Source organism: Triplophysa rosa, linkage group LG15 (genome assembly GCF_024868665.1).
Source record: "Triplophysa rosa linkage group LG15, Trosa_1v2, whole genome shotgun sequence".
NCBI classification, from domain to species: Eukaryota; Metazoa; Chordata; class Actinopteri; order Cypriniformes; family Nemacheilidae; genus Triplophysa; species Triplophysa rosa.
The window spans coordinates 6,242,959-6,348,821 of record NC_079904.1 but is presented as its reverse complement, the minus strand read 5'-3'; the positions used below and the strand labels follow the sequence as shown (position 1 = coordinate 6,348,821).

At 37.0% G+C, this 105,863-nt stretch overlaps 4 protein-coding genes across 6 annotated transcripts; 2 read left to right on the top strand and 2 right to left on the bottom strand.

The window, feature by feature from the left end:
• Positions 1 to 1,386: 1,386 nt before the first annotated feature.
• Positions 1,387 to 6,728, bottom strand: LOC130566047 (pancreatic secretory granule membrane major glycoprotein GP2-like). Its single transcript, XM_057353260.1, has 8 exons — positions 6,673 to 6,728; positions 6,130 to 6,160; positions 5,425 to 5,509; positions 2,864 to 2,961; positions 2,674 to 2,722; positions 2,158 to 2,544; positions 1,709 to 1,846; positions 1,387 to 1,463 (listed from the first exon to the last, which is right to left on the bottom strand). Exons 3-8 carry the CDS (start codon positions 5,435 to 5,437, stop codon positions 1,387 to 1,389), a joined length of 762 nt encoding a protein of 253 aa, XP_057209243.1. The 5' UTR covers positions 5,438 to 5,509; positions 6,130 to 6,160; positions 6,673 to 6,728.
• A 12,690-nt stretch (positions 6,729 to 19,418) lies between these two features.
• Positions 19,419 to 42,412, bottom strand: tnfrsf21 (tumor necrosis factor receptor superfamily, member 21). The gene is made up of 6 exons (XM_057353760.1): positions 41,981 to 42,412; positions 38,022 to 38,664; positions 36,275 to 36,790; positions 28,764 to 29,029; positions 21,673 to 21,889; positions 19,419 to 21,126 (listed from the first exon to the last, which is right to left on the bottom strand). The coding sequence occupies exons 1-6, from the start codon at positions 42,014 to 42,016 to the stop codon at positions 20,897 to 20,899; spliced, it is 1,908 nt and encodes a 635-aa protein (XP_057209743.1). The 5' UTR covers positions 42,017 to 42,412; the 3' UTR covers positions 19,419 to 20,896.
• A 4,824-nt stretch (positions 42,413 to 47,236) lies between these two features.
• On the top strand, positions 47,237 to 80,754 carry cd2ap (CD2-associated protein). 3 transcript variants are annotated; one of them, XM_057353426.1, is made up of 19 exons: positions 47,237 to 47,527; positions 52,328 to 52,488; positions 57,206 to 57,404; positions 58,495 to 58,595; positions 59,113 to 59,233; positions 59,473 to 59,642; positions 61,745 to 61,838; positions 62,807 to 62,901; positions 64,947 to 65,045; positions 65,202 to 65,255; positions 68,921 to 68,957; positions 69,702 to 69,764; positions 72,852 to 72,996; positions 73,530 to 73,636; positions 75,289 to 75,362; positions 76,213 to 76,290; positions 76,665 to 76,846; positions 77,446 to 77,509; positions 78,936 to 80,754. In XM_057353426.1, the coding sequence occupies exons 1-19, from the start codon at positions 47,524 to 47,526 to the stop codon at positions 78,975 to 78,977; spliced, it is 1,890 nt and encodes a 629-aa protein (XP_057209409.1). In that variant the 5' UTR covers positions 47,237 to 47,523; the 3' UTR covers positions 78,978 to 80,754. The 3 variants fall into 3 exon arrangements, with proteins under 3 accessions (XP_057209409.1, XP_057209408.1, XP_057209407.1); XM_057353425.1 differs by having other exon boundaries at positions 47,238 to 47,527; positions 68,924 to 68,957; positions 75,250 to 75,362; XM_057353424.1 differs by having other exon boundaries at positions 47,239 to 47,527; positions 75,250 to 75,362.
• A 6,055-nt stretch (positions 80,755 to 86,809) lies between these two features.
• Positions 86,810 to 100,780, top strand: opn5 (opsin 5). Its single transcript, XM_057352983.1, has 7 exons — positions 86,810 to 87,127; positions 90,453 to 90,601; positions 93,008 to 93,127; positions 95,037 to 95,207; positions 95,435 to 95,769; positions 95,867 to 96,114; positions 96,698 to 100,780. Exons 2-7 carry the CDS (start codon positions 90,478 to 90,480, stop codon positions 96,759 to 96,761), a joined length of 1,062 nt encoding a protein of 353 aa, XP_057208966.1. The 5' UTR covers positions 86,810 to 87,127; positions 90,453 to 90,477; the 3' UTR covers positions 96,762 to 100,780.
• The last annotated feature ends 5,083 nt before the right edge of the window (positions 100,781 to 105,863 follow it).

Below are 105,863 nucleotides of genomic sequence, written 5' to 3'. Positions count from 1 at the left end.
CCTACACCCCATCAAGAACCCTGCGTTCAGCAAACCAGCGGCATCTTGTTTTGCCTTCTCAAAAGGGCAGTAAATCGCTTTCCCGCTCATTCTCCTTCACAGCTCGTTCCTGGTGGAACATTCTTCCTAACTCAGTCCGGTCAACCACATCTCTCACAACATTCAAAAAACTACTTAAAACCCATCTCTTCTGTGAATACTTGACAGACAAATGAGGGGGGGGGGGGGGAACTGACCCTCTCTCTTTCTCTCAACAGGTAGTGTTCTTGCTTTTGCTGAAACTAGTAACTTGGTATTAGCACCTATTGTATTATTGCTCCTGTATGACATATCGCTTTATTGCTCCCTGAACTCTCTGTAAGTCGCTTTGGATAAAAGCGTCTGCTTAATGACTAAATGTATAGAAATGCACAACAGGAGATTCGAATCCACAACCTCTTGGACCAGAGGCTTGTGGTTTATCCGGTTGTGCCACTCAGTTGACGTGCCTGGCCCAAGATCCCGAGGAGAGCTTTCAAAGCTTCAAATATTGACATGGGCCAATTCCCGAAGGCGCTTAAACGATTTTAATTACAAAAATAACAGAAATACAATGTACAAGAGAACCAGATATCAGAAGTGACAATGTACACAAGAATATAATTTTATATAGTAATGCACAACAGTCAGAATAGTTTAATATGAGAAAGATACAAGGCACAGTCAACTTTAAAGAGGTATTTCTCGAAAAATAGCCCAACAAATATTTTTTTAATTCGGCCATTTCTATGCAGCTCGGTCCATAGATCATACAAGCGGAGCTTGGAAAAAATAGACCACTTTTGTCAAATTAGCAGCGAACAAAAAGGTTTTCATATGCTTTGCAATAAGTTAGGAACCGAATGTTAGAAAAAGACAAACGATGCATCAATGGAATCAGCACCGACCAGGAGAAATAATGTCAGAAAACGAATTTCAGACAAAGGGTTCAAGAGTTATAAGCAATTATATAAAAAGTGTCATATCTTATGAACACTAGGTGGCACTGTCTTCAATTTTCTGGCAAACATATCCAAAGTTACGAGCAAAAATAGCCATTTTTCAAATCTCACAACCCATAGGTGACACTGTTCCCAATTTCGGCATGGACCCCCAGTGTGCCAAGTTTCATACCGATAGATCAAACAATAGCCCAGATACGGCCTCAGACCATTTTTGGGTAAACTTTCAAAAGTTTGCGACATCATAACTTTGGAACAACAGTGAAAATCACAATTCCGTGAGGTCATACCTGTGCGGCTGAGTCCAAAGATTGTGTGAGTCAATTTTCATAACAATCGATCACAATTTTTCTATAGGACTAAAATGAAAAAACGCAATACTGTACTTTTCAAGATGACCGCTACTTTAATGGGCGGAGTCGTAATGTAACACATGGAACTCGATGAGCCTGAAAAGTGGATGACATGTGCCGAGAAGAATTTCTGTAGATCAATGTGTTCAAAAGTTACAGCTGTTTAAAAGTATTTTTTGAACTGCTGGTGGCGCTAAAGAGTCAGTGCTAGGGCCCCCATCATTGGTCACATGACTATTGAGGATCATCACTACGAGTGTGCCAAATTAAATCATTTTCCTACGTACATAGGGCTGCCATAGACTCTCATTGGTTAAGAAGAAGAATACCAACAGAAGCAGTAGTGAAAAAAGCAATAATGATTCAAACACTCACCAGTACATGGGTTACTGTTACTGACAGATTCATTCATCTTTGTGACATTATATCCACCCAAACAAGTGCAGTTTCCAAGGTATTTGTAACAGTGAGCATGTGACCCGCACACCGAAGATGAGAGACATTCATTAATATCTGAAATGATCAAATTAGATAAAAGCTTTTTCTTTAAGTTGAACAACATTTCTCTACAGCAGGGTCATCACTCCTGCTCCGGGAGATTGACTGTGCTACAAAGTTTGTAGCTCCATGTAATTGTAATCAAACACACCTGAATTAGCCAACCAAGGTTTTCAAGCTGCTCTACGTAAGCAATAATGTACGAGAGGCTATGCTGTATTGAGCATATTCACGTCAAAATACGTTTTTTTAATTATTTTTTTAAGTGTAAATTATTCAACAGAGGCACAGACATTATTAAATAAGAGATATATAATTGTAATTACCAGCACAATATGATGCATTGCATACCAAAATTGGGTCTTTGAACTCATAGACATAATAATTTCCTGGGCATGCTTTCACTTGAATGGAAGGGGTTTTAAAATGGCAGCAATCATTCATCCAGTTACCACAGACAGGTCGGGTGACCACCCCATCTTCAATTGTTGGATGTTGACCATTTAGCCACAGAGGGACATGAGTACCACAACTTTGGTCTGGAACACATATATCTGGCATCTGAGCACTTTGGTTATTGAGGAAGAGACGATACCATCCAACCCAGCTGACATTAACATCACACATTGGTTGGGAAGAGAATCTATTGTTTGTGGCTCTCCAAGCATTATCCAGCACAGTGTAGTTATAGCAGGGGTCGAAAGCAGGAGTACCTTTTGATAAAAGACATAAGAAATGGTTAAAGATTAGTTTACCTTTGGAATCTGATTACAATGTTACACAATTACAGAAACTAGACATTTTTTCATGTTATTAATTTAAATTAAATTTTAATTCCAGACCTGCACTTCGTTTTATCACGTGGTGGTGTGCCTCATCTATGTGGCTAAACTGGAGTTAAATAAAAATCTTTTGTATTGTCACATGTTTAAATCCAACATTATGTAATCACAGTTCATGCATTTTCAAATGTTAAATGCATCTTGGAGATAAAGTACAATAGTGTAATTTGTTTTAATTGACTTCCCCTACCTGTAAAGTTATGCCTGGATCTGGGAAATTATGCGTTTCCACAATGCATGTAAGAAGAAGAATGATTGCTGATAGGTGTTTTGATTTCATCCTTGTCTCTACAAAGTTTTGCAAGTAGACTTTTTTTAAACAGTGCTCATTGTCAGAAAAGCAATGAAAACAAATATTCCAAAAACAATTAGCCCAAAACAGAGAGATTACAAATAGGCACTACAAAGACATACCCCTGCAGAAAATAGCATTAACTTCCTTGAGGATCACTGTCATGATTCTGCCTCATCATGTCATGTCTTTCTTGGTCTTGTGGCAGAGTCATGGCAGAGCCTCATGTTTTGTGTGGAGAGAAACATATTATTGTCGGTCACGATCATAATGTGCGTTCTCTCCGGTCTCATCTTTGGCCCCGCCCCTCTCGTTTCCTCGTTCAGCTTCCCGCCTGTTTCTCATTACCCACACCTGCCTAGTGTTAATTTACCCCTTGTTAGTCTCCCTATATAATGCCCTTGTGACTTCTGTCCTGTGCGAGTTCGTTTTGTTCCATGTCTTGGATGACATTGCTTCCTGCCCGTGACATTTATCAAGTCGAGTTTAGTCAGTGTAAGTGTTTGTCTAGTGTTGTCTTAGTCCGATTTAGTTGATTTATGTTCCTGTGTAGTCTGTGATTGTTTATCCCTTTGTCATTGTTGTTTTACCCCCTCCTGCGTCTTTGTTTTGTATTTTTTTCTAATAAATCTTTGTTTTGTTAACCCCTTACCCGCTGCCTGCATCTGGGTTCTCTGGCCGTGCAATTCCTTGACAGTCACCCTATACAGGATTGAACCTGTAACATTTCAGATTTCAGGTCTTTCCCACTTTGTATGCCACATTAATTTTGAAAAAGGGATATCCTGTAGGTGATCCTCAAAGGAAGTTAAGATATTTTCTGCTATGGAATTCCAATCCTGCCGAAATTAAAAATAAATACAAAAATAAATCCATGAAAAAAAATGTAAAAAAATAAATAAACACAGAAATTAATTTGTTAAAAATATAAAATATAAACATGAATGAAAAAACAGATATTGAAACGAGTGTATATATATATATATATATATATATATATATTAAACATTTATTTATTTCTACATTTTTAATTTATTTTATGCATTTATGTAAATATATATGTATTTTCACATTGATTTATTTCTACATTGATTTATTTCTACATTTCTGTGTCCATATGGTAATGAGGGTGCGTGTCTTGCTTCAGACATAGAAGTCGAGCACAGAGTGCTGCTGTAGGCCACAGGCAACTCTAAGATCACAGTAACATCTTGTGCTTTGACAAAATGACATGCAAGAGATGAGTGTGACCACATGAAACAATAATATAGTATATTACAGCATTTACTATAGTAAACTGCAGCATACTATCTATTATAGTAATACAGGCCAGCAAACTCGCCTGACCTTAACCCCATAGAAAATCTATGGGGTATTGTGAAGAGGAAGATGCGATATGCCAGACCCAACAATGCAGAAGAGCTGAAGGCCACTATCAGAGCAACCTGGGCTCTCATAACACCTGAGCAGTGCCACAGACTGATCCACTCCATGCCACGCCGCATTGCTGCAGTAATTCAGGCAAAAGGAGCCCCAACTAAGTATTGAGTGCTGTACATGCTCATACTTTCCATGTTCACACTTTTCAGTTGGCCAAGATTTCTAAAAATCCTTTCTTTGTATTGGTCTTAAGTAATATTCAAATTTTCTGAGATACTGAATTTGGGATTTTCATTAGTTGTCAGTTATAATCATCAAATTAAAAGAAATAAACATTTGAAATATATCAGTCCGTGTGTAATAAATGAATATAATATACAAGTTTCACTTTTTGAATGGAATTAGTGAAATAAATCAACTTTTTGATGATATTCTAATTATATGACCAGCACCTGTATATACTGTAGTGCACTATAGTATTTACTATAGTTTAAAAAGCCCGAAAGGAAATCAACCATGATTTTAGAAACCATGTTTTTGGCAGATTTGTATGACCACAGTTCCACTACAAATTCCATGGTTAACTCTGGTGACTGTAGCAACATCATGGTTAATTTGTGGTTACAATGGCCTAACTAGAGTGGCTGTTTTATTTTTAATTTTGGCAGTATTGGAATCCCATACATACAGTAATTGAAGACAGTAAAATGCCTACCACCTGTCTATCCTGTGATTAATGTAAAGGGGAAAACGCTCCACTGGCTAATTTGGAGTGTGATTAAGTGACAGTGAATAGAAAACACATGTATATAAACTGACCTTCCTGTCTGAGGCATGACTAAAGCATAAATTCACCCAAAAATTGCCAGTTACTCAACCTCTACTCATGTCGTTATAACTCACAAGATTTTTTTAATGAGAAGAGAAACATGAGAAATGTCTTTTCATTTCTTATGGGAAATGTTATGGCTCACTAAAATTTTGTTGAGATTTCTTTAATGTAAGAACGAATATCAATGGATTTGGAACAATTTACAGTGAATTTTGTCAAAGGAACACTCATGTTACATTTATCATACCTTCACTGGCCATTTTCTCTTTTAACTCAAAACCATTCAGCACATTTGCTTCATCTTCACTACGTCTGTAAAACAGGAAATTTGTCTGAAAAAAAATCTACAGTAAGTACAATAAATTGAGATGTCATTTGTGCACTAGACACGTGTATAATGATATAAAGCAGAGACCGATGATTTCATCATGAACACAAGCTAATGTCTGTTAATGTTCATACTGTTGTGTAAGTGTTTTATTGAAAAACTCCAGCCATCAGCATAAAACCACTTAAAAAAAAAGACTTAAGCTGGCGATAGACCTTACACAATACTTATTTTTCACAAAAAATAAACACAAGGCTTATTAAACCTTGTGCGTCAATTAAAAAACACTTAGGTTTAGGACAAAAATGTCTATGTAAAAACTGTCATAAAACACTAGTATATATTAATTTCTTGTCACTTTTACTGATTTTAATTTATAAGACAGAATCAGTCCTGATCAACTACCAAACTTTCATTTTTAGGATTTTAACCTTTTAAACACACAAAATGCCAGATTATGAATTTTTTCATGGTGAAAATTAAAACCAAGTACTAAGGGGCTTCTGAACTTCTACATCAAAATCAAGCTTCCCTTTTATCGCTGCACAATAACATTAACAAATAAAAAACAAATGCAATCAAGTAATGGAAAAAACATTTGAATGTAAAAAAAACCTGTAATACCTGTAATTTTCAGTTCAGTATGTCTTGCAAACTGTAAATAAACACACATACTTCAGTGCACACATGAAACCACACTCTGACATCCATGCAAACACACAGACACAATTATAGCTGCCTCTTTTAGGCCTGTAAAAGTTGTCCTTTTAGCAGAAGCAGAAAAAAATGAAAAGACAGTATTAAATTGCTCCAAAGGCCAAATATACGAAAACGGCACCAATTCGAAGGTAAATAGTACACATTTCAAAACATCATGAAACTTTCATAAGATTTATGAATGTTTTGAAATTGTTAAACCTTGCCAGCAAAACAACAGCATTTTAATACATGAATTCCTGATTTTATGGTTAAAAGACAATGGTGTCAATGAGGACATTTGTCCTTTAGCCAGAAACCAATCAACAGTTACAGACAATAAAGTCATATTCAGCTGAAATTTTAAAAGTATAGATAGAACATTGTATCTAAAGGCAATGTTTCTATCGTTCTATGAATGTACTTCTAAAAGTTTTTTTAAAGAAGAACTAACAGTGTTGTCACTCTTACCTTTCCTCTGGAAAACTAATTCTGATGTGACACTCAACTGCAATGTTATCTGCCTGATTATCTTTTCTCAAACATTGAGCATTTGTTTCCTTTAAAGGATCCACCCACCCAACTTACTTCCTTAAAGTTGATTTTTCTTTGTTTTTAAACTTTTGTCCTGATTTCTCAGTGGGCGGTTTATTAAACACCTGAGAGAGAGAATCACCTGACAAATCTGTGGGTTGTGTTCATTGCTTTGATTAAAAGAACTGTACTTTATTGAAGAATTTTGTGATGCCATATGCATATCATATGCGTCTTTAACTTCCAATTTATTTTTTAATGGGTCAAAACTTTTCAAAGCTTTGAACAGGCCACTTCAGGAAAATAAATGTTTAATAAAACGTTTTGGTAAGAGGTAAAATAAACACTTCACAATATAACCAAAAGAAAAACTGTGTTCAATAACATACCATTTTTGCTTATTTTAATGATGGTCTGCTTTCTTATCAATGACTATATTTGATTAAGTACTATTTGGGTATTCTTTCAGTTCAATATTTACTGCATTATATCTTTAAGACCAACATTGCAAGAAGGGAATGAAACAAAACAAAAAGATAAGGTTCCTGAATGATAGCATTCCTGAACACACTTTTATGTAACAGAGCCATCACATGTAAAAGTCATGGTGAAACAAACCCAGTTTGTTTCTTATATCGAAAGGTCTTTACATGAACGAAAATTTTGATCTTTTCTGTCAGCCCTGTCTCCGTGTGAACGCTTTCAACCTAACTTATAAGGAAACTTAATAAATATTCAAAAAGAGATCATCTCAGCATCTACCCCAGATATAATTCAGCAACTCGACTTGTCAGTTATCAGTTTGTAAAACTTCCTCCATCCAATGACATCACGTTATTTCCCGTCTCTGCCATACTTGAAAATCCTTGTTGTCAATAAAAAATGACTTTGAGGAAGACATGTTTCTCACGTCAGAAACGTGCTAATCTTCACAAACTTTGAAGTTCATATAAATGTCATCAGACCATAAGCAAGTTTAGTGCTATGTTGCCATTTGTTGAAGGGATATATTAGATAGTTGTTATAGGCCCATCTATTTATTTACTCATTACTTAGTAAAACATTTAGTATTTTTACTCACCATCAGGTCGTTCCAAAGCACTGTGTTGTTATTATTTCTGTGCAACGTGTATATTTTATGAATCTCTAAGCAGTCTTTCATTTTTTCAGAGTGCTTGTGAGTAAGTCAAAGCCTGAATGATTGAAAAATAAAACCACTATAAAAATTTGCATAATCCATACGTATCGTGGGCTACATTTCATGTTTAAAACCATTTACTTCGTGTGAGTTAGAAACTGGAATTAAAATCTTCATTAGCTGAAATAAAGATGAAATAAACTTTGAAGTTAGCTGCTTGACCTCGCGCTTTATTCAAATGTTTAACGCGGGATTTGATGCGTGTGTCAAATGCAGCGCTGACTGCGCACACCAAAGGACGTGTGACATTGACGTAACCCGATACTTTTGATCGGTTGGAGTTACGACACTCACATAGACCTCCATAGTAAGAATGTAATGCGGAAGTAACTCGCGGCATGGAGAGACCAATAGTTCCAAACACAGCACTGAAGCCCATTCATTTCAATATCCCCCAAACGCATTTGCTGTATAGTTGGTGATATAACGGCATGTTTTAACATTTTAACGAGTTGACGGACATATTTTATATTCATAGATCTTATATTCATATTACTCCCCAGACAAAATGCTGCTATAAATGTAGTTAACAAAGTAATCAGTGCACACAACGTGCTAAAATATTTAGCCAAATTTATGCAAATATAGTTGCTGTTGTCTGTCCCACTGAAAACCATTCAAATAGGTTGACAGCACGGATTTGTTTGGAACTATTGAGCGCTCCATGGACCACGAGACCACACAGAGGCGAGATCAAGTGTCGTAACTCTGTTTTTCAATGGCTCTTGTCCTTAACCACTTTAAGATTATGAGGGCGCACGATTTTTACAAAGAGAATGACCCACGTTGATAAACTATTTACAATAAACGCTGCAATATTTCATGAAAATATCTGCATTGTAATTTTAATTTCACTGGGACTTTAATGTTTTTGATTAAAGATTACAATTCCATTTCATGGTGACTTTAATGGTTATAATAAAAATGTTATTGGTTTTAATGGAAATTATAATGGTCTCTGTCTCTACTGTTAATATCTTTGGTTGTATTAGTGGGATGTTGGAAACCAAAAGAACACCATTAAATTCTACTGGAATAAAGCCCAAAACAAACTACAGGTAAACAGCTAATGTTGAACAATGGTATTGTATTTTTTCAGTGAGGCTACATTAGAATTGTATGAGACAAAATTTCCTTGTTGGGGTAAGTTACTCCTATACGTCAGAAATCCTCTATGTTGCTCAGAAAAAAATGTCTGGTATTTGAAGTATCTTAAGACTGTATTAAGTTACCAGCATTCATATATTCCAAAACTCCACCCTAGTTAAAAAAGCCAAACAAATTATGACAAAAACTTTAATTTGCTGCTTTCTCAGGTTACAGGTCTCAGAAACGTGCTAATCTTCACAAACTTTGAAGTTCATATAAATGTCGTCAGACCATAAGCAAGTTTAGTGCTATGTTGCCATTTGTTGAAGGGATATATTAGATAGTTGTTATAGGCCCATCTATTTATTTACTCATTACTTAGTAAAACATTTAGTATTTTTACTCACCATCAGGTCGTTCCAAAGCACTGTGTTGTTATTATTTCTGTGCAACGTGTATATTTTATGAATCTCTAAGCAGTCTTTCATTTTTTCAGAGTGCTTGTGAGTAAGTCAAAGCCTGAATGATTGAAAAATAAAACCACTATAAAAATTTGCATAATCCATACGTATCGTGGGCTACATTTCATGTTTAAAACCATTTACTTCGTGTGAGTTAGAAACTGGAATTAAAATCTTCATTAGCTGAAATAAAGATGAAATAAACTTTGAAGTTAGCTGCTTGACCTCGCGCTTTATTCAAATGTTTAACGCGGGATTTGATGCGTGTGTCAAATGCAGCGCTGACTGCGCACACCAAAGGACGTGTGACATTGACGTAACCCGATACTTTTGATCGGTTGGAGTTACAACACTCACATAGACCTCCATAGTAAGAATGTAATGCGGAAGTAACTCGCGGCATGGAGAGACCAATAGTACCAAACACAGCACTGAAGCCCATTCATTTCAATATCCCCCAAACGCATTTGCTGTATAGTTGGTGATATAACGGCATGTTTTAACATTTTAACGAGTTGACGGACATATTTTATATTCATAGATCTTATATTCATATTACTCCCCAGACAAAATGCTGCTATAAATGTAGTTAACAAAGTAATCAGTGCACACAACGTGCTAAAATATTTAGCCAAATTTATGCAAATATAGTTGCTGTTGTCTGTCCCACTGAAAACCATTCAAATAGGTTGACAGCACGGATTTGTTTGGAACTATTGAGCGCTCCATGGACCACGAGACCACACAGAGGCGAGATCAAGTGTCGTAACTCTGTTTTTCAATGGCTCTTGTCCTTAACCACTTTAAGATTATGAGGGCGCACGATTTTTACAAAGAGAATGACCCACGTTGATAAACTATTTACAATAAACGCTGCAATATTTCATGAAAATATCTGCATTGTAATTTTAATTTCACTGGGACTTTAATGTTTTTGATTAAAGATTACAATTCCATTTCATGGTGACTTTAATGGTTATAATAAAAATGTTATTGGTTTTAATGGAAATTATAATGGTCTCTGTCTCTACTGTTAATATCTTTGGTTGTATTAGTGGGATGTTGGAAACCAAAAGAACACCATTAAATTCTACTGGAATAAAGCCCAAAACAAACTACAGGTAAACAGCTAATGTTAAACAATGGTATTGTATTTTTTCAGTGAGGCTACATTAGAATTGTATGAGACAAAATTTCCTTGTTAGGGTAAGTTACTCCTATACGTCAGAAATCCTCTATGTTGCTCAGAAAAAAATGTCTGGTATTTGAAGTATCTTAAGACTGTATTAAGTTACCAGCATTCATATATTCCAAAACTCCACCCTAGTTAAAAAAGCCAAACAAATTATGACAAAAACTTTAATTTGCTGCTTTCTCAGGTTACAGGTCTCAGAAACGTGCTAATCTTCACAAACTTTGAAGTTCATATAAATGTCGTCAGACCATAAGCAAGTTTAGTGCCATGTTGCCATTTGTTGAAGGGATATATTAGATAGTTGTTATAGGCCCATCTATTTATTTACTCATTACTTAGTAAAACATTTAGTATTTTTACTCACCATCAGGTCGTTCCAAAGCACTGTGTTGTTATTATTTCTGTGCAACGTGTATATTTTATGAATCTCTAAGCAGTCTTTCATTTTTTCAGAGTGCTTGTGAGTAAGTCAAAGCCTGAATGATTGAAAAATAAAACCACTATAAAAATTTGCATAATCCATACGTATCGTGGGCTACATTTCATGTTTAAAACCATTTACTTCGTGTGAGTTAGAAACTGGAATTAAAATCTTCATTAGCTGAAATAAAGATGAAATAAACTTTGAAGTTAGCTGCTTGACCTCGCGCTTTATTCAAATGTTTAACGCGGGATTTGATGCGTGTGTCAAATGCAGCGCTGACTGCGCACACCAAAGGACGTGTGACATTGACGTAACCCGATACTTTTGATCGGTTGGAGTTACGACACTCACATAGACCTCCATAGTAAGAATGTAATGCGGAAGTAACTCGCGGCATGGAGCGACCAATAGTACCAAACACAGCACTGAAGCCCTTTCATTTCAATATCCCCCAAACGCATTTGCTGTATAGTTGGTGATATAACGGCATGTTTTAACATTTTAACGAGTTGACGGACATATTTTATATTCATAGATCTTATATTCATATTACTCCCCAGACAAAATGCTGCTATAAATGTAGTTAACAAAGTAATCAGTGCACACAACGTGCTAAAATATTTAGCCAAATTTATGCAAATATAGTTGCTGTTGTCTGTCCCACTGAAAACCATTCAAATAGGTTGACAGTAGGGCTGTCACGATTATTAAATAATCGTCTCATCGCGATTGTTTGACCTCATCGCGATGGTTTCAGATCATCGCAATTATTGCACATCTCTATAGAAGACACTAGGGGGAGCTGTAGTGTATCTGCATATTGCATATTTTAGTGTATATATTGTTACTAAAGCATGGTAATACTTGTAAAATGTACCACCACAACACAATCACTTAAAAAAAAAAACATATACAAATTACCTGCAGTACAATTTAATATTATTTAAGCAAATCTCAGTGTGAAAACCAGTCTACCAAAATTTCATTAACACACAAGTAAAATTTAATTGTAGTCTTGCAAGTGAGAAAAAACAGACTAGAAGCTTTTCTAAGACTGATAGCATTTTAATGGTGGCTTCAATTCACACCTGATCAATTTACTTCATTTACAAGTATTTGGTGGTTGTATTATTGACAGGTAAAAGCCTAAACCTTAAATATATGATGACCCAATTTTTTCCGATGTATTTCCAAGAAAAAAACATAGTCTTGCATTCAGAACAATATGGTCGTTTCAATCGCTGAATCAAAAATGTATGAGAATTAAATGTCAAAGCTCAAAAACAGACAATTAATCGTCATAATCGTCAAAGCCCTAAAACAGACAATTAATCGCCATAACCACAATGATTTATTAGACAATTAATAGTTAATTAAATTTCATAATCGTGACAGCCCTAGTTGACAGCACGGATTTGTTTGGAACTATTGAGCGCTCCATGGACCACGAGACCACACAGAGGCGAGATCAAGTGTCGTAACTCTGTTTTTCAATGGCTCTTGTCCTTAACCACTTTAAGATTATGAGGGCGCACGATTTTTACAAAGAGAATGACCCACGTTGATAAACTATTTACAATAAACGCTGCAATATTTCATGAAAATATCTGCATTGTAATTTTAATTTCACTGGGACTTTAATGTTTTTGATTAAAGATTACAATTCCATTTCATGGTGACTTTAATGGTTATAATAAAAATGTTATTGGTTTTAATGGAAATTATAATGGTCTCTGTCTCTACTGTTAATATCTTTGGTTGTATTAGTGGGATGTTGGAAACCAAAAGAACACCATTAAATTCTACTGGAATAAAGCCCAAAACAAACTACAGGTAAACAGCTAATGTTGAACAATGGTATTGTATTTTTTCAGTGAGGCTACATTAGAATTGTATGAGACAAAATTTCCTTGTTGGGGTAAGTTACTCCTATACGTCAGAAATCCTCTATGTTGCTCAGAAAAAAATGTCTGGTATTTGAAGTATCTTAAGACTGTATTAAGTTACCAGCATTCATATATTCCAAAACTCCACCCTAGTTAAAAAAGCCAAACAAATTATGACAAAAACTTTAATTTGCTGCTTTCTCAGGTTACAGGTCTCAGAAACGTGCTAATCTTCACAAACTTTGAAGTTCATATAAATGTCGTCAGACCATAAGCAAGTTTAGTGCTATGTTGCCATTTGTTGAAGGGATATATTAGATAGTTGTTATAGGCCCATCTATTTATTTACTCATTACTTAGTAAAACATTTAGTATTTTTACTCACCATCAGGTCGTTCCAAAGCACTGTGTTGTTATTATTTCTGTGCAACGTGTATATTTTATGAATCTCTAAGCAGTCTTTCATTTTTTCAGAGTGCTTGTGAGTAAGTCAAAGCCTGAATGATTGAAAAATAAAACCACTATAAAAATTTGCATAATCCATACGTATCGTGGGCTACATTTCATGTTTAAAACCATTTACTTCGTGTGAGTTAGAAACTGGAATTAAAATCTTCATTAGCTGAAATAAAGATGAAATAAACTTTGAAGTTAGCTGCTTGACCTCGCGCTTTATTCAAATGTTTAACGCGGGATTTGATGCGTGTGTCAAATGCAGCGCTGACTGCGCACACCAAAGGACGTGTGACATTGACGTAACCCGATACTTTTGATCGGTTGGAGTTACAACACTCACATAGACCTCCATAGTAAGAATGTAATGCGGAAGTAACTCGCGGCATGGAGAGACCAATAGTACCAAACACAGCACTGAAGCCCATTCATTTCAATATCCCCCAAACGCATTTGCTGTATAGTTGGTGATATAACGGCATGTTTTAACATTTTAACGAGTTGACGGACATATTTTATATTCATAGATCTTATATTCATATTACTCCCCAGACAAAATGCTGCTATAAATGTAGTTAACAAAGTAATCAGTGCACACAACGTGCTAAAATATTTAGCCAAATTTATGCAAATATAGTTGCTGTTGTCTGTCCCACTGAAAACCATTCAAATAGGTTGACAGCACGGATTTGTTTGGAACTATTGAGCGCTCCATGGACCACGAGACCACACAGAGGCGAGATCAAGTGTCGTAACTCTGTTTTTCAATGGCTCTTGTCCTTAACCACTTTAAGATTATGAGGGCGCACGATTTTTACAAAGAGAATGACCCACGTTGATAAACTATTTACAATAAACGCTGCAATATTTCATGAAAATATCTGCATTGTAATTTTAATTTCACTGGGACTTTAATGTTTTTGATTAAAGATTACAATTCCATTTCATGGTGACTTTAATGGTTATAATAAAAATGTTATTGGTTTTAATGGAAATTATAATGGTCTCTGTCTCTACTGTTAATATCTTTGGTTGTATTAGTGGGATGTTGGAAACCAAAAGAACACCATTAAATTCTACTGGAATAAAGCCCAAAACAAACTACAGGTAAACAGCTAATGTTAAACAATGGTATTGTATTTTTTCAGTGAGGCTACATTAGAATTGTATGAGACAAAATTTCCTTGTTGGGGTAAGTTACTCCTATACGTCAGAAATCCTCTATGTTGCTCAGAAAAAAATGTCTGGTATTTGAAGTATCTTAAGACTGTATTAAGTTACCAGCATTCATATATTCCAAAACTCCACCCTAGTTAAAAAAGCCAAACAAATTATGACAAAAACTTTAATTTGCTGCTTTCTCAGGTTACAGGTCTCAGAAACGTGCTAATCTTCACAAACTTTGAAGTTCATATAAATGTCGTCAGACCATAAGCAAGTTTAGTGCAATGTTGCCATTTGTTGAAGGGATATATTAGATAGTTGTTATAGGCCCATCTATTTATTTACTCATTACTTAGTAAAACATTTAGTATTTTTACTCACCATCAGGTCGTTCCAAAGCACTGTGTTGTTATTATTTCTGTGCAACGTGTATATTTTATGAATCTCTAAGCAGTCTTTCATTTTTTCAGAGTGCTTGTGAGTAAGTCAAAGCCTGAATGATTGAAAAATAAAACCACTATAAAAATTTGCATAATCCATACGTATCGTGGGCTACATTTCATGTTTAAAACCATTTACTTCGTGTGAGTTAGAAACTGGAATTAAAATCTTCATTAGCTGAAATAAAGATGAAATAAACTTTGAAGTTAGCTGCTTGACCTCGCGCTTTATTCAAATGTTTAACGCGGGATTTGATGCGTGTGTCAAATGCAGCGCTGACTGCGCACACCAAAGGACGTGTGACATTGACGTAACCCGATACTTTTGATCGGTTGGAGTTACGACACTCACATAGACCTCCATAGTAAGAATGTAATGCGGAAGTAACTCGCGGCATGGAGCGACCAATAGTTCCAAACACAGCACTGAAGCCCTTTCATTTCAATATCCCCCAAACGCATTTGCTGTATAGTTGGTGATATAACGGCATGTTTTAACATTTTAACGAGTTGACGGACATATTTTATATTCATAGATCTTATATTCATATTACTCCCCAGACAAAATGCTGCTATAAATGTAGTTAACAAAGTAATCAGTGCACACAACGTGCTAAAATATTTAGCCAAATTTATGCAAATATAGTTGCTGTTGTCTGTCCCACTGAAAACCATTCAAATAGGTTGACAGCACGGATTTGTTTGGAACTATTGAGCGCTCCATGGACCACGAGACCACACAGAGGCGAGATCAAGTGTCGTAACTCTGTTTTTCAATGGCTCTTGTCCTTAACCACTTTAAGATTATGAGGGCGCACGATTTTTACAAAGAGAATGACCCACGTTGATAAACGATTGTGACTATTACCTCATGAACGAGCACACGATCAATCGACTCTGTTTCTGGCTGATTATTAATTATAGCGGATTAAGAAATGACCCGTGATAACTTCAAAAGCGAATTTTGAAAATATCTGCATTTATTTAATTTCACCTGGGACTTTAATGTTTTTTGATTAAAGATTACAATTCCATTTCATGGTGACTTTAATGGTTATAATAAAAATGTTATTGGTTTTAATGGAAATTATAATGGTCTCTGTCTCTACTGTTAATATCTTTGGTTGTATTAGTGGGATGTTGGAAACCAAAAGAACACCATTAAATTCTACTGGAATAAAGCCCAAAACAAACTACAGGTAAACAGCTAATGTTGAACAATGGTATTGTATTTTTTCAGTGAGGCTACATTAGAATTGTATGAGACAAAATTTCCTTGTTGGGGTAAGTTACTCCTATACGTCAGAAATCCTCTATGTTGCTCAGAAAAAAATGTCTGGTATTTGAAGTATCTTAAGACTGTATTAAGTTACCAGCATTCATATATTCCAAAACTCCACCCTAGTTAAAAAAGCCAAACAAATTATGACAAAAACTTTAATTTGCTGCTTTCTCAGGTTACAGGTCTCAGAAACGTGCTAATCTTCACAAACTTTGAAGTTCATATAAATGTCGTCAGACCATAAGCAAGTTTAGTGCTATGTTGCCATTTGTTGAAGGGATATATTAGATAGTTGTTATAGGCCCATCTATTTATTTACTCATTACTTAGTAAAACATTTAGTATTTTTACTCACCATCAGGTCGTTCCAAAGCACTGTGTTGTTATTATTTCTGTGCAACGTGTATATTTTATGAATCTCTAAGCAGTCTTTCATTTTTTCAGAGTGCTTGTGAGTAAGTCAAAGCCTGAATGATTGAAAAATAAAACCACTATAAAAATTTGCATAATCCATACGTATCGTGGGCTACATTTCATGTTTAAAACCATTTACTTCGTGTGAGTTAGAAACTGGAATTAAAATCTTCATTAGCTGAAATAAAGATGAAATAAACTTTGAAGTTAGCTGCTTGACCTCGCGCTTTATTCAAATGTTTAACGCGGGATTTGATGCGTGTGTCAAATGCAGCGCTGACTGCGCACACCAAAGGACGTGTGACATTGACGTAACCCGATACTTTTGATCGGTTGGAGTTACGACACTCACATAGACCTCCATAGTAAGAATGTAATGCGGAAGTAACTCGCGGCATGGAGCGACCAATAGTACCAAACACAGCACTGAAGCCCTTTCATTTCAATATCCCCCAAACGCATTTGCTGTATAGTTGGTGATATAACGGCATGTTTTAACATTTTAACGAGTTGACGGACATATTTTATATTCATAGATCTTATATTCATATTACTCCCCAGACAAAATGCTGCTATAAATGTAGTTAACAAAGTAATCAGTGCACACAACGTGCTAAAATATTTAGCCAAATTTATGCAAATATAGTTGCTGTTGTCTGTCCCACTGAAAACCATTCAAATAGGTTGACAGTAGGGCTGTCACGATTATTAAATAATCGTCTCATCGCGATTGTTTGACCTCATCGCGATGGTTTCAGATCATCGCAATTATTGCACATCTCTATAGAAGACACTAGGGGGAGCTGTAGTGTATCTGCATATTGCATATTTTAGTGTATATATTGTTACTAAAGCATGGTAATACTTGTAAAATGTACCACCACAACACAATCACTTAAAAAAAAAAACATATACAAATTACCTGCAGTACAATTTAATATTATTTAAGCAAATCTCAGTGTGAAAACCAGTCTACCAAAATTTCATTAACACACAAGTAAAATTTAATTGTAGTCTTGCAAGTGAGAAAAAACAGACTAGAAGCTTTTCTAAGACTGATAGCATTTTAATGGTGGCTTCAATTCACACCTGATCAATTTACTTCATTTACAAGTATTTGGTGGTTGTATTATTGACAGGTAAAAGCCTAAACCTTAAATATATGATGACCCAATTTTTTCCGATGTATTTCCAAGAAAAAAACATAGTCTTGCATTCAGAACAATATGGTCGTTTCAATCGCTGAATCAAAAATGTATGAGAATTAAATGTCAAAGCTCAAAAACAGACAATTAATCGTCATAATCGTCAAAGCCCTAAAACAGACAATTAATCGCCATAACCACAATGATTTATTAGACAATTAATAGTTAATTAAATTTCATAATCGTGACAGCCCTAGTTGACAGCACGGATTTGTTTGGAACTATTGAGCGCTCCATGGACCACGAGACCACACAGAGGCGAGATCAAGTGTCGTAACTCTGTTTTTCAATGGCTCTTATCCTTAACCACTTTAAGATTATGAGGGCGCACGATTTTTACAGAGAATGACCCACGTTGATAAACTATTTACAATAAACGCTGCAATATTTCATGAAAATATCTGCATTGTAATTTTAATTTCACTGGGACTTTAATGTTTTTGATTAAAGATTACAATTCCATTTCATGGTGACTTTAATGGTTATAATAAAAATGTTATTGGTTTTAATGGAAATTATAATGGTCTCTGTCTCTACTGTTAATATCTTTGGTTGTATTAGTGGGATGTTGGAAACCAAAAGAACACCATTAAATTCTACTGGAATAAAGCCCAAAACAAACTACAGGTAAACAGCTAATGTTTAACAATGGTATTGTATTTTTTCAGTGAGGCTACATTAGAATTGTATGAGACAAAATTTCCTTGTTCGGGTAAGTTACTCCTATACGTCAGAAATCCTCTATGTTGCTCAGAAAAAAATGTCTGGTATTTGAAGTATCTTAAGACTGTATTAAGTTACCAGCATTCATATATTCCAAAACTCCACCCTAGTTAAAGGCGCAGTTCTTGAAAATCAGCGGCCACTTGCGTTGTATTATAGTTTTGCAACGAATCTCCCTTTCGAAGTACGACGGTGGCCGCAACAGTAAAAAAAGATGTCGTCTACTGAGACAGCGGATAGCAGTGATACAAGCAACGATGTTTCTTTACAAAGGTAAGGCAATATATTAACGTAATTAATCATTTAACATGTACGTTATTCTATTGCTAAAGTTACTGTTACAATTCTATAATTAGATATATTTCTTGCGTGCTATCTAGTACACGCTGAGAGTAGTGAAGTAACTAAAGTTAGCTAATCGTAAATAGCAACGCTGTTCAAAGCGTTTGATCTGACAGCGACATAAACAGTTAGGTGTAAGTTAGTAGACGTTTGTCTCCCGCTTTGTAAAGTCAGGAACAACCGGAGTACATACCGCAGGGACGGAAAAACATTATTATTCGTAGGTTATATGCCCATTTGTATAAAATGCTAATGCATACCGTTTCAACAAAACAGTTGTTTGGTAAACATTGAAAAAGTGGAAACATTGAAAATGTTGAATTATCTTACCAGTCTTTCAACATTTGTCTTTCAACAGTGCCTTCCATCTGGTAATAGATACACCGATGTTTATCCTGGATTTCTGCCGCCGTTTGTCTCTAATTCGTCTGGCAGCATCACGTTTGCGCTTCTTTGACGACGGAGATTCACGCTCTGCCGGCTCTTGTGCACAATACGCATGGTCCTCCATTTTATCAAAACTTCTAAGACAGAACAATCAATTGCTTCAGCTAGACGACGACTACTCCTCCTCCTCTCCGTACTACGACTTACTACTTTGTGCGTCTTCAACTCAGTGATGACGCAAGCTGCGTCTAAAAACACACACGAAGACCAACATATACGAAACGTGCTCTGTAGAGCTGTTTGTCCGTTAGAGCTTACTGTACAAAACATGTCTGCGCAACATAACAAATTCCATGTAGACAGGCCCGCTCCCTATGTAGATACAACTGGTTTATTCTAAGGTAATAAAAACATAACTTTTAATTACATAAGGTTTTTATACACATCTAAAGACACAGTTTTGTATGTTATATTGCATTTCTGTTAATAGATCATACAAAACATCCCGCACTGTACCTTTAAAAAAGCCAAACAAATTATGACAAAAACTTTAATTTGCTGCTTTCTCAGGTTACATCATAATTAACGATAATAATAAATGTCTTGGTTACATGTTACATCTGGAAACAGCCATAAGAATACATACATAACTTTCCAGTCCATACGACACTACATATGTTGTATTTTCAAACAGCTCATCCTCATGGGTAAGATCCACTAAGCGAATACCATTTTTTGTCCGAACAAGTTCAGAGGTTAAACAGCCATACCCTGTTTTTTGGGGTAAAGTTGTCCACAATCCCACATCTAGCACCAGAGTGGCTTTTTAAAAGGACAGACATTCTCTATATTGTCATGTTTGAATATGATTTCTAAAATGCTTGATTTTGTGAAATGTATTTTGGTGGTACTCTAGCACATGTGAAAATTACAGAATTCTAACACCTTCAGAAGATGATCATGGAGCGATCAGGTTGTTTTAAGAAGAGTATAATGAATGCATATAAAGAGTCATGATCAGCAACGTAACCAACAAGAATGGTTTTCAATGCCCTTGAAATCACATATCACACAAATTAAATTACAACAAAGTATACTCCAAAAAGTTACAGTGGTGATACTTGAGAATGTACAAAACAAACAAAAACAACAAAAATACCTTGCTGATTTGGTAACGTTAACTTGTTAGTCGTAATACAAAAAACAGGATAACAAAGGACCAAATGTTTACAGAAATGGTTCATAAATTACATTTTATAGCTTTTTAGACATCATGCCAATGTGTGTGCAACAATATGCTACTTATTAGAGAGATTATAGTGCTGACACCGGCTGTGTCCAATCCAGCACACAGACAAGAAGCTCCAAATGACAGAGAGACTCCTCTAGGATCATTCCGGAGTTTTGGATGTTGCGTGCATGTTGAACTGAATGAGACGTACAAGTGTGTCCATCACTGTGGTTTTGTAGCTGACAATAATGATACGGTTGCAGAGGTCTAAAGGAGATCAGGCAAGTGGCTATAGACAGAGTCGAGCAGAGTCTGGCTTGCTTCTTGACTCTTCACCCCGGCAATCTCAAATAAGCGGTCTAGCTTGTCTTCTGCCATGGGGATTTCCTCAATGACGTGGAGCTCGTCTGGGTTAAGAATGTGCAACATATCATCAAAGATAGGCTGTAGGTCGCAGCGGTCCACACGCACCTGCCGCAGCACAGTGTCCTTTTTTTCTGAGTGACAGAAGCAGAAAGTTATTTATGATAACATGATAAAACATCATAGGGCTCCCTAAGAATAAGGTTACATATTTTCATTAGTCTGAGTTTAAACTATAATCAGCTGACACCCTGCAGTACCTTTACCAAACAGTGCACCCTATTATAAATAATTGTATTTGATGCATTTATTTGGTTCATTCGATGTAGGGGCATAGAGCATCCACAAGGGGGCAGTATATACAGTCAAAAATGTATTTGTCCAACCTCAATTTCACACCACTGGTTAAGATGGGAGTTGCTATTTTGAGCCACTACTACCTCACAAATAACTTATATGTGAAAGTATTGCAACATCGCATCATCTTTAAAGCATTAACAACCATTATAATATGTTATACATAAATCACTTTTTTTTCTTGGGCAATTTCACACACCTCAATAGCATTATGAGATAAGATTAAAATAGAACAAAGAATGATGAAAACTAAATACATTCATGCCGCCCATATGCATATGTGAGGAAATGTAAAGGAAAAAGTTCCTGTGTTGTACGCTTACCTTTGGTTATGAAAGAGCCTGTCCGGCTGAGGGCAGAGTCCTTGCTGGAAGTGGAGTCACATCGCAAAAGAAGCGGTTCTGATTCGTCGGTAAAGAATCCCTTGGAGCGCTCCATGGGCGACTGCTCCACCAAAACGCCGGGTGACTCTAAAGGCTTCTGGTTGGGGCTCAAGCATTGGCCTACATTCACAGCAGTCATCAGCTTGTTTAGGTCAACCTATGACAAAAGTTATGGCATAGAAAACATTGACTTTTCTGAGACACCATTAAACAGAGATTACAAAATATTTTGGGGGGTTTTTAATGCTAATATTTGTATCACAGTCTCGTGAAAGAATCACATTATTCAAAGCAACCAATACACACGTGTTAGGTTGAGGAAGTGAATGACACGTGTTCAAATCTGCGTTCAAATCTTTCTGCAGATGTGTAGGCCCGCCCGCTCGACCTGATTTTGCCAAGTTGTTGATGTCCTCAGGGCAACATATTTTGTTGACCTAAGGACAACATTTTTATCAATAAAACCCACACCAAACCCTAACCACAACTTACCCCTAAAATCAGAGGAAATGATAAGTGAAAAACAATGCTCTAGAAGCACCTAATCCTGGTTGGAAGATTAAACTTAAAATAAACTGTAAACGTATTTCTGAAATCTGATTGGTTGATTTAAATGTTGTCTCAGGGTCAACATCAACCACTTGGCAAAAACAGGAGAGCCAGGCCCGCCCACACCAGAACATGCAATAAATATTTGTTTTGAAATTCTGTATTGTTCTGATCTCATATCAATGAAGCAGTATCCTCCCTGCACAAACAACTTTTTCTTGGGACTATTATGCGAGGAATGGACTTAAAGGACAACTTTTTGCTGAGAGACTGGGAAAACTGTATTACACGCACAATGTCCGGGGACTACAAGTATTTCACTATGTACCCAATGCACAAAGGGTTTGGCCTTCACGGCCCCGTACCACCCACAATAGTCGCGTCCTTGGTGCTCTTTGCGTCAGGAGACGCCAAGTTGTGGAGGCATATGAAAAAGATTCTGTCCAGCCAGCGATTCACTACCCACAGAACATATGGCTTGTGTCATTGTAACAAAGAAAGACCCCTGTGCACAAATCATACTTGTTATGTCACTGTGTCGGTACATTTATGATGTATTTCTGAAAATGTGAGTCACAGTCTAGCACTGCGTTTAATCTTTAGAACAGAGTAGTGGTGTGGTTGATTTTGCATAAGTCACCAAGGCTAAACTGTCGCACTCGTACTGAGTGACCTTGCCGACCAAATGCAATTTGAAGTGATGGTTCAACCTAAAATGAAAATTCTCTCATTACTAACCCTCTTGTCATTTCAAACCTGAATGACTTTCTTCTGCAGAACACAAAAGAAGATATTGTTGTAACAGCCCCCTATTTACTTGCTTTGGTTAGGGGCTGTGCTGTTATGTTACCAACATTTCTCAAAATATCTTCTTTTGTGTTCTGCAGAAGAAAGAAAGTCATACCTGAAATGACAAGATGGCGTGTAAGTTATGACAGAATTTTCAGTTTGAAGGTGAACTACTCCTTTAATTTTGTGTCCTTCCAATAGAAGTGAATGGGTGCTGGCGCTGTTCGGTTGCCAACTTTCTTCAAAATATATTCTTTTGTGTTTTGCAGAATGAAAGAAAGTGGAATTAGTAAATGATGACAGAACTTTCATTTTTGGGTGAACTATCCCTTTAAATGCTCGCTCAGTTTTGGAGATGTTTTGTTCATATTACGAACAAATATATTCTGTCCTCTAAGCCTCACCCTACCCTAAACCTAACCATGACACCTTTCTGTGTTTTTACATTTTTAAATTAACATCATTTATTTTGATTTAGAACCTGTCTTCCTCGAGGGGACCCCACAAAAATCCCCACAACAAGGTAAAAAATCTCTGACATTATTATCTTTTTGGAGACATTTGGTCCCCACACAATGTAGGGTTTACCAGAACCACACACACATTCATTTCCTGTAAATGTCTTGTCATTGACTCAGCACCGAATAATCAATGGCGCAAAGCAAAGCATGGCTTTAAATGGCACTGTGAACAATCACATTTGGTCATTTATTAGTCACCCCACACGGAGACAAATGACTCTGAACTGCATGAACTCCACAAGTAAAATGGCCAGCCCAGTTAAGATGTGGGTAAAGGAGCATAACAAACCTTGAGGATTTTCACTGTCTGACAGACAAATGCGCCTTAAGGCTAAAATACACCACAAGACGTGTGTTTCTATCTGAAACTTTCAAAAAGTCTGCAAGTGTATGATGTCTAGTTTAAAAAAAATCTGTTCAGATCTTAAAAGTCTTGTAGTGTATTCCAGCCATTAAATATGTGCTTTTCCTGAGAAAATCTCATTTTACTACACTGTAAAAAATGATTCTGTGTCGTAGTAGATTTCATTAAATGAATTGAGTAAACTTTACCTAATACAATTGTGTTCTTGTTTTTTAACCAATTTTTAAATTAAAATTATAGAAAAAAAATCTCTGAATTCGAAATATACAAATTACTGAGTGAATTCAACTTAATTGTATCATGTTCAACCCACTTAAACTTGTATAAAGGATGTTTACTTAATTATTTTGTGGTGGGACTACATTAATTATTTTAGTTAATTTCACTAACTGAGCAGTGAGTTTAGAGTTCCCAGCATGCTTTGCATGCGACAGCATTAAGAGTCATTTTTGTGAAAAAGTGCTATTTTATGTGCTTTAAATGAAGGACTTGATAGAGTTTATTGTTTAGTTGTCTTTAATATTTAGAAGAGATTCTGTTTTTATTTTTGAGTTTCGTGATTACCATCGTTCAGAAGAGTGGTGCTTGTGCTTAGGTCAGTGTTTTTTCACTCAGTGAACAGCAATGGTGCTAATGCCAGTACTAAGAACAACTCTCAGCTTACTTGTGCATCATATATGTTGTAAACAATAATACTATAGTATATAATATACATATATATGTATATTGCAATAATAATGTTAAACTGAAGTTAAAAAAAGATCAAGAAGTTAACCCCAATGCTCAAATTAGTATTTCTTCTAGGGCTGTCAACGTTAACGCGTTAACGCATGCGATTAATTTTTTCAAATTAACGCGTGAAAAATATTTAACGCAATTAACGCAGCATCCGTTTCTTTTAACATTTTTTGTCTAGCGTTACATTATGTAATCACGCTCTTATTCGTGTACAGGCTTTTAAACCACTTAAGCGCGATTTTAAACAGTTGCTTTGACGCGTTCAATGAAGATCGACAGCTTCTAAACTGTGGGACGTGGCAAAACGCAATGCGAGGTCCAGTCTGGTGTAAACAGTCACGGGCTGAAGGCTGCGTTGGTGAATCTCTGTCAGACAGCGCATCCGTGTTAAGTTCTCTTTCGTGCTTGAATGGATACAACCACACAAGATTATGTCATAAAGCCCGTTTTGTCTAGCATTTTCTTAAGCAAGACTTCAAAGTGTAAAATAAAATCTTAAATGAATGCAAAGAGTTGTGAAAATGGGAGTGCGGTGACGGTCAGATCTGCGTACTGAGACGGCTCTTAAAGGGGCCGCGTTCTTAAACGTGCTGCTGTGACTCCTGTCACTAATGTTAATCAAAGAACAAAATAAAAGAAGAAATCAATGTGATTTTGTAGCTTTAATGAGAATTCTTCTGCAGTTCATTTCTAATTTAGCATTAAAGACTGTAAAGTGTTTGAGAACTTCCTTCAATTTCTGTATATTTCATGATAGCTCTCAATTATATTGTTGAATGGCTATAATTAATGTTAAAATAATCAATTTAATAGAGACATCAGTTACAGTACTCTTATCAAAATGTTTTCTTTCATTCATAAAATGACGCTGTTAAAGAAATATGTTGTTTCTACATCAATTTGAAGATTAAATGTGAAATTATTCAAATGTAAAAGTATATTTTAAAATATTATTGTTATGTGTGATTAATCGTGATTAATTTTTTTAATCGATTGACAGCACTAATTTCTTCTAATTAGTTTATCATATGACATGTTCTTAAATAATTTAGGTTATTTTACTTGATTTATTCATGGAATATTGTGTTAAAAATACGCTTTAAAGTACTTAAAAAAATGATGCTAACATTATTACACAAAATATTTTTTAAGTAAATACCCATGTCATTTTGTACAGTGTATATAACTTTATGAAAAAGTAAGCTAACTGTTATCATATAATAACCTAAATGTATGCTTTTCCTTTTTTGTAAATACTGATTTTCTACACATTTCTGATCACTTGTAGTGTAGCACTGTGACAGCATTAAAGGGGGTTTTACTGGTTTAATAATCTTATCAGTAGTCATGCGCTTATGAAATACATCACTCAAAAATAAACGATCATCATTTACTCATCACCATATCATTTTAGAGTAAAACTTAGTATTTTTACATTAAAACATTCACTGTTGATACACAGGTCTACCAGTGTCTGTACGGATAGTGAAAAAGTTCCTTTTTTAATTGGTTCCCAACTTCTCTGTCTGTCTTGCCATGTGTGATTCATTCACCTGATAGGAGGCCATGCGTGAGGTGGCACTGCACAGCATAAGATTCATGTGATCTCATGTTGGAACATGTGGTTCTGATGAGCGCAAACAAACACAGCTTTTCCTACTACTCCCACCAATGTACCATTTTCATTCAGCATTGCAAATTCAATATCAGATCTCGTGAGTAACCACCAGTTCCGCCTAATATCACGTTTTGTCCTCAGGAAGCTGAAAATGTGCCGGGCATCAAGCACCTGGTTTAGAACATCCTAATGCAGGTTACATAAAGGCAGAAAACTTCCTCATTAAAACTATTAAGTCATCCAAATTTAGATTAGGGAATGTGTCCCTTCTGCGAGAATTGACGTTTTCCTGCAACTTCAAAGATTGTGCGTTCAATCCCCAAAGAACACACTAATATTAAAGGAAGAGTTCAGTAAAACATAAAATTCTGTCATCATTTACTCACCTCTTGTCATTTTGAACCTGTATGACTTTATTTCTAATGCGGAACACAAAAGAAAATGTTTTGAAGAATGTTGGTAACCAAACAATGGTGGTACCCGTTCACTTCTATTGTATGGACGCAAAACCAATGCAAGTCAATGTGTACCGTCGTAGTTCGGAACGAACATTCTTCAAAATATCTTCTTTTGTGTTCTGCAGAAGAAAGTCGTACAAGTTTGGAATGACAAGAGGGCGAGTAAATGATGACAGAATTCTTTTATTTTTGGCTGAACTATCCCTTTTAGTAAGTCACCTTGGATAAACATGTCTGGCAAATATGTAAAGGGGCACGATTAAACGCGCATCATGTTTTCGCACCAGGTCTAAATCCCTCCTTTAAGGATTTACGACTGATGTAAGTTGCGACCTGTGCAAATTTCCAAACAAAACATGACAGAATAAGGTCAGAGAATGAATAAAAAACTGCTTTGTAACAGTGAACAAAATGTGCTGGGTAAGAAATGTAGCCCTGTTACAACAAGACTACATTTGCCCTTCCTGTACAGAGGTTTAGTGAAAGTCAACACTCGCGCTGGCAATTATGTGATTATTAGGTGGTGCTGACGGGCAGACATACAAACAGTCATAAGAGATTTTTTTTGTACATCTTGGTGATATCAGCAAAGATATCAAGTCACCAACACCATCTCCTGTGACCTTGGGACAAGGTCAGGGTTAATGAAATGGCCTTTATGAACTGGACTCTGGAAGGGATTGCACCTTTAAAATGAATGTTGATGATTGATCTTATATCTCCGGGTGCGTGTCAGCCCTCTGTTATGAGCAATGTGGCTCAATGGAATACAGCCAGGAGTCAGGAGGCGCTCATGTGGTTTGTCTACCCTGCTACACATGGAGTATCCAAACTGTGTTCTAGACTTGGGGTGTGTACCTTACGTAACACTGTATACACATGGCTAGTTGATCCATTAGTGTGCCTTGACTAATAGCTTGTGGTTTGACCAAGAGAGGCTGAAGTCTTAAGTTTGCTAATATTGAAACGTCTCTACGTGTAAATCACTTAAACACATGACACTTTAATGGCACATTGCATGTTTAGAGTGTGTACAGTATGTTAATGCATAGCTTAATGTGTAACATTATTTTTTGTGTAACAGAATTTGTAACAGAATGTGTAACAGAATTTATTATCTGTTATATTTGACCTGTGCTTCTCTCTCCTTTATCCTAAATGTGTGCTCTCACTGAGCGTGTGTGTGTGTGCGTACTTGTCTGTGTACGTACGTGTGTGTGTGTGTGTGTGTGTGTGTGTGTGTGTGTGTGTGTGTGTGTGTGTGTGTGTGTGTGTGTGTGTGTGTCTCTGTGTCTGTGTGTGTTGGTGCGTGTGCGTGTTGTGTTTTGTGTGTGGGTGTGTCTGTCTTCTGTGTTTTCAACCTTTTCTTGTTTTTGCAGGTACAACTTTGATTGTTTTGCTTGTAGTCAATGTGTCTCATGTACAGCTGCTTTGTAACAATGAAAATTGTAAAAGCGCTATATAAATAAAGTTGAGTTGAGTTGAGTTGAGTTAACAGGTGTCAGCAAGACATTCAAAGTGTGGCTTTTAAAAGAATGTAAAGACTGTATGTTTTCAAAATCTGGCTGTTTGTCTAAACAACAGCAGACTGAAGGGGGACTTGCAGATGGTGGTTTGCTGGTTTAAACTGGTTTACAGCGTGGCTACAGGGTTAGTTCACCCAAAATAAATGTATTTCATCATTTACCCATTTCAAACCTATATGACTTTCTTTTTTTTCTGAAGAACACAAACAAAGATATTTTGAAGAATGTTGGTAACCAAACAACACTGGACCCCATTGACTTCCATTGTATGGACACAAAACCACTGAAACTTTTCTGAAAAAGATCTTCTTTTGTGTTCCACAGAAGAATGTACAGGTTCTGAACCACATGAGAATGAATAAACGATGACAGAATTTTTACCTTTGAGTGAACTATCATACACCGCCGCCTGACAAAGATGTGTTCAGCTACCTAGGACTGGTTTAAGCATATGTAGTCGATGCTCACCTGAGGATTGTCTTCCATGACACTACGTATCTTTTCCACCACGTCGATGCGCCGATGGCGGTGAAGGGCGTTGATCAGCTTAGCCAGGTTCGCGTCGCTATCACGTATGGTCCAGTGCTGGAGAGCGGCGTACGCGCTCTCGTGATCCGCCGAGTAGCCATTGGAAAAGGCAGCCACCTCGCGCTCCGTGGCACTGGCCAGTGACTTGTACATATCAATCCACTGGCTGCCGATCTGTGCTGCTACCAGCTTCAGGATGTCAACACCTGGGGAATGAGAACACATCAATCCATTGTTTATGTTCAGCATAATATAGTTACGTCTGAATACTATAGGAAGCAAGCTATATGCTGATATATGCTGTATTATACTGGGCAGTAATTTTTGTGTCTACTGTATTGTACTGTAAAAGGGTATGTTGTCCTTAGTGACCCCATGACCTGCTATTGCCGCAGGATTCGTTCAGACACAGCGAGGGGATAGAAGCGTATAGATCAGAAGGGCAATGCTCTAGAGTTACGTACACCAACATCTGCAGCAGGACATGCCGTCCCGTGGTTAAGGCCATAGCAATAACCCAGACTGATGCCTGTGTTGATGCACTTTAGCGTGACCAACAGTTGCATGCTGGGGAATACCGAGGAGAGTAGTTTTAAAAGGTCACTTGTCCAAGTCTTAAACTACTATGTTAATTCACACTATTCTTAAAGATTGATATGCAACATATTCTTTAAGTTTAACAGAAGTGCAGCTTTATGAGTGCTATTAGTTTAAAAAAAGATGATCTTACAATTTTGAGCTGTCACCAAGCAGCATTACATAACCCCTGAAGAAGCGTCAACTAAAAATAAACTGCATACTGCATATCAACACCTTGGCAACCGCCCATAACCCCCAGCATCAGGGTGGTGGGCTGTGCATGTCCAAGCACCACTTTTTTTAAATGTAAAAATTAGTTAAAGTAAAAACCAGACAACAGTCTATTTTAACTCTATCCTTTACAAAACCAGCCATTAAGAGGTGAAAAATAATCTCAAGCCAATATTTTTTTCTGTATATTACTGTAAAACTTAAATACTATTAAAACTATAAAATTAAACATAACAAAACTATAATAGGTATGGTATGGTACAGGATAGGGTATAGTATAGTGTAGTATATGAGATATGATATGATATATTTAAAATTTCAAACTTAAATATATATATAATATAACAAAAATAACCCAATAACCTGATACTGCAGCTGCAAACAAAAATTAATCCCATAATATTATTCAAACTGTCACCATCACCAGTAACAACCTGGATCAACATAATCCAGTTTTATTTCTCTCTACTGAACATAAACCCGATGGAGTCCATCGTAACAGGATGATTTTAGGGGACAACGGCTGCTGGAAGGTATTAAAGCATCTATCTGAAAGCCAGATCTGTCCTGTTTGTGATCCATCTGCAGCGAATTCACTGGCGCTCTCTGGAGGATAGCGTGCCATGGATCTAAAAATGCCAAGGCCTGCAGGCTGCCCGTCCACTCGCCTGCGTCTGTCTAAGTGACAGTCTCTGTCTAAATGATCTAGGCCGAATTCGACGGGTCGCGTGATATTGTTTTCTCTTGTCTGTGACTATACAGACTGATGGATTTTGTTGCCCCAGTCCCAAAGGCAATTTTGCGGAATGCTGGGAAAACGTGTGCGGCTACTATATGAACGCAGACAGGGTGTTTACAAATGTTTAAAGGTCTGGTTTAAAGTACAATGGTTTTCTTGAACTCTGTGACATTTGGTTATGTGCAGCAAGTTAAAAAAAAATTCTCATTAAATACTTTTTCTCATGACAAATGGTCAAATTTAGGGATGCACGATAAATTATCGGCCATATCGGTATCGGCCAGTAAATGGTCATTTTAAATGTTATCGGCCGATACTAAAATTTAGGCCTATATATTATAGCCGATAAATCATAAATCATTTCCTCTGGTTAAACTTCCTCAGCTGCACGCTGCTCACAGTTAAAATACAGTACTGTCTTTCTGTCGTGATCATTCACTTACTGCTATTAGCAAAACATTGTTGATGTACAGTATGTAGATACAGTATTTATGAATGTGTAAATTATAGGAACAAAAGCACATTGAGCTTTCTGTCTTGAGACCTGTTAGACGTGGCTATTAAGAACATTTTTCTGGGTTGCTCTGGAAGAACATCTACGATTTGTTTATTAAATAAAAAATGTTCCAGAAAAGTTTGAAAGTTTAAGAACAATTTACTAGTGTAAAACAGCTTGGTACATGATTTAAAGGGGAAAAAAAGAGAACTAATGGTTACCTTGTTTTCTACAGCGAATGTTTTCAAATAAAAGCAGTTGTCCACCTTTTGTTTCAGTCTTTCAGGGGAATCTTATATTATGTATATCGGCCAATAGATCGGTTATCGGCTTACAATGTTAAAGAATTATTGGTTATTGTTATAGGCCAAAATGTACATATCTGTGCATCCCTAGTCAAATTTTATCTTCAGAAAAAACTTTTAGTAAAAATTTGATCTTATATAGGGTTTTAAAATTGATTAATTGCGATTAATACTGATAAAAAATACAGCTTAAAGTCGTGTTGTATAAGTGTCTGCCAGATGCATAAATCTAAATGTGATGTAACTTTCAGAGCGTCTTTACTATTTGGCATGTCCTACTTTTGTTTGAATGACAGCATACACTGGAGCTGGCACGGACTCAGTTGAACAAAACTGGTCCATGTTATCCCAGCATGATCTGAAAACGCTCCGAAGAACATCGTGTGCATATAATCGGAAATCTGACCTTTTATACGGATGAGCTGATATGACCTATGTCACAAGTTCGCTTATTCGATTAACTTTCCTTTTATAATACTTTAATAATCTTACATTTAATACGTTGTTGCCTGGTTTCACAGACGAGGTTTAGGACTAGTCCCAGACTAAAATGAAAGTTTGAGCTGTCTTAACTGAAAATAAAGTCTTTAAATATGCAATTGCCATTTTTTGTCTCAAGATGCAGACCAATAGTGTTTTTATCTAAGGCATTTTAATAAAAGCGACTTCAATATGCTAATTTAACTAAGGCATAGTTGCTAAGGCTTAAACTAAGCCTTGTCTATGAAACCTGGCCTATAATTCTTTTTAGGGTTTCAATTGGGTTATGAATTACAGATTTTTCTAAACCCCATCTTATACAGATACACTATTGACCCCTTTTGCGACGACGTCACGCTAACGTCACGGCATTAGCTGGAGACAAAACAAAGGGAAAACTGAAGGTGGCCAATACAAACCGGCACAGATTCGGCTACATAAGGAGTTTAAAATATAATTTTGTTTAGTGCCACAATTGACAGAATACAGTGTCCAACTTGATATTTGAACACATACCTGCTGCCATTGCCAAACAAAAACACTGACGACAGCTGCAGTTAAACACAATAAAACAAGCAGACTGAACAGAAACGATCATCAAAAATGCTCGTGTTTCATTTCATAACACTTACGATTAAAAAAAACGACTGTCTTTTGTTGGTGTGGATTATGATTTGGGTATGTGTCTAAAAATATCTCACATATGCCCAAATCAGAAACTGGGGAACAAGGTTAGTTTCACGTAGCGTTAACTTTTGAACGCATAGGATATGCTATCTAACTTTGGTAGTTATAAAACTAGCAGTTAACTATCGGAAACTAAACATAAAGGAAACTGTTTGTCATCTCTTTTTCTTTAGTTGTCACAAGTGCATTAGTTTAAAGGGAGAGGGAACAGTGAGAAGACGCATGTTATGTGTCAGTTTGTGTTCAAGTAAATGCATTTGCTAACGTTTGCCACGGTTAGTACAGGTAGGCATATATAGATGTATACGCTCTCAGTTATCTTTACTATACATGCTTGGTTTATCTGTCTGGTAGGTGTAGATGTCAGGCCACTTAACGGGAGTTAATCCTGTCAATTTGTCCATGGATCCATTGAGTGAGTGTGTAAAGGTCGGCCAGGTTCCTTGCGTTAAAGTTAACTTTTTCAAAAACAATCGCGGTCCTAGACAGTGAGTGACCTTACAGTGAGTGACCTTACATGTTAAAATTGAATCAGATTTTTTTCTAGTCATTGTCAAAAAGCAAGCAAACAAAATGTGCCTCCACTTAAGCTCCGCCCACAAAAACGTGTCTGCCAGACAGTGATTTGCATAACTAACTAGCCAGACACTGTCTGTACTATAGTCATTCTTTTATGACATCAATCTGGCTGTTTTGAATGGTGTTAAAGCTCCTGCCGTTAGTGTTTATAATCTGCGACTGTAAATTTATACAAAAGCCTTCAGACAAAAGTGTCGAAACATGTTACAGGACAATTACCACGTGCGAAGACAACACCTGGTCTCTCAGCTTCTTACAATACAACAAAGTCGTAACATCCACATATCAAATTCAAACCAAGTGGCAAACCAGCTGAACCAGGTCTAGCTTGGCTGCATAACAAAGAAATCTAAGCAATCCAGGAACTCCCCTTTGAGGAAAGTCACTGCGGTGGCTTCGCAAGAATGTCTGCAACACAGCCATCCCGTAAATCCCTGACACCTCATGCCTCATACCGCCCGCAGTAATTACCACTTCCCCATCAACACAATGAAAGTCTTCTCATGAAGTATTAAACACAGACCCGGGCGGGCTTACGAGCGGGGATCCTACAAGCTTCCCCCGAGTTTCCCTGACTGTTACACAAAATACTGGCAGAGCTGAGCTCACCCATGAAGTACCTAATCGTCTCCAATAAAACCCCCAGCCCACCCTGATTCTGAGCGGTGGGCTTTTATAGATAACAGCTATTGCAGAGGTTGTTATATGGGGTTTACACGCGGGTGGTTCTGTTTCTCTGTTCTCCGCCGTGCGTGCTTTGTTATACCATACGAGGCACCTCCTGGCCGCCAATGAAAGAATTCATTATTTGTACGAACGCTCCTTCATCTTTATATATGTTTCCCATGCGGCCCTTTCCGGTCATTATTTCACTAATGTAGTAAACAGACAAACATGCCTTCGGACCAACCAATTACACACCTTGAATGAATTAAGGAAATGTTTTGTGCTGTGTTCGCAGCTGTGTAACGTTTACCTGTGCTTTTTAATTCACATGAGTCGAGGGGCCTCTACTATCTCAAAAAGTTAAGCATGTTTTTTGTTGTTGTAATAAAATATTTTTTCTTTGAAGTCAATAAACAATGAAATTGTTCACGTTCTGAAACGCTAGGGAGAAAAACATCACAGTAAACTTTTTTTTCAACTGGTGGAAGCGTTTAACCGTTTTTATTTGACACTTGCTTTTGCCTTCCCTGATATTTCACTGATTTCAAGGGCAATTTTTATCAATATTATAAAACTACAAATTTCTTCCAAAATGCTTCAAGCTTAACTTTTTTTAAAGGGATAGTTCACTTAAAAATGTCAATTCTGTCATCATTTACCCACCCTTTCAAACCTGTATGACTTTCTTCCTTCTGAAGAACACAAAAGAAGATATTTTGAAGAATGTTGGTAACCAGACAACAGTGGCACCCATTTACTTCTATTGTATAGACACAAGTAAATGTGTGCCGCTGTTGTTCGGTTACCAACATTCTTCAAAATATCTTCTTTTGTGTTCTGCATAAGAAAGAAGGTCATACAGGTTTGAAATGACTAGAGGGTGAGTAAATTATGACAATATTTTAAATTTCACAGTTACAGTTTCTGAAAATCTAAGTTTTAAATGTTGGCCCATTTAAAACTAGGATGTTGCTATGCACGCTGTAAAAATGTAAACTTAAAAACAAAATCTAGCTGTATTTTGTAGTGAAGTTTGCTAGGTGATTTCCGACTGACCTACGTCGAAGTCTCTATTATACTCCAGTCTGTGTTCCAGTCTTGTGACCTTCAAATAAGGACAGATACGGGGGACGCTGAACTCACACATCTCTCAAGACACATAATTCAGACCCTCCACCCATCTCCTACCAGGACATGTCCACTGATAAACCCCAGCGGCTCTGAAACCACACAGAACTGGAATAATCTGGTTCCAACTGCTCAGGGTTAACGCAAAGTCACACACATTGGCAGATACCTCAAACTGATATAAGCCGGTGCCAAAGAGCTGCAAGTTTCACGGACGTATCCCGGCAGCCTCTGCTGCACGGTAATCGGCAGGTTATGGGGTGTAGAGTGTGAAATAAATAATAAAAGAGGAAACAAACACCAGACGAGTGATGTCAGTAAACCAAGAGAGATCAGGTTTGTTGTTTGTGTAACTGTTGGATTTCTCTATAAAGTATTGTTTACTCCAGAGCATACTGGATGAGACGGATCCACAGATGGTTTACAACATTGGAATTTCATTTTGCAAGATATCATTCACACTGCAAAGTGCTGGATATTGAGGTCCGGCATCTGCCAAAGCAGATTATTAACACGTTTTCATAAACTCAGCTGGGTCAATCCATGTCAAATCAACCAAATTTTGAATATTTCCCGGGCTCAAATTTTTTTTTTCTATTTTTACAGAGGCAAGACCAACATATGGAGTGATGAAATATGAAATGCCACAGGTAAATAGTTATTAAGTTATCAATTAATTTGTAGAGGGAGGTAAAAATGACAAATTTCACCTGAAATTTGGAGCCATATTAGAGGGGGTAAAAAATGACATGAGAAATATGCCAGCATCATTATTTTCTTTTTACACAAAGATCAGAATATCTGTTAGTAAATCTGTTAATTTTAAGAATCCTTGATGCATTTTATACCAATGGTGACAGCTCAAAGTGTCAACTTTATTATTTGAGCAGTAGGGTACGATTTCATGTGAAATCTCAGGTTGATTTGACTTCAACACATGTAAAGACAAGAATGTAAAGGAACCTGCATTTCATGTTTCAAACAGAGATGGAGCTACAGGTACAGCATTAAAGGTCAAGCGGTTTGTTTATCATCAAACAGAATTCCAATAACAACTGTGGTCTTCCCCAAAATCACGCAATAGGTTGAGACATTGTTGCTATGTCGGGCTGCTCAAACAAACAGAGCTGTGTTTTGATAGTGACACACTGCTTACGCTTTTCATGAGAACCAGCCTTGACCATTTCAGATTAAGATCGGGTAGGAGAAGGTATTTTACCAGCGAAAAACTGTTTTACCTTGCCTGGAGTAAGACTGAATTTGAATTGGCATTAACATTTTACAAAAAACAACGTACCTCTCCAATGTAACTCCGTTACACAAAGTACAAAATAATGTACCGTGTGAAAGTATTCTGAATACACCCTCTGAACTTTTTGACAAAAAACTCAGTTTCAGAAATGTTCCTGTAGTTGGTATGGCATTGCCTTAGCTGTGCAAAGGTCATGGGTTCAAATCCCAGGGATGTGTACATACAATAAATCTTAAATTCGGACGCTTTGGATAAAAGCATCCGCATGTAGTTGCATCAGATGTGGTGCATTGAAGAGATTTAACACACCTTGGCCATTTGAGTAGTAGATCCACCTCTCTCTGGTTTCGGCTGGAGAACTGGGTTTCTTGTGGATGGCTTTCTCCATAATGCTACTAGGATCCTGTCTGGGTCCCTTCTTTAGCACCCGTGAACTGCGCTTTACGCTGCACACAACGATGACCATCAGCACCAGCAGAAGCAGCAGGACTATCATCCAGGGCAGGTGTTCATTGATGTCAAAGTGCTTGTGCGTGTTGGGCCTCGGAGAACCCTTGCGGATTGGCCGAAAGCCCAGTCCCTGGGCCTTGCCGTCGGAAAGTGCGTCCACGGGTGGCTGTTCGGCCCGCTGGTAATCTCGTGACAAGGAGAACTTGTGGAGTCTTTTGGGAAGCTCCTGAGCAGCAGACGTTTGGATTGGGATTAGTCCATCGGAAGAAGCCATGGTTGTGGGAACGTCTGTGTCTCCGACGGCAGTCTCTGTGATGTTGAGAGCCAGGACTGAGAGATCTTCGATTTCTGCAGCTGGTGAGACTGCAGTACTTTCTGTGAGGTGTAACGGGAGACAAAAACGGAGAGAGAGGGAATTAAATGCAGTACTAAAGATGAGCTTAACCCAGACAACAAAACAGAAGGGAGAGTAACTAAAACTTTAATCCAGCATCAAGCTGGCATGTGTAGATAAGAAACTGGAGCCGTGCTGCTCAGCCTGTAAACCGTGTTTGGCCAAAGTAATCTCACACGAATTACTTGTCTTAACTGCTCATATATGACCAAAAGCTAAGGTCAATGCAACCTGACGGAACTCCTGAGTGTTCTGTGTATATATAAGGCAGGGGACCACTTGAAGCTCAATACTTCTGCCAAACAGTTGTGCTTATAACTGATAACATATTTAACTTTCCAAAAACAGGAATGGAACCAAATTCTTACATTCTCTGAATGTACCTCAGACACTTCATTTAAGACTACACTGTAGGGCAATTCCATGCAAATGTCAACCTTAAGATGATCAAGTATTTACCAAAGGTTTCCACCATACTGATAGGTCAGATGTTAATATTTGGTGGGATAAATACCCCTGTGAAGCATTTTTTGTGTTTTTAAAACATAGTTTTACATTGTCACATGCATCATGGTCAGTATTCCTTATAAATGGGAACATAAAAATTTAAATATAGTAACTATTTATGTTCTATTAAGTTCCATCCCTTCTTCATTTGTTGGGTATTATTGCTTATGGTTTGCACATTTTAATTCCTGTAGAAATCCTACAAAATATGTTGTCTTTCAAAAATGTGCGCAATTTTTTTGTCACATCCATAACACATTATTTTTTCCCTCTTTTAAAATGAAGTTTTCTTTTACATAATGTATCGACTGATATTTTTCTGATGTCTGGACTCTATCATCAGGGTTTAGTGAAATATAAACAGATGGTTCAATATATTGGTAATACATATATTCTCTTAAATTATATTTCAAGTTTTGACTGAAAAGTCACATACACAACGCTGTAAACGTTTTTTGCTGCTTTCAATTTTTAACGTCAGTGAAATTTAAGCCAGTGGTGAGTTGTAATGACTTATAAGATTAATGTTCTTAATATACTTTGATGAGTTAATATTAAAACATTTAAAAGCTTGTATTATGTTGAAATTACTTATAAAGCTGATTTGACTGTAGTTAAAAATGTAACACTGCAAAAAGTGTATTTTTCATATTGCAAATAGAAACACTTTGGAAGAACTCCACTGGCAAAGCCCTTCACTCTCACCTCTATGTGCTGACTCAGTGCTGGAAACCGTGGACACGCGGGCCTCTCCAACCAGTCCTGAGTCAGAACCCGCTGGAGTCGGGCCGCACACATTATCTGTCTTCTCGGTACCCTTAATCAACAGCGTCAAACCTAGAGCCTGGCAGTCCATGTGAGCTCGGCACCTCAGAACATCCGATGCTGAATCAGAGAAGGTACCGCGCTGACACGTCCGACAGCGCACGTCCTCCGTTTCGCTTCCGGGTTTTCTGACGCCCCACCCGGGTGGACACGACGAATGCCGCTGGCACTTACCACCCTGGGAGAAGCTGCCTGACGGGCACACGCACAGCCGATCGGTGGTTGACTTACAGGGGGTCTTTTCGATAAAAGGTGTTTGGCAGCGTCTCTGACAACGGTGACACTGCTCTACGCCATTTTCACCCCGGGTGAATGTGCCGTCCAGGCAGGGGCTGCACTCTCGCACAGTGGCCTCTGTGCAGTGAGAGGACACGTAGGTGCCTGCCGGACATTTGTTGCACACCAGCTTCTTCCCGGTGGCGGGGTCAATGTGGTGATAGTGTCGCAGAGACAAGAGCTTCTCTGTGGTTGGGCTGGGGGTCAGCGTGTGGGTTAAGATGCCGCCGACCGAAATGCACAGCAGCTAAGAGCGGGGAAAGAAGAACAAGGAGACTGTTATGTAATACAAACAATACAAACAATCAAAACACATAATAAATGAATGGCCGCTGTGTCACGGGTTTGTGGAAGAAGTTGTTTTTGGAATTGCAACTAAGTCATTTTTACTCTATAGATGCCCTACAGACATGACAATAAAAGTTTAAATAACATTTACACAATCTGCTACAAGTCACCCATGCACACGACACGTTTTAAACAAAAACAAGGGATCACTGTTGACAGCACTCTTATAGGCCAGTGACCTTGAAAATGATCTTTAATGACAAGAAGCCAGTAAACACAAGCGCTCTAAAGTTACAACAGACCGAACGTGATCCCCGAAAGCCAAATTCCAGACATAACAGTCGCTTCCTCCCGACTGCACAGCACGATAACAGCACATAATATTCTTTATGACGTTACCCCACGTTGTAATCCTCCCCCTAAATGGGCCTACACATGGTGGCTTAATTCACCGCATCTTGGCCTGGGCGCAAAAGTCGTCACCGAAAATATGATGCCGGACAGCATTAAGCTCACATCCAGCACACGACCGCCTCGCTGCATCATCACTTTCTAAACCCAAAGTTCAATTAACTGCAGATCACGAAACCCCTGGTGTTTTATTACGGTTCCTCTGCAACAGACCGCACAGAAGACTGGAATAAAAGCGCAGAGGACTCATTTCCTTATAATAATGGGAGGACTGACATGACGCAATGGGCGTACTGCTTCGAATAAAACAAGCAAACATGACATTAATATTCTCCAGCCGACACACGCTGACATGGATGGGGCCATGCCAGACCTCATGGTGCACGTGTTGCTCTTCGTGAGGTGATGGGGAGCGTCTCGGTGCAGCCGGACAGAAGGACAAATGGCGATTAGACAAAGCTGTGCGTTTCCATTAGCCTGTGCTTTAGGAGAGGGCAACGGAGCGGGCCGGCAGATGAGGGTTTGAAGTAGGGCAGTGAGGGGGACAATTTCACAGAACAATGTTTGTATGGGTGTTGGGCTATGAAAGCAGTTCGCATGAACAAGTTCCCATCGCTAAATGACTGTTGCATTAAGAGATACGCTTCTGAAGTTTTTTTTCTTTAAAGCAGCTTTTAAAAGAAGAACTGGCCATCTGAGATAAAGAGGAAGAACTTTTTACTACTTTCAACAAAGACATGTCACAACTCCACCTCCAAATATTGTCTGGGTAAAAGGGATCGCCTATGCAATTGGCTTTTTTAACAGTTTTGGTAAAGTTTGTGTACTTTTAACTAGAGTGTGTGAAAACTGCACAATATAGAATAAACAAATGCTAATGTGTGCTACAAAGTGAGACTGCCCAATTGTTCTCACTGTCTTTTGTCTGCAAAGGCAAGACATCACATGCAATCGCATTCGCATATTCCAATGGTGGAGAGACATGCATTACTGGCACCTACTCAAAACCCTTTAAGGTTATGGCTTTGAAAGTGCCTCAGAATCGTGTCCTTCGTCATATAATAAAGCATGTATAAACATTATCATAAATATTTTTGACTCAAAAGCTATGAGAAAGTATAAGCATGCAAAAAATGGAATGTTCCCTTTCGGCACCAAGGCAAGACCTTCTAACTATCCAACGCTTAACTGTTGATTCAGCTGCTCTTATGAGCTTGTAAAGAAAATTTATGATGGTTTTAAATGAATCATCGGGTTTCCTGACTAACCTGCGAGTAAACAGACTTGGCATTTTACAACCTGACTACACGAGCTTGTAACCTGTGTGCGTATATCCTTTACATACTTCTACAATTATACATATTTTGTGAGTAATACCAAAGATGTATTCATACAGTACCAAGTATAAAAGTGCAAGAACAACATTAAAACCCATAACAGTCATCCACAACGATGAATGTTGTGTTTTTCGTCTATGGTGGTAGGAGCTCCTAGGAACACAACAACCCACTGGTATTAACCACAGATGTAGATGCTTTACGCTAAATGGAAACTCTGAATTGGCGTATGCTTCAGGGAACGTGACTACAGGCTTTAGGTTTGTATAGATCTCTGACTGTTTGTTTATTCACGAGTAAACATGGCGTGCGAATCTGCAGGACCAACCATGGGGACAGATGTGATATCATCGGGACTCCATGTGCCAAACTCTTAGTACCAGACAAAGAGGACACCTGTTACACCTGTGATACATCATAAGTGAAATATAAACACTCCCTGTCTGGAGGCAATCGTGCTTAAGTTTATAATCTACAACAGCCAATGACTCTGCAGGCTTCGTGAATGAGCGAGGAATATTCCTGCAAATGTCAGGCCCCTTGCCAGACGTATGACATCACTGCCAGCAAACATGTTTTTGACTGGTACTGTACATGAACGGTGCAAATTGACAGAGCAAACGGCTAAACCGTCCGGTGCGGCGGGACTAATAATGCATTAACAGTAGTGTGTATTAAACAACTGAATCCAGCAGTAAGGTGATGCAGTATGGGACTTGATGGTCTCTTGATAAATACATGCTAATGGATGTGATAAACCAAATTAACATCAAATGTATCTATGCTGCATATCATATAGAACAAAGTTGGTGTCTAAACAATAGAGCTGCATGGGGATATGGAGTCATGCAATTGTTTTAATGCAATAAAAACACAGACATTAACAACAGCCTATAGTATAAGTCATGCAAATGCCTTTTAAATAGCACAGTGATGTGAACTGACAAAGACAAAGAGTCTTTAAAATAATTATGTTACTCAAACACAACAATGTAGATCTCTAAGCATCAACGTAATGTGTTATGTCAGCAATGTTTATTTTATAGGCTATGTTGTATTTGTGTATTCTGTTTGCAAGGAAGAGGGGATGTTTGGGGATATGGGGTGGGGGGTTCCATTGTTCCATCAAAACAAGGATAATGTAATGTTCCATATCCCAAACCGGTAGGGTCCTTAATTTAACATTTTCACATTTGTGTTAGGCTAACAACTTTTTTTATTTAAAAAAAATCGACAAATGTATGATGATTAATAAAGCACCGCCACAAACAAAACAATAAGAAGGCCTGCAACTATCTTGCTATTAGTCTTAAAGATTAAAAAAATAAACTGTGCTGCACATAAACCACATGAAAATACGTTTAAAAACACATGAAAAAAATGTACTTTTCTAAAACAGATATTTTCCCAATGCATAGGCTATTCGAGCGAGCGGCACCAGGTAGATGTGCTGTCCCTTTAAATCCAACAAAAGCCAGAATATTCGAGAGGATAGGAGAGGAGAAAACAAGTGTATCATTGACTTACCACCACTGTCAAGCTCACAGACATGTTTCCAGGCATCGTCCCAATCGATTCACTCTTGTTTAAATATGCCCAGATCTACCTCTGTTACTTTTGAGCTTCATAGGTGGAGCATCACCATCACCGCATCAAGAGGCACCACATTGTCCTTTCAGTGCACAAATAACGTTAATGTCCACTGACGCCTTTTTATAGTCTGTGCCGCGGAGTGCACCGGCTTCAAGTAGTAGGGCATGGGCGCTTCGTTTTGGAAGAGGAACGGTATAATTCCCATAGCGATGATGGATGAATGTGTGGACTGAAGTCTGGCTTCTGTTTGTCCGGGTTACGGAATCCCTGTGCCGCAAACACGGGCTGCGACTGAAGAGGGCGGGTACTGGCGACGCGCGTCACGGCCGAAACTCGCCACTGGCTGCGCGTGGGCGCCGCAGACCGTATCACAGGCTTGCTGCGAGACAGTTTCCGGGAAGATACTGGGGATGACAGAATTCTAGCTGGATAAGATTATTACTGTGTTGCACAAGTGAACTGTACGTTGATTGTCATTTTGGCACTAATCATTTACAGTGACGTTTAAGAGCACTTGGAAACGTAAAGGGATTTAGGAAACATATAAATTACATATACATAAAATGAATAAATTAAGATGTTTGAAACAATTGGCATATTTATGATGCGTTCCAGACACCTTGGATATGAGATATGTCCCACCTCAAACACGGAAATAACGATTTAGTCATTTTAAAAGTATTTAGTAACATTAATGTTACTAATGATTCAGTAACATTTAGGCCCGGTTTCACAAACAAGGCTTATGGCTAGTCCCAGACTAAAATGAATGTGTGACCTGTTTTAACTCAATATAACTTGCCCAGAAATATCTTAAAATATATCAGTGCCACTGTTTTGTCTCAAGATGCACACCAGTAATGTATTCTTCTCAGGCATTTTTATAAAAGCGACATAAATATCTTAATTCAACTAAGGCTTAGTCCTGGTTTAAACTAAGCCGTGTCTGTGAAACCGGGCCTTAAAGTCCCAGTGAAATTAAAAATGACAAGGTAGGTAGAGGTATGGTTTCTCTGACTTCTAGATTTAAACAAATACATTACCGTTACAATTGCGGTCATGTGGTCTATTTTAAATGATAACGATATCAGGATAACCAACAAAATCTCTTTTCTTGTGCAATATTAATTGACAATATGAACAAACAAATCCACGCGAAACTGTGCAATGTAAACTGTTACCGTCTGCCGTAAAACTGAACTCCGGCCACTGACTCCACTGCCATTATATGATTGATTGAGGGTGTCTCACGTGATTAGCCATTACGCATTTTCCTATGGTAAGTATTACAGACCCTTCCATCTCCCTATATAAGAGTATCCCTGCGTTCCACTTCACCTACTTATACTAGCCCTAATAGTAGGTACTGTTTTTGTGTGGAATAGTAGGTACTTTTGAGTAGGCTACATGGCAAAAGAGATTGCACACACTGGGACATACTAACAGGAAGCGGAAGTGCCCACTGTTGCCTAGACAACATTGTCGCCAATAACTGTCACACACATCAAAATACAGCTCTTCTTTCCATTAAGGTATTTATTCATTCATTATTCCGTATGTAATGTTTACTGTACACTTACATTTGTTAATTTAGTGATGCATCAGTTATATCATTTATTAATGCAGTGGAGCACCACTAAACTCCACCTACTCACGGTGAGTTGTGGGTAAAATCAGCCGTTAGAGTCTGCATCATTCTGCACTTCGAATTTCTACTGGAAGTAGTAGACCATCCAGGAATCTTTGGAATACTATTTTCAACATACTACGATTTGGGACATACTAATTCTTCTTTCAAATACTATTAGGACGGATAGTATGCTGATTGGAACACGGTATCTCTGCTTTAAGTCCCCGTGATCCGGAAGTTGCGATCGTTTTTACTTCCGTATTCTGACACATTTCTGAGTGAAAGGGAATTTCAAAGGAGAAAATTTGTGGGCGTGGCTTGCGTTTTTCAGTGCAAATTGATTGGATGTTTAAAAACAGCTGTTGCATTCATTTTTAAATGAAACTGGCAGCAGACTGACAGTTGAAGGGGAGGAGTTAATCTAATTAGTCTAATTTACGTCATTTGAGATGGATGGCCATTTCAGGGCGGAAGTGCATTTTCAGATTTTAATGAAAGATTATGAGGGTACATGAATTTTAAAAAGAAAATGACCCACATTGATAAGCTATTTACTATAAACGCTGCAATATTTCAAGGAAAAATACGAATTGTCATTTTTAATTTCACTGGGTCTTTAAACATTTAATGAGGTTATTAACATTGAAAAAGGGCAGTTTCAGAAAGTATTTCCGAATTGAGGTGAGAAATACCCTTAATCCGAGGCGTGTGGAATGCAGCATTATATTGCATTCATTTTCAATTTGTTTATGCATTACGGAAAGCAACTTGAAGGGCATTTAATGTATATATTGTAATGTACATTTTTTGATCTGCAAAAGTGTATCTCATTCAAACATTCTGTGACAGCCTTAGACAAACAGTACACTCTAATGCCCTTTTGTGTCACTGGCACAAGGATGAAAGATATTTTCTAGCATCTTCCAGACAGAGCTCAGAGGGATAAAACGGGGAAACGCTCTCACATGCCCCTTTTGTTTGCTGCGGGAAATCACTCTTAAGTGGGTTAGTGACTCAGACTATGGTAGAAGAGCCTGGCTAACTTTAGTGCACCCATACTGAAATGTGCAACATTACAGCTAGTTGTCCCACTGTGTGAGATTACCCATGGCTTTAAACAAACAATAGTCCGCCAGGACATTTTGTTTGTTGTGATATGATACCAGATTATAGTTCTTGACTAAAGCCAAATTTGATGGTCGATACTGTTCACAGGCGTTAAAAGGTTTGAAGAACAAATGGTTTACTTAATACTCAGAATGTCTTAGAAACCTGTAATTCAATAACAGGGACTGAGTCAATCTGACTAGCTCGTGTTAAAGGGCCTATCAGTCAACATCACAGTGAAACTGAAAGGCACCACATGCTGCAATGCACGCCATCTGCTGGTAGAAGATATATTGTTTCTTTACATACGTTTTGGTTAATTCAGTGAAGACCTGACATTTTTCATTGTCAGAGCAAGCTTTGGTCAATGTTAACTAGCAACCTAATGTTAGTTTTAGGGTCACTTCAGTAAGCGTTGTAGATCAGTCTTCTAGGCTTCATGCAGAAAATAAATTTAGCTCTCTATGCCAGATATTGCCATTAACAAGGACATAAATTATATATTTTAAGATTTTAAGTTTCCTTGGGACACTACACTTTGCGGCTCATCCTTGCAATTGAAAAGCAGTAATCTATTAATGTGGATACCGAAAAATTGTCTGACAGCGTATGTCAAACGGGCTTCACCTATGAAAACCCGCCTCATTCACCAGTTGGACTTCAAGCACAGACTCAAGTAGATATCGCTGCAGCCTGGAGACCTGCGAGTGGAGTTTACGCCAATACCTGCGAGTGGCAGAAAAATGAAAAATAAAGCGCATTTTATGAACAAAGCGCATTTTAATCCACCTGAAGTTGGTTCTGGTTCTCTGCAACCTCAAAGTTACCACCAGCATGGCATAATACAATTTTCATAAAATAAACACACAGCAGCATAAATGTCTTTACATTAATATTGAAAAATAAAAATTATGCGAAAATTAATACGAAATAATAAAATTATCATCTCACTGCTTCTGTTCTGACATTTTGTGCTACCAACAGATTGTGCTGCCCTTTCATGTGAGTTAGGATTATGGTTTGGGTTGGGTTTAGTCTTAAATCTTTTATGGAAAAATACAAAATATACCGCCACCAACTGTGGATCATGAACCAATACTACAACACACAACATTAAATAAACCAATCAAAATCCTCTGAAGGTTTGTACAGCCCACTTGTTGCTAAAGTCCCACCCACTTGCAGCTGACCCACGCATTTGCCGCTGGCTCTGACCTCCGTTTATACCTAACTAGATATCTGACTGCAAACTTCTCAGCTGTCAGATAATGTTCCCCCTGCTCTAGCTGGCAAAATTCAGCCTTGATGGGCTTCACGTTCCAACCAGCCCATCCAATGTTCCAATTGGTCTAGTGGTTTGTGCTTTACGTTAGTGATGTGTGGGTCAATAGTTCGAGGTCTGTCTCGGGTTTTTTTCTCATTGAACAAAGGGGAACCTTATCTGACAGCAACATTCTTAGTTGTCATACGTTCTCCTAATTTGATTTAAAAATTTGCGATATAAGCCTAAAACTCTGAGAACCTACTTCTTGTAGTTTGGAAAGTCAGCAGTGTAAATGTGAGACAAGTATGAACTTTCTATCTCTAGTGTTCATTTGTTATGGAAAATACAAAATATAACTCCACCAAGTGTGGAATACGAACCAATACTACAACACATGAAATTAAATAAACCAATCAACATACTCTGAAGGCTTCTACAGCCCACTTGTACAGCTCAAGCCCTGAGAATTGTACATAGGCTACATGAGCTTTAAAATGTTCTGTTGAACGTTTTACTGAGCATATACTGCCCTCTGGTGGTAAAAAACTACGTGACTTCCAAGAAAGAAATGTCTATAATTTAAAACGAATTATAATTTGTACTTGATTATTTGATCTCAAACGACAAATCAGAATTTCTAGCACATTTATTTACCACTAATAATAATACTATAGTTTAATACTTTATACAAATGCTTGTCTAAATAATGTTTGTCTAAATTCCTTATTATTATGAGATCACAGAGATCGACAGAGAATCTGTTAATACAGACATTTCAATGAAAGTTAGGGAGGTACATGAGCATGAAAAGCGTTTTTATTGGAGCAATTGCAGTTCACCGTTACCAGCTTAACAGCCAAATTTAATGCAAATAATTTAGCTACAGAGAAGCTGCAGGGAAGCCACTGCGCCGCCTACGTACTCCGTGTTGACAAAAAGATTAGGGGTTACAGAATCTGGTATCCCCCTACAAAATAAATGCAATATATCCATTTATGGACAAAATAGATAGAAAGGGGAAACGTTAATATGCATTATAAGCACCTTCTTTTTATGCCTATGATAAAAAGACGTGCGTGCGTGCTTTCTTTTAGTCTGCCTAAATTCTTAAATACCCCGTCTACACACAAATGTCATACTGCAATCTGACATTCCAGCGAGGAAATCTCACTTCTCGCGGGATCCTACTGGTTAAATATCGCGGAGGCAAATCTAAGAAAGGTGGAGACTTCGGGATAACTTCCTGCACAGTAACTTACTCTTACAAATCATACCTCACACTTAAACAACAGTCCGACATTACAACAAGGTCGAATGGATTAATACAGCAAATAAACGCGCTAACAAGCACTTCACCGACACGATTCCCCGCACAAGTAGGATTTACAGCTAGCATCCAGCCTGCTAGCTAACATCAGCCACCGGGACGGCAGATTGTACACATCAGGTCAAGACGGTCTTGTATCGAAGGACAGTATGGGTGAGTTCAGCTCGGCTCTAATGGATCGCTTACAGTGTCACCCCGCGTTCAGTTTCCAAGGGAACGTCTCGACATTCGAGCCTCGTTGAAAGCAAGAAACATTGTATCCAAGTTGGAAAAATAAACTTGTAACGTTAATCAGATGAATATTTGACTAGGCGCCAGTGTCGCAAACTGGCTCGGCTTGTACAGACCAGTAAATTTCTGGCGTTTTGCGTCAGGCTGTACGACTATCTGCTTTGGTAGTGTACCTAAGTGTTGACTTTTCGCGTAAAGGGGGTATGACGCTGCTTTATTGTTTTTAAAGCAGTTTATAAGGTGCTGTGGCTCATTTCCAAGGAAGCCCCCCCCTTAAGTTTTGTGTAGCTTAAATAGGAAGCCCCTCCCCCTTGCTAGAAGTTGGGCAGGTAAACAAATGTGATAGTGGAGAATTGGAAGCTGTACTGTCATGCCCTTGTGGATCGTGCTGGTTTGAATAAAATCCTCTTTTCGGTCAGCTTCATTTCCATATTTACTACTCTCGATATTAGCTATTGGCACCTATTGTGCCTGATGGGTGCTTATCTGCAGGTATTCTTTGGAAGTGATTTGAGAAACGGTTCACAGGAAAGAGAACGACTATTTACATTTATGCACTGGCAGACTAATCTGTATTAAGGTTTTATGTTAAATCAGATAACTAGTTAAACTAGGGCCAAGGTTTTGATGTCAAACACAACCTGCTTTAGAAATGTCAAAGTGTGATACTACAAGTTCTGTGTAGTATATAAAACATCACTTGGCACTTGGCTCACACCAAAAAATGTTTGCCTTCAGTTTACTGATGTTAGGTGAGGTGTAATGTTTATTTTCTTAGCTGTGGGTTGAGCTTGTAAATCTGTACCATTGGCTGGCAGAGAGGTTGCTTTCAGGGCCTGGTCAGTAATTCATCATCTCGTCACACAGTTATGTAAGCACTGGATTGGAAATTGAGTGAGTCCATCAGGAAGTTTGGAAGCGTGTTGAAGGAATATGAAGGTGTATACTTGCACAGGTGCAAGTGGACTTTGCTTGGTCATGTCAGGGCTTGACTCCAAACTAAGTCAGTTCAGGTGAATTGAAAAGAGGCTATATTTCTCACTGATCTCAGGTTTCAGGTGGGTTTTTAACCGTGATCTGCTCTCGTGTGGGAATCTTAGTGCTCAACAGATGTACCTTGTATCTTGTTTACCATATCTAGGGCCTAGTAAGCATTAAATGGGGTCCAGTTAACAGGATTTTTCAAAGAAGAATTTTGTGTTCTGCAGAAGAAAGAAAGTCATACAGGTTTGAAATGACAAGAGTAAATGACAATAGATTTTTTTATTTTTGGGTGAACTTGAACTATCACTAATGGTTTTACATATTTTGAGTTTTAGTTCAGTGATTGAAACTGATAAACGTTTATTTCAAGACTACATATCTACATCATGCGTATGTTTATGTAAGTTTCTGGGAACACTGACACAGTATTTCAGCATGAATGCAGACATTCAGGAACAGTTGAACCCAAATGCCATATAAAATCTTTTGGATCCTGACTGTATCTTCTTTCTATACTTGCCTTATATGCACCTAAAAACACTTTAAACCTGCTTTTCAAACCCTGCTCTTGACATCATACAAAACCCAAAGCTGAAAAATGTGAGGAATCTGCTGCCTCTCCCTACATGTAGGTTACAGCACTACTACTTATCCTGCAAAGTGACTGTATAGAAAAGAACTATGCTGACAATTAATAAGACAAAATGTATGATAATAACAATAATGAGCTTGAATGCATTTAATTGACCTCATAAAACAATGTTGATATTTTGCTGTAGTTATTTGCATTTCACATATTTGTGGTTTGAAGTCAAAACAACCTAATGGCATTGTAATAGGAAATACTAGACATTTATGTTTGTGGTGAGCTGACATCATCCGCAGATACTTAAACCTAGATGAAATCATCTTAGCTAGTCAAAAAACATGAGTCTAAACTACTGTTTTGGTTAGTCCAAGTTCTGCTTCCTGTGTCCTGTCTTATTCTAGAATCTCAAACACATTTTAAATGATGATACGTAAGGGTTATTCACTGTGTATGTGTGTGTTGTTGTCAGCCAGGTTTTTGATTGGCCGGGGTGTTTAGAGTGCTTTAGGGCATCATGAGGTTAAAATGAAGCGTCCCGTATTTAGGGCATTCAATGGTTAATTTCTTCCAAGTTTCAGACAATATCGATCGCAGTTGTATGTGTTTTTGTTTAGTGCCGTAGTTTTATTTTCGTAAATCACTGACCCATTTAATGTTTGACCTGACTCTCTGCTTCACAACACACACTGGTTTGCTGTATTGTAAACATATGCTGTAGTGTATCCTGACCAAGGACCTCCCATTTTCCCAGAAAACATTGCAAGCATCTGCCAGCATCCGTCATTTTTGTGTGCATATTCATACGCAGCTCTCTTTTTACAAGCTTCAGGACAAGAGATTCATACTGTATCATATATATTTCAAGTCTTCTGAAGTCATTAATGGGTCATCTTTAGTCAGTCCTGTACTTAAAGGGATAGTTCACCTAAAATGAAAATTCTGTCATCATTTACTCTCTTGTCATTTAAAACATGTGTGACTTTCTTTCTACTGCAGAACACAAAAAGAAGATATTTTGAAGAATGTTGGTAACCGAACAATGGCGGTACCCATTGCCTTGCATTGGTTTTGTGTCTGTACAATAGAAGTGAAAGAAAGAGTGTGAGTAAATGATGACAGATTTCAAATCTTTGGGTGAACTATCACTTCAAGTGAGAGTCTCGCAGACTGTTTCTTCGCTCCTTGAGCTGTTACTGAATAAACAAGGGAGTGCTTTTTTTCATTTCTAGCTGTGGAAATATTCCATCGGTAACTTCTGAAGTTCTATAATGTGAATCTTGAGATTTAGTAGCTGTTTGAATAAAACTTTATGTAGCTTTTATTTTTGGGACTGTTCTAGCTGAAGTTATTTCCTGTTCACTTCAGGTTTTTACATCATTTCACTCACCCGGTCTTTTTCGGAATTTACGCAGTGGAAAAATCGCAACAGTGGCACGTCAACAAAGCATGTAGAGATTTTAACGCTCAGAAGTGATTTACCTTATCTGGTTTCCGTTCTGAATGGCAGCAGAGGGAATAAGGGAGAGAAGACCGTAAAATTGCAGGCTCTGGGTTTGCGCCCGCTCCTGAAGCTGGTGCCAAGAAACCACAGTCGGCCAAACTTGTCATTATGTCAACTCGTGGTAGACGGTTTCGGCATAGCTTTGCTCTACATCAGGGCACCTTGGGATCTGCAAAAAAACATAGCCAAAACTAAAGCCCTTTTTGGTAGGCGTGACGTCAATATAATCAATATTTCTATTGACGTTTTCTGGAACAAGGAGATCAATTTAAAGCACAAATATGCAACATTAATACAATTTTAAAATACATCTTTAAAGGGATAGTTCTCCCATAAATGAAAATTATGTTAACATTTACTCACCTTCAGATTGTTCCAATTCCAAACCTGTATAAATTTCTCCCTTTTGCTAAACAAAGATATTTGGAAGAATGTCAGTAACCAAACCGATCTCATCCCCAATTGGCTCCCAAAGTATTTATTTTCCTTACTATGGCAGTAAATGGGGGATGAGATCTGTTTGGTTACTGACATTCTTCCGAATATCTTCCTTTGTGTTTAGCAGAACAAAGAAATTTATACAGGTTTGGAACAATCTGAGGGTACGTAAATGTTGACAGAATTTTCATTTTTGGGTGAACTATCCCAATATATTTGAATAAAGAAACAAAGCTTTGACATCACTTTTGGCCAGGGGTGAAGATAACTAGACGTGAAAGAGATGAGATCTTATCAGACACACTCCTTGTAAACTCCCTATGTCCCAAATTCCCTGTTTTCCAGCCTATGCTATCCCTGGCATCACTGTGTAAATAACCTCTGTCAACAGAGATAGTGTGTGTGTATATGCTGCCCATCACATTCTTCACAGACTCATGTGCGAATCTCGCAGACAGATTTAGTGGTTTTGCTAAAGTCATTCTTCAGGACACTCCACAAGACTGAGGACGACCAACGGAATTGGATGTTTGTGTCTGTGTATCCGTAGCAATGATTAGGTGGTAGACGAAAACACATCACCAAGACATTGCAAATATAGTATTTGCCCATTTCTTCCATCAAGCTTACGAACAAACAAAAATACAAAGTACTTGAGAAAGAGTTTAAATCGTTCTACTTGCTGTTGTGTTTTGATCAAACCTTGTGGTCAAATTCCAATAGAGAATGTCTACAGACAATAATTTTGAACTTTACTGAAGTATCTGAACAAAAGCGTGAGCGTCTGAAAGGCAAGGTTTCCACGCTGTTCTTTACTTATTCTGGTGCAGAGTGTGTCTGAGAAGGTCAGAAACAACACTATTGAGTATTTAGAAACTTTTTAGACCTCTGGACATTGAAGATATTATGCTTCTGTTGTCTTAGACCACATTTTTAACACCACCAAAATATGGCATTTTTAAAATAAAAATGTTGCAGGTTATGAAACGGTGGTACTGGAGGCATAACTCTAGTGTAAGAAAAACACATACCTATTAATTTCACTGAATTTTTTTTAATTTAAAAGATTAATTGTCAGAATTACTTTACAACGGAGAAAACCTGTTGTGCATGCATGTACCTAAATATGTAAATGTTTATTTAAAAAAAAACATTTATGTTCTTGAAGTGAGTTTCATGAAGACTAAAATATGTTCTTCTCTCTTTGTAGTTGAGGTGGTGGTGGAGTATGAATATCAAGCCCTCCACGATGACGAGTTAACCCTCAAACTTGGAGACGTGATAAAAAATGTACGAAGAATCGATGAGGAGGGATGGATGGAAGGAATCCTCAATGGGAAACGAGGCATTTTCCCTGACAACTTCGTAAAGGTAAAATTCAATGTATTTTGGTGGTGTGTGGTAAGATTATGTTAGGGAATAATGAAGGATAAAATGTGAATGAGGTCATGCGATTTGGAGCACATTCATTGGCTCCAGGATTGAATCTGGCTCACAACGTTGTCCTGGTTACCTCCATTTCTACCATACCAACGTGTATGCAATGAGCACTGTCACGAAACTTAAAGGCAGGGTGGGTGATCCTGTTCAGAAACATTTTTTTGTCATTTTGGTTGGAAATCTCTTTACATCCTGATAGCAATCAAGAAGTATAGTGGTCAAATAATATTTTTATAATTATATATCATCTGTGAAAGGCGTAGGACCAAAAAACGTTCGCCCAATCAAAACGTTCTGGCCGAGCGCTGTGACTGGTCATGTGTACATTTTCAGCCAACGTATTTTGCATACCACTGCGCACCCTGTTCACGCAGACATCATACGTCATCAGCGCACTCACGTCCGCTGTGTCAATGTAGGGAGAACGGCGGACAATTAGCAAGGATCAAACTTTCCTGCGGTCCGACAAGAAGTAAATCTACAAAACGAAAGTCAGTTTTTGAAAAAGCAGTGACGAAAAAACGTCTGGATCATGAAAGAGGAAAAACTCGAATTATCATCGGTTCGGCTTTTACACATGGAGACAGCTCCGGCAGGCAAAGCGTCTGAAAGACGATACCATGGTTGCTCTCTTTCTTTTGGACAGGTATGTACATGCTTCGAGAAGAATTTAATGGATTTAGTTTGTAATTCGTTACGTGGATTTACGAAATGCATTCATGTGTTTGGAGAAGGCATGGCTTTGGACGGCGAATCGCATAGAGGGTGGGATTATAATTTCAGTACTAGCAGGCTAAAGTTAGCACCTTTCCAAATCAACCACCCCACCTTTAAAAAAGGGGTTCTCTTTAGTTGTGTATGAAATTTAGCGGCATCTAGCGGTGAGGTTGCAAATTGCAACCAACGGCTCACTCCACCCCTTCCTTTCCAAGAACTACGGTGGCTGACACAGCTCTAAGATGTCGTTATGTTTTCACTTTTTGCCAAAGGAAACAACGTATTTACGAAACACGCTCTGTAGAGCAGTTTGTCCGTTTAGGGCTACTGTAGAAACAACATGGTGAATTCCATATAAGAGTACCCGTGGTGTATGTAAATAGAAATGGCTCATTCTAAGATAATAAAAACATAACGCTTCATTATGTTAGGTCTTTATACACCTCTGAAGACATAGTTCTTAGAGGGTGACATTTTTTCGGGAATCCTGCAGGTCACGGGAATCCTGTTTTCACTATTGTACAGAGCTTTCGCTATTATTGCACACAGTTTGGGCTGTGAGTGTGTGCGTGTACAGTGACAGGCTGGGCATTGACACAGAGAACGTGTTTATTCCGAGGCGCTACTTGACCATTGTTTTTCTATGTCAACGTGCGCTAGACAGACCTGATTGACTGTTCGTACGCGTGTTGCATCTTTTGCAGCATCTCTCGGACACGGTTCACGTCACGGTGGAAGCATGCACCAAACGGCAGCTGACTGTACCACAAGTTTCGCAAATTTAAGATGGCTTTCAGTTCAATAAAACAACATAAAAACTATATTTTGAATGTCTTCTTAACTAAGGTGGGCACTGGGAATGCTGTGATCTGTACTGCATTTTTCACTGTAACTGACAGATTCCGACCAAAAAAAACACAACACGTGAGTGGGAGGAAATGGGAGTCATTCTTCTGGGTTTGGGACGGGACAGGATTTTTCCCCAGTTTTTTCGCGGGATTGGGATCATGGGACGGGGATTTTTGTGGGAGTGGGACGGGAGAGGTTTGAAAATCCACTCCCGTGTCACCCTCTAATAGTTATGTATATTATATTGCATTTCTGTCAGTAGATCCTCCAAAAAATGTACACATTGGACCTTAAGAGTTTTGACTTCTTGTCTCCCATTTGTGTAGCTACTTTATAATTAGTAGTTTGACTGAAAGGCCATGTGAGGAAAGCCACATTAAAGTCAGTGGTAATTCCAAATCTCGTCAAAGGCAGGAAATTATTGCTTTCGTTTCCTTGTGGAGACTCATTTAGTTGGGTATGAGATAATCTTCCACTCCCTTAAATGAACTTTGATCCCGGAAAGATTTGACAGTCACCACTGGGGTAGTTTAAGAAGAGGACCATGGAAAGCGAGCAGGTAGGCAGCTGATTTTAGGCAGTTTTGTATCTAAATAAGATCTCTGGTTTGTTGTGTCTGGAGAATGTGTTGTTGGTAAAGTTTGTCTTTGGTGGTTTTTGTATTGCTTCAGGTTTTCACAGCGTGGCAGTTGATTTGATCGCTCTGTTTCTCTGAATCACCAGCCAGGTTTAAAAGGGCACTTAACAGGCAAATATAACTTTATTGGAAAGGTGTTTTTATACCTTTCATGGCTTAGTTGCTTTCATTGTTCTGGTTGTGTTGCTAAGTAAAGCCTTGTTTTAGGAAAAATGCTTTTTTTTCTGGGTGGTCCATTACCACAAATTCTGTGTCTACGTTTATTCTTTAGCAGACGCTTTTATCCAAATTGACTTACAAATGAGGGAGCATTCACAATTTAGTTCTGATAGAATATGTTTTTAAAGAATGTTTGCGTTGCAATTCTAGTGTTGATTCGATGGAATTGGGATACTTATAGTTGTTATTAAAGGCAGGAGTGTGTATTGTCTGAACGTGGGTGCTAGGCAAGGTCATGTGCTCTCGATGTGAGCATCATGAAACCTATTAAAAATTTAAAATATGTTATATCTATAACATTCTGTATATAATACAAAGAATTAAAGGCATAGTTCACCCAAAAATAAAAAATGTCATCATTTATTCACCCCTATGATATTGATTCAGATATTTTGAGAAATGTCTCAATGGTTTTGTCTATACAATCGAAGTCAATGGGGCCCCAAAATGTTTAGACATTTTAACACGTCTAGTAATACATTAAGTAATACAGATTTGGAATGACATGAGGTGAATAAATAAAATAATTTTCATTTTTGGGTGCACTATCCCTTAAAAAGAGGATCCTGGCACCTCTGTGGTCGACGATTTTGAGTTTTCCTAATCAAATTTTCTTTTTACATAATGTTTCATCACGTTGTTTTAAAGTTGTATTAGCTTTATTATTTTCAGAAAATCAGGTCCTTAAGGCTGACCTTAAGCTGGTTCTTAAGGAACAGGGAGTAACAATGAAGAATTTCTTTGTCAGCATCTCAGACAGGAAGTTTGGAACGGATGCAGCCTGTGGCATTCTCCATTCTGTACCGGAGTCTCCAGGAAACACAGAGCTGCACCACATGTCTGTCTGTGTGTAAAGACCCTGAACCCGGCTGAACAGATCATTTTAGACTTTTAGTAGTGCTATTTTCTCCTGTATACACCTCGGTTTGAATAAACAATATATATAAGAAATCACTTAAACTTTATTGTAATACAGTTGTAAAATACTCACAAAAACATGAGATGGATGAAAAAAAAATATTTAAATGACCTATTTTGCTGTCATACACTGACTCTATCAGCTATATAATGTTATGTATATTCTTGTTCATACTAGTTTTAAGTGGTACACTTAGGGTCTTCTGTTATTGTGTACACATTTAAGAAAGATTCTAGTAGAAATCTGATCTTTCTGAATCCCTGAGCATGTTTCAACAGGGTGAGTTGAACATACTTCTGAGGGCTGAAAACCACACTGCTGTCACTATGGATCACTCTTTCTTTCTTTCTTTCTTTCTTTCTTTCTTTCTTTCTTTCTTTCTTTCTTTCTTTCTTTCTTTCTTTCTTTCTTTCTTTCTTTCTTTCTTTCTTTCTTTCTTTCTTTCTTTCTTTCTTTCTTTCTTTCTTTCTTTCTTTCTTTCTTTCTTTCTTTCTACACTTTTTGTTAGAATGAAGAGCAAATTTTCAGTGTGAGAGTTCTGAATTTTTGAGGTATTTGTAAATTTACATCTGTTTGGAAACAATAAATATAGGCAGTAGTTGACTGTTACTGTAAAGTTCTAAATGATGTTAGTGTGACTTGTGTTGAAGTTGGAATTGTTGAAACCAGGGCTAAATTGCATAATTAATGGTGTATGTGATGTTTGTCTGAATAATACCAAAAGCAGAACATATGGGCAGCAATAGATTTGTGTGGCAGATGTTCAGCCCCAATGATATAGTATTTACATTTTTTCATACAAAGGAAACTAGTTTTGTTAAAGGGATAGTTCACCCAAACCCATATGTCATTCCAAGCCTGTATATCTTAATATTTCTTAAAACATCTTCTATATTTTGTTTTCACTTTATATAGGTCTACAGGCCTTTTGAATGATTTGAGAGTGAATAAATGATAACAGAACTTGTATTTTTGGGTGAAATATCCCTATGTATGGGTTTGATTCACAAAATGCATCATTCATAAAAAATGTCTTTCTCCATTTACAGAAAAATGCATGTTAGGAACTTAATATTTTATAATGGAAACATTCTGTACATCACATTAGAAGTACAGTAAAAACATTTAAGTTTCTTTTCATTTTTTCCTCATAGAAATTGCATTTGTAACTGAAAATCTCTCCAAATGTTAAATATAGGCTATTCGATTGTAGTTCCAGACAACAACAAAAAACACCACCACATTTTAATGTTTTTGATTCTATGTGATTTGTCATTTTCAATTATTTTCACTGTTTTGTAATTCAGGAGGTGAAAAAAGAGGAGCCAAAGACCAAAGAGGAGTCAAAGGAGGGTAAAGAAGTGAAGGAGTTAAAAGATGAATCTCCGATACAGCGGCGAGCGTCGGGGAACGTTGCGAGTCTGGTGCAGAGGATCAGCACTTACGGCATCCCGACCGGAGGACTCGGATTCCAGCCCAACTCTCAACCCCGTGCCTCAAAAAAGAGTGGGTTTCCCTTTCATTTCGCATTTACAAGTCTCCGACTCTTTTTAACTTCAACTAAAAGGTGGATTAGGAGATCTTTTTTGCAAAACGGCAAAATGTTTTTGAATCCGTTTGTGTGTGTGTTTAGAGAGTGGGGTTTTGGGAAGAGGACCGTGAAGTTAGGCCAGTGGGCCAATATATTCTTTCGCTACTATTATTAACCTTTAGTCTTTTCATACCTGCGAGAATTTAGAATAAAAGAGTTCAGCAGAAAACTGGTTCGGCCAGTAGTAGGCAGCAGTAGCTTTGTTTATTTAAGTGTCTATTAAAATACCTGGTTTTTATTTTTCCGTGGCTGATTCTTTAATGCAGATGTCGTGTTTATCGGTTCCTGCGCAGGATCATTATCACAGAACACACAGTGACTGTGATGCTGTTCAAGGTTCCTAGTGAAAAAACCATTTAAAGCCGTGATAACAGAGGAATGTAGCTTGGTGGAAATAAACTTTAATTACAACTTTCTACAAGCCCTGTATATTCTTTAAAACCATGGTACTGCTATGGGATGCTGAATAAATACTATATTTATGCACTCCAGAGTGCTTTAAAGAATGTCATGATATTACCACGGTACATGTCCAAAACAACAGTTGTAATACTGTGGTGATTTTGCATTCTTGCAGTGCATTGTTGAGCTACAGCTGGACTGTACTGTACGTTTTCAGTAAATTAACATTTTTTAAGGATATCAAAAATTAACTTTTTGCGGCATTTACATTTTTGCAATCGACGCTTTTACTCAAAGCATTCAAGGTACATTTTATTATTATTATTAAATGACGTTTGCTCAGATAACACAACGCCCTCTCAAATGTGCTCCAGCACTTTTTTCAGACGGTCCCTTACACCTTGTAGAGCAGTGGATTCTACACATGAAACACAAAAAATGTTTCTGAAGAGGGTGTGGTGTAAATGTGTGTGAGAGTTCATGTGTGTATGCACATGTGTAAATGCTGTACTTGTGATTGTGCCCTCTACAGGTCACTGTCATGCATACGTTATTGGCTGAGCGTGTCGAGCCGGATCCTCAATGAATGTGTTTTCGTTACAGAGCCCAAGAAGCGTCAGTGCAAAGCCCTGTTTGAATATGTGCCTCAGAATGAAGACGAGCTGGAACTGAAAGTTGGAGATATCATTGACATCACAGAGGAGGTAAGCAAGAGCATCTGTCATGAGTGTCATTCGTATTCAGTGTGGGTTTAAAACTGCCCTGAATATGTTTGTACTCCTATTTATAGAAATTCTCATACGTCAAATGAAAAGATTTTTTGCGTGCAACTTCTGTCTGCAGGAACATGCAGTCTCGCACTGAGCTCAGATGCGAGATCACCACCTCCTTATTGGAGTTTTTACTGTGATTTTTGCTTTTGTTTGGTTGCGTTTGCGAACAACTGCAAATTGTTAAAAACTGTTTGTACAATTTACAGTAAGACTGCATTTGCTAGCATTACCTAAACACAAAAGTTAAGTATCTAGTTATCTTCTTAATGTTCATGTCTACTATGATAATATACAGTATTTATTGTTAGTTTATGATACCTGATGCATTGTCTAATGGTAACATGTAAAGTGTTTTTTAACCTAAATCGTACTGTGCGTTGTAAATTTAGGTTACGTTGTAAACGAATGTTTGACTTGGATTGTTTGTGCTGACTGCGGGTGTTTTCAGGTCGAGGAAGGCTGGTGGAGCGGAACTATGAATGGGAAGTCTGGACTTTTTCCTTCCAACTTTGTCAAAGAAGTAGAAACGGCTGAAGACACAGAGACTAGCGACGTTACAGACGAGCCAGGTATCGTTCAGCTAACCTCGCAACACTTTGTGAGGGCATGTCCTTACACGAAAAAACTCAACTCAGGCCTTTGTTTGACTTACTGTTGAATACTTAAGGGTGTGTGCAGTTGTGACTTAGTCCTGTTATGGCACATGAAAGTGTAGTGTTTGTTTTGGCTATTTTAACCATGAGATCATCAAAACATCAAAAATGGTTGTAAACCCTGGCCATGCTCATACAGTGATGCGTTTCCACAGATAACAGAGATGGGACCACCAGCCCTACGTCCCCTCATCCCGGCAATGGGATCATGGCTCAGCCCAAGAAGGTCAAGGGCATCGGCTTTGGCGACATTTTCCGAGAGGGTTCTGTCAAACTCCACAAAGTCCAAAAAACTCCTTCTGAAAGTGAAGAAAAGAAAGAAAGGGTATGTTTGCTTGTAGCGGTTGGTATGTAGCGTTAAAGTGATAGTTAACCCAAAAAAAAGAAAATTCTGTCATCATTTACTTACCCTCTTGTCAAACCTATATGACTTTCTTCCGCAGAACACAAAAGAAGATATTTTGAAGAATGTTGGTGACCGAACAACATAGGCACCCATTCACTTCTATTGTATGGTCACAAATCCAATGTAAGTGAATGGGAGCTGGCTACCAACATTCCTCAAAGTATCTTCTTTTGTGTTCCGCGGAAGAAAGAAAGTCATACAGGTTAAAAATGACACAAGGGTGAGTAAATGATGACAGAATTTTCATTTTTGGGTGAACTATCCCTTTAAATAAGAATTAAAGGAGATGTGCAATTTATGTGTCACTTTCAGAATATGTCATTGCAGTCTGCTTGTAACCGAGCAGTTAAGCACATGCTATATGAAATGAGATCATTGTCATGGCATGTATGAAAATCAGTGCTGCCCGTTCCCCCTCGCTATGAGCAATGGAGCGTTGAAGGGTAATTACATGTCTAACTGCTCTGCAAGTCCAGCCAGAGATTGCTCAAGGCCTCGCTGTAAAGCAGAAGACAGACAGTCTCACTGTGAGACCTTCCTTTTTAGGCAATATGTCTCTATTTTTGGATTTGATTATTTAGGGTAGCTGTTTCTGTGCTTTCTGGAAATGCCACTTCTTATAAGATCACTTGTGTTCTGCACAGCCCAAACAGACAATAGAATATTCCTGTCTGTGCATGTTACTAGAAAAAGATTACCCATAGCACAGGGCTGGATACACCTCTTATTTTAAAGGGACAGTTCACCCAAAAATGTCATATCAAACCTGTATAACTTACTTTTCTTCTGCAGAACACAAAAGATATTTTGAACAACGTTGGTGACCAAACATCCAGAAAAAAATTGCCACAAAACCTCTGAGGCATTTCTCGAAAAATGAGTCATTTGTTGAAATTGACATTTGTTGAAATATCATTCTTAAATTTTCCAAAAAATTCTGTCATTATTTACACGCCCTCTCGTCATCTCAAACTTGTATGTCTTTCTTTCTTGTGCAGAACGCGAAAGACGATATTTTGAAGAATGTTTATAACAGAAAACCGTTGGTCCCCATTGACTTGCATTTGTTTTGTTTCCATACAATAGAAGTCAATGGGGACCAACGGTTTTTGGTTACCAACATTTTTCAAAATATCTTATTCTGTGTTTTGCAGAAGAAAATCACACAGGTTTAAAATGACAACAGGGTGAGTAAATGATGACAGAATTTTCATTTTGAAGGCGAATTATTCCTTTAAAGGGTTCATTTCTTGAGTTCTTATCACTTTATTTGATCTTTCAAAATAGTTTCAGAACTCAAATGTTCCTCCTCTGTTCAGAAGATAAAAAATAGTGTAGTAAAGAAGAGAAAGTGTGATTTATATATCTAATCCAAAACACCAGAAGATAAAAGTAAAACGATATAAAGATAAAGGGCCTGATTATTGTAGTCTGAACGTTACGGTTTTTTAAGAATTCTTCAATAAGCTGACAGAGGGTGGAAATGGTCATGAAAAGCTAGATTACTACAAAAATCCTTTCATTAATAAACGTGAACCTCCAAAAAAACGTTATCAAGTCTGTTAAGAAAAAGGGTTTAACCGATTATCAATCTTTTCCTTTTCGTTACCATGATAGTCTTCTCACCATGTGCATCTCATAATTTCATTTACAGTAAATTAGTGTCATCCTCTGTTACATTCTTACACATGACCTTTGAACTCATAATGTCAAACCACATGACATGAGGGTCAGTGGAATTCACAGAGAAAGATCTTCATTTAAAAACAAAACGTGTGGTTTTGTCTCCATGCTTGAAGATCTCTGTCGCTTTAAAGAATGACTCTGCGGTGGGTAAAGGCCAGGACTAAAATCAGCATGCTCTCCCATTTGCTCTGTATATATGTGACAGTAATTGTTATTTTCCCAGCATTCCTTTCATGCAGGCATTGCTGATCTGTCTCTGCAGTTCAGCGTGCGCCTGCATGCGTTTGTGTGGCTGCTGTGTCAGTAAATCCATTTGTGGTTCTGCTTCATTTTAGCCAATTCCATCATTACCATCTGCCACAAAACCCACCCCTTTGAGCACTCCTGACCCTCCTAAAGGAGAAAAAGAGGCTGAGAACAAAGGAAAAGGTGAGTGCTTGGGAAAGATGGGGTGAAGAGAATGGTCAAACACTTTACAATAAACTTTCATTTAATAGCTTTAGTCAGGTTCCATTAAAGGTCCAATGTGTACACTTTGGAGGATCTATTGACAGAAATGCAATATAATATACATAACTATGTCTTCAGAGGTGTATAAAGACCTTACATAATGAAGCGTTATGTTTTTATTACCTTAGAATGAGCTATTTCTATCTACATACACCGCAAGTCCCCTTGCATGGAATTAATCATGTTGTTTCTACAGTAGCCCTAAACGGACAAACTGCTCTACAGAGCGTGTTTCGTAAATATGTTATCTCATTCGGCAAAGAAGCAAAAACGTGGTGACATCTTAGCCATGTGTGTCAGCCACTGTAGTGCTTCGAAAGGAAGGGGTGAGCGGTGGAGTGAGACGGTGGTTGCTATTCGCAACCTCGCCGTTAGATGCTGCTAAATTTGGTTCACTGGACCTTTAACAATTGGCAACATCTTTTTACAGCATTATACTTCGTTAACGCCAATACTTTTTGTTTATTGTTTATTTATGTTAGTTCATTGTCCATTCATGTTAACAGATGCAATGTTTCATTTGAAATATATATGACTGAATGTTAGCATTGTACATGTTAACTAACTTATTTGGCTAATAGAATCTTATTGTAAAGTGTTTGTAATGAACATAAGTGTGATAACCAATGTCGTAACCGTAAATTTATAGAAAACCCACCCATGTGACAAACTGATCAAGATTTCCTAATCGCAAATCGTTTTTCTCTTGGGGCTCTTCTAGATTTAGTATTTAGTATTGAGAAAAGACCGACACCTTTTGCTCTATTAATGTATATTGGATTGCAAGTAAATGCTCAAAATTTCATTTATTTGGTTTGCTTTAGGTAGTGCTCAAACGTGATGGGTATATATGATGAGCCTTTTTCTTGCTCTGTGTCTCTCTACAGTAAAAGAATACTGCAAGGCCATCTTCCCATATGATGCAACTAACCAAGATGAGCTGGATTTAAAGGAGGGTGACGTCGTTCTTTTACTAAGCAAAGTATGTATGACAAGCTGAGCCACTGTCTGCACTATTATTTATCATTTTAATTTTACATGCTTTTGCTAAACAACACAGACAGGTGTTTTTCTCTCTTTTCAACATCATTTTAGGTTTAAATGTACACTACCGTTCAAAAGTTTTGAAGCCATTCACTTAAACGCCTCTCATGATCTTAATTTGCATATCTAAATGATTGAAATTACTCAAGAAAATCGTATGACAAAGATATAATTGTGCCACCATTGTAGTTTCTTTCATCGATTTGGACCAAAGAAAAGCACCAGGAGAGCCAATAATAGATAGAAATACTTGTTTGAAAATCCTTCCAGGGTGAGACCTCAAGAAGCCAAGAGTACTTTGAAGACTACTTAGAAGATGCTAGAATGTAAAAGTTGACTAGTATTCAAAATGTGGAAAATTTAACAATGACGAAATGTTTCAAAACTTTTGAATGGTATTGTATAAGGGAAAGTATATGTTTGATGTTTGCGTAGACGCTTTATTTTATAAGTTTAAAATATGTTTTTTGTTTGTTTGTTGTGGACAAGGCTGTCGGTAAATATTGCAACAGTCACCAAGTATTCACAAATAATCTGCCTGGCCTATATATAAGTTTATGACTAATGTTAGTGTTAAATCTAGTCCTGTAATGGAGTATTTGAACTGCTGTCACTGCATGACATATGTCAACCTCCCACATCCTAATGTGTAAACAGAAACATGCTTTTAGTCTAGTTAGATAAGCCCTGTTCAGGGAGCAGTGTAAACCAGTTTGGGTAGTTACCTGTGAAGCAGGATTGACTTCAAGGATTGATTTTATGCAAACGAGAATGTGCACCAATCATTTCCCAGTATCAGTCCCCAATCACTCCTGTCCTGGACTGCATACTAGTCCCGCGTGTGAAAATGCCTATTGAGACAAAAAAGCTTAGGGAGTTACATTTCTGCAAACTGCAAAAGAGAGATTTATTTATTTTTAACTTTATACTTACCTGTGATGCAACATAATCATGACTTGGCTTTTCTCTTGCCATGCAAGAACATTGCATTGTTCAGTTCTGCCCGTTAAATCATAGTGTTTTCCACAAAATACCACAAGGGGGCTTGTAGTAGTGACAGACTTTTTCATAAATCATAAATGTGCTGTCTATTGTCAACATGCGTTTAACAGTCTCCAGACAGTTCAATGAGAATGTAGCTGTTGTGTGTCATCCCGAGGAAGTGTTTGGTTTATTTAAATCGAGAAACGTGGAAACTGTTTTCTTTTGATTAACCAGTGTTTGTCTAAGCCCTTAAACAGGAAGCATATTAGAGGTTAAAAGATGTTTTGGTACATGACCTCCATCTAGTGGCAAGAGATATATCTGCATTTTGGTTTTATAATGACATACATTAAGAAAAACAAATTGAGAGACCATTTCATGTAGACCTTTTTTCAGAATTTACTATTTATAGGTTTGACTTGAACTAAAATGATCATTTTTGTTTTATTCTGTGAACTACTAACAATATTTTTCCCACATTTCAAATAAAATTTTTGTTTCTATTTGTATTTATTTGCAGAAAATGACAACTGGAGAAACAGGTCAAAATAACAGAAAAGATGCTGTGTATTTTTTAGACCTCAAATACTGTTCATATTCATATTCACTTTTAAGCAATACAACACTAATATTTGTACTAATATTTGTACATGTATTTAGGTAAACTCTCAATATTTTCATATGTCTTGTCATGCTGTCAGTCTTTCACATTGCTGTTGAATGACTTTGTCACTCCTGAGCGTTGATTTTGTTGAAAATCAACAGACACTGGACTGGAATGGCTGAATAAATGGAAAATTTGGAATGGTCTCTTAATTTTTCCACGGCTATATATACAGGGATTTTTTCATTTGTCATTTCTATTACATCCTATTATGTATTTAATTCTCTTATTTATAATAGTCTTAATAATACTCGGCCCTATAAATTTGAGGAAACACCTTAATCTTTTGTGCATAAGCTACAGAATTTGTGTTCAGAGGGTTTGTGATGTTGTAGGACACGGGCGAGCCGGGCTGGTGGAGAGGAGAGATCAACGGAAGACAGGGAGTTTTCCCAGACAACTTTGTGACTCTTTTACCTGAAACAGAAAAAGAGGTAAGACAGTTGTTTGATGTTTACTGCGAGGGTCCTCATTACCTGACAGTAAATTCCAAAAGAAATGGCATCATGCAGTGAAGACATATACAGTTTTAAATCAGTGTTAAGTAATTTTTTAATTTTTTGAAAGTTCTTCTTTCTGTCTTCATGCAGACTCTCGCGTCCAAAGGCTCCATTAAAGCGTCTCCTAAACTGGAACCAGAGGAGGTATGAAACATTCTCAGATTCTTTTGTTCAGAAAATCACCTGAGGTGCACTTCTTATTAGTGCCGGGCATTATGTTTGCAATGGTTTTGCTGGCTAGAAGGTTTTCACATTTTACAATAATGGCACAGTCATAAAAACGATGCAATAACACAAAATGATGTATGGGAGTAATGTATTGGCTAAAACGGTCAAACAAATTATAAAATAAAGCATTTTAGCAGAGCTTTTGTCATGCATCAAATCCTCACTTGATTTGTTTAGGGCCTTATGAAATCCATTAAATTTTTTCCCAAATTCCGTTTTATTTTTTCCCAAATTCAGGTCTACTTAAATTGAAGTACTATTTTTAATATAGTAATTGTTTTTTTAAATAAGTACTATTTTTATCATTTTACTAGCACATTAACTTACATTTACTAAAGTAAATAATATACTAAGTGGTCAAATTATTAAAATAATTGAGGATGGTGTGGTAAAATGTGGGTGTTATAACCTATAACATTATAAGTTAACCAGACTTTTATTTTGACGGGTGGCCGCAAAGGTTGTTTGACAGTAGCTTGGAGTACATGCAATCGAATCACTTTTTAATACGGACACGCAAGACAAACAGATTATTTAAACCTCATCTGAATAATTCTAACGTTATTGATAGCACAATTTGCATTTTGTTAGCTGTTAAGTGCTACTTTCTGTTTAAGAAGTAATACATTTGCCAGATTCCGTGCCATTCCGTGTTATACAGCAAATTCCATTTATATGCCTGGATTCCGCGATTCCGTCCATGTTTTCCGCATCGCGGAAATCACAGGGCCCTACTTGTTGTGGATCTCTGGAGCATTTAAATCAATATCATAAAACCTCCATGTAAAAGTTGTTTATTATGTTTCACAAATAATGCTTCAATCTAGTTTTTGAATTCTTCTTGCTCACCCCGAGGGGGCGTGTTTAACCACAAAACAATTTTATGCTGTTGCAAAAAGGGACTTGTGTTCCAACATTTGCCAAAGCACCAGCCGCTCCTTCTAGTGAACAAGCAGAAGGATTATCTGGGCGGAGGGGTCTCCCCTGTTACGCCCATTTTTGCTGAGAAGTTTTCAGATGTTCCGCTGAACGGGGTCATTGGTTCATACACTCCCAGCATAACTGTTTGTTTCGGCCTGATTGGCCTGAATGATTGTCTTTGTGCTGCTGTGGTGAGGTCGTTATGAGCTGACGCTCATGTGATGTTTGGTGGAGGTCAGCGAATGGTTCGCGTGGAATGTGGAAGTTTTTGGCCCTCAAGCCACTCCGGGTGGGCCCGTTGCACAGGGTGGATTGGGTGCGAGAATCTAATGATCAATTCTTCATGTTAGCGTGTCTGATGAGATGTTAACCTCCTCATCGGGGTTATGTGTTAAAGGGATAGTTCACCCAAAAATACATTCACGCAAAAATAAAAACCTGTATGTGACGCTTTCTTCGATTGAACACAAAAGATATTATGAGAAATGGTTTTGTGCCCATACAATGGGAGTCAGTGCGGTGCTGTGTTGTTTGCTTACAAACATTTTTCAGAATACCTCCTTTTTAAAAAGAAGGGTACAAATGCTTTTAGGGCCACTGTTCTGAAGTTAAGCTTTTTGACTTCAAATGCAATGCATTTCTAACGGACGTTGTGTAATCTACTAAAACTGATTGTTTTGTTGTCTAGTAGTCCTGTCTGCAAGGCCTCAGGCACTTGTTTTTAGACCGATATATGCTGCTTAGACGATATTTGAATGCACAGAGTAATTTTACACTGGAACAGAGATCGGGATCTGTAGGATTTGACTGTTTGGTCTTGCTGTGAGTGATTTGAACATGACCCCTTCAGCCTTTGAAATTCAGGTTATGTCTCTGATATTCGGCGAGAGGAAATACTTTGGCCTTAAACAGATCCTTTCATAGATACGGCTTGTCGGAGACAGTATGACTCTCATTTCATGTGACTCGTGAACTCTTGTCTGAACTGACTGTTAAATGTACCCAACAAAATGATACGGTAAGGTCTCGACTTAATCAAGCTTATCATTTCTGTGCCCCATGAGAATCCAATCCCTTACTTTTTTGTAAACACCAATTTTCCCAAACAACTATCGTCCGATACTGATATTTGTCACTTGCTAACTTATTTGAACTTTTGTCATTAAAATAAACCATGTTTTGAATTATACAAGCTAGTTTATTGCTGCATCATCAAATCATTCAGGGTTTTTCCTTGCTCTAAATGAGGCGGAGGTGGTGCCATCCTGATCTTGTAGTCACACACTTAGGCCTACCGTACCTTTAAGTGACCAAAGCAAAGTGACCGCAACCAAAGTGACTTTGAGTTTGACATATTACAATTACATTCTAATAAAATTAGATCAAAATGACAATTATTAAGTTATATAAAACATTACCTTTATTCAACCAAACAGAAATGTTTTTTTAATCAAATAAAGCTTTTTTATCGTTTCAACTAACTTTTCAGCCCACAATAGCCAACTGAATTAACCAGTCTTACTAAATGATCAAAGCTCATTCACATCTTGCATTCTCTGTGGTTCGCTTTAAATGATTCAAGGATCTCGTATATTCGCTAGTGACTGAAAAGTTCAATAGTTTAAATGAATCGGTTCAAATGAGTCATTCGTGTGCGAGTCGTTCTGAACGCAGTGTGCGTTCATACTGGCGAACTCGCTGTGTACAGTATACGCTGATTCAACGATCCGACTGCACAGCTAAAGACATTACAATGATGTACGTCATGTTAATTTAAGAAATTTCAAGAAATGAAACGTAGTTGGATGTAAAACAAACAGCCGTGAAACAGGCTGGCTCTTGTTCTGCAACTCTTTTTAGCGCCTCAGTGTGCTGATAACGAAACAGCGCCTCCACTGTGGCGTAATGTCGCAACTGCAGTTACAAATGACAGTCTGTTAAATGCACGCAGCATTTCTTGTGAAGACTCGCAACATAATTTTGGCAAGAGCCTGAGGCGGCATGACATTTGGCGGAGGCGGCCGCCTCCAATTTCTCTATGCAGTAAAAACCCTGATTGAACATGGATTCATTTAACATTTAACAAGCCAACATTATCCGAGAGTAAGATAAGTAAGATACAGAATTCATTTTGTTTTGGCAAGTGTTTCATTATTTTAGGCAGAGGTAAATGTTGGATTATGCAACCGAGATAATTATGTAATACCTACGCTTTTAATAAACAGTTTTATCGGCCATGCTGTACCCAAAATGCCGTTAAAAGTACAGTGTATGAAATTTTGCGAATTGCAACCAACGGCTCACTCCACCCCTCCCCTTCCCTTTCGAAGCACTATGGTGGCTGACACAGAACTAAGATGTCGCCACGTTTTCGCTTCTTTCCCGAAAGAGATAATGTATTTACGAAAAGTTTGTCCGTTTAGGGCTACTGTAGAATCAACATGGCGAATTCCATGCAAGGGGACCCGTGGTGTATGTAGATAGAAATAGCTCATTCTAAGGTAGTAAAAGATAACACTTATGTAAGGTTTTTATACACCTTTGAAGACTAAATTATGTATATCATATTGCATTTCTGTCTATAGATCCTCCAAAAAATGACACACAGCACTTTTAAATGTAATAATATAATAAATGTAAAAAAGTCTGTTTCTCCACAGAAGCCAAAGAAGCCACCGCCCCCATCCAAGACCCCAGGTATGACATCACATCCTCAGCACAACACTATTTATTCTGATCATTTTACTTGAATAAATGTTCTCATTATTTCAAGCTTTTGTGAGATTATTTAGGTATTAAAGAGCTCTAAGCATCATCAGATGTGCTTTGATGTCTGAGGTTATTTCTCAGTGACCCACAACCAGTCATGAATGATAACAGCACCACATGATTTGATCGATTGTTTAGACTTTGCAGAACATGCCAATATATCTGCATCGGTATGTGAGTGGATAAAAACTGCTGCGAGATGACGTGTTGATTTAAGATGCTAATATCAAAATATTAGTAAAAATACTAACCTAACAAAACAAATTCGAATTGAAAGAAGAATAAAAACAACTGGCAGTTAAATTGCATCTCCATGATAGGTTGAAATTCATAAACACACTTTGCTGGAAAACAATGCCTGTGGGTTTTCATTTCAAGTGTGTGGTGTGGTGAAGTCTAACAATTCGGGTTACACAGTCAGTCTGCAAGAGCAGCGGATGTTGGTATGACCACATCGTCCTGACTGCTTTTGAGAAAGCTTGCAGAGAGCTGCAAAGATTTGGCCCGACTTTCCTACCCACACAGGAAATGCAAGTCACTGCTTGCATGTTTCCTATTCTGCTGTAACATCGGTCTCATAAGTCGCCTTGTTCTTTTGTTTGTCGTGTATTGAGTGTATAATAGGACCTGAGAAACAGGTGAATAATTGAGATAATATGCTTCGTTTCTCAGTTCTGAAACCAGAGGCTCCCACCGCGGACAGGAGGCAACCGCAGCCACGGCCTGATGATAAAGGTAAAGAAGAACATACTATATACTGTGTATATATATATATACTGTATATGTCCTCGCTGTCCTTCCAAATCCAAATTTTCTGTTCTTCAGGAAATGGAAAAAAACTCATTACATACTGTGTTGTCAAAGTTGACAAGCACTTTTTAATACTTTTTAGTGGTTAGATATTTGCTAAACCCAGTTACAAAAATAAAGGATGACTATTGATAATGATTTATGGCATAAAATAAAAATCACAAAATATGGAGATACATGGTTTCAGAAGGACAGCTGTGATATTATAGATGTATTGCAGTAGATGTGCTGTAGTAAACATTAGTATACTGTAGTATATTATAGTAGTTACTATAATTTGTTTATATATATACTATAGGGATGCAACAATACAGCTCACCCACGGTTCGATACGAACCTCGGTTTATGGTCCACGGTTTTCGGTTCGGTTCTGATGGCTTCGGCACATTAAAGTGTTTCTTGATTGATTTATGCTTATGTGACAGGAACAGTAAAAACTTTAGTTAAAAAACTATTTTACTGAAATTCTCTTTATTTTACTTGACTTATTTTATTATCTTTAAAGGGGCAGTGAACTGCCCGTTTTTTATTGTTTTATACTATTGTCTGATGTCTACTTATGACGTTCGCGTGGTTTTTACATTCGAAAACATCCAAATCAATAAGTAATAGGCTATTTTCTACCCTGGTTTTGAGGCCGGCTGGAGAAACACTTGGTTTTTAAGGGCGGGCCGCATAGAAGACTTGGAAGTAAACGCCCACTGCTATGATTGGATAGCAGCTTGCGTAGTTGACTTAGTTGGAGCCTTCTGTGAATTTGGTTAGACACGTAACGTTACGTAACTGGATTTTACTCAAATTTATTTCCCGGATGTGATGGCAAGGCTTTGCGTATAGTTTGTATAGCCTATAGTTGTATGGTGTTTAGTGATATATGACCGTACATGTCAGCATTTAAGACCCGCGAACCGGACAGAAGATCACCGCGATCGCTGGTCTCAAATGTTATAGTTTTCATGATAAGTAAACAAACGGTAGACTCCCGGCCAAAATGACCCAGCACCAGAAATAATATCAAAACACTTCAAAACAGCCTCCATTATTTGCAGACGGTGGATAAAACCTTGAAAAATGATATATGAGCCCACCAAATCACAGAGATGCCGATTACAATTATTACAAATGACTAGAGGTCCCCAGGTAATACTATCAGGGCATATCAAGCGATCTCTGTAAAAAGATTTACACTAGCAGCTCACAGCAGTTTTTGGTTTACTGTTCATCAACATGCCAGTAAAATAAGCTTCTTGAAGAGGTTTTGCGCATCAGAGTATTTAAAATAATGTAATGCAAAACTTGCGATTGGTGTAATGGAAGTAAACGTGCGCTCAATGGGAAAGGCCAAAGATGATATATTAACAAGGTGCGTGACTGCCATTGCAATAAATTGGAAGAAATGCAATGCTAAATAGCTGCCTGGAGGCGGTCTTGCTATGACGTAAATAGCTGTCCTAAAGGCCGCTGAGGGGCATGACTTTCGTTAAACGGACTTTGGCATGGTGCTGTAGACGCTCTTTCTGCATGTGCTGAGAGCAACGCGAACGTGTTGCATTCGTATGCCGTGTAGAAATACATTCATGATGTGCCAAATTCGGACATTTTCACTTTAGTACAACGGGCATACAATAAAGCCAGCTCGCGTCTGTTCGTCAGCATTATACACTACAGCACATTGCTTCATGTGTCTCACTTCACCGCCCGACCACCACTCGCTATTAGATATTGGGGATGCGTTTATCTACCTCAGCAAACATGGACAGAGCCAGTTCACAGTGTAATTAAGCGCACAGAAAGATTTAAATGCAAACCGGAAAACCACAATTCACTTACACATATTGAACCGTGGAGGTCGTACCGAACGGTTCAATATTATATTGAGTATTGTGGCATCCCTAATATACTATAGTATTGTGATATTAACAATAGTGAATTGATAAACTGTACTGTTTTATACTTATGAAATATTTACTCTGATAAGTTTAGAAAACACTATCTTGGAATCTTACTGCAGTTTGCTACAGTAAATACTAAAGTATATTACAATGTTTTTTTATGGGCTTCAATACCAAGAACAAAAAATGATAGATTCTTTGAATTTTCTAAATAATATTTTTATGTGAAATTTGTGTAATCTGTTGTTTAAACTTATAAAAAATTTAAGGTTTTAACATTTACCCTCCTTAAAAGCAGAATGGAATGTAGCAATGTCACTTTTGTTATTGTTGTCATTTAAAAAAAGAAATGACATGCCTACAGGGATAGTTCACCCAAAAATAAAAATTCTATTATTGTTTATTTGCCCTCATGTCATCTAAAACTAGTATATGAAATATTTTGTTAAATGTCTTGTGGTTTTGTGTCCATACAATGGGGTGCAAAATTGTTTGGTCACCAACAATCTTCAATACATATTTTGTGTTCTCCAGAAGAAAATACACTCGTGCTCTGTAAAGTGTCTGCGTTGTGCGTAAATGTTGCAGGTAACATCATGGCACTCGATAAGTTGGCAGTCATGTTGGCCATGTTGCCTGCCGAAAGCTTGTCAATGACTTTAATTGTACTGAAATGAACATAACGAATATTAATATATTTCAGATTTACTGTATAAAAGCAGATGCCGATTGCATGTATTTGCGAAAAATTTGTCTCCTATTTACATTGAGCATCACAAATGGATCGCAGACCTTGTGATGTGACATTACAATGAGTGATTAAATGAGATAACAGCATCGATTTGAGATGATAGAAGAAGGATCTATGTGGTGCAAACATCCTGTGAAAATGTCTCCTGACCTACTTTGAGACTTGAAGTACTGTATGTCAGTTTGCGTGCTGGTGAGAGGTTTCAATTCAATGCATTAGATGCTTTAGAACTTGGAATAATCAAGCTTTTAATGCTTTTGTCATGGGTTTCTGTTGGTTTCTGAAACCATGGGTAAAGAACAGAGAACCGATAGAGATGTATATCGTTAAACAATGTATTTAAGCATATGTTTTCTTTTTCCTTCAAAGCTTTCAAACCCTTGCCGGAGAAACCTGCCAAACCCGCTGCCCCCATCGTACCCCCCAAAAAACCCGTGCCCCCGAGCAAGGCACTGCTGCGTCCAACTTCCGTCCACAGCAAACCTGTCGCTCCATCGCCATCTGTCAAGCAAGTGTGGGTGTCACAAACTATTTCTATATACATTTGATTCTTTTTGACTGTTTGGTGGTTGTGATAGACTCATTGCAAAACATCTTTAAAGAATCATCATTATTTCCAAACCCTAGTTTTATCACGTATAAGTTGTTGTAGCGCTGAATCAAAAAGCAATATTTTTCTCATCTTCTGCCATATGAGTTATTCACAATTCCCTCTACATTTTGGATGTCTTCCTTATCCAACACACCTGATTAAACTCGATAAGGCAGACGTCCAAAATGTGCTGTGCTAGAGGCGGCTTCAGGACCGGAGTCATAGACACTGGGTTATGGGATTTCTTTATTTATAAAGGATGCCTTGCATTTTAATCATAAATTAGCTGACTACTACCTAAACTGCCTAACATGTTTAATAGTTTAATGGATTACTGTTTACTATATTACATTAATAATATAAAAAAATGTATTTGATAGATTTTATGGGTTAACTAATCTTTAAGCATTTTTATGTAGCTAGTAACATTACAAATGATTCCATAAACCCTACAGTCACAATGGAGAAGTTCCCCTTATTCGACCAAAGTCGGAGGGCGACCCTTTACCCAGCAAGCCAAAAGCAACAGTTGCGGATGGCATCGAGAAGAATCCAGACGCAGGTTAGTTGCTGCTATTTCATGTTGCTTAAACCGCTAACACAGGCTGTGATGTTGGTGTTTGGACTGGTTTTTGCTGTGGGTGTTTGTTTGTGGATTAGTATCATGAATCCCTCACTGGGAGAAGGATTACTCTTGCTGCATGGAGGATAATGGTCCAGATCTGTAGAGCAGGTGGCACGGTTTCAAAAGAACATAAGGACCTCCCATCCTGTACTAATGCTTCCTTCTACAAATCTCACCATGATCTCCCATCCATTTGTCGCTTCATTTCTGCCTAATTAATATTGCACAGGTTTACTCAAATATGTTTACTTGACTCTGTTTAATAGTAGTGGGCAACAGCACAGATTTGCTTTGTGTTTCTGTTCTGAAAAATCTGTACGATTAATAAAATGCAAATAAACATATAATCATGTTAGGATAGCTATAGGATAAATCTGTTGATCATCATGTGGTTGTCTGTCAGTTGGTGGAAGCCAGCCAGGTTTTGGTTAACATGGAGATGCATTATCGATACAAATCATTGCTGTCTGTTGGAAACCTTGTATCTCCATATCAATTGTTTTTCATAAATCATTACTATTGGTCACACTTTGTTTTACTATGGTTTATGCAAATATTTTACCAATAAAAAGTTCTAAAAATAGCTTGTCAACTTGGACAACACAGTGGGCTTAGTTATTTAAGTAATTAAATGAAAAAACACAGCATTTTTTATTTTCCTGTAAAGTAGCAGTTTTGGAGAGACCAAGCTTCTGCCCGACAGTCTCACAATCTCGCAGGAATACATAACTATTTTACAATGTGGCTAATTCGTGTGAATTAAACAGTCTTATTCATACGTTGTGGGTACATTTTGCTTTCATGCCAGTGACATTAGGTTTAGAGGTGGAGTTAGGGGAGGAGCTTTATTATTGCTTTTTTCTAATAATCATACGCTTTAAAATTTAGCCTGGTAATTAGGGCTGTGTTCAAAATATCGATACGACGATACGTCGTCGTGAGCTCCTGACGATGCGCGCATCGAAACAACTGCCTCCATATCGATTCTGCCGCACTTTTGAAATGAGCCAATTATTATGCGTCAAATATTTTGTAACAATTCTTAGTGGTGTAAAAGACCTAATTGTGGTTTATCCACAACTTGTACAGATCGCGCACCACTAATCTGTATGCATGCAAAGTTTTAGCAAAGTTAGCATTGATTTGTTAGAATAACTGGTAAGTAGTTATGAATGGCAAGGTTCTACAAGTAACACAGGATCATCACACAGTTGATCATTTTGTTTTGTTTTTTTGCATATCAAAAACACAATTGCGATTCAGTTATCAAAGTTTCCCCCCCCCAAAAAAACAGATCATGTTGTTACAAAATTCTGCTAAAAAGAAATTAAATTTAAAGATGAACCCGTATCGGGATACGTATCGTATCGTGGCCTTGTATTGTGATGCGCATCGTGAAGTTGTTGGCGATACACAGCCCTACTGGTAATAATTTTGTAGTTTTTGTCAACTCAATGCAGTAATTAGTTACATTTTAATGTTTAGTTTTTAGTTTATTTTTAAACATCTTTGCTCATGTGTTACTCAAAATGTTACCTTTTTTGCACTAGTCAATCTCATGACTTTTGACGACGTCTCCTCTACCTCAGAGAAGTTATCCCACCCCACCGCAAACCGACCAAAGATGCCTGGGAGGAGACTGCCTGGTCACAGAGGCCATTCTGTAAGTAAAAAAGATTGACCTCGTACGGTATGAGATGTCACGCTGGATTGTGAATGAAGTCAAGGCTAAAATGTGTTCTGCATGCACAATATGTCTTGAGTGCTTTTATGAAAATAGTGCTGTCAATCGATAAAAAAAAGTAATCTGATTAACCACACATTTTTTCTGTGATTAATCACGATTAATCGCACATAACATTAATGTTTTTAAATATACTTTTACGTTCTAATAATTTCACATTCACGTTGAAATCTGTGCTTACGAAAATGCTAGACAAAACGGACTTAATCATAAACTGGCATAATCTTGTGTGTTTTTGTTCATTTGAGCACGAAAGAGAATTTAATAGTGGTGCACTGTCTGATGCAGCCTTTAGCCCGTGACTGTATACACCAGACGGGACTGCTGTCGCTTTGCGTTTTGCCTCGTCCCACAGCTAGAAGCTGTCTATCTATACTAAGGGCATCAAAGCAGCTGTTTCAAATCAACTCGCCTTTACATGAATAAGAGCGTGATTATATAATGTAACGCTAGACAAAGGATGACAAAATAAACGGATGCTGCGTTAATTGCGTGAAATATTTTAACGCGTTAATCTGAAAAAATTATATTGCATGTGTTAACGCGTTAACGTTGACAGCCCTATAAAAAATATTAACGACACATTTCAATTCAATTCAAAATTTTAAGCTATCATCATGTTATTTTATCGTGTATTTTAGCACAACCTCAACTCTGTATTTTGATTGAGAAAGAAAACATTATATGATGTGAATGTGAGAAGGTTAGTAGTATTAGCGCTATAGCTTTTTCATTCATGTAATGTCCCACGCTCTGTAACGTCTTACAGCCGAGCAAAGAGCCTGTCGAGAAACCTGAGAAAATTGAGAAACTGAATGAAGTGGACAAGACATCTTCCTCACAGAAGGTAAAGAAGGGTTTATACCCCAACATTGACAGTGTTTACATCAAATTTGTCCGTTAATTGAATCATCTTATGTTCTTTTCTATAATAACTAAATGTAATAATCGAATAGCCAACTCAAAGAAATATGAGAGGTTTAATTTTCCTCACATGGTTGTCATTATCTGATGCTCCTCCAGAAGATATACCATGAAGATATACCACAAGGGTTTCTAAGCGAACTGCTCATGAGCAGTTTTGATATGACCTTGATCTGAATTGAATGTCTCTTCTCTTTCATTGTGGTTTTGCGTTCTTTGTTAATAATAGCACTGTTCCTTTTACAAGCTGTATCGTACCTGGGTACCTGTCACAATCCCTCTTTTATTTTATTTCAGACATCTGTCTCATCATCATTACCATCTCCTGCACCTAAAGCAAGTTTAGGCACCCAAATCGCACCCGAGTCCAAACCAAAAGCTGACAAGGAGGAGGAGAAAAAGGGCTCTGAGCTGGAAGACCTTAAGGCCCAGATGAAGGAGCTGATGCTCTCTGTAGAGTTACTGAAGACACAACAATTGTAAGTAATCAACTAGCCATAAAACAACCTGTAAGTCAATTAATGAGGGCATCTTGACTCTTTTTATAGCTGTCATAGATTTTAAGTACATACTCTGTAAATAATGTTACAACGTGGAAACAATAGGATAGTTGTATTATAGTTCAGTGCAGTTTGTTTGCTGATTGTCATTTACCTTATTGAAGGGCTGCGTGTTCTTGAAGGGACAGTTCAACCAAAAATAAAAAATATTTTTTAATTATTTTTCATTTACTCACCCTCGAGTTGTTCCAAATCTGTGTACATTTCTTTGTTCTGATGAACACAGAGAAAGATATTTGGAAGAATGCTTGTAACCAAACAGTTCTCGGCCACCACTGACTACCATAGTAGGAAAAATGACAAGTCAAAAGGGCCCCAGAACCGTTTTTCTTTCCTACATTCTTCAAAATATCTTCTTTTGTCTTAAACAGAACAAATTTTGTCTTTAACAGAAATGTATTGTAACTCATATTCCGATATTAAATCCCAGTACATCATCTGACTAGCGTATGAAAGTCGTCTCGTTCTACTGATAAACATTATGAATGATGGGACACATCTTTCGTCTTGTCTTGCAGGAGAGAACTACATGAACTCAGAAATGAACTGGATGACGAGAGGCTCAAACGTGTGGCTCTGCAGGTACATCCATCTTTACATCAAAGGTTCTCTTTATAGGTTTTTCGAGTCTTAGTATGATGGTGCACTACCCTCAGATGGTCGAGTGCTGGTTCTGAGCATCTCAAGGGTACGCTATAGTTTAAGTGCTGATCTTTCGCTTCCACACACCACAGGGGGGATTCCAGGGGGTCTGACGTAGCCCTGGGTCTCCTGCTGGGTATTTGCATCAACCATGAATCTAGCAGTTTTGTACCTACTGTAAATCTGCATTCATCACATGACATGCATAGAGAGTTATCATATCATGTCGCAGTGGCTAAATGTGAGTTGATCGAGAACATATTGCCGCAGGAAAAAAATTAAGAAACCATTTAAAAATTATTTTCAGTTTTTCAGAATTTACTATTTATTGGTATGAGTTTAGGTAAATATTCATTTTTGTTCTTTGAACTACAAAAAAAATCCCAAATTTCAAATAAAAATATTGTTTGCTTTTGCATTTATTTGTAGAAAATGAAAACTGAAGAAACAGGGCAAAATTAAACAAAAGATAATTTGTAATTTTTCAGACCTCAAATACTTTAAAGAAAACAAGTTCATATTCATTTTAGGACATATAACAGTAACATTTGTAATTTAAGAAAAGTTTTTAATTTAGGAAAAGTTTTTTATGTGATAACCACGGTTTTCATGTGTCTTGTCACATTGCTGTTGGATGACTTTGTCACTCCTGAAGTTTGATTTTTGTTGAAATTCAACACACACTGGCTACAGTACATCTAGAAATACTGATTAAATTAAATTTTGGAATGGTCTTTAAGTTTTTTTTACTGCCTATACTTACAGTAAGGCATTTTATGAAACTCCTAAACAAAAGCATTACGTTTTGGTGCACAACTCGTCCTGCATCATTTATGCTGTAATGATCCCTGATATTCAAACATCATATGAGGTCAAATGCTGTTGTTGAATATCAGCACAACTCAAACAACACCTCACCATGTAAAGAGGGCTGCACGTTAATTTATCGCGATACCACTAAACCCTATTGTAATCGAACTGGCTGCGATATGCAATGTTTCAATATTTTTTTCATGCATAGCTTGTCTGTGAAGCACGGCTCTGGGATCAGTAGGAAATGCTGCTCGATCTAAAAGCAGTGCGAGTTTGAGTCGCTTATAACGTGCATTTGAAAAAGCGTCAAACATGATCATTATAAATATACTTTATTATCATAAAAATACCTGATGAGGCTTGACTAACAGTGATAAAAAGATGTCCATAGGCATTTCCTAGATTCTAGAAGGTGTTATGGTCTTCTTCTGCAGCGCGTATTTGGAGTTTCCGCACGAGAGCGCCCTCTAGCTTTCAGATGCAGCAGCATTTTCATAAATCATGTGATATTTATCGCGACAGCCCTACGTTTACCATACCGTTTTATTTTTAGATGGAGATAGAAAAACTGAAGAAGATTGTACAGTCAACGTGAAACCTGGCACCAATCTGGACGTGAAGCTCCGCTGTCATGTCACGGGTGAAAAACGACTCCAGCTGGAGGGACAAATGTCGTTTTTGCACTCACTGACTTCTACAAATTGTAAGATTCACATATTTGCACATAAATGAATTTTTCTAGGTCTAGAAAAGTGTAATTACATCAGATGTATATGTTTGTTTTCCTCTTTTTTTTGCCAAGAAAAAATTATTGAGGCCTTACTTAACTACTGTGCTGGATATGCAATCTCCGTACTTATCGACAAGTGCAGCGGATTATGCATTTAATACTACTGAGTCTGTATAAATGATGGGGGATTATGTCGTTTCCTTGTTTTTTTATGACATGGGTTAGTTTTTAAAGCGAACTGTTATGCTCTCAGCAATACTATTGTCTGTATTAGCTTCTTTAGATGGTTATGTATGGCATACTCTTGTTTGCAAAGTGATGATGTATTCTGTTGCCGTTTCGAAAGGGAGACGTTTTTTCTTTTGTTGTTTTCTAACATTCCTATCCAGGGTAACACTATTGTGCCTGTTAAGATTTTTACAAGTGTTAATACTGGGAGCGCTCATACTATATAAATATATAAAAATATATAAATATATATGTGTATACTTAGATTTACAGCATGATATATATTTTTATGGTCCGATTGTGACATCATAAAGACAAATGTACTGGGATTATTATCCGTGTTTAGTTTAAAACGTGCATCCCCACAAGAAAAAGATCTTTCAAACGTGGTGTCATTTCACCATATGAATGACATGCAGTCAATTCACAATTTAAATTCCTGTTTAAGACCTAGTGGTTTTGTCCTACTGGACCAATACTCCCAAAAATCATGTTGAAATTTTAAGGATCCACTTTACGTTTTTGTGTCTTGTCATCTTTTACATCATAAAGAAACATACCAGACACGTTTGCTTTACTCCAATAATGTTCCAGTCTTGGTAGCATGTTTCTACATAAGAGCCTGCCGGTACCTGTTTCAAGATGATTGGTTGTCTGGTTAAAACATCTGGTTTTTTCTGATGGGACTCAGTTTGTTAAACACACCTCTGGAGACGGAGGAAACTGTCTCTCGGAGAAAGAGACGAAGGCCAGTCAGCCCGAACAACACGATGAGAAAAGAGAGATTCCAGGTGTAGATCCAGTCACATTGTCCAAAATAACCAGTGAAATTTATTTATTTAATTCCTAAACTCTGGGCTTTTAATAGTAACCAGAACGTATGTATGAACAAGTGGAGTACTACATTGCTCAACAAACTCAACTTGAACTCAAGTTTGTCTTAAACACAATAAATTGAATGCTCTTAGATACACAGACAAGTGTTCCCATTCTTTAGGCTTCTTTAAAAAGCTTACGTTTGCTTATCTTTAAAAAAATCCTAATTCCTAAAATTCCTGATCAGGGATTGTTTGAGTGAGCAAGGAAGTGAGGAATCGCAAGCTGCCCACTGTTGACACAGTAGGATGATATTGATCCTTAAAGCAATAAACAAACATCTCTTTGGTTTCCATCTCTCTCTGTAAAATGAATATGTTCTTGTGCAGATGTTTTGTTGTACTGTATCTACTTCAGAAGATATCCCATAAAAGAACATGAAAAATGTGTGTCGTCTGAAATGGGGTAAAACACATTCCATTTTCTTTCTGAAGATCTGTTGTGCATTCAGCATCTCTTAAAATGATCTTGTTTACATGATTTCCTGAATTGCATGAACTGAGATTTTTTCCAGGCTAAATAAAGATGTTTATTTACAGATACTGCTATGGTTGTTATTAATTAGATGTGCGATTTCACAAAGCATGTCTGAAATTTTTATTTTCATTTGAAAAGGTTAATTTTGCTGAAGTTTAAAAGAAAAATAATTTCCACCTCAAGCAAAAATCACCCTAGAAAAGTGTAGGTCTACTATGATAAAATCGTATCATAATATTTATAATAGTGGTCAACAAGTGTTGGCAGTTCAATGGCTAGTGCCTTATACAGTAACAAACATCACACTTGGTTTTGAAACGCTGAAGCACTAAATTAGATTATTTGAACCCCATTGGGTAAATTCTGGTTGTTTTGGTTTTCCACTTAAAACAATGCTGGGTTGTTTTAGCCCATGAATAAGAACAAACCCAACCATTGTTTTAAATTACAAGTAAGGGATAATCCACAGCTAGGCGTGTGTTAAAGGGTTTTAATGCACACCTTCCAGTCCTTTAATGCACACCTTCCAGACTTACACTATTGACAATACTCAGCCACTCAGACACTGTTTATGTCAGTCTGTGTCTATAGATTTTGAATTGCAATTGACTCTTTCCAAAGAAAAGGAGATGCTAGCGACTGGGGAATTATTTCTTGTGACGTTGTGAAAAGTTGCACATGTGATTGCTAATGCAATACAGAATTTACATTTAAGTGTCAGTGTATTTTGCTTGAACGGTGGTGTTATAAAATCTGAAGTGGCCTTTTCATGCAAATTGGGTTCGTGAGATGGCTGCTGTTGTTTCACTTTGAAAAGAGCAAAAGATTTTGAATAAAAGTTTGTGTGCTGCAGAAAATATGCTTTGGCCGTGAGATGTCACATAGTTTCCAACATGTCATTTAATACTGTTTATAACCAAATCAATTATTCTTAGATGACCTTTATTAGTTTGATACTTTTATCTTGTAATTTTAATATTTAGATATTCTATTACATAAACCTGTGCATGGTGTCATAAAATAATAGTAAAAGCTGATCAAACATAATGATATGATCATATCTCTGCTGTCCTTCTGAAATCTTGTATCTCCGTATTTGGTCATTTTTATTTTTTGCCATAAATCATTATTATTAGTCATCCTTTATGTTTGTCACTGGGTTTTGCAAATATCTAATCAATAATTAAAAAAAAAAAAAAACAACAGTAAGTACAGTGCTTCACCATTTTCTGAAAAACAGGGAATTTGGATGTCCGGGGTTTCGGAATGTCCGCGGCGATATGATAATAATTATGATGAATAAATTTTTCATAATTCATTGGAATTGATTTATTTATTAAATAGTTTTGAAATTATTTTCCTGTGATTTTACTAAGAAAAATATTTTTATGCCGTAATTTTAAACCTTGTGACCTTTCTTTATTAATTTCATCCATTCATTAAGTGCTACCTTCAGGCAAAAGAAGCGAGGGCTATGATGTGCACACAAATCAACAGTATAATCCTTTAGTTAAAAGCTTGATTCATTTTTTAAGTCAGCTGACAGCTTATGATCTCATGTTTTGGCATTTTTATAGAGTTGCTTTGTGTTCTTTCCTAGAAGTCTTTCTTGAAACAAACTCGTGACTTTCAATAGAGTCTGATATGGTCATTTTCAAACCACCTTTTAAATTACAGCTAAATCCCCTTATCTCTGTAAATGATGTATTGTGACAAAATAAAAGTATTTTAATAGTAAGCTGTATTTACAGATGTATTGACAAGCAGCATTATTTAAAAAACATTAATAATCTTAAACTTAAGTCAAAGCTTAACTGTCCCGTCCTACTACATTTGCATGTCCACGAAACCATAAGACCACCCAACTGTGTTACAATATCAAGCTGTTACCTCCTGGGCTTAAACGATTGGATTTTCCAAAGGTTCATCTTGAACACATTTATCCACTTGCTTTTGTTAAAGAAACTTATCATCTTGTTATTTTGTTTGTCTAGCTACAATGGTCTGCAGCATAGCACTGCAGTTAGTATACCTTTATTTTGGAATATAGCACCAAGGTTCCTTTGTGCATGAGTAATAGGTCATGCTTTTTAATCGCTTCTAACCACCCTAATGTGGCCAAGGCCATTACATAGCAAGTGTAGGTTTTTGACCCACAGGTTTGCAGTTGCTATAGAGATATTAAAAGGTGAGCATGACTGCTATTGTGAAAAATGAAAATGCAGTACAAAGCAACTCTTAAAAATAAAGGTGCTAAATGACGACAAAGACAAACCATTTGTGACCCTGGATCACAAAACCTTAGTCTTAAGTAGCATGGAAACATTTTTAGTAAAAGTCAAAAATACATTGTATAGGTCCAAATTATCGATTTTTCTTTTATGCCAAAAATCATTAGGATATCAAGTCAAGATCATGTTCCATGAAGACATTTTGTAAATTTCATACCATAAATATATAAAAACTTTATTTTTGTGAGTGGATAGCCTGCTACAGTGCCTCCGATTAAAAACTTCAAAGGCAATTTTCTCTTTCAAAGAACCTTTGACAAATATTTTTTTTTTGATAGAAATGAATTTGTTATATATATACTGTATATGCTACACTGGAAAAAACAACAAATTTGTTTATTTTTTTGCACACACTTTTTTAAGTAAATTTACAAAAAAGTGTGTCAAGTTTTTGCACACAGTTTTTAAAAGTAAATGTACTTAATTTTTGTGGCAGTTTTTGTGAATTTACTTAAAAAACTGTGTACAAAAAATTAAGCAAATTAACACAAAAACAAAAAGTAAGTAAATCCTAATAAAAAAGCCTCTTAAAAAAAGGTGCTTCAAAAGGTTCTTCAATGCCAGAGAAGAACCTTTTGGTTCCATAAAGAACCTATAACATTCGAAGAACCTTTCTGTTTCACAAAAGGTTCTTTAGATTATAAAAAAGTAAGAAAGAACCTTTGGCTGAATGGTTCTTTGTGGAATCAAAAATGGTTCTTCTATGGCATCACTGTGAAGAACCTTTTAAGCACCTTTATTTTTAAGAGTGTAGTTGTTGTTTTTCAGTGTAGGTCCTAATTATAATCAGTTATCTACAGTAAAATGTTTTTCTGCAGATATAGTTAGAGGATTATATCCATACCGACTGTGTTCAAAAGTCTGAGACCCCAGGAGAACATTTTCCAATTTAACACTAATGTTTTCTTTTTTAATATATTATCAGGTCGATACTTGGAGTGAAACGTTTTGTGAAAGCGTTGCATTTTATTTTATTTTATGCATTTGGCAGACGCTTTTATCCAAAGCAACTTACATTGCTTTATCCTATACATTTATACATAGGCATGTGCAATCCCTGGGATCGAACCCACAACCTTGCGTTGTTAACGCAATGCTCTTACCACTGAGCTGCAGGAAAATCAGTATTTAAATATACATTGTCTTCTCATATTCCTTTGATGAACTGATCTAGTCCTAAAGGATAAAGCAGTCCAAAGATGCTTATTCAATGTGTTAGTCCTACCATTTATAATTTTCAGTGTATTAGAAAGCGTATTTGTCTTTTTAATCCCACTTTTATTCAGTGGGCCTGGTCTAAAGGAGCATTGGAGTTCCTGAGTCTTTCAGAAATGGACCTGACATTTTGTTCTTTGTTGGAACCGGATAAGAAATGCACACATTTACCCTGCATGCACTGGTGTGTCCTGTGAATGAAGACTTCCAGCTCCACAAACAGGCATGTGTGAATCCGCTAATGCATTTTCCTGATCTGTTTTCCAACACTTTGTATGGTTTTCTACACATGCCATTAAATGTGTGAATGGATTTTTTTCCCACATATTCCACGGTGTCCTGTTCCATTTTTCTAACAGTGTCTTTTTTTTCAACTCTGTGATTTTTTATAAACAAGCAGTGGAATACATTGTGAAGGAAATTCATGCTTTTAATATCATAAAGATGAACTCAATGAAACATGCTTAAATGTGTTTTTGTTTCATTTTACCTTGGTTTCTTGAGTAATCTGTCAGGTCAGGAGGTGTGTTTAGAATGCTGTGTGAAATCATGAAGGTTTTTCCATGACAACCAAATGTGTCTGTACAACCCCATGTTCTTGTCTTTATGTTCTTGTCCATGTTCAATGTTCACTTAAAGGTAAATAGCTAGAAGAGAATCTTTGACGTAATCAACTCTTCTACCTCCTGCACTTTCTATCTCTTCTACATTGTTTTTAACCAAGGACACCTCAAGGTTCACCAAAGTTGAATTTAATTGCTTGATTTTACACTTATGAAATATAAAAATGTCAAAAATTGCTGAGCGGCCCATCACATTGTGTATTGAATTGAAAAGATGAGAGGAAATCCTTTCATGATTTACTCACCCTTATGCCATTCTAAACCTGTATGACTTTCTTTCTTCTACAGAACACAAAAGATATTTTAAAGAATGGGTTATAAGCAACCAACACTGGCCCTCATTGACTTGTATTGGAAGGACATTTTCAAACAGCCAACCACCAGATGTCTGAAGTGGGGAAAAATCGCACACTGCAAAATCAATCTCAAAAAGAACCCATTACACAACATTACTGTCTGTTGCGTATTCACACAAAACTATTCTGTTCATATCTCATTCTGAAAATCTAAATGATCGAGTGCTATAATAAGTGGATGTGTGGATATTATCTTCTTTTCAGAAATCACTGACAAACACTCCAGTTTGATTGCATTGATCTAGTCTAGAGCACATGTTCTTTTAGCAATTGCTACATGTTTACCAAAATCCTCTCAATCCACAGCTAACGTATTTCATTAATCTCTTTATTATGAGCCATTAACATAACACACATTACCATAATCCAGTATGAAACTATACACTTCTTACATGAATGGATTATGTATTCACAGATTACAGCATCCCTCTATAAGTGTTTTTTTATCTTAATGAATGTGTCCGTGTGAGCATTATGGACCTTTAAAATTCAAACAGTCTACCTTTCTTACCAGCGGACTCATAAGTCTCACGCTGTGCGTGAGATACAAAGCGTACAATTTCAGTCTGTTTGGAGGCAACAGAAATGTAGAAAACATGTTTTTATTGGCTCTGAGGTCATCCTTGACCGAACAAGAGGAAAGAAAGTAGCAAAGGGCGTGTGAATTTGGGCTAAATCATGCAAAAATAGGAAAGGCTGCTACTGACCAGCGCTTGTGTAAATGGCGGGGAGACTGCATCTGTGACCTGCATCCCCTGAGCGTGCGCAAAATATGCACCATATTTGATACGTGCCAATTATAGTTTCTTTCCTCAGCAGCAGCTGAAAAGACAGTATCTGTGGTCCCATATTTGCATTACATTGCATTTATGCATTTGGAAGATGCTTTTCCCCCAGTAGGCCTATTTGTTTATTTATGCATTTTTACAGGTGTTATGTGTTTTAAAATATTTTTGTGTTGTTTGAGCCAGATCCAACATGCTTATTTCTGCTTATCTTTTTTCAGGGTATAACAGAGCAAATGACATGCAAGTGCTTTTGCTGTCTGTCAATCCACTTACACTAATTGAACATACTAGATGGTCTTTTTGAATAAAGTTGTAGGTTTTCCAGTTTCGCCATAATCCTTAAAAGATCAATTTGATGCTGGCCCTTTAAATCTAATTGATACTGAGTCTGACTGTCTGCCATTGCTTTTGTACCCTGACAATTTATATTTGTATTATAATTTCTAGATATTTATAAATGTTTTTTTTATTGAATTCTTATATCTATAATTCCTTTTTTCTTTATTCTTTTATGATATAAAATGCATTTTCTGTAAAGCTCCTTTGTAATAATTTAAAATTATGAAAAGTGCTATAGAAACAAATTTGAATTAATATGCAAATCATGTCTTTATAAAAAAGTTTAAAATTCTGAAACAAGAACCCTTATTTGTAACCTTCAAAATTAAATCATATTTCACATGAAGAAATTAAATTTCGCCTCAAACAAGCGGAAATCTCCCATAATTGACACCTCCATCCCAAACAAGGGGGCGGGGTTTAACCGATCATTATGCGTGTGTTGTTGTCCAGCCTCTTTTGGAGGAAACAGAGAGGGTTTGTATGGATTTGTAAGCCGTCGCTTACTCAATCTCTCACTTTACACCACCAGATGCGCTTTCCCAAATTCCCTCCAACGCCTGAGCTCCAGAAATTATGTGCATTACTGCGTTCTGCTTTTCCACCACTTCAGATCAACAGTAGTTTGAAGGATCGTGTTTAAAATTCACAGTCACCACCTGAGAAAGAAGTCAAACAAACAAGCGTTTGATAACAGAGGAAACATCACCGGCGCAGTGCGTGTTGTAAGCGGAGATGATGAAGAGATGAAAAGGATATCAACTCAATTTTAGCAACACTGCAAAAGTGCACAAACCCATCGGGATGCTTTTACAATTACAGGTAAACATTTGCTCTTGTATGTAATAATGCATTCTACATTTCCAGTGAGTGGCATCATTTTGACACCTGTCGATAAGCTTGCGCAACTGTGATTTTGTATTTGTATGGACACGTCAAACGAATGCTGTCTGTAAATAAAATATCACTTACTGAAGGCATTAATCACTCTAGGTTATTTTCTATATAAAGACCTATTTAGACTGCAGATCCATGTGATGACTATACAAAGCGATCATACATAGTTCAAAGAAGTGCCACGAGCAATGCTTTGGTTTTATCTGTTGGTTGAGAGTTATGATGAAACATTATGCAGGAAATAAAATTAACGTCAATAGTTCACCTCAGAAACAGGTTTTATGTTTTAAAAACGTGATACTGTTATAAAAGACATCTTTCACTTTACAGGTTGTTACTCTCACTGTTGTTAAATTGATATTTTAAAATATTCACCCTTTAAACTCTGACAGAAACATTAAACGTTTGACAAGTGGCATCCAGCCAGCCATCACAACAGAGAAACCTGCTATAGAAACCGGCTCTTATTCTCCGTCCAAAAGAGCATTATGGCGTTCACTGTGCTATTATTGAGAAGTCACATTATTTATCCTATTAAGTGTAGATGAACCCGTGTTTTTTTTTTATAAATAAATCATGAATCTGATGGTTAGTTCAAGTCAACCTGCTACGTATAGGCTACAATGAAATTTTTTAATTAATTTTATTTAAAGATCTTATTTTTTACTCTGGCAATATCCTTGTTGAAGCTACATGTGATACGTACATGTGTCTTATAGAAGACTTTTTGCATATATCTGTTATGTAAAATAAAAAATCTAAACGCATTTTTTATGCTCGTTTTTAAATAACATTTTTTAGATTGCAGATGAGTAATAACTCTGTGCTGCAGATAATAATTGCGAGCTGATTTGCATTATGATAAAGTAGGAAAAACCAAAGAGTGTCTCAAAAATCGTATGAATCTGCCTGGGCTCGTTTCTAGTTTGAAGTAATTGATTGACATCAAGTGATTTAATTATACCAAACTGACCAATTCAGATGTCTTAAATGCTTTCACAGAAAACCTAATGTCATTATGCTTAGCCTATGTAGCCTACCCTTTTTAGTGAAGTAATCCTCTCTTGCAGCTTTGATCCACTTTTCATTTCATTACGCACTATATAAAACCAGATCATCTGGGGGAGGGGGAGAGGGTGTGTGGTTTAGTAACCTCTCACTTTTTGTAATATTCTAATATCACGTGTTAGGAGTTGCAGAACCGTGTTACCTAAAACACGGAAGTGTGACGTCTGATCTCCCGTGAGATGATTGTAAAATCTGTTTTTCACCAGAGAGTCCAATGAATGCTCATTAAGTTAAGCTTGTGCTGTTTGCTCTGCATAAATCACCTGCAGAGACCGACAATGTTCGTGAAAAACTCAGTGTTGTGTTGTTTTAATTGTTTTGTGAACAACTTGTGTACGTGTCATGTATTCGTAACAGGAGATCATTACACGCAGTCAGTTCGCCGTTCTTGGCTGCTATCTCTGCATGTTTTTAGCCCCACTGAGGAAAACTGCAATGTAATTCAATGTAATATGACATTGATTGAGTACATTTATCCTTGCAGTTGTAATAAAAGACCGAATCAACAATTATCCATTACTGTATCTTACACAATCTTGTCCGTTCCTTTTCTGTCCAGTGGTCAGTCAGACAATAAAGGTAGTGCAGAATATTTTGAGCATGGCTGTTTGGTTCAAACCAACCTGTAAATAAATGCCTTTTGAGAAGAATGCTAAAGAAGAAAAGCTGCATTGTCGTGTACGAAAACACAGGGTTGTGCACAAATCCTGACCCTTTCTCTGCTTGTTTGTATTCTGCAAATGTTGTTTCTTAGAATCCCCGAATGAGAAAAGATGCACGCATTTTGGTTTGAAAGAAAAAGACTGAAATTATTTTTTACATTAAAGGGATAGTTCACCCAATAATGAAAATGCTGTCATCAATTAACCCACTCTCCAGTTGTTCCAAACCTGTATGAATTTTTGGTAACACTTTACAATAAGGTGCTATTTATTAACAATTAGTTAATGCATTAGCTAAAAGGAACTAACATTGAACAATACTAATACAGCATTTATTAATATTAATTCATGTTAATTTCAGCATTTACTAATACATGTTTAAAATCAAACGTTGTCACTGTTAACATTAGTTAATGCATCATGAATTAACATGAATAACTGTATTGACATGAACTAATATTAACAAGGATTAATAAATGCTGAAAAACTATACTGTTCATTTTTATTTAATGTTAGCTAATGCATTTAATAATGTTAAATAATAGCACCTTATTGTAAAGTGTTACCGAATTTTTTGTTGTGTTGTTGTTCTGCTAAACACAAAGAAAGATATTTAGAAAAATGTTTGTAAGCAAATAGTTACTACTATAATGGCAGTCAATGGTGACCCAGAACTATTTTTTAAATATCTTCTTTTGTGTTCAACGGAACAAATAATTTTATACCATGTTGGGACAAACTGAGGGCGAGTAAATGATGACAGAATTTTTGTGACATTTTGGGCAAACTATCCCTTCAACAAAATTAAATGATTGTCGGCATATCCCCTGCAAACCTCAAAATATAAATACAAATTTTCAATAATACAATAACAATATCTACATTATCTAAAGCATTTCACGTCCCTCTAAAAAGATGCTAAACCTATTTGTTTTGCTATCATAACATGATTTGTTATGCTTATAGTTGCTTACATTTTATCTTTAGCTTTGTGGTTTTCCTGCTGCATATGACTCCAAGACCTGTGATTCGTTTTTTGGCTGCAAACGACCCACCAACGAAAAAGCTTTTTTTTAAAGCAGATTTTAAAGATATAAGCTATGAATGAATGAATGAATGAATGAATGAATGAATGAATGAATGAAATAACTGATTAAAATAAAACTGAAGGCAATCTTTTGGTGAAGCATCATTGAAAATATTGCTCAGTAATGACACTGTAAATGTCTGTACATGCTGCTCATGTAGGGTTCTAAACGGTGTCTATAGGTAGTAAAAATGAGACGATCTGCCGTAACCCTTGGAAATTGCCTATATATCCAACAAAATGTCCTATAAATCTGAAATATCCCAAGCACCTGTATGTCATCTCACCATTCTTGAGCTTTAGAATGTTGGCTGGAGGTTTCGTGGATCATAAAGGTCTTGGATATGGCCCCGCTCCAGCACATGTGGCACACTGAGCTAAAAGACATGTTCAAGTGTTTAATCTGAACATTTTTTCTTATTCCCCATGGCAGGTTATCACATTCCTCAGTGTTCCTAATGGAGAATGAGACGTCAGCAGCGTCGGGCTATATCCCACACTATCTTCTTCGAGGGGATCCCTTTGCCTCCAAGCTTTCCAAGGAAGCGGACATAGTGGCTGCATTCTACATCCTCGTCATTGGTGAGTGTGTAGTCTTGATGCCTTGCATAATATCTACTTAGCTTTAATTTTATATTGGTTTTTAAAGAATAGACATTGCTAATGAACGATCTTGGGAGTATTTCAATGGCACATGCAGGAAAGCATTGATTCAATATACTGTGAAGCATGTGCTTTGTTGGTTGATTATGAATGTGGACTGTAAAATAATGTAATACAGATTCACGGGCACACCACAGACAATTATTTAATGTAATCAGACAGATTTTATGTCTAAATCAAAATTTGTCAGTTTGGATTGATCTATTTACTTTGCCCAGTCATTGATTGACAGTAAGCCATCTGTAGGACATATCTAATGGTAATATTTAATGCTTTTGTCTGCAATAAAAAATGTTCTGCAGAAAGTAGATGAATATGAGGAAGAATTACTTATGGAAAAAATGAGACCATTCCAAATTTTCATTTAATCAGTGTTTCTGAATGTATTGCGATCATTCCAGTACAGTGTTTGATGAATTTCAACAAAATGAAACGTCAGGAGTGACAAAGTCATCCAGCATTAATGTGAAAGACTGACAGCATGAGAATACACATGAAAACTGTGCTAAAAATCCAGGTTATTTACTTTTCCTGAATACATGTACAAATGTTTTATGCTTAAAAGTATAAATGAATGTTTTCTTTGCCGTATTTGAGGTCTGAAAAAATACACAGCATCTTTTCTGTAAATTTCACCTGTTTCTCCTGTTTTCATTGTCTGCAAATAAATGTAAATAGAAGGAAACAATATTTTTATTTGATTATTTGACAGGAATATTGTTTGTCATTCACAGAATGAAACAAAACTGATCATTTTATCTAAACACATACCTAGTATATATAGTACATTTTAAAATCCTAAAAACTATTTTGAAATAGCCTCTTAATACAATATATATATGTGTGTATATATATATATATATATATATATGTGTGTATATATATATATATATATATATATACTGTATGAGTTTGGTTCCAAAATGATATTCAAAAATAATGTTTTTTATTAATTTTATCATGTTTTTATTGTGTTTTATTGTGTTTATTGTGGATTATCTCGGCAAAGGAGAAGTGCTCACTAACACAGATTTAGACAGATTTGTGAACAATATTTGAGAGAAATAGGCCTTTTGTCTACATAGAAAAAGTCTTAGATCTTTGAGTTCAGCTCATGAAAAATGGGGGCAAAAACAAAAGTGTTGCGTGTATAATTTTGTTCAGTGTATATATTTCTGTAGAATATTATACAGAACAATTACAATATTTCCATAGTTACATGCTCACAACTAATGCAGACCTTCCATTGCTGTAAATGCTTTGGCAAAACAAATGCACAAATATTTGTCATGCCAATAAAACATCTTAAAACTGAAATATAAAGCCGAAAGAAGCAATTCTCGCAGTCTCTAACAGAATGGCAGAAATGCCCACTCATTACAGTTTTTCAGAAAAATGTTGATGTTTTGCCAGTACATTTCTTGTGCACTAAGCTTTTGGGGAAACAATTATTTTCAATTCACCTATCTCTCACGAAGCTGTTTCCTTGTTGCCAAGGTTTCAGTATAATTCTTGACCTAGAAAATTGTGTTTTCAATTGAAAAAAAAATCAATAATTGTCCATCTCTGTTTGTCAGACCGTCTAGTCTTTTCCTTCTCTGTCCAGTGGTCAGTCAGAGGAGATGTGTTTGAGCTAGACTGTGTTAAAACCAGACAACAGTAAATGCCTTCTCTGAGGGTTCCTGTTGCTCTATAGAGCCAAGACAGAAGCATTTGGTAAATGCACATTCATAAATGACTTCTCTGTTATAAAACTTTAATCTGTAGCTTTTGCCTTTCTGTCACCAACTTTGTTTGACACGTATTTATGTGTGACGAAAAACAACTGATGTTTACTATCGTATCAGACCCAATAAATTATAAACCATGCTTACCGTTGTGGATTGTGGTGAGGTAAGGAGACCTGTTTTGTACCCTGATTGTTTTATGTTTCTTTTTAACCAAAAAAACGTATGCCTTTGGTAGCTTTAGGTTGACCTATTAAACCAATGCCTTGCCAATGCCAAGTGAATCAAATTGAACAATTGAATTCAGTTTATGCTTAAATTGCTTATTATTTTGGTCAACAATCTCAAGACCACAAACCGTAGAAAGAATGTATCAGTAATTTTAATGTGTGCCATTCACGTCACATCTATTCATGATCATATGAGGACAGCAGACTGAAAGAGTTCGTTGAATTATTCACAGTCGCATCAAATAAACCTAATTTGCTAGCGGGTCACTCAAATGAGATAACATGCTGCTAGGATATGAAATTATGTGAAAGGTGACCTCCATGTAGAAATCTGAAGTTTGACTGTTTGGTCTTGCATTCATTTACAGGTATCTTGTCAGCCACCGGAAATGGTTACGTCATCTATAAGACCATCAAACGGAAGACCAAGTTAAAGCCGCCAGAGTTCATGAAACTGAATCTCGCTTTGTTCGACTTTGGCATATCAGGTGAGCTCATGATTTGATCTGTCAGATGTGTTAGTTCATATTCTATTAAATATCACATAAGACATTTTGTATATTTTATGAATATAAGATAAACAGAACAGATTCTTCTGGTTTGTGTAGGATTTTCCTGAAAGCACCTTTGAAAAAAATGTAAACCTTTGATAACTTTTAGTCTGTTTTGTTGCTTGGGCATTAAGTTCGGAGTCGACAATCATCCGAGGTTATTCAGCGTTGCCAACCAAAGTGAATGAAAGATTAAATTACTTTCACGATTTAATTTGTGCATCTAATCAATCATGAGACATGTGTAAAGCCTCTTGTCCTTTTCAGACTTCCTTCAGTCACTCTTCTCTTTCAGCTATTTTTATTTATAGCTGTACTGTAGCGCCTCCTAGAGGATAGCTTTGAAATGACACTACACCAAAAGGCATGCGCAGGGATCATTGGTTGAGGCCTTGACTCTGTATTATCCTTTTTTTTTGTATGATTTACAGAATATATTACTTCTTCTTTGGTGTAATTACTTAAAAAAGTAATTTAGATGTCAATGGAAGTTGTAGCCACTAGGGAAACCCATCCATTCTCCAAAGCTGCTTGATCGTATCACGAGTCATGTTCGGTAAAATTTATTCGGCCACTTCACATATTCGGCCGAACACCGAACTTGCGTTTTTTGCTATATTCGGCCGAACATTTTCGGTGGCCGAACATTCGGTACAACTCTAGGTTTAAGGTATTTGTTTCATTCCATTTCAACTCTTTTGTTAGGTCATAACAAGCATACATAAAGTTTTTATAAAAAGCATTTTAAATTGAAATGTTAAATTAAGAAAAAATAATGCTACCTTGTAAAATATGTTATGAATTTCTGTGGTAGGCATTGACTGTACACACTCACAAGGATGTGTTTTTTTACAACACACTTTTTTGTGTTATGGAATTTGAACACATTTTGTGTCATTTTGTGTCGACTGTGTGTGGAAACAAATGAAAGGGACAACACAAGGTTGAGTTAAAGGAAACGCAAACTGAGTGGTCCTTAACTAGACACAGAGATGTGTTCGGTTAAAGTCCCCCTGTGGTGAAAGTCAAGTTTTTTCAAGTTTTTAATGTTGTTTATATGCCTATGTTGTGGTGTGGAGAAACCATGTGGAAATTCATCATATTAAACCATTGCGGCATATTTTCTCCCTAAAATGTCAAATGGGCAGAGGTACTGCAGGTGGGGCGCGCCGGTTCCCCGAAACCCCAACCTTTCGAACTCGATCACGAATGCACGGAGGAACGCGATTTCAAATTGACTGAGGGCAATTTGCCATCTGCAGCTGCGCTCGTGAGCGGCTGCGCAGACTCCTTGTAGGTCCTGCACAGTGCAATTTTAGGCTGCGCACAAAAGCTTAATATCTAAAAAGTAGGCAAACGTCCACTCAGGAAGCAACAGCAATTACCTCTACATCATCTTAAGAAACATGTAGATCATATAAGTGTGTTTGTCTTTCAGACTGTAATTTCAGAATAAGCGCTCACGTGATTGTATGGAGGCGGGGACTCATTTGCATATTCATGAAGCTGTGCACTAAATGAAGCAAGGTTGCAGTTACATTCAAGTCATTTTAAGGCATGAAGAAATTATTACACGAAAAATCTTTTACATATGCTATTTTAATGCATAAAGATGTGACAAAATTCACATCTGACAAAATTCTCAAATGCAGTGGGACTTTAGGGACAGATTGTGTTGTTTTAACACAACAGTTTTTGGAGTGACACTTTCCAGATTTCAAAGACAGACTACTTAGTCTCTTTTCTGTATATGAAAGTTGTTTGCTATGCACTGTAGTTATTGTGTGGCTTTTTTTTATAAGAACTGTAGAAGTGACATAAATATCTCCCGTTTTGTTTTTGTCAGTCACTGGAAAGCCATTTTTTGTGGTGTCTAGTTTTTCTCACCGTTGGCTCTTCGGCTGGGTAGGCTGCCGCTTCTACGGTTGGGCTGGCTTTTTCTTTGGTTGTGGAAGTCTCATCACAATGACAATCGTCAGCTTAGACCGCTACTTGAAAATCTGTCATTTAAGATATGGTAAGAAAACTATTCATTACTGTTGATTGTCTGCCACACATTTCTGTATCTTACATTTATGAATTTAGCGCATTCTTTTATCCAAAGTGAGAAACGGTGCATTCAAGCTATACATTTTATCACTACTGTATGTGTTCTCTGGGATTCAAACCCACAACCTTTGCGCTGCTAACACAATGTACTACCATTTGAGCTACAGCAATATCTTTCTTGTCCATTTCCATCAGGTATATGGTTCAAGCGCCGCCACGCTATTCTCTATGTGGCGTTCACCTGGATCTACGCTATATTCTGGGCCACCATGCCTCTGGTGGGCTGGGGGAATTATGCACCCGAGCCGTTTGGCACCTCCTGCACTTTGGATTGGTGGCTGGCCCAGGCCTCTGTGCCTGGTCAGAGCTTTGTTATGTGCATGCTTATCTTCTGTCTGGTCCTCCCCACCGCCATTATCGTCTTTTCTTACATCATGATCATCTTCAAGGTGAAGTCCTCGGCTAAAGAAGTCTCTCATTTCGACACACGGAATAAGCACAACCACAACCTGGAGATGAAATTGACTAAGGTATTTGCATTAAAATACATTACAAAGGCATAGATGAAAAGTTGGCAATAGAGTAATGCGTTGTTGTATTGCATGTGATTCTGCTTGACTACTCCAGGTGGCGATGTTGATCTGTGCAGGATTTTTAATAGCTTGGATCCCTTATGCTGTAGTATCGGTGGTGTCTGCTTTTGGAGAACCTGATTCTGTACCTATTTCAGTCTCGGTTGTACCGACTCTGCTGGCCAAGTCCTCTGCAGTGTACAATCCAATCATCTATCAAGTCATAGACTGCAAGAAGAACTGCACAAATTCTCTCTGCTTTCAATCTTTGAATAAAAAAAGGAAACGGTACAGGACCCCAAGGTGGGTGTCTATACACCCACTCTAGTTGAGTATCCAACTTTACACTTTGAATATGTTTATATTCATTCACATATTTAACACATTCTTAAAAAGTGTACACACCTAACCGTTGTTTTAAAAAAAGAGATGATAAATGTTCATACATTGGGTTCAAAAAGTTTAGAATATCTTTGCTTTGGGATGTTTTGCATGGATGTAGGAAAACATTTTGATCCATGATTTAATGTTGCAAAGGACATCCTGTGCGGTGAAATGTAAGCGACAAAATCTGACATTTTCTACAAAAACAAATCTGCTTACTTGAATAGTGACTTAACATTTTTGGCAGAATCGTACTCAATTTATGTTGTATTGTTTCTAAGTATATTCAAATAGAATACGTATGTCAGATTTAATCCTGGAAATTGAATCATCTTCCTCTGAAATGTACAGTATCCTGGCATAAATCAAAAGCAATATGACAGTATTCCATTTAACACAATTTGACGTCTGGTTTTATTTTTGAACTATTTGGGGAAATGAGTTTGACATAAGAAATAATCAAAACTGAATGACTAAAGATTGTTCTTGTTTTGGTATTCAGGCTTTACTCCATCTCTGCATCCCTGAAGGAGAGGGCACTCCATGAAGTTCAGATTGAACCATGAGGAGATGACCCACAACAGACCTGTGATAGGACACTGGGCACATTCATTAACATTCTGCCATTTACACACATGCACGCAGTGCTGACTGAACTGTGCGAAACAGTGTGTATAGAAAAATTAAGAGATAAAGATGTGTATTTTTATAATTCTATGGTTATTTGTATCGTCTCTAAAGCACTTCACAGAAAAGTCCACATATTAACAGCACCACAAATCAACAGAGGATCTGCTTTACATGGCTAATGTGACATCACAAATCGTTAGTTGCACAAGATGGCGCCGGTGAGCTTTTGGGATGCCAGGGTCGGCAGTCGTATAATATTGTATGGGAAAAGGAGGACTTTTGGCTGGCAAATATGGGTGTTTTTTAGGTAAAAAAGAACAAATATATCAGCGATATTACAGATCCTCTTTCCATTGCTGAGCACTTCGTTAACCAAAACAACTTGATAGTGTTATACGACCGGAAATTAGTTTGCCGACCCTGGCATCGCAAAAGCTCACCGGCGCCATCTTTGCAAATAGCCCTTGTAAAACAAACGCTAGTGTCTGTTCAGTATACATGTCTTGTTTGGTATTTGTACACTCGGTAAACATCATTTAAACAGTACATAACTAGGGATTTTTAAGGTCCTACTTTGGTTTATGGAGTGTCCAACAACAAGTTTATGTACATAATAGTGTTTTTACACCTTCTATTTCGTAGTAATAGGCAGTTATTCTATAGTTCTATAGTTCAGTTATTCTCATTACCTTACTTCTTGACTGACTCTCAAATGATGTTCCGCAATTCATCTGTCTAATCCCCTCCTTTCCGCTAGCCTAATCTGCTGTGATTGGTTTACCACGAATGAGGCTCACGAGCTACAGTGTTTGGGGGAGAAGAGTGAAGTTTTCGCGGGCAGTCCTAGTAGAACGTAGGTGGGGACTATATGTAGTGACATAAATCCGCGGCGGTTCGCAAATCGGACTAGGGACGACTCGTTTGCGTGATTCAGAGTCGACTCCCTTTTTTCCAAGCCAATAACTTTGTTATTAATTCACCTTCGTATTTACAACTTGGCAGACTGCTTACTTTCAAACACGGCAACATTACACACTGCATGAAATGTGATTTTCATGATCTCATGTTATGTACTCTTTAAACTGGCCACGCACATTTACAGATGAACAACTAAGTGTGTGCTTTTTGTGTTACAATAAATACAATTACAACAAAAAATAACAGCAATGAATACTATTGAATTTCTTTTGCATTATAAAACAGTTCAGAATGGAGAAGCTGGGTCATGTGCAATGAGTATAGATATTTCAAAAATGATCCATGACACGTGTCTCCCAAATTCAGTCTGAAGATTTTTTGCTACGTTCGAAACATTTAACTCATTTTAAAACCTACAATTTCAGAGAATCCGATGGGATTTATTTCTATTAAACATAACGGCCCTTATTTATTTCAAGCCACATAAAACCAGACAATCCATGTAATCTTAAATGTTGAAGTAGGACATGTACAGTACAGTTGGTACAGATAAGTTGTTATTGCAAATTGCAAGATTGCAATTAAAAGTTTTCCAAAAACATATTACAGAGATCTGAGAGATGTTTCTCAGAATGCAACTAATGGATGATCAAATAGATACTGAAGCAAGCAATATGTCTAGAATACTAAGACAAGGTGCAGGGTAAGTTTTCTTTAAAATAACCAAGAGACTCACTTATCTCAGCAAATTGGATTTCCAAAGGCTTATAATGAACTCGTACTCTATCAAGATTCAAAACACTCCGAGTATTAGACTGATAAATGCTAGAATAAACTTGCTATTTAAAATGCATATCTTGACCCATGTGTCAACATACATTAGTTTGATTAGTTTGCGATCTGTATTATACCAGTCACTTAAAATCCCCTGCTCTTAGATTCCCCCTCCAGTTTTTTAGCAGTTTGGTCCAGCGCCCTCATCCTTTCTCCTCTGCCGTCATGCTGTTGTGACAGTGACCTGACGTAATCTGTAAAGCAAAATGTCCTCTAGTCGCAGGAAGTGAGAATGCACTGGATGCCTCATTTCCTGTCTTCTGTGTGCCATTATGCAGTTAACCGCCAGCATGAGCTTGAATTCAGTTTTCATGTGATATCCATAGGAACGCCCCTGGAGGGTAAAACAATGTTTTCGCCAAAAAGACGAGAGGTTTGTTTAGAAGAAGTACTGTAAAGATGTTGTTTACTTGACTTTGAAAATAATTTTGATTTGAATTGTTATAAAATTTTGTTTTAACCAAAATAAAGTCGATCTTACATTAAGTGGAAAAATAGTTTTGCTGCCTTTAAAAGCACAGTGAAAATGGCTTTACAAGTCATTTCAACTTAATACTTTAAATTTCTGAGTTGCTGAAACCAAAATAGTAGAAATTGCTTAATTTCCATAGATGATACAAAAGTAATACAACATTTTTTAAATGACTTGAAAAGCCAGTTAGATTGAACTTGAAAATGTAATCCAGCAATTTTATTTACCGTTTTTTCCCTCACCTTTAGTTTGACTCACAGTTTGAGAAAGACTTCATTGCCATTGAAAACACTTATAACTGTTTGTACTTTTGAACCCTTTTCAACCTGGCAGCAGTGTAAGAATCACCCAGGTGCAGTTCTGGCATGGCTGTTTTAATAATCGAAACACTTAAACACATACTTTATAAAGATCGCGTGTCCAAAACTCGCAGTGTGTTTACATATCTTTGTTTTACTATGTGATCTAAATATTTTTGGCTTTGGAAAACTGGCAGGCTATGCTGCTCCAGAGTGTCTGTTGACTATGTTTTGGCCTCCTGGTCTCCCTGTCAGTCTTGTGATTAAAGCTATAAATAAATTATATTTATTTATAGCTTTAGAATTCTCCCCTTTATTTATAGCTTATGTACTATTTATGGCTTTGTTATTGCGCTAAAGGTTATCCTAATAGCTAACTCAATTTTCTTATGGTGCATTTAGCTTTAAAAAGCCATTGAATTAATCACAAAATAAAATTCAACAATTCAATGTACTTTTGCAAAACATTGCTGCCTTGTTGTGTCCATTTGGAGATTCCAGTTCAGTTTTCTATAAGATACATGACATACATTACAGGTACTTTAGCAATTATGTTAAACATTCTAGGTAACATTTCACGTGTTGAGTCACAAAGCTTGAGAAGCTTTTGTTTTCTCAGTATACGTCCCACATTTACTTAGGCTAGCTACTTATCATACAGTAAAATGTATGTTTAAATAAAAAAAGACCAATAAATTTAATTGAAAGAGTTGAGTAATCATGTCATAATTAATTGCTGTAATTGTGGATTCATTTGTATGTTCTGTGTACTCAAGTAAACAAGTGTGATGTCAATATGCCATCTACATTAAAAGTGGATAATGGTTTAAAATCTAGCACTCATACTTCATTCATTGTGAACAATTTGTGGAAATGAGTTTGATATTGAAAACTAACTGTTGTTGATACTCCCAGTCTTATATGGCCTGGCTATAAATAACATGAAATGTACTTTTTGTATTTTGTAAATGTCCTTCATTCAGCCTGTAGGTGAAAGCGAAATACTGCCTCACCTGGGATAAACAATAGAATGACATGAAGAATTTGCCGACATCAAGCATGAAATGTATTTAAAGAAAACGTTGAAGAACTCAAGGACATTTTGGGATCCGTCCAAAAAAAAGAAGCTAAGAGGAGTAATCCCTGGTGAGATACAGTAGCTGGCCTTGGAGGAATGTGCCCTGAAGACATTACACAAGTCTTGAGCCTAAAGCCTCACTAGCTATCAGCTAGTTAGCTTCACTGTAAAAACAGTTGAGTCAACTTAAAATAATAATAACAAGGCAACCTATCACAAGCACGGTTTTGAGTTAACTCAACAAACAGAGACTAAAAAAAAATATGTTTGAGTCATCAGTTGTCACAACATAGTAAAATGTACCTAATGAACAACAGAACAAAATATTTTTTTGTTGGCTGAACATAAATAGAGAATAAAGATGGATTATCAAAAATAAACAAACTGATTCGTCTTTTACTACAACGGTACATGTTTTCTCCATCAGACAGACCAAAACTTTGATCAAATAACTGTTTAACCAGTTTGTCTTGAGTGCTTTTACACTGGTTGTGCCACTGTGTCATGCACTTACACCACACGCAAGTTGGGCAAACTTTCTGACACATTTTGTCCAAAAACTTAAGAATCCAGTCCAGTCCAGTCAACAAAATAATCTTTGTTAGAAACATGTTTACACTAATTTTGTTTAGTATATGCAAAACAATCATTTGAAAAAAAGTTACTTACTTATATAAGTTACTTATTTATCTTTGTATAGGGAGAACATTTTGCAAGTTGGATTTTTTACAGTGTTCTAATTGAAAGCAAAATTCTCGCTGAGGCACAGTAAATAAAAATGATGTTCGATATGAATGGTGAACGCTGAAGAAGCACAGCAGAGAAATAAAGTGAATGAAAAATTTGTCACTAGCTGTCATTTTTCTTTCCTTCCATTGACTGTGGTTCTTTCACTGTCCATGAAAGGGCTGCCAAAATCTGCCAAAGTTTTTGACTTAAACTACACTCTTAAAAATGAAGGTGCTTCACGATGCTGAATCTCTTTCATCTAAATGGTTCTATAAAGAACCTTTAACATCCTTTAACGTTTTGTTTCACAAAAGGTTCTTTGAGGCAAAAACGGTTCTTCAGATTAAAAGTAAGAAAGAAATGCTTCTTTAAAGAACCTTTGACTGAATGGTTCTTTGTGGAACTAAAAATGGTTCTTCTATGGCATCGCTGGGAATAACTTTTTAGGCACCTTTATTTTTAAGAGTGTATAGTAAAGCAATAAGCCCAAGAAGCAGTGGGTTACAGTGCATTTTATAACAGCTAAGGGCGTTGTGGCACGACGCGAAGCGGAGTGCCTAAAACCACCTAAACTGTTATAAAAAGCACTTGTACACTGCTTCGCGGGGTTATTGCTTTTCTAAAACGTTTAATCCATATGCGTAGCAAGGTTTCATAAAATAAAGTAAATTAAGTGATATTTAGGCTATGTAATGCGGTCAGAAGTTATAAATCGGGGTATTTTATAACGGCTTAGAACTCGGCTCAACCAATCAGAATCAAGTACCAGAACTGACCATTTTATAACATGCATTTTTTTTATTATCCTATTTAACTGACAGCTACAGCCATCAGAGGCAGAGGCAGCAAGTTGCACAGCATCAATATCAAACAAACCATAATGTCAAAGATTGATCAGTTAAATAGTTTAAATAAAACACATTCCGGACATTTCTAGGGCATCTATCATTTCAGTGTTGGATAACTATTTGCCATTTATTTCTTTGGATATTGCTTTTCATTTTTCATTGAATGTCGAGTCTGCTCCTGCCAGCACTCTGCTCTCGAAATAAACAGTATTTCAGCGGGGGCAGCCATGAGATTGGCAGGAGATAAACGGCACACTCGTCATGAATTTTTGATTGTAGAGAGCAGGGATTGGGCTGAGAACAGAGAGATTCTGCTCAAAGTAACATGCATGCAGAGCGGATGAGATCGCAGTTGCTTCACCACATGCAAACACTCTCTTACAGTTCCCTGTTCAGATGGACCTAATGAGCATCACAATTAGCACAGATGACTCTGTTTACAGTTATTAATCCAGTTTGAAAGATCTAGACAGGTCATTTTCTATTTGCTGAATAAGGACTAATAAGTAAATTATGTTTTTTTTGTTTGTATTATTAAGTATTATGAAAGCACTTGTTCAGTATATTGCTACTGTATATTGTGATTATAATCATGGCCGAAGAATACAGCGTGTTCTGCTTCATATCCTCAATTATTTTTGTAAAAAAAAAATGCAGGCTACTTTATATTCGAATGCACATATAACATACCACCCTAGACGAAGGTTGAACAAAATAATTTATGACTGGAGAGAGATCTCTCAGATTATCTCCTTCAATTCAATTAAAAAAGGGAGTTACACATTTTTCAGCTCTGGTGGGATGCGAAGATCATTTTTCTCTTGACAGCTGGTCTTATCAGCATCCATAAAATGAAACTGATGTAATGTAGTGCATACCACTCTTGAAGACAAAGTGTAGCTTATCTGAACAGCAGCACAGATAACATTTCTTAATTTAACACTACTAAAAATGTACACATACCTGTCATCTTTTAGTATAAGAAAGCTATTATCACCAACAGTATTACAGTAGCATCAAAAATATTACGGAATTGAACAGTATTGAATTTTATACAAAAAGTAAAAGTTACTAGATGGGTTGGAAAATTGCACTGCTATCCAGTATTTTAAATAAGAGCACAATCAATTAAATGTTTATTGTTGATTCATAATGGATTTCATGGATAGTTTTTATAGAGACAATTTGAATTGAATTGAATTGAATTAAAGAAACCTTTTTGATGTTTGATATAGTTTTTGTGAACTGATCGACTGATGAGTGACGTCACTTTCTAATAACAATAAATCTTATTAGGGTCCATGCCATAGTAACTGATAGAATCTATAAAGGCAAAACAAGCCGACGGTTACATTAGGCATGACACTAACAACATTAGTTTGTCACACTAATGCTAAACACTAAGATTCTCATTTATCATTCAGTGTCACCAGAGAAGAAAGACATTATGTTTTCCAGCCACCCACAGAAAAACAATACACACAGAAGCCTCGCAGTCATTATGCCATGAAGTTTCATAGACAAAAGCTTTAATGAAAAATCCATGTTTCCATATAAAAATGTACATCAGCATAATATTTATAGCTTCAACGTAGCAGGCAGTAAAAAATAGTTTACAATGAAAATAGTCAAAGCATTCAGATGCATACCCCTTACAAATTCAGACTTAAAGACATTCCTTGAAATGATCGCTTTTCTGTGATTTCTATTTTTGGCTGATCAAGTTCATGTTTCTCACTACCTTAAATGATGTCATCTTCACACTCCACAGAGATGAAATGAAAACTAAAAACAGTATTCTGGTACATGATACAAACGAACTGAACACTATGATAATGGAAGACATATTTATTTAATGCTAGGGGATTCCTTTTGCTGTGCGTTCTGTAACATGTTAAAACAAAGTCATTACATCATAACGGAATCTAAATACTGCTTTATGACATACTCACTTCACAGTGAACTCAAAAACCTCAAAACACCCAACAAGTGTACAACCGCACAAACAGACTGAAATGCGACATGAATGTAGCTGTCAGGTCGTTTCTTTTCTCAGTTACATCTATGCATTTGGCAGAAGCTTTTATCTATAACAACGTACATTGCATTCAGAAATGACATTTTATATGTGCGTTCCTTGGTAATCGACCCATGATCTTGCCAATACAGGCTCCATGCTCTACAAGGCAACTTTCTTTTTCTTTCTTTCTTTCTTTCTTTCTTTCTTTCTTTCTTTCTTTCTTTCTTTCTTTCTTTCTTTCTTTCTTTCTTTCTTTCTTTCTTTCTTTCTTTCTTTCTTTCTTTCTTTCTTTCTTTCTTTCTTTCTTTCTTTCTTTCTTTCTTTCTTTCTTTCTTCCGAAGTAATCGGGTAAGAATAGAGTATCACTGCAGAAAGGTTATGTAACCTACGCTTGGCAGTTCATTGAATTAAGCGCTGGAGCTGCTGAGAGCAGAGCAGTGATAAATAAGAACGGAGGGAATGAGGAACATGAACGCATATTCAGATAACCACAAGTAATCACAGACTAAGAATTACGTAAACGGGGTTGTGTTAGGCCACAACACCATAACATTGTCTAGCTCTAAGCCATTGCAAGCGTCACAGTTTCATTTGATCTGTACTGATTTGTTTTCGTTCGTTATAAATGGGTCTATACCTCCAACACTGGGTGCAAAACCAGACCTCTTCATTTACATTATACACCAATGGCTTCAATCCCTTTCCAATGCAAGCAACGTAAACTTTGTATGAGCATCACAGTGTTATACACAAGCACACAACTCTTATGTTAAAAAAACATGAATATTTTTGCATACGTAGTAGTTAAATTCTATTTTGCTATGGTGGTAAACAGATGCTTTTTCAAATGGTGCCATTTAGAAATGTTACGTCCAAGATCGCTACTGTACATATCTAAAAACCATACTATTGATCTGTGTTTGTTTTCTTTAGAAAGACTATTGTGAAATGCAGTACGGTACCATGTTTACTACTATTAACTATGCATTAAAATAACACTTTCATATTATGCTTTATATTTGCGCATATTTGGGCCATTTTCCTGAAAGGATTTCAATAATCGCATTACTACTTATCGGAATTGAGAATTACATCAATGGCGCTGTACTACAGATTTACTGTTCTGTATTGACTACGACCTGAAGTTTACTTTTCTTTAATTTCTTTAAAAACCTAACATTAAACAGACACACTAAATAGACAGCTTTTTAGATTACTATGCTAAACATTGACCACTCTTATTAGGTAGTCTCATGTTGCAGTATTGTTATTTTCTGTAAATGTTGCGTTAGTAAGTTGTTGAAAATTCATACAATTTCTGCTCTGTAGACCCTTAAAATATTCACAACCAGCAAAACACAAAAAAACTGAACACATAATACGCTTTGTAATTTTATGAACCTGTTGATTTTTGGTTGTATATGGTAACATTGCTTTCACATGACATCCATAGCAGTCTGATTCTGCTTCAACAAAACTGATGAACACACGCTGAATTACCATAAATGAATGCCACCCAAATGAATCAAAAACAAAACATCTTTAAATCGCTGTTCCTTGGTCAAATATTGTTGGCTTATAAAAACCAGCAAATCAAATCGTTTCGATGATTGGTTATATCCTCATCGCTTATTAAAATTCTGGATGAACTGAGATAGAGCTGAGCAGAAGAAAGCAATGAACGGAAGATGCTTTGTTCGTCTATGCACCACAACACATAAATGTTTCTGGGCTTACTTGAATTGAGGTTACAGATTACGCAACCTCTCGTAAATGAAAGTTCTCAATACTCAAAAGCTTATTATAGAGCGTGCACCTGCATGTGTAATTCATCATGATG

What these genes read in the sequence shown, in the direction of transcription:
- opn5 (XM_057352983.1), top strand. Translation starts at nt 90,478, where the DNA reads ATGGAGAATGAGACGTCAGCAGCGTCGGGCTATATCCCACACTATCTT. An exon ending in ATTCTACATCCTCGTCATTG is followed by an intron (nt 90,602 to 93,007) that starts GTGAGTGTGTAG and finishes ATTCATTTACAG; the next exon opens with GTATCTTGTCAGCCACCGGA. An exon ending in TGGAGATGAAATTGACTAAG is followed by an intron (nt 95,770 to 95,866) that starts GTATTTGCATTA and finishes TGACTACTCCAG; the next exon opens with GTGGCGATGTTGATCTGTGC.
- tnfrsf21 (XM_057353760.1), bottom strand. Translation starts at nt 42,016, where the DNA reads ATGCCTGGAAACATGTCTGTGAGCTTGACAGTGGTG. An exon ending in CTGTGAGCTTGACAGTGGTG is followed by an intron (nt 38,665 to 41,980) that starts GTAAGTCAATGA and finishes CCCCGCTCTTAG; the next exon opens with CTGCTGTGCATTTCGGTCGG. An exon ending in CTACTACTCAAATGGCCAAG is followed by an intron (nt 29,030 to 36,274) that starts GTGTGTTAAATC and finishes CTCATTCCCCAG; the next exon opens with GTGTTGACATCCTGAAGCTG.
- cd2ap (XM_057353424.1), top strand. An exon ending in AGACATCTTCCTCACAGAAG is followed by an intron (nt 76,291 to 76,664) that starts GTAAAGAAGGGT and finishes ATTTTATTTCAG; the next exon opens with ACATCTGTCTCATCATCATT. An exon ending in TTACTGAAGACACAACAATT is followed by an intron (nt 76,847 to 77,445) that starts GTAAGTAATCAA and finishes CTTGTCTTGCAG; the next exon opens with GAGAGAACTACATGAACTCA.
- LOC130566047 (XM_057353260.1), bottom strand. An exon ending in CAATGCATCATATTGTGCTG is followed by an intron (nt 1,847 to 2,157) that starts GTAATTACAATT and finishes TGATCATTTCAG; the next exon opens with ATATTAATGAATGTCTCTCA. An exon ending in TAACAGTAACCCATGTACTG is followed by an intron (nt 1,464 to 1,708) that starts GTGAGTGTTTGA and finishes ATTGATCTACAG; the next exon opens with AAATTCTTCTCGGCACATGT.